This window comes from Bidens hawaiensis, unplaced genomic scaffold (assembly GCF_021521415.1).
Source record: "Bidens hawaiensis isolate Kalapana, Puna unplaced genomic scaffold, B.hawaiensis_p1.1 tig00002977_1, whole genome shotgun sequence".
Classification (NCBI taxonomy): Eukaryota; Viridiplantae; Streptophyta; class Magnoliopsida; order Asterales; family Asteraceae; genus Bidens; species Bidens hawaiensis.
The window spans coordinates 1,170,021-1,314,199 of NW_027491160.1; the positions used below are offsets into that span (position 1 = coordinate 1,170,021).

General features: G+C 35.5%; 10 protein-coding genes and 1 pseudogene across 10 annotated transcripts in view; 6 read left to right on the forward strand and 5 right to left on the reverse strand.

Annotated features, from left to right (window-relative positions):
* The first annotated feature begins 6,661 nt into the window (after positions 1-6,661).
* On the forward strand, positions 6,662-9,285 carry LOC143621815 (uncharacterized). The gene is made up of 4 exons (XM_077093126.1): positions 6,662-6,939; positions 8,718-8,820; positions 8,890-9,051; positions 9,133-9,285. The coding sequence occupies exons 1-4, from the start codon at positions 6,671-6,673 to the stop codon at positions 9,256-9,258; spliced, it is 660 nt and encodes a 219-aa protein (XP_076949241.1). The 5' UTR covers positions 6,662-6,670; the 3' UTR covers positions 9,259-9,285.
* A 1,891-nt stretch (positions 9,286-11,176) lies between these two features.
* On the forward strand, positions 11,177-12,181 carry LOC143621885 (TMV resistance protein N pseudogene; annotated as a pseudogene).
* Positions 12,182-26,410: 14,229 nt separating this feature from the next.
* LOC143621886 (uncharacterized) lies at positions 26,411-30,108 on the forward strand. Its single transcript, XM_077093174.1, has 11 exons — positions 26,411-26,573; positions 27,355-27,435; positions 27,512-27,600; positions 27,693-27,767; positions 28,213-28,274; positions 28,359-28,433; positions 28,515-28,608; positions 28,697-28,703; positions 28,844-28,985; positions 29,156-29,272; positions 29,887-30,108. The coding sequence occupies exons 1-11, from the start codon at positions 26,451-26,453 to the stop codon at positions 29,961-29,963; spliced, it is 942 nt and encodes a 313-aa protein (XP_076949289.1). The 5' UTR covers positions 26,411-26,450; the 3' UTR covers positions 29,964-30,108.
* A 16,853-nt stretch (positions 30,109-46,961) lies between these two features.
* LOC143621816 (uncharacterized) lies at positions 46,962-47,374 on the forward strand. Its single transcript, XM_077093127.1, has one exon. The coding sequence runs from the start codon at positions 46,962-46,964 to the stop codon at positions 47,352-47,354; it is 393 nt and encodes a 130-aa protein (XP_076949242.1). The 3' UTR covers positions 47,355-47,374.
* A 12,696-nt stretch (positions 47,375-60,070) lies between these two features.
* On the reverse strand, positions 60,071-61,441 carry LOC143621887 (uncharacterized). Its single transcript, XM_077093175.1, has one exon. The coding sequence runs from the start codon at positions 61,439-61,441 to the stop codon at positions 60,071-60,073; it is 1,371 nt and encodes a 456-aa protein (XP_076949290.1).
* Positions 61,442-61,646: 205 nt separating this feature from the next.
* LOC143621888 (uncharacterized) lies at positions 61,647-66,130 on the reverse strand. The gene is made up of 6 exons (XM_077093176.1): positions 65,938-66,130; positions 64,687-64,758; positions 64,562-64,573; positions 64,040-64,478; positions 63,490-63,914; positions 61,647-62,851 (listed from the first exon to the last, which is right to left on the reverse strand). Exons 1-6 carry the CDS (start codon positions 66,128-66,130, stop codon positions 61,647-61,649), a joined length of 2,346 nt encoding a protein of 781 aa, XP_076949291.1.
* Positions 66,131-103,553: 37,423 nt separating this feature from the next.
* On the forward strand, positions 103,554-104,165 carry LOC143621889 (F-box/kelch-repeat protein At3g06240-like). Its single transcript, XM_077093177.1, has one exon. It carries the CDS (start codon positions 103,554-103,556, stop codon positions 104,163-104,165), a length of 612 nt encoding a protein of 203 aa, XP_076949292.1.
* A 2,809-nt stretch (positions 104,166-106,974) lies between these two features.
* Positions 106,975-108,060, forward strand: LOC143621890 (F-box/kelch-repeat protein At3g06240-like). The gene has a single exon (XM_077093178.1). It carries the CDS (start codon positions 106,975-106,977, stop codon positions 108,058-108,060), a length of 1,086 nt encoding a protein of 361 aa, XP_076949293.1.
* An 11,548-nt stretch (positions 108,061-119,608) lies between these two features.
* LOC143621817 (GDSL esterase/lipase At5g42170-like) lies at positions 119,609-124,891 on the reverse strand. Its single transcript, XM_077093128.1, has 5 exons — positions 124,595-124,891; positions 123,421-123,551; positions 123,109-123,342; positions 120,008-120,263; positions 119,609-119,805 (listed from the first exon to the last, which is right to left on the reverse strand). The coding sequence occupies exons 1-5, from the start codon at positions 124,872-124,874 to the stop codon at positions 119,609-119,611; spliced, it is 1,098 nt and encodes a 365-aa protein (XP_076949243.1). The 5' UTR covers positions 124,875-124,891.
* A 3,325-nt stretch (positions 124,892-128,216) lies between these two features.
* On the reverse strand, positions 128,217-130,840 carry LOC143621818 (GDSL esterase/lipase At5g42170-like). Its single transcript, XM_077093129.1, has 5 exons — positions 130,572-130,840; positions 129,539-129,669; positions 129,227-129,460; positions 128,674-128,929; positions 128,217-128,410 (listed from the first exon to the last, which is right to left on the reverse strand). Exons 1-5 carry the CDS (start codon positions 130,816-130,818, stop codon positions 128,220-128,222), a joined length of 1,059 nt encoding a protein of 352 aa, XP_076949244.1. The 5' UTR covers positions 130,819-130,840; the 3' UTR covers positions 128,217-128,219.
* Positions 130,841-142,363: 11,523 nt separating this feature from the next.
* LOC143621891 (GDSL esterase/lipase EXL3-like) overlaps positions 142,364-144,179 on the reverse strand; it is a 22,856-nt gene continuing 21,040 nt past the window's right edge. The window contains exons 5-8 of the mRNA XM_077093179.1: positions 143,851-143,981; positions 143,161-143,394; positions 142,808-143,063; positions 142,364-142,706 (exon numbers count right to left, since the gene is read on the reverse strand). Of these exons, the coding sequence (XP_076949294.1) occupies positions 142,516-142,706; positions 142,808-143,063; positions 143,161-143,394; positions 143,851-143,981 (812 nt within the window). The 3' untranslated portion in view covers positions 142,364-142,515. The remainder of the gene's footprint in view (positions 142,707-142,807; positions 143,064-143,160; positions 143,395-143,850; positions 143,982-144,179) is intronic.

Consider the following 144,179-nt stretch of genomic DNA (forward strand, 5'->3'; position numbering starts at 1 on the left):
ACAATTCCATTATTTGCGTTTATATGATATTTCTCAATTGGTTATACGTGCGAATGTGATTATGTGTTTACTTTTAAGTTATGGTGGTTGGTATCACATCCTCATCCTCATTAGTATGATCATACGCCGTCGGAGTAGCTCGTTATCTATGTGATTCGGGTGAAAAGATAATTTTTATATTTATTGTTATGCTAGTTGTAGTAGTTCATATTTATCGCAAGGAATTGTCATTTTCAATATTATATGTATTCAAAAACCGTGATTACTTGCTCAACTTTATGTTGACAAACTATATATTTTCACGCATGGCGCAGGTAGCTATATTGGATGAAGCAAGAGATTAAAGAGTAGATTGGACTTTAGGTTGCATGAGTAATAAAGACGGATTTTATTCTTGTTTATTTAAGTTGTAATGTTTATTTAATTCGAGACAATGTTTGTGTTTTTGCGTACTTGAATCATATGAAATAAATAATTTAGATATTGATACGTGTATTTACTTTAGTGTCTTTTGAGCTATATGATACAATTATGTCGTGCCCCGGCATATTCCGCCTTAGGTTGGGGTGTGACAGATTGGTATTAGAGCCAAAGGCTATAAGATAGGTGGTTAGACGTAGCGGCCTAGTAGCATGATTAGGGCCCTATACGTGTTCCTATACATGCATCCTACTTGTTTATATTTTTGTATATAGCTTAATTTATTTAAATTGTTTATCATATACAATTGTATACGAAAGCACACACTTATTCCGAGGCTATGCCTCAAAATCATTTTTTCAAAACTTTAGGATGATTTTTAAATTGGGAATTTCCTTAAGAAATCCCACCTTTTTACTTCCCCTCTTCTTGAGGATGATTCATGTTCGTTCTCCTGGAGGGTGAGGTGTGAGTGTGAAACTGATGGTTGGGTAAAAGTTAGTTATTATGATATATTAATTAGTTAATTTTAGTTAAATAAATAAACGAACATTGGTACTTCAAGCATTGTTATGTGTTTTCAGGAACTTGGAAGTTATGGAGGTTATCGAGGATATTTACGGGCTTGGAATGAAGGCTTAGAAGTGAGAGATTGGAAGTGCACGCATCACGAGGCATTAAAGTGAATTAAATGATTTTTCTGGTGAAAATTGCATCTTCGCTATACGCGAAGATGCAAGAGGGACAACTTCGCGATACGCGAAGTTGCGGGATTCAGGAACCGACTATTTTGTCCTTCGCGATACGCGAAGAAGCAAGGCCTAACATCTTTGCGATACGCGAAGATGCTCAAAGTCGGCAAAAATTAGGTTTTGCCTTATATAAACCCATTAACCTCCCCATTCGGAAAAAAATCGACTTTTAGAGGCAGAAAAGGTGTTCTAGGGCGACTTTCATCCATCCCGAAGCTTTCGGTTCCATCATTGATCATATGTTCATCAAGATAAGTGTTTTAACGATTATGTCGATGCTCGGCTAAGTTCCCGTGTTGGTTCTAGGCTAAGGTTTTGTGTGAAATACTGTTGAGAACAGATTCTTGTGCTTAATGAATATAGCTTGATTGATTTTATATGAATTTGTCTTGCTTAATTAGTTATTTGGTTGATTAAGGTTTGTGTTTGCGATTATTGATTTGTGTAATGTTTGTTTGGTTGTTCATCAACATTTAGGGTTTAAGCTCTTGTGTCATTGAACTATAATCATCAAACCTTATCAGTGATTTTGTTGTCCTAGACATAGAATTGGCAATTGTGGAGTCCGGGTTCGTTTGTGTCAACAATTCGGTTTAAGTTATCGTTTGTCATCATAAATCAAACCATAGGATTAGCAATTATTATAGAACCAAAGACAAGAGAATCTGTGATTAACGTATGGAACACATAACCTGAACCTAGAATGAATACTTTTATTAATATTGTCTACAACGTTTTTCAAAGTAACTGTTTAGTTTAATTAATCTTTTCTATAAATTGCTTGACATCGTTTGTACGCTTTAGTTAATAATTATTTAGTTAAAAATTAAATTAGCGCTTTTCTTGAGTCACTGTGGAGACGACCTTACTTACCCGTACTTATTATAGGTATTTAAGTCTGAAAATTAATTGTTTGAATAGACCGCGACAGCCTACGTCAAAAGGGTGCCGTTTCCAGGGACTCAATGCGGTTAGTGCTAGTTTAGCCTAGTTTAGCTTAAATTAGCATAATTAAGTTTAATATAGTTTAATTTTAGTTTATTTTCTTTTCTTCGTTGATTTTATGCGGGGTGTGCTTGTTTGGTGTGTGCAGTTAATCTTTTAGGTTGATGCATATGAGATTTTCTCGAGACAAGGAGGTGTTGCAGTTTGATCCTGAGATTGAGAAAGCCGCGAGAAGAAACCGAGCAAAACAAAGAAGGTGTGAAACTTCAAGGCCGAAAGTAGAAGACATGAATCATCAGGACCATAATCCATACCCAATGCCACCGGTGTTTCAACCCAACAATCTTAACCCACCACCTCATCAAGAACAACCCATCCCATAACACATTCCACAAAACCCTCCACTCCATGACTTACCACCATTAAACCCACCAAACCCGCCACTCAATCAACATGTTAACCAGAATCAAAACCGTAGAGCTCAGAGACAGTACCAAATGAGAGATGATCGTTCCGTGAGATCTGAGCCGCCAAACAATCGGGTCGAGTTTGAATATGAAAAGGTGGCTAATCGGCGCAGGTTGTTCGATGATTTTGATGAGTTCGAGGATGAAGAGGAGATAACTGGTGCTTGCTGTTGCACCAGGAGCCGTTGCACCAAGTGCTAAAGCGTGGGTGTTTTGTATCCATTGAGCAAAGACGGGTTGTAATTGGATAGCGGTATCTGAAAACACATATTGAGGGCGCCCTAAAGTGCTCATGGTATCATTATGAATATACAAACCAAAACTGTGAAAGCCTAGAAATATACACGCCCAGTTGAGATGTGATATGATTGCATCGCGATGCCTAAGAACACGATCTAATAGATCGTTGTATCGAGTAGTTGGCTCATAGTCTCTTACCATAAAAATGGTTGCATGCGCAGCAGCACCAACTATAAGAAATCCACCAATCCACATATGATGTGTGAACAATGACAGTTGTGTACCATAGTCAGTAGCTAGATATGGATCAGGGGGCATGACATACATATGGTGAGCTACAAAAATGGTAAAAGAGCCTAACATAGCCAGGTTAAGAGATAATTGAGCATGCCATGACGTTGTTAGGATCTCATATAGGCCTTTATGGCCCTGGCCCATAAATGGACCTTTATGAGCTTCTAAAATATCTTTTAAACCATGACCAATGCCCTAGTTGATCCTATACATGTGACCCGCTATCAGAAAAAGAATTGCAATAACTAAATGATGGTGTGCAGTATCGGTTAGCCATAGACCTCCAGTTACGGGGTCTAATCCTCCACAAAAAGTAAGAAAGTCCCCATATTTTGAGCAATTCAAGGTGAAAAATGGGGTTGCTCCCTCGGCAAAACTGGGATAAAGTTGAGCCAACAGATCCTGATTCAAGATAAATTCATGAGGAGGTTGTATTTCTTTAGGATCTACTCCAGCGTTTAGAAATTGGTAATAGGTAAATATATATGTACTTGATGCCCTGCCTAAGAGAGAGACCCAAGTCCTAGTAGCCCCACTAAATGGTGATTCAACATAGATTCTATATCGTGAAACCAAGCCAGTTTTGTAGCAGCTTTATTGTAGGTCTCGAAACCGGATCCGACAAACGAACGGCTTTGTTCTTGATAATTTTGCTCGAGACGGGTGCGGTGAAACAAACGACCGAACATAAATAATATAACGATAAAATAAAGGAACGATCTCATAATCGGTACAAAATATTCATAATATTAAACGGACCGATCCCACCCAATGTGAGCTCCCCTTAGGTGGTTGTCTACACCATCAAAACACACTAAAATGTAGACAATAAAGAAATATTTATAGCAAAACAAATTCTATCTAGAAACTTTCTTCCCGTTGAAGCTAAACGCGTGCCCGAAGCTCTCGTCTCGTGTCCGGACCTCTAGCCGACATTAATTATTATCTTGACCGTGAATAAATAATGTGTTTCGTAATTTGATATCGCAAGTCACAAATATTGGCCTTACAATCACCCCCTTGACTTGTGATCTCAAAACTTTGTCTCACCATGTCTCGCATCTTCATAAATCACCCGATAAATCGATGCCTCTTCATTTTAATTCACCCCCTCAAGGTATGATCCACCTATATTTAATCTTGAAGCAGTTCTCGCTTCTTCGGATCTTAAGTTGTATATAGGCATGAGATGAGCTTGAATATCCACAAATCGATCTCGAATTACCGGATTAAATAATCAAATGAATAAAACTTATTAATTCGTTCGAAGTTCACCTTTTGGATCCAACTTCTCGAACGCCTTAGAAATAACAAGCTTTGAACACGGTTAAACAAGACGAAACCCGAACAAATTTTGACTTTCTTCAATTTGGTCAACTCGAAAAATAAACCATTTACTCGGCCCAAGATTATATCACATAATCGGCCCAAACTGTGCTTAAATAACCAGCCCAAACTATGCTTAAATAACCAAGCCCAAACCATGGCAGGTCCACATTATCAGCCCAAAAAAATAAGTAAACTTTCTATCCAGCCCAACAGTGAAGCCCAATATGAATCTGAACAAAAGAACAAACCCTGGCATACCTCTCAACAGTTGAAACATATTCAGCCGCCACCATCATCAGCCGGCCCTAGGAACCCTCACCGGAATTTCGTTTTCGGTGACCTTCGCCGACGACTACCGATTTCGGTAACCCACGCCACCACCACCAAACCATTACCGTCGCCGAGTAAGTGAATGTCGTTGCCATTACCGCCTCCACGTAACCACCATCTCACCGGATTAAGGAGTCCACACCTTCATGCCCTCCGCCGGAAAACCATTTATCGGTTACCGGCTGCTGGAAATCAGGTTCCGGCCACCTGGTTTGATCGAGCAAACAATGATTGCCGGTTTTCACTGCTGGTAACCGAGCACCAAGCCAACTCTTAACCCCCGCCGGAAAATTGAAGCATTAATGGAGTGGTTTTTTTAGTTGCCGGAAAAAGTAGATCTGGTCTACTCAGAACCGACAACACCAGTTTTAATCAATAAAACGTCACCGCCGCTGCCCCTGTTCATTTAGTGTTCCGATGCGTTTTCGGCTTCGTTTTTCCGAAGAACCATCTCCGACCAACTACAATCACCATCATAACCTCCTCATTCTTCATCATTCTGCTGCCACACTTATCACATCTTCAATTTCATATCTTCAATTTCGGACCAGAAACGAACATAGATTTGATGCATAAGAACAAATTCGGCAAATTGCAGCTTCAACACACATGAATACCTTCATAGATCTTCACAAAACACTATAAATGTGGCGGTATCTATGAACCCGAGACGAACTTCAAGCACTTTATTTCCCCAAATCTTCAAACTTTTATTTCCAAACTTCCAACTTTATTTCAAAACTTCAACGGAATTAACGTCTCGGTTCGAGTAATAGCGGAAATAGAACCTGAATATCAAGAACAAAGTTGAATCATAAGATTCGACCCGCTCTGATACCAATTGTAGGTCCCGAAACCGGATCCGACAAACGAACGGCTTTGTTCTTGATAATTTTGCTCGAGACGGGTGCGGTGAAACAAACGACCGAACATAAATAATATAACGATAAAATAAAGGAACGATCTCGTAACCGGTACAAAATATTCATAATATTAAACGGACCGATCCCACCCAAGGTGAGCTCCCCTTGGGTGGTTGTCTACACCATCAAAACACACACTAAAATGTAGACAATAAGGACATATTTATAGCAAAACAAATTCTATCTAGAAACTTTCTTCCCGTTGAAGCTAAACGCGTGCCCGAAGCTCTCGTCTCGTGTCCGGACCTCTCGCCGACATTAATTATTATCTTGACCATGAATAAATAATGTGTTTCGTAATTTGATATCGCAAGTCACAAATATTGACCTTACATTTATGATAATGAAACCAACCAGCAAAAAGCATTAATGCTGCAAAGATCAATGCACCAATTGTGGTACAATAGAGTTGTAATTCTCTAGTTATTCCAGATGCTCGCCAAATCTGAAAAAAAAAACCAGAGGTTATTTGCATTCCTCGGAAGCCCCTGCCCACATCACCATTCAAGATTTCTTGTCCCACTATCGGCCAAACCACCTGGGCACTAAGCCCAATGTGAGTCGGATCGCTTAGCCATGCTTCATAATTGAAAAAAACGAGTACCGTGAAAATACATGCCGCTCAGCCAAAGAAAGATGATGGAGAGTTGACCGAAATGCGCACTAAAGACTTTAAGAAACGGACATTGAATTATTAATAGTTAAAACATATTTATCACGCAACTCTTAACTATAATCCTAATTTACCACCAAACTAATTATAGAACCATCTCAAATCCATATACTTTCGTAATTTCATATACCTTTATCAAAGGCATATCTTTAAAGCAAACTTTAAAGCCCACAAAATCCATAAATTCGGTAAACCGAGTGCATCGCACGTGGACGTCAAAACCCACTCCCATTATTCCATATACTCCAACACATCAACCCAATCTCACATCCTCCATCCACCACCTCCGCCGCCGTCATGTCAAAACCCACAATTCCGGTGACCTTTTTACTGATTCTAACATGCATGTTGGTTTCGGTTTTAGTTTCATCACAGTCTTTGATTCCGTCCAAGTATGATGGGTTTGTGTACAAGAAACGGGCGGCGTCTACGGCTACTGTGTTTATTGAGGCTTACTTTGATCCTGTGTGTCCCGATAGCAGGGATTCGTGGCCTCCGCTTAAACAAGCGGTGGATTATTATGGGTCTCGACTTGTTTCTCTCATCGTCCATCCGTTCCCGTTACCGTTAGTATTCCGTCTCTCTCTATTTTATTATTATTCGGTGTGTTTTATACATGTCCTACCGGTTTATTGTTTGGACTGTTAGACCGGTTATTATTATATAAATCTTACAAAATAATTTATTTTGTTTTTTATTCATGTGTCATGAGTTGGTGGCCAGGTAATAAAGACAAAACTGTGTTTAAGTTTGCCTTAAAAAAAGAAAAATTATACGTTCAGTGGTTATTAAGTTATGCCATGTAATATATTGAATGTATGACGCAGTTTCTCGAAAACACGTATTTTCTAAACGAAAACTAAGATTACAAGTGGAAGAGTAGGTTAGATGAGACTGCGCGTGCTTGACAAAGGTTTTATTTTTAACAATAACTCACACCCTCTTTAGTCGTTTGTACCGGTAATACCGGGTTTCACCCAACAAACCAATATTTTGAGTCCGGTATTTTGAGCCGTTTTGCTAGAACATTGAACCGGCGGTTTTTCCTATAATACCGGTTTGAACCAGCTTAAGTCTAAGAGATTTTTGAAATTTTGCTGCCCATATTTTTTAAAAATTACTTTTAGCATAGCGATTAAAACTAAAGCCAGTAAACTAAGAATGTCGATTGTGATTATGAACTCGATGCATAAGTAAACAAAGAATGTCGATCATGAACTCGATGCATAAACACTTCGATGTCTTAAACCTAGTGCACGCTTTTATTATGATCATTATTATTAAAAAAAAACTTTGTTTGAAAATCGAGTGCTTTTATATTAATTTTTATTATGGATTAAATTTTGGATTAATTTTTATTATGGAATCATGTATTTTTTGGGTTATTTTTTGAATTGAAATTTCATTTATATGAAATTACAAAGTAAACTATTCAACCCGTTGTACCATTTTTTTAGCTCAATCTGGTATGCGTTAAAAACCGGTTTTTAAAACATTGGGTCTACTTATAAAATTTAGGAAGTCACCATTTAAAAAAAAAAGTTTTATCAAACGTTTGTACCCTGTTCATGCAGCTAGCTAGTTAATACATAAGATTAACACGTCTTTTTGAGTGAAACGATATAAGAGCCCCCCCCCCCCCCTCCACGGGTTTACAAATTACAGCTCTCTCTTATAGTGAGAGGGAACATTTTCTATGTCGAATTCGGTTATAGTACTATATTTTTATTGGCTTTGTTAAATTAAACACTCATGCTTTGGCGTTCATATCCTCCTAAATTTGATTGGAAAATAAAACATACAATACATAGAGTACACGTTTAATCAAGAAGTAGCGCCTACGACACAGGCAGTGGCGGATCCAGGAATTTTTTTTAGGTGGTTCCCTCTTAATTTATAAGGTGGTTCCTACGCGTCTTCTATATATCCGTACACTATTATTTCGAAACTCGGGTGGTTCCGGGGAACCACCCGTTTGTATGCTGGATCCGCCAATGGACACAGGTTGACCTCACCTTGCACTTCTAGTGGACCAAACGCCAAGGTATCAACTTTCTTCTAAAGATACTTTTGCAAAGCCTTCAACTTCAAGTAACACAAGAAAGTTAGTTGTGTTACTTTATAAAGCATGTATTAATGGTGATATTACAACATTTTACGCAACTTTATAAAGCAGATGGATTTGGTGGTTTATAAAGTCTATTTTTTCATTACTTTTCGAATATGTGGTACATTAAGGTTATGTTCCCCTCTATTTGAGCCATTTTTATTACACGTCATATTATATTGTTTAAAATATTTATACAATATAATCTTACACCAAATTTTTTTTTTCTTTTTTTAGATACCATGACAACGCTTTCATTACTTCTCGAGCTTTGCATATCGTTAATGAGTTAAATACTTCAGCGACGTACCCTTTGTTGGAAGCGTTTTTTAAGAATCAGGTTACAACCCATAACTTCATTTAATTTTTATCAATTGTAACACATCTTTGTTGACTGACAAATGAACAGGAGAGGTTTTACAATGCACAAACCTTAAACATGTCTCGAGTAGCGGCTCTTGATCAAGTTATCGGGTTCGCATCAAGCACTCTTGGGAACTCCATGCAATCAGCCATTAAGTCTGGATTCAGTAATTCGAAGACGAATATCAAAACTCGCGTTTCATTCAAGGTAAAGTCAAGAATCCCTGGTTTGTGAGTTGTACATTGTGCATAAAATGTAGTGTAACAATCCCTTGTTTTGCTTTTGCAGTATGGGTGTTCGAGAGGGGTGTATGGCACACCATTTTTCTTTGTTAACGGGTTTTTGTTACCCGTTAGTGATGACGCGATTGACTATGACGGATGGAGGAAAATCATTGACCCGCTTGTTAACTAGCAGCGTCACCTCTGATTAAGGAAGCATGTTTATTTCGTTGTCTTTTCTTTTAAAAAACTATGTTAGTGGTCGGTTTATATGAATAAAACATTCATGACATGAACACATCTAATGACCTATAAATCTCATCTTGATTGCGATAAATTTAAACATGATTCACACATTAGACTTTCATTGAGACATTTCATCAAGCATGTGTGGTGCATATTGAATCTTCCAAAATAATTAAACAAATATTATTGGTTTGTTTAGCTCCAAAATTGCATCCACTCAACAAGGCTACTTCATGCTATGTAGTTGAATTCTAAATCGAATGTCTAAAAGAAAGCACAATAACACATGCATTTATTTGTGGTATTGATCATGATCTGAATTTAGCCCCAAAGACTATGAATTGTCTTCAAGAATTCGACATGGTACCTCAATTGATCGGTCTTGGTCATTGAACATGGCGTAGACCGATTCTAGAAGGTTTGGGTGACATCGGTTTGGTTTATCTGATTTGCGATATCTTATTTTGGAATCCGTACGCTTTGAGCATGTTTGGGATTGAGTTTGAAAAATGCTTATTGACTTATTGGCTTTTTCGAAAAGTCATTTTGAAATGTCAGAATTTGGGGCTTTTGGAAAACTGCTTTTTAACAAAAAACTAAAATAAATTTTTGTGATTGCCACACACATTTTAACCTACTGGCTTTTTAAACACCAATAAGCCAATAAGCATTTTTCAAATTCAGTCCCAAACATGCTTTCATGTCCCGCATTATCAACAAAAGGTTGTCCTTATGACATTAAAACTTTAATTTTTTTAGTTGTAATACACGTTTCAACATTTTCATTAAAGAGTAGTGTTTATAATGAAATAGAAGGGAAACGGATAAAATGTTGCGCCAAAACTTCATTTTCTTTAGTTATAATACATGTATCGGCATTTTAATTCATTTATTAAAGAGTAGTGTTTACATCAAAATGAAAGGCTAGCGGGCAGCATGTTGTCGTGCTAGTTCTTTTTGAATAACAAAACCAAGTAGTTAGCTTGTTTAATCTAATATTTGTGAGAAAACGTATTTGTCAAAGTGTTTTGACCTTTTCTTTTGTTTGTTGTTATCAAACAACATCATGCATATTTGACCTTAGCAAAAACATAGATCGATCACCTTCAAAATACCTTCATCTACACAAAAACGATTTTCTTTATTCATCATCTTCTCCTTCAGTTTCTTCAAGTTTGCACAGGTAATTATTTTGGGTTTTTTAAATTATTTCTTAAATAGGGGCTTCATTGCTTTTCAATTTCTTGTTGTTTGTCTTCTCTTATTTGTAGGTTTTTAATAACATGGGATACGGGATATATCTGAATTTTATAAGCATATGAAGTGTAATTTGCACAATTGTAGTTCTTTTCATTTTAATTTTAACATAAACCAAAACTGGAATCAAAGAATGGAAATGTAATTTCATTAATTCTGAAAAATATAGATGGCTAAGGTGGAAAATAACAAGTTGGTTAGTTATCCTATTAATTAGCAAATTACTTAGTCCACAAGTCGATCGCAATTACTTGGAATCCAAGTAAGTTGGCTAAAGTTGGCTAGGAGTCCTGGCTTCTATTAATCTGAGTTATAGTTTAACGAGTCTAGGTTAGCCTACATAAACCGTGTTTTAGTTTGCGTTGCAATCAAGTTTTGGAGTTGGTTTTCTTGATTAATAAACGTTTGGGAGAATTATCCAAATTAATATGTTCTTATATTATCAATTTGGGACTCGATACATTTTTCGTTCCATTCCATTTCCCTTGCAAGATGAATTTCCTATACAATTTGATTCCTTTCGTAATTATTTTTTTTAACTAATAGAGCCTAATGAATTTTACTCTCTTCGGTTTAAGTTTCTAATATCGACTTTTGCTCTCGCAGCCATGGATGGTGCTCTTGTTGCATCATCATCCTCATCGTCTACTGCACCAACTACTAGAAGATGGGCATATGACGTGTTTTTGAGTTTTCGAGGGGAAGACACTCGAAAAAACTTTGCGGATCATCTTTACGTAGCTCTTGATCAAGCAGGAATATACATGTTCAAGGACGACAAGAAGCTACAGAGAGGGAAATCCATTTATGTTGAACTTGTGAAAGCAATTGAAGAGTCAATGGTTTCGGTGACTGTCTTCTCAAAAAACTATGCAAACTCTTCTTGGTGTTTGGAAGAACTTGTTAAGATCATGAAATGTTCAGATATCATGGGACAAAAGGTATTACCGGTGTTCTACGACGTGGACCCATCTGAAGTTTGTGCACAAAAAGGAAGTTTCCAAACAGCATTCCAACAATATGAAGTGAAATTGATGAATGATTTTGCAAAAGTGAAGAGGTGGAGGGAAGCTTTAAAGACCGCTGCAAATTTATCTGGATGGGATGTATCTAAAACTGCCAGTGGGTTAGTTCTCTTGCTTTATCAGTTTAATTACTTTTAAGACTGTCATCACTTAACCAAATCCTTAACTGATTACAGTTGGTGACATTCTTTATTTATTGAACTGTTGTTTTGTTGATTAACATACAAGCGTGAAGCAGAATGTATTAAGCAAAGTGTAAGAACCATCTTGAGCTATACTGAATCTCGCCCAGAAGAAAATCTGATTGGAATGGAATCCCGGATCCACCATGTGAAGACATTGCTACTTAAAGGAGATGATGATGTTCGCTTTATTGGAATTTGGGGAATGGGAGGACTAGGCAAGACACCAATTGCCAGAACTGTGTATCGTCATGTCTCGTATGCGTTTGAGGGTAGTAGCTTTCTTGATGATGTTAGAGACAATGGTTCTAATAAGAGAGGTCTAAAATTCTTACAAGAGAAGCTTCTGTCAGAAATCTTATTGCAAGAACATTTTCATGTAAAGGATTATGACGATGGAATGTAAATCTTGGTGCAATACCAACTTGAAGGACCCGAATGGTTAATACGAAAAGTATAAGGGTGGTACGGAAGATCTCAAGGGGCGGTCTGGTGGAGATCAAAAGTTCATGGACCAAGTTGAGTAACTTGTTGTCATAGTTATCTTTTTAATTGGTATTAAATAAAATAGAAGTCTAATATAATTATGTTTTCTAGTTTGAGTAGGATTATAATTGTGGGTGTTATATAAACCCATCAATAGGTTTATTTTTAGAGTGGTAGAAAGTATTTTGTTCTTGTTCCTTATTAATGAAAAGAGTCGCATAAACGTTTTATGCAAATCGTATTTGGTGTTCTTGATTCGTTTGTCTAAGGTTTAACAAGTGGTATAAGAGACTAACGAGCCGGGCTCGTGTTATCGATCGACGGCAAGTCTTGATTGCAGTAATAGTTCCAATCAAAGACATAAGAGGCCAAGAATCCCATCGCAGTTATCTGAGGTTAGTGTTACAAACGGAAGAACACAATCACAAGAAGAGAATTGGCGTGATTAAATTTAATCGCCGGTAGTCGTAGCAGTTGACTAGAGCCGTAGCCGTTTGTGTTCAATCGAAATAAAGGGAAGTAAAGTCCATGTCCTTTTTGTCTTATGTGAATTTATTTTACAATTGTGTGAATTATTGCTTTTGTAAGTAAGACACGTCAGAGCCCTCCAAATTACAATTGAAATTGTGATTAATTGCAAAAGTAAAATACAAGTCATAACCATACTTCACATCAACCAGAAGGAACACAAAAGCCACTTGTTCTTTTGTAACAACAAAGAAAGAATCCGACAGAAGGTAACAAACAGAATCCGGTCGAAGTATTTTGGAGATTGAAGTATCCAATAGAAGTAAAGAAATCGATACAATGGCAGATTTACAGGTCGTTGGAGGAATCAAGAAACTAAACCAAAGTAACTACAAACAATGGTCGACGTGCATCAAGTCGTATCTTCAAGGTCAAGATCTTTGGCAAGTAACGAACGGTACCGAGACGAGACAACCTGCGAACGATATTAATGGTAGTATCGGGAAGTGGCAGGTGAAAGCGGGCCGAGCAATGTTTATCATCAAGACAACGGTGGATGATGATGTTCTTGATCACATTCAAGAACTCGAATACCCAAAACAAGCGTGGGATACGCTGGAGACCTTATTCACGAAGAAGAACGATGCTCGATTGCAACTAGTCGAAGGTGAGTTGATGACGATTTCCCAAAGTGATCTTCCGATCGCACAATATTTTCGTAAGGTGAAGAATCTATGTCGCGAGATAGGAGAACTCGATCCACAGTCTCGGGTTAGCGATGCTCATATGAAGCGGATACTCATTCATGGTTTAAGGCCGGAGTATCGTAGCTTCGTTACCGCTATTCAAGGGTGGGCGACCCAACCGAGTATAACCGAGTTCGAAAATATTCTTGCTGGTTAAGAAGCCTTAGCAAAACAGTTAGCTAGTGTGTCGGTTAAAAGCGAGAGCGAAGCCTTGTATGTCGGAAGGAAGGAGAAGCATCAGTTCAACAAAAATAAGAACCGGTATGGCGAGAAAGGCAAGAGTAAGTACTGGGAGAATGAGAAACGTGAACGACCAAAGAAGAAAGAATGGAACAGAAAGAGTCGAGTTGAAAACTCTGAAGAAGATTCATCGGATGAAGAGAACCGAGATAAGGAATCAAGGTACCAACCAAAGCAGTTTCCTTTTAGATGCCATAACTGTGGACAAAAAGAGCACATGGCAAAATACTGTCGAGAACCTAAGGAGGAAGGTAATGCAGCTGTTGTTAAAGAAGAAAAACGATGGGAAGTGGAGGCCAATATGGCCGAGATTCAAGAAAAATGCACAGTTGACACCGAAGTCAAACCGAATTTGGTAGATGAATGGTTTGAAGAAGGCTCCTGTTGGTGGATGTAGGGCCAATATTCTATATTGTTTTTAGGATTGTATATGTCGTTTTAGTTTGCTTTTAGTCGGTGTAGTACGTACTCGGTACGTTTAGTTTGTACGTTTATTTTGTAAGTTTTAGATAAATGGGGACCCTACAAAAGGGCCACTTAACCCATTTATCCAACCAACTCTCCAACCCTTTCTCATTCAAGATAACTTTAGGAAATAAAAGTCTCTCTCCACCTTCACCTTTTTCTCTCTTTCAAGCAGATAAACCAAACAAACTAAGATCCGAGATCCGAGTGTCGTTGGTGATTTCCGCTAACCAACAACACGGATTGATCAAAGTCAAGTCTTGAGATCCATTTAGAGGACCTACAAATGGTATCAGAGCTTTCGGCTCGACTTTTTGTGGTTTTCGGGTCAAACTTTTCGGGTTTTGATCTTAGTTTTTGTTGGATTTGAGGTTGATTTCGTGTTACTCATATCTTTTGGAGTCCCTTACACCTTAGAAATACACGAGAATCACTAAATCCAAGTTTTTAGTATTTTAAGTTTTTGTGTCTAAGCTCAGATTCGGCTTAAAACTCAGATCTAGGCCGATTTATTGATTTTTATACTAAAGTCTTTTTGACTTTTTGGAAGTTTGGGTGCTATATTCTTTAAAATAATAATAATAATAATAATAATTTCGCATCGGGTACTGTAGCAGTCGCTTCCAAGGTACTATAGCAATCGGGGGGGGGGGGGTACTGTAGCAAATCGTTTCGCTTCGCACGGGGGGGGGGTACTGTAGCAACCGTTTCACTTCGCACGGGGGTACTGTAGCAATCGCTTCGCATCGGTACTGTAGCAACTCATGAGAAACACTGTAGCGACTCGGTACTGTAGCAAAAAAAAAAACTTAAATTTTTTTTCTCTTTCCAAAAAAAAAAATCTAATCGAGTTAAAAAAAATGTCTTACGAACCTAAACTTGGAGGAAATCTGGATATGGGAGAAAGCCCAAAGGAAATATTGAAAAGAGAATCGACATGTTTACACATATTAAAGGAGAATCAATTTCCTCTCTCATCAACAGATTTGAGTTACTCGTCACCAAAATGAGAAGTGTTGGTGTCATCAATGGTTTGTTTCAGATCAACATGAAGCTGTTGAGTTCACTGCCTTATACATGAAGCATCAATGTGGTTACCATCAAAAGAACCACAAATCTGTATACCATGACACTCTCAGAGTTGGCTTCTACCATCAAGTCTTTTGAAATAATGGAAGATAAGCTCCAAATGAACAATCAGTTCAAAGAAAATAAAGTTGGGACAAGTGCTGCCGGTAAAAGTAGTCATGCATGTCCTATCATTCCCGACACATCACCAGCTGATGAGGTAAATCACAATCTTTATTCTCAAGCATGCATCAACAAAGTCACATACTATAGATATCATCAAGAAGAAGTTTTGAAAGAAAATGCAAAACTTCGTCAGTTAAATGCTGAATATGTAAAAGCTGACAAGATCTACGTTGAAAAGATTAAAACTCATCACGATGATGTAGCTAATCTTAGACTTGAAATTTTTCAAGAAAAACATAATGTCATTTATTATAAAGACATAATTAATGATTTAAAAGAAGAAATTAAGAAATTAAAACTCGAAGTTTCTGATAAGAAAGAAAAGGAAAAACAAGTCGAAAGATTTGAGGCATCATCTGAGAAGTTAGATGATCTTACTAGAGCCCAGAGAAGTACTAATGTTAAAGCGGGGTTGGGGTATGATTACACTGCCGTACCACCACCATTCAATGATAACTACACCAGTTTGCCCCACTTTAGCTATAATACTTTTCCAGAGGAAGAAATGGAATACAGGGTTGGTAGAATACCAACGCCTGTGAAATTTGTTCCTGCTGCCTCTCAAACTGCTGCTCCAGTCCCATCATCTGATAAATCTGACATCAATGTATCTTGTGTAGCAGCTGGTGATGTAAATGGTGGTGAATGTGGGACGGTTAACCTGGGTTGTAAGCTAAAAAGAAAGTTAGAACCACGTTTTGAATCATGTGTGGATCTAACCAAAACTATTAACAATCCAGTTTGTAATAAAGTTTGTGAATCCATGTTGGGATGTTTGATGTCGGAATCAAAAACTGTATTTTGCGAAACCACTAGTGAAGACAGTTGTAATGATGTACGTAATGAAAGTGAATGTTCTTCTTCTGACACAGATTATGAAACCGTTTGTGATGAAACTTTTGTTGAAAAATGTGTCAACGAAAGTAGGCCTGTTGAGGTGAACATATCAAGTTGTTCATCATCAAGTTGTGAGACTGAGGATAATTCATGTAAAAGCAAAGTTTTTGAAAATGAAAAGACAAGTACGTCGTGTAAATATGTTCCACCAAATAAACGATCATTTTCTCAAACAACCAATCAATCAAGAAACCCTCAGTCATACAACTTCTGTGATAACAACTACTATGGTCATTATCAACAAAATTTTGTTGATCCATATTATACAAATGTGTTTTATAATCATGTTCCTTTCCATGGATCACCTTTCCCACCACACCAACCACATTACACTTCAGATGAGTTCTTTGGCACTCCCAGGAGAAAATGTTGTTTTGTGTGTGGTCACTCTTCTCACCTTGCAAGACATTACAAGCACTGGTTCAAGCAACAGCTTGATATTCAAAGGCGGCTTAGTCAGTCCCCAAAAAGAGCTTTTAGTAGCCCTGATTCAAGGACTGATCAAGCTGATAGTGAACCTAGTGAAATGGATGTGAGATCCAAAGTAAATAAATTAAAACACAAAAAGAAACCTTTTTGGAAAACCAAGAAGGATAAAATCAAAAAGGATCCAAATATTGTAAAGTCTGAGGATTTACCAAAAACAGTTTCAAAAGCAAGAAAAGAGAAGTCCAAAATTGCCAAAACCAAGGAACAAGTTTTTGCTTGGATTCCTAAGGACCGCTCTTCATCAAGTGAGGCTCCAACAAAAAATAAATGGTTTTCAGGAAATAAAATCAAGTTTGGTCGATTTACGGTTGGCCTTCCCGGGACAAAAGTACCTGGGAACCCATGTCTATTTGAAAGCTTAGTGCATGCAGGGTCAATCAAGGAGGACTATCAATAGTATTAGGTACTTAGATAGTGATTGCACCCGGCATATGATGGGAGACGAACTCTTGCTATTTGATGTTAAACCATTTGATGGCGGATTCGAGTCTTTCATAAGTGACATGGGAGGACAAACTTCATAGACGGGAAGCCTTGTTTAAATGGTTCAACAACAACTTTTTGAGCGTTTCTCAAACCAACCTCGTCCAACTGCTTCTCTCAAGTGATGGATCCAGCATCAGTGTTGGATCTCGGTTTGAATCTCTTCAACTTTGTCATACAATGTGATAATGCATGCTTAAGATAGTCCATCTGACAACAACTTTGCTGACCTTTTCACTAAAACCATCGATCATGCTCGATTTGAATTTCGGGTCGAATAGATCGGCATGATCAATTTTGATTAAAACAAACTATCTATCTTTTTGTATATAAAATTGTAAATATTTTTCAAATATGTCACAATTTTAGAGGGAGAAAATGAGTTAAGTTTAACTCACCAAAAAGATTTTCAATTCATCTTAAGAAAAGCAAAAACAAATCATTCGATTTACCAAAAAGATTTTATCTTACTTTTAAGAAAATCTAAAAGGAATTGTCCCGTTTAGAGGGAGCTCCTGCTTAGAGGGAGTCGGATATTTACCAAAAAGATTTTATCTTACTTTTAAGAAAATCTAAAAGGAATTGTCCCGTTTAGAGGGAGCTCCTGCTTAGAGGGAGTCGGATATTTAAAATTTTTAAAATTTTGAGAAATTGATCCGACCATTGGAATATGATAAGAAATTATCTCTAACGATTCTAGCACATGAAAAGAGTAGATAAAAAGCCAACAAGATCATTGCGTGATGTGTAGATAGGCTTGACAAATGAGTAAGTGTCATATTGATATAAACTTAAATATCTGCCTATGCTAGTGGTTACACGTTATGAAGCGGTTGCCGACTCCAACTAAAGTCATATTAATGAAGGCTGAAATGCAATTAAACATGTCATACCCAAGCCTCTCTTTACCTTATCACAGTTGTCTTATGAAAAATCAGTGTAATTTTTAATTTTTATAGAGTCTAATTTTTATTGAGTCAAGAAAAGAGTAAAGTAAAGCGTCAAGAAAAGCAAGAAAAAGAAAAACAAAAGAGTCAAAAAAGAAAAAGAAAAATCAAGAAAAAAAGTCAGAAAAAGAGTCAGTTCTAGGAATTTTAACTTCTGCTTTATTTCTTCATTTATTTTGATTCAAGCCTTGGACTTTCTCCTGCGCGATATATGGTATTATCCGACCTGATTGTTAAGGCCCTGAATCTTCTGCTTTGTTTTATTTTCTTTCTTTTGTTCAAGCCTTGGACTTTCTCTGCGCGATATTATGGTATTATCCGACCTGATTGTTATGGCCTGAACTTCTGCTTTATTTTAATCTTTCTAGATCGAGTTAAGTGTACAAAGTTTCAAGTGCACAAAGTCAAAGTTTCAAGTGTGTTAATAAGATTATTGTGATCAACTAAGAAAGGTTTAAGTCAAGTTGAGGTGACATGTGAAAGCAAATTAAGCCCGAGGTATGATGGAGTCTGTAATTTGTCGGATTAAATGGGGACCACACAAGCATTGTGCCTAATTGTACCTTAATGTATCATGTTGACATCAAAATACTTGTTAAGTTTAAAGTGGACAAATTATATCTACAATCGACTTTGGGTTCTTGGCATAATAATGTCCAAATAGAAGTGTGATCTAGAACGTTAACAGATAATGTGATTCCATGTTATGATATTTCTCAGAAAAATAATTTAGTAAACGTTTTCTGTAAATATTATTGATATATAATATTAATTTCATATTTACTCCTAATCTTTTATTGTTTATTTGGATTTTGTTTTATTTTAGTTTTAACTTCAAAATGTTATGTATATATTTTCGTTATATTTAAAATATCTGAAAATGCCAAAAAGATTTTAAGTTTTTATTATGTTCGTACATATTTTGTTAAACTTTGTTTCATTCAAAATCATGTGTTTTGTTGTCAAGGTCGTTCATGCAAAATTCGTTAGAAAGCTGGGACTTAAACAAATCATTTACAAGTTGAGGGATTGAAATTGGGAGGGCCTATGAACGATTTCTTCTTGACCATCGAGAGGGTCTGTGAGCGAATCTTATCGTTAAAGTTTTGTGCAGCTATACATGGACAGGTAGATCAAGATCAAGTCTGCTTGGAGTTGCAGATGTTGAAGCACTTAAAAGAAAACGAGAACGTGAAAGTTGGTGGTTGAACCTAAAAAGGAACTGATTGTATCTGAAGACAAGGAAAGAAACCAGTCGGCTCAAGAAAGTCAACAAGAGAAAATTAGATGTCGAGCCTCCCGCATCTGATGTTTCTAAAATTTGCTGTTGCCGATCCTTCCCAGAAAATAAGATTGAAGTTCAAGTCTATAAGACTGGAAAATAAAGAACTGTTCAAGATCCAATCTGGTTCAAGATCCTGGATCAAGACAAGTACTAAGTTTCAAGAAATAAAAACGAAGCAAAGAACTTGACGAAGGTTCCTCGACATACTCAATCCTAGAGGGAGATTGTAGGGCCAATATTCTATATTGTTTTTAGGATTGTATATGTTGTTTCAGTTTGCTTTTAGTCGGTATAGTACGTACTCGGTACATTTAGTTTGTACGTTTATTTTGTAAGTTTTGGATAAATGGGGACCCTATAAAAGGGCCACTTAACCCATTTATCCAACCAACTCTCCAACCCTTTCTCATTCAAGATAACTTTAGGAAATAAAAGTCTCTCTCCACCTTCACCTTTTTCTCTCTTTCAAGCAAATAAACCAAACAAACTAAGATCCGAGTGTCGTTGGTGATTTCTGCTAACCAACAACACGGATTGATCCGAGTCAAGTCTTGAGATCCATTTAGAGGACCTACAGTGGACAGATCAGGTAGTAGTGCCAAAGTCGAATCAGTTGAAGGCAACCTTGGAATCATCTATTGTTATTTTGAATTTAGATGATGAGGAAATTATGATTGAAGAAGAAAGTACGGTTGATCAAGACGAAACTGTGATAGTAACCGAACAAGATGAGAAAGAAACCGTGTTGGATGAAGTGCACGAGGAGGTAGTTCCGTCTCATGTTACGGATTGTCATGATAGAATAGAAAACGTTGAAGATCAACAAACCAACAAAGTTGAAATTGGAGTTTGCATGAGGTTCATGCATAGTTCGGGCGATCCGAATGAACAATCGAATGAAGGAGTTAAGTTTGAGAGGGAGTATGCATCAAGTGAAGATGGAAGAATTACTTTGAGTACCATGATAGTTGGTCATGAAGTTGAGAAAGCAAAAGTTGTTTCCTGTTTGAAACCGGGTGATGCAGTTCTAAACAGTGGTAATCTCGAAACTAGCTCAGTTGTCAACAGGAAAAAGAAACCTGATGGTAGAGTGAAAAACTCGAATCCAAGAATCAAGCTCAACGAGGTACGAGCGTTACAAGGTGTGAAGGATCTTGGAGGAACAATGGTAGTTGGTATTGAGAGGGAGTGTAAAACTTGGTGCAATACCAACTTGAAGGACCCGAATGGTTAATACGAAAAGTATAAGGGTGGTACGGAAGATCTCAAGGGGCGGTCTGGTGGAGATCAAAAGTTCATGGACCAAGTTGAGTAACTTGGTGTCATAGTTATATTTTTAATTGGTATTAAATAAAATAGAAGTCTAGTATAATTATGTTTCCTAGTTTGAGTAGGATTATAATTGTGGGTGTTATATAAACCCATCAATAGGTTTATTTTTAGAGTGATAGAAAGTGTTTTGTTCTTATTCCTTATTAATGAAAAGAGTCGCATAAACGTTTTATGCAAATCGTATTTGGTGTTCTTGATTCGCTTGTCTAAGGTTTAACATGGAATGTGTCAGATTCGGAGAAGGCTAAGTCGTAAAAAGGTTCTTGTCGTTCTTGATGAAGTTGATAATATTAAGCAACTCCAGTTCTTAGCCGGTGCTCGTGACTGGTTTGGGCCTGGTAGTAGAATTGTTATTACAGCTAGAGACGAGCATTTGCTATGTTACGCACAAGAGAAATACGCACCTAAGCATTTATGGAGAACGCTCCTCCAAAAGAGTTTTGAGGAACTATCACGTATTGTAGTAAATCATACAGGTCACCTTCCTTTGGCCCTCAAAGTTTTAGGCTCTCATTTTGTAGTAGAAATTTGGATTTCTGGCAAAGTGCATGTATTGGCCAAAATACCACATAATGAGATCAATGGAGTTCTAAAGCTAAGTTATGATGGATTGAATATCCTTGAAAAGAAAATATTCCTATACATAGCATGTTTCTTCAAAGGTAGAGGAAGACACCATGTCATGAGAATTCATGATTCCTTGGGTTTTGAAGCGTCCAGTGGAATAATTGTGCTGATTGAAAAATCTCTTTTTGAGTATTTCATATGGAGCTCTTCAGATGCATGATCTAATTCAAGAGATGGGTCAGTTTATTGTTCGTGAAAGTTATCCAGACAACATGGTATGGGTTCAAGAGGGAATCAAAGAAGTAATGACAACAATTAATGTAAGCCCCATCTTTAATGCTCAATAGCAACTTAGTTTGCTTTGGGCCTTTCTAATCTTTTGTTTTGGAATTTTTTTTGAAAAGGGAGCCAAATTACAAGAGTTAATCACTTGGGGGTGGAAATTTTATTTTTTTAAAAAGGGGTTACCTCCCTTTGTAATGACAACGAGTTTTGAAAATATAGGGGTGTCAGGCAGTTTTCAAAGATTGTAAGCACTTTTGCAGGTACAAGGTATCTCTCCTCCATTTGTAATGACGGGGACTGCAAAAGGTAACTACTCACCGTTTGTAATGGCGAGGAGTATGAAAAAGTTATCACCGTTTGTAACACGCATTATAAAATCACATTTATTATTTCCTTTTTATCTCATAACCATTTGCAAATTCAAACAAAACAAAAAAAATGTATTATGATCCCAACCGCCATTAACCATAAACATACTTCGGCTATGTCTATAACCGGCCTTTTTGGTGGGTATAACTGCATAGAAACTAGAGTGGTTTAAAAAAAGACTATTATTGAAATCATGATTAGAAGAATTTACTTGATGAACAATTTAACAACATTCAGACTCCCCATCATTATAAATGGAGGGGAGATAACTTTTTCATACTCTCCCCATTACAAATATGGAGGGGTGTTACTTTTTACAGTCCCCACCATTACAAACGGAGGGGAGATACCTCATACCTGCAAAAGTTATTGCAATATCTGAACACTAACTGACACCCCTATAATTTCAAAGCTCCTCGCCATTACAAAGGTAATGGGAGGTAACCCCCATTTTGAAAAATTAAAATTTTCGGCCCCCCAAATGATTAGCTATTGTAACTTGGCCTCCTTTTTAAGATAAAAATTCACCTTAATGCAGCAAACATCATCTATTCATCTATATTTGTCTGCCAGGTCATCATCCCCAACCTCAAGTTCATTAATCTGTATCGCTCAGAGTTGATAAGAGTGTTTCCCAGTGTCTCATGGTTACCAAACCTTGAGTGGCTAAACTTGTCATTTTGCAATAGCTAGTTTGGTGGAGGTTCACGAGTCTATTTTTCTTCATGAAAAGATTATTTACTTGAATTTAAGTCATTGTTACAGTCTTGAGATTCTCTCATCCCGTATCAAGATGAAATCTCTACAGAGATTGCTCCTTAATGGCTGCCATCATCTCAAAAGTTTCCCAGAAATCTCCATGAATATGGAGAGGCTGTCAATTTTACATATTCATTGTTGTTACAGCATTATGGAAGTACCATCATCAATCAGACTTTTAACCAGCCTTACCACTTTGACCATGGGAAGATCTTTTGGCATCGTCGCATTTGAGCAGATTGAACGGGTTTATCGGAAAAGTATATTATTGAAACTACTTATTCAGGGTTCCTTGCATTTAAGTTCTTTAAGAGTACTGGATCTTGGAGAGAACCTTTTAGTTGACAGCTTCGATCCCCAATAATCTACATAGTGCATGGCCTTCCTTAGAAGAGTTTATTCTATATCAGAACATGTTCACCCGGTTACTTGCAACCATCTCTCAACTCTCTCATCTAAAATACCTCGACTTGAGGAACTGTGACCGACTCAAAGAATTGCCTGAGCTTCATCACTTAAAGGCAGGTGGTTGCACTTCTTTGGAAAAGATTGGAGATATATCAAATACATATAAGTGGTTGTTTAAGATCTCATTTAGTGGCTGCCACAAACTCCTAAACGATGAAGAGAGTCAAAGCCACATTGCTAATATGTTGATGAAATCTTTGGTCCAGGTATCTTCTTCATCTTAATTAATAGTCACTCCCGATAAATACAAAAGAACACTAGTTGTTTAGACTTTTTGTTATGCATGGCAACTCACACTCACTCTAATTCTACTCCTAAAATTACACATGTATGTTCATCACGTGACTTGAACCCTCACTACTTGGAAAGAAAAGGCCTTATCCAACTCCTTGGTAGAAGTAGTTTAGTACAGTTAAAAGTGAATGATTATGTTTGCGGATACAGAAATGTGCTGTTGTTAATCATCGATTAAGTATCCTGGTTCCTGGAAGCAAAATTCCCAACTGGTTCAGCAACCAACGGTTAGGTAACAAGATCGAACTTCATTTGCCTCACAATCAGGTCTCCAAAATGATAGGGTTGGCCATATGTTGTCGTCTACCATCAAAGAGAATGTCAAGTACTCTTGGAATCAGGTTCGAACCGTCATTTGAGAGGAATTTGATCGCTAATCCAACACATCTTGGCATAGGAGTAGACTCTATGTGGGTTGGATACATGCTGATTGAAATCCTTGGAAATCTTTGTCATGGTTTTGAATATGAAAATCTTATCATAAGGTTTGAAGAGTTTAATGTTGTGGAATGCGGGGTGTGTGTTGTATACAAAGATGATATTAAACCAATGAAAGGAATTGAATCGTTGGTCGCGGATTACGATGAATTGGGTAGGATTGACCATTATGATGCAACTAGTGAGGAATTGCAACATGGAAGATGGTCATTCCCTACTTTTTCCTTAAATTATTGGAAAACCAATGATAATAACTTAGTTATAGTTGGTATATAATTTAATTTTATTAGGTAGTCAATTGTCTCAGTCTTGAACCAACATAATAATGTGATAGCTTTTGAGATACCGTTGCAATTGTCTCTGTTTTATTATGTATAATTACATGGGTAATAGTGTTCTTTGTGTCTAAAGTTCGAGCTTGTCTATGATTTATTAAATAGTTAGGCTTGAGCTTATTAAACGGGCTCCAATTTAAGATTAAGCTCGAGTGCGCTTAAACTTGTGTCAATTCGAGCTTGTATCACGGTGTTGGTTTTCTTAGTTGCAAACAGAAAGAAATTTGAAATTTGGATTTATTAAATATTCAGCCTTAAGCTTGTACAGTATAAATTAAGTGCTGAAAAAGTTGTGAGCACCTTGTAACCATTATCGAACTAAATAGCAATCGGGAAAATTAATAACTCCATAATGCTTAATAAATTTTGGCTTGTGACACATACGTGATTTAAGTTCAGTACCCTCAAAAAAGGGGTCTAATTTTAAGTTTTTAACTACGATTTAAGGCTAAAGTTTCGACTATCTTTATAAAGTGCAAGTCGAATTAGAAAATATTTGTAACTGTGACGGTTTGTGCACCCCACAACATTTTTCTTTTAAACTTGCTTCATCCTCTTCACAATATTTTCGCATGTAAGTGAAACCTCTATTATCTTCTTAAAATTTCAAGACACTGTTAAATCTAAAACATGTATACATCGTATACAAAGTTTTCATTAGCTTAATTCAACTCAATTTAGTCCAACAAACGTTTTATTGTAATTCAGATTGACCCACAAGTTTACAATTCAGTCAGTCAGCACGTTCAAACAACGCCCAATCAATAAAAGTCAAAAGGCGGAAACAAACATCAATAGTTTTCCTATTTAGTTTTAGTTTTCACGTTCACTCAAAACCGGCCTAGAGGTGCATCAAAACCCCAGTTTCGTACCCGAACTAGAACCGACCCTACTCGAATCGCCGACACAGACTTTTGTAGTTCCTTAGAGAAAATGGAACCGAACGGGAACCATCAGAACCAGTTCCACCTCTACCCGGTAAAAAAAATCTGAACCTAGTCAATTCTTGACTTTGTTGACCAAAATCGGAATAATCTCCTAACCAAATACCTCAATTCCCAAATCCCAAATAACCAATCAATCCGGGCCTATACATTCATCAGTTAAGTAGCCCGTTATCGCAAAAGCCCGGCCCATAATCACAAAAGCAATCAACCAACTAACTGGTGCAACCACGTAACTGTTTAGGGCAAACAATCTATAAATACTCCCAACAATATCGCCTGACGGTTTAGGGCTTAAACCAACGAAACTTGTATCCAATTCAATCAAATTATAAAGGTATATATCATATGTATAGCCTCTGTATTGATCTCGTATTCTTGTTTCTATAAGTTATTAATTACACTCCAATTCATATAATTTGAGGCGTTTTGCATTTGATTTTGTTGTATTAGTGCTGTAATTTTGAATAATTAAGTTTATTTATACATTATTTTATAGACGATTCTGTGTAATCCTACGTGGATATTAATTTTCAAAGCATACTAATTATTATCTGTGGAGTATGGTGAATCATGCTATTGTTTCTGTGCTATGAATTTGTTTGTTTTTTTTCTCATTATTTTACGGTTTTATTATAATCTTCTATAATATTATTTGATTCAGATTGATGCTAAGTGAGTTATTAGACTGCAATTTTAATGTACTTTTGAGTTGTTTTTTTTGGTCATTTTCCTACGATTTTGTTGTTTATTAATTGGAGTGCATGAGTTATAATGAAATTTCTACTATCTTATGATTTTTGAAGACGAATCGTGTAATCTTATTTGCAATCAATTATAAGAAATAATTTGCCAATTTTTTAATGTTTTTTAGTTCAGTTGTTTGTCTACCTTTTCTGTGACATTTTCACAACAATTGAATAAAATTTATGTGCTTTTTTTATATTACTTTTTTATTATTAAGTTGTTCTGTTTGTGCAAATTCGGTATTTAGAATGTTGTGTAGCTTTTTATTATTCTTTGAAAATTACTGTCAAGTTGCATGCTTTCATCATACAGTTATGGAAATATAAAATTTTAGTGATTTCAATAAAGGTTTTGATTTGTGTGTTTGATGTCTGAAGATGGATCGGTACCAGAAGGTGGAAAAGCCAAGAGCAGAGCAACCAATTAATGAGAATGAGATTCGAATTACCAGCCAGGGAAGGATGCGGAACTATATCACCTATGCCATGACTTTGCTTCAGGTAATTTCTTGCAAAACTGAACGAACAGTTTGTGTTTGTTCATTAAAATTTAATCAATCAAACGGCGAACACGGACGCTTAAACGGGCGTGGTTCATGTTTGTGTTTGTTTATGTTCGTTCATTAGCAGTACAAATGACCTGTTCACAAACGAACATAACTGAAGTACTGAACATAGATGAGCGAGCACAACTGAGCTAAACCAGTTAAAACTAATGTGTAGAATAATGTGTTGGCCTACAAAGTTATTAAAACAATACTAAGTTGAAATGGGCTAAGAAATTTTAAATGAGTATGTAAACAGAGGTAAAAGAATGAGCTTAAACTAACAAACATAAATGAACATGAAAGAATTTAAGTGAACAAACACAAACAAACGTTCATGAACATAAATGAACGAAATTTTAAATGATTATATAAGCGGAGGCAAAAAGAATGAGCTTAAACCAACAAACATAATTGAACATGAAAGAATTTAAGCGAACAAACACAAACGAACGTTCATGAACACAATTTTTTATTTTCATGTTCGTTTATTTACTAAATAGATGATCATAACGAACTCAAGTCGAATGGTTCACAGCATTCTTTGAACGTTTGGTTTCTTTACATGCCTAGTTACATAATTTTACCAAATCGATATGAATCTTAAATATATATGGATCAACATGTTAAGCTGGTAAGAATTGGCACTCTCTGTTTTGTAATTTTTCTTCTATACATAAGCCTTTTAAGTTATATACCTATTTTATTACTCTTCACTTTATTCTACTATTTAATAGGAAAAAGGCTCTTCAGAAGTTGTGTTTAAAGCAATGGGCAGAGCAATCAACAAGACCGTAACAATTGTGGAGCTGATAAAGGTATGTAATGCTTCACATTTTAAATCTTTCACCATATACTGGTATATCCATTTATGAAGTCTTGAGATTTTATCAGAGGAGAATTGTTGGTCTTCACCAAATTACATCCATTGGATCCACAGACATAACTGATACATGGGAACCACTTGAAGAAGGCTTACTTCCGTAAGTTTATCTTTTGTGGTCCTATCTAAAAAAACAATTGATTTTTGATGCTCTTTTATTTTTAATTTTCTTTCTGTTTTGTGCTTCTGCAGTCTAGAAACCACAAGGCATGTTTCAATGATCACTGTAACTCTGTCCAAAAAGGAGTTGGATACATCATCCATTGGGTGAGTTGGTCTTTTATGTTTTCTATGCTTTCTTTTTTCCATAGTTAATGGTAATCGTGGTGTCGTTATTTCATGTAAGAATGCATGGTCGTTTATGTTTTCAATACTTCCATAGTTAATGGTAATCATGTCGTTATTTCATATAAGAATGCATGGTTTTGGATAGCATTGAGTGCAATATGTATATTTTTCAAGGCATCTTAGTTATATGTTTCATACATGTATCCCTGAACTATTAACCATAGGTTCTCTCTGAAGGTATTGCGGCTCACTTCAGAACTGATTGTATCGGGGTTGTGTTCGACCCATTTTGCTTCTTTTAATTTATTTCATTGAAAATGCGACTGTTCCTTAAATTAACGGAGAATTATGAACATGTTTTTGCACATGAAAGCATTTTTTGTTCTACTTTATGTGCATCATATGTGTGATGAATTGATTGCAGTTATCAGCCCCCACTGCCAGCTGACCAAGTGAAGGCTGCAACTGAATTTGAGTATGAAGGAGGTATGCTTTTTTAGTAACACTATATTAGTATATTTGTAGATCTTTGTAGGATATTTGAGTAGTTTGGCATTCTTTCTTATGCAGAGGGTTCACCAACTGCAAGGGGCCGAGGACGTGGTAGAAGAGGAAGAGGAAGAGGACGGTCCAGACCCGTTCCTGGTATAATCTAATTTTACAAAAAAAGGACAAGACAAAATCAATTCTGAATTTACTTAGTGTGATTGCTCGATGATTATGCAGCAGGGGAGTCTGAGGATATAGAGTGGGATGCACCTCGTGACTTTACAAGGGGTAGGGGCCGAGGGCGAGGTCGTAATTTCAGAGGTCGTGGAAGGTGAAGTTACAATAATAATAATAATGATGATGGTTATGTGGATGATCGATATGATGAAGGAAATTATCAAGAAGCACCCTTGCAGCAGGGGAGAGGTACTATTGCTTTCTCATCTTGTTGTAACATGTTCCCAACCTTCAGTATAATAATATTATTTCATATTGAATCTGTTTGGCTTATGCTTATCTATAATCAATCAAATATATGAAATCCTCATGAAATGATTGTGCAACAGGAGACTATGAGGATGCCGGGTGGGATGCACCGCGTGACTTCCCAAGGGGTAGGGGCCGAGGGTGAGGTCGCAATTTCAGAGGTCGTGGTAGGGGCGATTACGGTAATAATGGTGGTTATGTGGATGATCAATATGATGGAGGGTATAATCAAGAATCACCCATGCAACAGGGTAGAGGTAGTGTGTTTTGATGTTCAGTTTGTGCTTTCTTGATTATTATGAGTATATTCACATGAAATGATTATGCAACAGGAGAATATGAGGATGTGGAGTGGGACGCTCCTCGTGAATACACAAGGGGTAGGGGTTGAGGGCGAGGTCGTAATTCCAGGGGTCGTGGTAGGGGCGGTTATGATAATAATGGTGGTTATGTGGATGATCAGTATGATGGAGGATATAATCAAGAGGCACCTGCGCAGCAGGGGAGAGGTACTACTACTTTCACAGTTTGTAATATTATGAAAACTACCAATGTAACATTTCATATTAATACATAAAGTTACACAACATTATGAAAACTGCTAGTTGGTCAAATATATAAAGTTTAAAATCGGTATGAATGAGACGGGTCAATAGAATTAAACATGTCAGGTGCTTTTCTGGCGAGATAAAGAGTTTAATTTAGTATTTCGGTATGTCCCAAGGCCCAACTGTTCAAAACCTTTTACTTTAAAGGAACCAACAGGGGATTTTGATAAAGTTTCAATTTTGAGTCACTTCGGCTCTAATGGGCCAACATTTTGGCTCTAACGGGTCAAATTGATATATAATTAAAATATTAAACTATGAAGGAACCAGGTCAAGTAGCTTAAACCATATCTTTAATTCAAACAGCCAAGTATTTTTGTAATTATGTATTAACATTATTTAACAGATTGTTTGCATATTTTGAAGTTTTATGTTTGTGTTTCTTGTGGAAGTTTATTTAGGTTGTGTGTGTAAATGTTCAAGCATGGGTTAAATAGTCATTTCCAAAGATTTAACATTCTCTAAACCGGGACTTAAAACACACATAGTTTTAAAAGGGATTTTTTTTTTGGCAGGGCGTGGACGTGGAAGGGGAGGCCGTGGCAGGGGTCGTGGATTCAGATCAAACGGGCCGATTCAGGCAGCAGCTTGATGTGGTATTTAAGGAAAGGCTTGTTTCACCATGGTGCATGTGGTCTATGTTTTTGTGTATTTAGGACATGTGTTTGTAAGAGTTTTACACTCATTTTTAATAGCTTTTATTGCCATATGTTATGCCAACCATTTTATAGTGAGCTTGAGCCTCTTTCTTTATTTTATATATTTTTTATTGAGTTTTAACACCTTTTGATTGTTTTGAGTTTTTGGAATTCTTATTTGTTAGGTTTATAAGAACTTGTTCAATAAAACTCATCTCTTAAGCAAGTTGTATCTTTTTCTTCTTTATAGTTATGATTTAATTTAGCGTCTTATTAGTTAATATAGCTCGTCAAAACGCCATTCAAGGGCTGCTCAAACCTAAATTTAATGGTTTTTTTTATCAAACAGCAAAAGATAGGATAAAATGTTTTATACGTGTATTTATCTAGGCTTGAACGGTTTAATGGTTTATACGTGTATTTATCTAGGTTTGAACGGTTTAAACGGTTTTTGAACAACCATAGCTTACTAGCTGCAAATGCATTTAAAAATAAATATCTAAACTTTTGTATGCGTAATCTGGTTTTTGTATAAAATTTAAAGAAAAAATAAACAAGTTTAGTATACATAGTCAACTTAGTCAAACTAACAAGTTCATTAGCTTTGCTAGTTTAGTTTGTAAAATAAACTCCTCGACACTTTACACACCAACCTTAAAATATTATGTATATTGTTTCAGCACATTTTTACCCTTTTCAATAATTCAAAAAATTACCTAAAAATGCAACATCTAGTAATCCTTGCCAAATAATCTTCCCATAAGTAACACAACCTCTAATAAACAGAATCCCCTTTTTAGAAGATTTTTTAAACATCACAACAGTATTAAAGTGCAATACATAATTCAAAGCAGAACATTCTTTTAAGACTAAAATAACAACCCCCAAATTAGAATCAATTGTGTCTACTCCTAAAAATATTTGAACTTTTCAATATCTGTTTTAAAACTTTTACTAACGATATCATTAAGATGCCAAAGTAAAGCAAACATAAACATCCTTATTACTGAACAAATAATGGATAATCATTTATAATTATATCTTGTTCAAATCCATTTTCAAGCAAGGTGGGTGTCAGTTTTTTATTTGTAGGTGTTTGTTTTAACTCGGACAAAAGTTTAATAAATTTACTAACTTTTCCAGTAGACTTGTCTAAACTTTTTCATACAGGTATTCAGGAGTACAATGTGACATGAATATGCATTATTAACATCTAACGTAACATCCATCTTGGTCATCACCGAAGAGAATACGTTGGGTGTCTGCGATGCTGTGTCTATATTGATCGTGGGTGAAACTTTTTCATATGAGCACCCTAATTAGTTTGAAAAAAATAAACTTCTTAACTTTCTGTAATAAAAATACAATAAATCTTAAAAATAATTTTCTGTGATAAAAAAATTCTGCAACAAAAAACAAACAAATCTGCAAATTACATTTGTTTCCTCGTATACATATCAATCAATCAATCAATCATACACAGTATTTCCCACAAATAACCTAAGCTATCATAAGTAGGGTATGGGGAGGGTGGGATGTAGGCAAACGTTACCTTTATCCCTAAGGATAGAAATGCTGCTTCCGACGAGACCCCCAACTTGAAAGTAAATAGATATACAGATAAAAATGTATATAAATAATAAACTACAACACTATGATAATCAGTTTTATTCAACATTTCATTATAAATAAACTAAAAACAAAGCTCGGGTAAAATTTAGCAAATAATAGTTAATATAAAATAATAATTCTAATAGTAATAGTAATAAAGATAATAATACTAACAACAACAACAGCAATAATAATAATAATAATAATAATAATAATATAAGGTTATACAAGAAATAACCCTACTTCTAAAGGTCTTGAACCTTAATTCCACATCTTCGGGAACTCCTACCATCAACCATGTCCTTAGAAAGGTGCAAGCCTAGCAAATCACGCCTAATCCTCTTATCCCAAGTCAATTTGGGTCTACCTCTACCCCTCCTTCCCTCTATAATAAGACTTTCCACCAATCTAACGAGAGTCGTTGTCTATCTCCTTTTATATGTCCAAATCATCTTAATCTGCCTTCCCTTATCTTATCTGATACACTAGTCACCCCTAGTCTTTCCCGAAAAACCTCATTTCTTATTCGGTCTAACCTTCTGTGCCCACACATCCACCTTAGCATCCTCATCTCTGCTACCTCGTGTATGATTACAAATTATGAATATGAATACAAAATCTGAAATTTTAATATAGACTGAAAACTAATAAAAATGTTGAATTTAAATTAAACTATGAAATGAAATTACTTACTCTAGTGGAGGAGTTGTATTGAGCTTAAGTTTTAGAACATCTCTAGTGATGAAGTTGTACTAGGCTTGGTTTTAGCGCACCTCTAGTGATGATAGAATCTCGAGAATGATATCTTCAGGAATTCTAGTGTTTTTCATAGCATCGTATTTAGAGGCTCCGCCTATAAAGGAAGCTCAATATTGAGGACCTTGGGTTTTGGTCTCTAGTCTTTTTATACCCGTCATGGTGATTCCTCACAGTTAATGCAATAGATGTCAAGTCTTTGTTATAACAAAGATTATAACTTAATTAAGTAGCAATCTTACCATGCATAAGCATTTTTAATGGTTGTTTTATTAACCGGCCAAATTTTTTTTTTATTTCTTTACAATAGTTCATTCTATTTTGTTTTTCACTACTATGTTACGTGACTTTTAATGTAAAACATTACACATCATGTACCTTTTTTTGTTTACATATATAGTCATATAGTCATGTGTATGCTAATTATCACATTGTGTGTTTATCTGAACTATGTGTTGAATTTGTTATTTGATGTTTGGGGCATTTAACATTCAATGTATAATTACCATTTTCTTTAATTGTGTATGATGTATGATTCCACGTACAAACCCGAACATTATCTATGGTTAGACTTAAGAGGCATGAGGAATAGAATATCATGTCATTGGTGGTTATGCTTCTTGTATGATACCTAGAAAAAGTAATAACCTCTTTTGATGTTTTGATATATGTAATAATAAATATTATATTTCCTAAAACAAAAATATATATTCTTTTTTGCAAATGGGCCTTAAACATAACATTATTATATAGTAAATGCAATTAACAAGTATTTAACACATAACTTACCCTCACTATAATAATAGATTATCCAAGTGAAACATGATCTCCCCCACCACACCACACCACACCACACCACACCACACCACACCACCCTCATATTCACTGCATCTTCACAAACACATATCAAATTTTCTAAGCAATGAAACCTATGGATGATGTATGGGAAGACATAAGCAGCCTCCCATCACTTCACCACCCTACAACCACTCATCACTTCCAAGATTTCTTTGCTCCGGTTCCCCGGCCCACCATCCACCACCCTTCTCCACCACCACCGCCACCGTCACTACCACCACTCTCCACCATGTTAAGCCTGAGTAGTACTAGTGGCAACTCTGGGCATGATCAAGAACCACCACATACCAATTCAACAGTAGTCACTCCACCTAATGTCATAATAGTGAAACAAACATCCCCACCTGAATACACTGAAAAGTTTAAGCGTTTGATGAAGAATCGTGAGTCGGCTGCTCGATCCAGAGCAAGCACAGGTATCTCTCTCTCTCTCTCTCTCTATATATATATATATATATATATATATATATATATATATATATATTGTGCAGGCAATGCATGGAATGAAAACTCATTTGAGTCGAGAAAACCCTATATAACATTGTTTTTTTACATCTGTAATATGTGTTTGTTGCATTTAATACAAAAAACATTAAAAAAAATGTTTTGCTAGTTTTTTACTAACTTTTACATATATTTTCAGAAGAGAGGAAAAGTTAGTTTTACCTTTATATTTTTTATTAACTTTAATTGTGGATCATAAGATTTAAAATTTAATTAAAAAATGAGATCCGAGAGTTTTCTCAACTCAAAAGAGTTTTTATTTTACCTTCTGTTTGTGTATATCTAGTGATCTATATATATAAATAATTTATATTTATATTATATATGTATAATATCTAAGCTAACTGTAATGCTTAAAATTATTATGCTCACGTTAACTTGAATGAGATCATTTGGACTTAATTATGCATGGTTACTTTGAGTACTTTACAACCAAGAAACCAAATAAATGTTGAAATAATTGGATACGAAGAAGACCAAACAAATGTAAATTAATAGAAAAGGTTTTAACTTTTTTTTTATGAACTGATGTTTTCAAACAACAAAGCAATGAGCTAGAGCAAAAGAAACAAATACACAAAGATTTCAAACAATAATATTACAAAGGAAAATTATCAAAGTTGAAACAAATAATATTGTAAGTATGTGCTCGCCTTTATATATGTCACTCATTAATTTTTCGTTGGTGGTTGGCTTATCATTGAAGATCTTTTCATTCTTCATCGGTCACCAAATAAGCTAACACATAAATGTGATTGTTATTGCTTGAATTGCTTGACACCGGCCTTTCTTAAATTAACTTTCAGTCGTCAGCGTCTCAATCCATGGCTAATTTTGGTCGGATTTAGTTTTTAGCCAAAAATATGCTAATGGTCAAAGATTGTTTTGAATAAAAGGCAACTTAAATAAAGTGGTTTAGATAAATAAATTTGACATTAAAATTAATATAGTTAAAGTGTGCCCAAAACTATGATGAGAATACTAAAGAAGATGCCTTTTCCATCTTAAGTTGAACAATTATCGTCACCCACTTATCAAGAGGAAAAAAAAATGTTCTTTCCATAAAAATACAATACTTTCAATTATAACCTAATTAAGGGTTAATAAACATTTCACAAATCTAAGAACGTATTTTAACATTGTATATAGTTAGATTAGCCCTCGCGACATCAGATTCCCCTGAGAGTTTTTCAAGAGTTTAACCAAGTGTTCCCCTGAGAGTTTTAGTTTTAACTTTCAAGAGTTTAGTCAAGAAAAGACTATCTAATTGTGCATTGTATATATTTCTGAAATTAGAACCAAACATATTTGTTTTGTGCATTTTGTTTATTATATTCAAAATGTTTTTCCCCACTGTTAATCTTTTTTTTTTTCTAATTCTCTTGACAGAAACTAACATTCTGTATAGGATAATCACATATGGTCTAGTGGTAGGAGGCTTGGGGTCTTCAGTGGAGACTCAAGTTTGAATCCCACTTGTGTCACTTTTAGGTAGATATTGGCTGTGAATGATTTGAGCTCGGCCTTATGCAAAGGTTGTCAGCTCGAACCCTGAGCCCATCCGGGTTTTCGTCCCACCGTGTGTTACACCAGAGAGTTCTGCTATTGCGCTGGCACAACAACTGTCAAGTGGCAGTCGATGGTATGGTTTCCCAGGGACGCCCAAGCCAAACTCTGAAGCCAGCGTGGGCCCCGTTAAGATAACAAAGTCTGGCCAAAGTGAGGCATCGAGGCTCTCTAAATTTAAAAAGTGCGGTAGCCTAATTAAATACAAGAAAACCACCGTTTAAAAAAAATAAACTTCGTTGGATCAACTTCACAACTTGTCCAATTGTATACTAATGGAAAAGATAAAAGTATTTAACTAATTTGTTTTTATTATCTTCAAGTGGACGAATGGATGGATGATTTGGATTTATGCTATAACTAAGATGGGGTGTTAATATTTAATCATATCTTCTAATTTCAATCTATTTAAGCATGGTACACACGAAATAATATATCAATTACAATTTATTATAAATCAGTTCTTATAATATATATTTTCATGTTTATATAACAAATAAACTAAGACCACTATGTATAAACAATGATTATGCATGGTTGTCTCTCACCCACATCACCTAATCAACTTTATTTCATCTTTAGCTTTAGGCCTTGGTTGTCGATCAACTGTTACGATTTTCCTTTTACATTTTAGCAAATTCAGTTTTAATAGAATGAATATAATCCATTGACCGGTAATATTAATCTATACAAAGAATATTATGCATTCCTTTTACTTTTTAGCAAATTCAATTTTAATAGAATAGTATAATTCATTGACCGGTAATATTAATCTGTACAAAGAATATGTTACAATTACACCGTTAACTCATCGTTACGAGCACTACACTCAGTGATAGATATGTAGGGTATGTTTGACAAAACTAATTGGTAGCTATAGCTTGAAGCTGGTAGCTGTAGCTGTAGCTTTTTAGATATATTTAGATGTTTGGCGGAGTAGTTGAAGCTTTTAATAAAATGTATAAAATGACCAAAATAGGCATAACTAAAAAATATAATAGTAAATTTATCTATTATGGAAGGTTATTTAAGTAATTTAAAATGCTAAATGTTACTAGTAGAAGCTTAAAGCTTTAAGCTTTTTCTCATTACCTAAAAGCTTCAAGCTCCTTCCAACCAAACAAGCCTTTTAATTGAGTAGAAGCTTTTTTTTTAAAAGCTTGAACCTAGAAGCTCCTAAAAACTCCTAGAAGCTCTCTGTCAAACATGCTTGTAAACTTTTTTTTTTTCTAACGAGCTGTTTAATTTTTTCTGATAATTTGGATATCCCTTAATACGACATTCAACTTTTCAAATGCAACGTATGTATGCTCCTTTTCTTTTAAATTTATAAACTCGGGGTGTCTCCAAGTACTCCACATTTGAAAATCTCAACGGGCGGTTGGAAAAACATGATATACGTTATTTAAAAAAATGTGGGGATAGTTAACCCTGCACCCTGGGAGTTGACCCCACATCCTATATAACGGGTTAGCCCATGTTCACACTCTATTAGTAAAGCAACCCTGTTTGCTCCTAACTTTTATTTATGTCGTTTCAAAACAAATTTATAACATATTGATTTCAATAAAATTTAATTGATAGTTCACTTAGGGCGAATGAGTTACTTTTTCTATTGGAATGTGATTATTGTCAACAATGAAATAAAGATTATTTCAATTAGCAACATTGTTAGTATAGATTTTTATTGACCAATAAATCATAGTTAATTTGGATTATTAAAAGTTAACTAATGTTTACTTTTAATGTATAAATTAAGTAAATAATAATAACAATCATGTGCTATTAAATGTGCAATAGTTAATTCAAGTTTGTAAGGGATTTAAGCAAACTATTAAACATAGCGGAACTAAATTTGTCAAATGAGCAAATTAGTAGGGGGGGGGGGGGGGGGGGAGTGAGGGGGGTTCAAACCCAGGTCTCAAGCTTCATACGTTTTAATTACATCACACAACTAATTTGTCGAATTGTTTTCTTTGTTTTCATATGTATATATATGTAAAAAAAATGGTGGTTGTGATGACACAAACTCCATAGTTACAAGATTAATAGGTGATATAATAACTGATTAAATGTTCGAAATATTTGTAGGCTCGTGCAGACGAATTGGAACATGAAGTCTTAAGACTGATGAAAGAAAACGCTAAACTCAAAAGGCTTCATAAAGAGGTATTCAATAATATTTGTGATAGCATTTTAATATTTTTCACATTTCTAATCATCAACATAATTGCCATCAAGCCTCTCGCCTTGGGGTTTTCTCTTGGGGAGCTTTCAAGTTCGATATCTTGGAGCATCAAAAAAAAATTGAGATGGTTAAAATCCTATTATGAGATTCGAACTTGAATAATGGTAATCAATGAGCCAAAGGTTTAGTACGGTACCAAACGTCGTTAAATAAGCATTAACGTAATTAAATAATCTGTTTTAAGATACCATTCTTATACATGAAAGTAGTTTAAGAGCATGTTTGGGATTGAGTTTGAAAAATGCTTATTGGTGTTTTTCAAAAGCCAATAAGTTAAAATGTGTTTGGCAATCACAAAAATCTCTTTTACTTTAGCTTTTTGAAAGGATTAAAAAGCAATTTTTTAAAAGCCTCAAATCCTAACTTTTCAAAATGGATTTTTGAAAAAGCTAATTAGCCAATAAACATTTTTCAAACTTAATCCCAAACATGCTCTAAGTTAACACCATAAAACCATATACTTTTAGTGTAAGTGCTATGCTTTTATTAGAAAATAATTACCAAAAATCTATCAAAATGCATAATCTATACTATATATACCTATATTATTAAAGCAACACAATTTTTCACATGCCATTACAAGTTTCTATTTTTACAATTTCCCCTTCATAAATGAAAAAACAAAAAATATGTTGTTGAAAGGAATTGAACTCACTACCTTAATTTTAAAATATTCATGGCTTGCCAACTCAGCTAAGATGAATTAATAACTTTCCTCTTTTCTTAATAATGGAAACTTGCACACTTAAAGCCTATGTGAAAAGTTTAATTAAATAACATGTGAAAAAATTGTGTTGCTTTAATAATATAGGTAGATTAATCAAGACTTAATAATTACTAGTATAATCAACAGTTAATAATAGTGTATTTTACATACCTAAATTGTTTGAAAGGTAATATCATAATTCCTTTCGGATTAAAATATTGGTTAAAGCTATCACAACTTGGTTTTGAGGTTTTTCCATTAATTTGATTTATTATTTATTGATTAATGCAAGGTGTGTTGACAGAATTAATTTATGTGTAAATTTGTTGTTTTAATATATATTTTAAATTAGTTAAAATAATATATATATATATATATATATAGAAAATAATTTTTTTGACGGCAAATTTTATTAAAAAAAGCTGTCGGAAAACTAACAAAAACTCCAAGATAAACAACCAACGAAACAAAAACAAGACAGGCTAAACACCAAAATAAACCCCTAAGAAACTAAAAAGGGAATACCCGAAAAACCATCAAAGCGGAGTGACCTTAACCAAACCTCAACCTAGAGATTAAACCCTTCTAGTTCTATTTACGACAAGATCTTCCATGCCTTCGAAATTTATTCCCAATTCACGAGCCAACCTAATCGTAGTCTCAACCTTCTTTATGTCACTTGCTATACGACAACAAATAGAAAATAGTTATTGCAAATATATTTTGAAAGCATATTTTAATAATACTTTACTATAAAAGTTTAATACTGTTTTAAGGGTCTACCAGGGTGTTTGTAACCTTCTAAAAAGGAAGAATTGGCCTCTTTATAGCCCTATCAAATGTTACTTTTAATGTACACCGTCTTTTATATATTTAACATTTTGTGAACTAACAAATTTTATTTTATTTTTTTCTAGCGACGATTTTCTTTTTAATCTTTGTCGTCACCCAAAGCTTCTCTCTTTCAAATCCAGATATCTTGAAGTTGCAAGAACAAAACCCACCACCATATTTATAAATAGGCAAACACCATATCAATAGATTATTAGTTTAATCAGTTTTAGTGCTAATAAAATTATTATTATATTTTGTGTTTTGCAGTTATGTTCAGCCTCTACTGCTCAGGTTCCCAAAAAGCCGAGGCTTCATAGATCCAAAAGTGCCCCTCTTTAAGGGCACCAATGTCTATATTAACCTTCATTGTTTCCTTAACACCATTTCTTCTATTATTATATATATTTTTTAAAATGGTAATATTGTAACTTGAAGATGGTTGTAAGTGCTATACAAATATATATACACACACATATATATATACAAGTTTTTTTTACCCGGCGCGTTGCGCCGGGACAGCTGGCAAAACCCCAGCGTTTAAACACAGACGGGGGTAAAATTCGAGCGTTACGACGATGAATCAACACGAATTCGGTAAAATTTGAGCGTTCAAACCCAAAATATTATTTCGTCAAATTAACATATAAAAACATTAACATATAAGAAAACTAAATATTTAAGACGATATTTATTTGGTTGGCAAACCCGGGTGGTGGTAAAACCTAATCGTTGTGGTCCCGAGCATTGATGCAGTAACTTGACACGAATTCGGTCGGTTTTAATTACATACGTTACGACACCGGAACTAAAAAGTGAAAAAAATATAAAAATTAAGGTGGACCAATGACCATTTGGGGGGGGGGGGGGGTCGATCGGTAAACCTGCGCATTGGTAAAACCCGAGCGTTGTCGGTCATGGGCTTTAAATAAGGTCGCGAGTCTGCGGGAACTCGGTCGGTTTCTTTCAAGTTTGTTATGGTACTGGAACTAAAACAAAACAAAAAAATAAAGTAAAGTTTGGTCAGCTTCTATTACATTTATTATGATAACTGAACTAAAAAAGCAAAATTAATCGAACAATACGGTGCCGCCAAATAGGCCACTTGCGACCCCAAAATTCTTATTTGTATTATAGTAATAATTATGAAAAAGAAATTAATTAGTAATGCGTCCTTTCACCCGCTAATATGTTACGATTCATAAATTATATACATATATACAAATGTGTATATAAACCGAAATAAAAATGATCTTACAAGAATCATTAGCCTGAAGGTGATCATCGAAGGGTTTTAGCCTTGCATCATCATTATGGAATCGTCAATGATTGATGGGAATTATGTTTGCATGAAGAAATAAGCTCGGAGGATGATTGACACCTTCAAAAATGGCCTTGAAATTAGGGGTGTTAATCGGGTCAACCGATCGGGTTTCGGGTTAATCGGGTCGGGTTAATCGGGTTTTGAAAAAAAATAATCTAACCCGCAACCCAACCCTATTAAGGTTCGGGTTTGTCGGGTTCGGGTTAATCGGGTTTCGGGTTATTCGGGTCGGGTTAGTCGGGTTGCTATATATTTTAAGTTGATTTTTGTGTTGGTAACCAGTGCACTACAATATTTATCTTATTATTGCATATAGGACTGTAGATGAACCAAACGATTAGGGATGTTTATGGTTCGATACTTCGGTTTGAAACCGTTCAAGCCGATCATTTGTTTAGTTTCATAGTCGGACTTTCTTATTAACTTTTGGTCGGTTAGTTTCAAAAATTTCAAACCGCAAAGAACGGTTTGGTTTACGGTTTTAAAATTTTCAAACCGTATAACCAGATCGAATCGTAAGATGAATATACTTTATTTTTTTTAAATATATATATATATATATATATATTATACTACATGTAGTTAATTATTTATATTTTGTGCTAGGCTTAAAAAAAGTAAAACTTGGCTATGACTATTAACTTGCTTAAACTGTACTACTATAATAAGGTGTGTTTATGGTATTAAAATTTCCAATTCTATTTGTTATTTCATTTTAGATTAAGATTGAAGCTGATTTGTTGCATATATATTATCAGTAGATCTAGTCGATTATTGTTAATTTTTAAGAACCTTACACATGTCCACTTTAGACAGCACCTCAAAACTTGAGCAGATCCTTTGTAGCATGATGGTATGCAATACAGGAATTTTTGTAACTAATATAATTTGTTTCGTACTTTTTCTTATATATATACCCAAATCGTGAAACCAAACTGTTAGTAACGGTTCAGTTTGGTTCGGTTTCCTATCTTAACGGTTCAGTTTCTTTTTTATTAACTGTTTGGCTCACGGTTTGTCCTAAAAACCGTTAAAACCGGACCATGAACACCCTTACAAACGATCACGTACAAGACTTGTTTGTCTTCGTTTATTTAACTTTAAACGAACACGAACACTTAATCGAACAAATATTTGTGTTCATGTTCGTTCGTTTAAAAAATGAACATGTTCATATTCGTTTATATTCATTCATTTAAAATATAAATGAACAGTTCACGAACATAAACGAACGTAAATAAACATATATGTACATGAGTAAATGAACACAAACAAACATAAACGAACACAAATGAACATACTTAAATGAACACAAACAAAAACCACTAATCGGGTTATTCGGGTTAACCCGAAACCTGATTTTTTTTCTAAAAACGAACCCGAAACCCGACCCTATTAACAATTCGGGTTATTCGGGTCAACCCGAATAACCCGATTAATACTTTTTGACCATGTTTAACCCGACCCTAAAAAGCTTATTAGGGTTAGGGTCGGGTCGGGTTAATCGGGTTCGGGTATTTTGAACACCCCTACCTAGAATGACCAAAAACGGTTGGAGAAGAAAGAAAATTCATAACCCCCCTTCCCTTTTTCATTCATCCTAACGGCTTAAAAACTCAAAAAAAAAAAAATGTTTTTTGTGAATTTAGGGTCGGTTGCGGACTGCAACCACATCTTCACGTAGTCCGCAACACTTTTTTTTTCTTTGTTTTGGTCACGTTCTTCAAACTTTATTCTTTGTGTTCCTCGACGAAGACTTTTGGCAAAATTAGTTCTTCGTTTCTGGTCTTCCCGCATTCACGAACTCTTCTTTCCAACTCCGCTTTCACATGACATGTTTCTTCACTCATTCCACTTCTCGATTATTGCTTAATTTTCACTATAAGTGCTCTGAGATACTTGTTTAAGCTTTTGTTACTTGCACGTACATAACTAAACATAATAATTGCATTTAACATGATAAATCAATCAAAACAAACAATATCAAACATTACAAGCACACACTTTCACCTGCTCATCGATGGTCAAGTGGATGAAGAGGAGGATTACGTACCACGTTTTGATGATCCCAATATAGATGGTTGTATTATAATAAATATGATCATTCATACGAAGACGATGCAGATTTGGATAAGTCAAATGGCGATTACCATTTAAAGTAATCAACCATTTAGTATCGCTTTTATTTTATATGTTGATTTATGTAACCTTTTACATTTTATTTATGTGATGTTTTGTTTACGTAACATCTTATTTTTATTTATGTAACAATTTTTTTAGTTCAATTTTAAAATTCTTTTAATATATACAAACTATAAAAAAATTAATTATTATAAAAGTAATTTGATTTATATAAATTATTTATGGAAGTAGTTGAAAATATGGTGTCTGAAAAAGTATACAATGCTGTAGGAAAAATGAGTGTTTTGAAGAAAGAATTGAAATCTGACTTTAACAGTTGAGGCAATGACTTGTGAGGATTAGAACTTACATAGAATTGTTGATGCTCTAAATCTATTGCGTATATATTGCATACCATTTAAAAAAAATGAAGAGAGACGATGTGACATAAATATTTGTTAAGTTCGTTGGTCATGTATAAAATTGCTTTTATAAAGCAAACTGCTTTTAGAATCACACGTTATGATAGGATCGTTAAACTAGAAAAAAAATATATACATAAAACGTTCAACCACGCAAGCGCGTTGTGGCGTGTTAACTCGTCAAATCATAGTGAAACATAAAACATTATCGTGAACAATAATAATAGCAGTTATATATACTTTTAAAATATATGGTTTATTAAAATTTATAATACATAAGGGTTATATTGTATTTTTATAAATACTATGAGGCAATAAAGTGAAACTTGATAAGACCTGGAGCTTGGAAGAAAATTAAGAGAGTGTTTTGAGAATTGAGATTGCTTATTTTAGCTCCTTATGACATAGGGGGTTTGGAAAAGTTAAAGATTGTGAGTATATAAGTCATAAGTTCTAACTTTGTAACTTATAACTTATGATTCAAATACGTCATAATGAGGTAAAATAAGGAATCCTAAAGACTCCCTAAAGTTATCAATAGAGGAAAAAAATAAAATGATAAAATGTGGTAAAAGGCTAAAAACAAACAATTCAAATGAAAAAAAAAGAAAAGAAAAAAAAAACAATTCTATTGTAACTTTGTAAGGCCTTTTTTCTAACCACATAGTCTATTTTATTTGTCAATTTCACATTTCATTTGAAAGTGGTGTTTTATGATTTGGCATTTTGGTGCAATGTTATAAGGGTGATGATTAAAATTTGGAATTTTAAGGTCTTAAGCTCGAAACTTGACTCAAAGGGGTTATTTCAGAGTGGTTGGTAAACCAACTTGATGGTGTTCTTGAATAAATCAGTCCTAGAGCATCAAAATTAGTATGGACGATTGACATTCTGTTTCAAAAAAGCTTATCTGAATATTAAGTTAAGTTCAAACATTATTAAAAAAAATGGAAATGATCCAACGATATAACTTGTTGATCACAACATGAGAAATCCAGACACATAAAGTAGTGTTTGAAAGGCTATAATTAAAAACAACATGCCACTTTATTCTTCTTGTCTCTTTATTCTTCTACATATAGACCCAATGAAGACTTAACCCAATTGGTCATATCATAGTGCCTTTCAATTATCTATATGCATGTTAATGCATATTAAAATGTTTCAACAAGCGACCTAAAAAGGAAGATGATTCAGTTGCTACTTGGTTATGTTAATTCCTTGTTGGGTGATTTGAAAAGCAAGAATGATAATATTTTTTTCAACAAGAATATAAGGATTTTGAAAATGATAGAAGAGATCAAGTTAACTGGTTATCTTATTCATTAAAGAGTGGTGTTCACATTGAAATAGAAGATAACCGAGCAACAAATTATGCAACTAGCTCTTTTTCAATAGTAAAACTAAGTCGTTTAAAAGTTACATTCATAGATCTTGGGATCATAACATTATTATTCATAACCTGTTTGAAACGACTAAGTAGCTCCACAACTTCAAGCCAAAAGAAACCAAAAATATCACACGCAAAATGTATACACATGGGTTGGTTGTCAACACACATTTTCTCGTGTGTGGTCACTTTGCATGAAGTATCTTTTAATGCAATCTAACTCACCATGAAAGCACTACCTCTAAGCTCACAAAAGGGGAAATCCCTGTTAGATCTGCACACACGTGTTTCTCTCCCATCTATCTGACGACCAAACTATTAGTTGGTCTGCATGTTGACCTTCCTTTTTTTTTTTTTTGGGGGGGGGGGGGGGGAGGTGGTATCTTTGTAAGTAATATCGCTGAAGTCGAGGCTTAAATAGTATCATAAATGCAAGCCAAAGCACAAACATAATCAAAATCCATGCATGCTACCACTTTCTTGTAAGATGTGGTCATGAAGCAACCAATTTGAGAACTCGAGGCCACAAAGGCATAGGAAGCCTCTACTGCCAAAGACAACCCCACAAAGACATAGAAGACCAACTCATCCTTACCTCATGAAGTAAGGTTTCTTTATCCACATATTAAACACATTAGAAAAATCCACTGTAAGCATGGCAAGAGACCCATAAATGTGACGTTCACTCAAAACATTGCTGACGCTGTGTAATATCGCCTCTACACCACTCGACACACCAACTCCAAACTAAAGATCATTAAGGTGGTCATTTCCTTACTAACACCCATCATAGCAACCTTGGAAACAAAATGTCTCCATAAAGTACCCACTACAATTGGTTAATCCTATTATCGGGTTTGAGAGCGGTGTAAGACGAGTAGGCGCAACGAACTCTACCAAACTCGATAGATATCTCCCCATCCAGAAATTAATCACTGCATTTATAGCACATACGCACATCTCTACAAAGAGCATCCAAAATGTGCGGTCCCCTTCTACTTATATTTTCTTATTGTTTTACTTTGCTATTAGGTTAGTTTCATAACACATTTTTGGATGTAATGTTCTCTTTTAAACTAAACATTTTCTAGGGTTTTGTCGATTAATTTGGTATTATTATTACTTGGCAAAATAGGTAGGTCAAGTTGGGTGGCATACCAAGTCAACACTTGTCCGTGTCAGCATTCGTGTGAGTCAGAACGGGTTCGAGTCAAAATGTGCCCGGGTTAAAATATGCCGCCAAACTACTTGAAATAAAATAAGGGAGGCAATATATCCTTTGTTGTAAACATGAAGGGTAGAAAACGTAACTTACCGATTATAGGGTTTTTCTTTTCATTTGCATCAGTCTTCGGATCCATTCATCGTACTTGTATTCCGGTCGACGGCGCATGAATCCAGTTTAATCTATTGTCCACTTCAGATCCATCTGCTGTAAGTCTCTTATCTAACAAAGTTTTATCCATTGCATTGAGTAATCAATGCTCAAAACTAGCATTTTGATATGTGGAATCTGAATTCGTTTATTATGGTTTCAATTTCGAATTTGGTTAGCTTTGTAAAAAATGCCTAATTTTAAGAAATTGAAAGGGCTGTACTTGTTTCGCATACAAGCAACTACTATCTGCTGATTGGATTGCTTAAATGAATAATATGGTTTCAATTAATCATTTGGTTTGTGAACAAATATTAGTTTCTTCATTTGATTTGTATAATGTTTCTGTCAGATGTTAACTTATATTATGTGAATTGTAACTTATTCTGTTTCAATAAAGTTTCTCATACTGTTTTCTAACTATAATAATATAACTAATATTGTTCCATTGTTGTGAATTTTGTTTTTGTAATTGTTTGATCTGCATGACCTAAATGAACAATTATGAAACTTGATTATTACTTAGTGATTTTTTTTCTTCACAATTATCCGTTAAACTTGAAAAGAATACTTGATGAGTAATAACCAAGTTTCAAATCTGTTCTATCTAGGTCACTTAATTTTAACTTGTACAAAAAGTTCCCACAATAGTTGAACATTATTGAAACTTGAATGGTTTTTGTAATTATAAAAAAATTGCGTGACTTTAGTCGTTTAGTAAAACAAAGAAGACACTTGGTTATTAATATTAAGTGTGTAAATGATCTGAACTTGTCTACGCTTGAGCTCGGCTTGTTTAACTTTTGAGAGCTTGTACTCGGCTCGTTTCGAGCTCTATTTCTAACGCTTGAGCTCAGCTCGTGAATAGCTTTTCAAGCTTGAGCCTGGCTCGTGAGTAGTTTTTCAGGCTCGAGTCTGACTTGAACTTGTCTTCTTTATTATTCGTTAATTAGCTCTTTTATGTATTTAATATAGTAAATAAAATTGATATAAGGGATATGCTTGTTTAGGCTCTTGGGCCAGCTCGAGCTCGATAAGTGAAGCTCATGCTCGGGCTCGTTCATTAAACAAGCATTTTTTCAGGCTTGAGTTCATTTAAGCTCGGCTCTATTTGAGCTTTTAGCAAACCGATCTCTAGTGCTTGGCTCGTTTACACCCCTAGTTATTATTAAGTGAAAAAATTCCATTTTTTAAACAAACTAACCAAACGTGTTCTCGACTTAGAATCTCATTCACCAGAATGGCGGGAAACTCAATCAAATCCATTGCAAAAGCTGTTGGTGAATACCAATATCCATGGAGAGAGAAGTTAACAAAATACAAAGACGAGCTCTCAAAGGGCGTTTGGGGATATTGGCATCTTGGGGCATGGAAGCCTCTCGGGATAAGTGCAAGACGTAGGGCCCGTCTTCGTAAGGAGGTTATGTTAGCAGGAGAAGATTGGCCATATGACCCCGAAAGGAAAGAAATGAGAAAAAAACGCAAAGGGCATAAATGTGATAGAGTATCGGCTGAAAAACGAGCTAACACGGCTGAGTTGATGAAGAAAATGCCTCAGATGCTTGCGGATTATAGAAAGAAGAAGTGGGAGAAGAAAATGAATGAAGAAGATGCTGCAGCTAAGAAAACATAGGTATTGTTATTATTATTATTATTATTATTATTATTATTATCTTGTTTTTCTGGCTATTAGAACATGAATAAGCAGTTTACTTTTCGGCCTTTCAAGGAAAAGAATTTGAAATCTAGAAATGTTCCTTTGATGTTGCAATTTGTTACATGTTGTTTTTCTGTTGTTACTACGGGTTAAAGTTGCTATACTCTGATGGATATTTATTGGTTCGGGTTGTTAAACTCACAAAAGACCGCATACGAAGACTTTCGTGTAATTTTGCAAAAATGTTTTATAAACCGAATGCCAAATTATTTTGTCGAGACTACTTTCTAGTGTTATAGAGCTAAGATGATGCAATTAAAGTGCTTGAGGATGAGTTTGTTATTATGTTACGTAAAGGTGGCAAATTGGTAGGTCGGATGAATTTGGTTTGGATCACACATTCACACCGTTTGTACTGGCCGAAGCAGATCTGGTTGGTTGACCCAGAAGTTTTTTTTTGTTTAAAGTTTTCAAATAAGTTTTTACTTTTTAGTGTGTCAGGATTACAACCAGACCAATGGTGAGTAATCATAGCCCAATTTATTGATTCATGGAATCAAAGTATACAGTTTCAAAACATTAGGAAATTAGTCCATTTAAGTTGTGTTGGTTGATAACTGGTTCAATGTGTTCCAAGTATAACAGATTGACTTGAAATAAGTCAAGTGGGTCAAATCATGTATTCATAAAATCAAAGTATACAATTTCAAAGACTTATTGCTAATTTTAAAAATTATGACATAATATTTCCTTGGCTTGTGCAATGCCTTTAATCGGTTTACATGATATAATCCACCCTCGTATTGAGGACACCAATAGATGCCAATAGTTTGGGTTATGATGTAAGGATGACGGATGATGGTGTTCCAAAATCATTTACAAAGTTTTTCACTTTTACATCAAAAGAATATCAGAGCATGGGGATTTCGGAAGAGTGGTGAACCTATAAGTGGTGCAGGCCCAAGTGTGGATGAACGGGCCCTTACGTTTCTAGAGGCCCACGATCGTGCATCCAAATGGGCTACACGAAAATGACCATAACGTATGTGATTTTGTGTTTTTCATATTTTATGCACTTTTCTTTTTGGGGTTTGTGTTTGGCCTGTGGCCTTTTTTTCGGCCCGTTTTGAATTCTAGAGTTTATTTATATCTCTATCATGTAATGTGGATGGTCATTAATAAATTTTGAGAAAAGTTTTAGCCACTTCAAATTCTCTACCTTTTGGGTGACGAATTTTGGAGGTTTGGGATAGATTGTCACGGGTATTCTTAGAATCAACGTGACTAATTTGTTGTCTATATCTCGCGCTGCATCAGGTGGTATCAGAGCCGAATTCCTGAAAAAAAAATGCCTCCGAGAAGAAACCAGAGACCGCTAGATGAGGTGTATGAACGGGAGTTGGAAGAGCGATTTATGGCACGAGTGGATCAGCGATTGGATCAAGTGATTGATCAATTGACCGATCGGATGGCTGTCTTGATGAATCAAAGGAGGCAGGAACCTGAAGGGCATGATTTTGATAACCCATTTTATAGTGATGGTTCGACTTCTGAGGATCCACAAGGTCGACCTAGGAGAGAACGTGGAGATGGTAATAGGCGTTGGGATGCTGGGATAAGGGTTGATATCCTAGAATTTGATGGGACTGGCCTAAATCCTGAAGGGTTTGTTGATTGGCTGGCTACCGTCGAGGAGGTATTTGAATTCAAGGAGGTACCTGAAAATAAGCGGGTGGCCTTAATCGCTACTAGGTTGCGTGGTAGGGCATCTGCATGGTGGCAACAAATTGAAATTAACACGAACTAGGCTCGGGAAGGCGAGAATTGTGACATGGGCCAAGATGAAAAAATGTTTGCGGTCTAACTTTTTGCCTCACAACTTTCAAAGGTTGATGTACCAACGTCTGCAGAACCTAAAACAGGGGACCAAATCGGTTGATGATTATACAACCGAGTTTTACCAACTGATTGCTCAAAATGATATTCAAGAACCGGATGAACAACTTGTTGCTCGATATATTGGAGGTTTAAGGGCTCAGATCATGGACTTTGTAAACCTATTTAACACATTAACCATTCTAGAGGCGCACCAAAGGGCACTGGCTTGTGAGAAACAAAACCATCGGGTGGGTGGCCTTTACTCTCCTGCCTCTGCTGGAGGAAATTCTGGGTCAACTGGTGGGGCACCTCGTGTCGCACCTAATCAACAAAGATTTGGGGTTAACAATACGGGTCCATCTTTTAAGGGGGCTAGCAGCAGTAATGGGGTCAAGTGTTTTAGTTGTGGGGAAACGGGTCATCGACAGTTTGAGTGTAAAACTGCTGGTAAGAGGCAACTGTTTGTTGAGTCAGATGATGACCAACATGAAGACGACGAAGGTACCCCAGTGTATGATGAAGAACCCAAGTACGAAGAAGAGGTCGTGACCGGTGATGTAGGGGTAAACTTGGTGGTCAGGCGCTCTTACTATACGCCAAAGGTAGATGGTGATGATTGGCTTAAGCACAATATCTTTCATTCGACGTGTACTATTTTGGGAAAAGTTTGTACATTTGTTATTGATTCGGGAAGTTGTGATAATTTGATATCTGAAGAGGCGGTTCAAAAGTTGGCCTTGAAGACAAAGAATCATCCCAAACCTTATAAACTTCAGTGGCTTAAGAAGGGAGGTGAAGTAACCGTATCCAAAAGAGCTCTTGCCCCCTTTTCTATTGGGGTCACGTATAAGGATGATGTTGTGTGTGATGTGGTTCCTATGGATGCATGTCATTTATTGTTGGGGAGACCTTGGGAGTATGATCGTAACATTGAACATCACGGGCGGAGAAATACTTATAGTTTTCTGTTTGGTGGCGTGAAGATAACTCTAACTCCTAGTAAGCCAAAAACCTTAGTCACAAAACCTTCGGGTAATCTTTTGACCATTAGTCAGTTTCAGAATGAATTGAAGGAGACAGAAAATGTTTTTTTGTTGATAGTGAAAGAAGTGTCTGAGGAGGTCGAAATTCCTGAAACTATGGTTCCACTATTTGAGGAATTTGCTGATGTTTTCCCTAATGATTTACCTGCTGGATTGCCACCCTTGCGTGACATCCAACACCACATTGATTTGGAACCTGGTGCCCAGCTACCTAACAAGCCCCACTACCGAATGAGTCCAAAAGAGCATGAAGAATTGCGTCGACAGGTCGAGGACTTGATTTCTAAAGGGTATGTCCGAGAGAGCATGAGTCCTTGTGCTGTTCCTGCCTTGTTGACTCCAAAGAAAGATGGAACGTGGCGTATGTGTGTCGATAGTCGTGCAATTAACAAGATTACTGTGAGGTACAGATTTCCAATCCCCCGACTTGATGATTTACTTGACCAACTCAGTGGTGCTACTATTTTCACAAAGCTTGATTTAAAGAGTGGGTATCATCAAATTCGTCTTAGGCCTGGTGATGAGTGGAAAACTGCCTTCAAGACTCGTGAGGGGTTGTATGAATGGTTGGTGATGCCTTTTGGTTTATCTAATGCTCCTAGTACTTTTATGCGTGTCATGAACTAGTTGTTTAGGCCCTTTATTGGTAAATTTGTGGTCGTATATTTCAATGATGTTCTTATTTACAGCTCTAGTTTTGATGAACATGTGGGGCATGTACGACAGGTTTTGTCCTTACTCCGCAGGGATAGTTTGTATGCATCCAAGAAGAAGTGTGTGTTCATGGCCCCTAAAGTCCTGTTTTTGGGTTATGTTGTTTCTGGTGATGGAATACAGGTGGATGAGTCTAAAGTAGCAGCTGTAAAACATTGGCCAACCCCAACTACAATAACTGAAGTACGCAGTTTCCATGGTCTTGCTTCATTCTATAGGCGTTTTATTCGAAATTTCAGCTCTCTCATGGCACCAGTGACTGATTGTATGAAGGGAAAGACTTTTATATGGACTGAGGAGGTCGAGTTAGCTTTTCAGTTAATCAAAGAGAAGCTTACAACCACACCAATTCTAGTATATCCAGATTTTTCTCTGGTTTTTGAGTTGCACATTGATGCATCACAGGGCGGAATTGGGGCAGTCCTAAGTCAAGGGGGGCGTCCTATTTCTTATTTTAGTGAGAAGTTGTCAGGGCCAAAGTTGCATTATAGCACTTATGATGTTGAATTCTATGCACTGGTCCAAGCTGTGAAACATTGGCGACATTATTTGTTTCATAAAGAGTTTGTTTTATTTACAGATCATGATTCATTGAGGCACATTCGTAGTCAAGATAAGGTGTCACATAAGCATGCACGGTGGATAGCTTTCCTGGAAAAATTTACTTTTGTGTTGAAACATAAGTCTAGGATTTCCAATCGAGTGGCCGATGCCTTGATCAGGAGGAGTAATCTGCTTGTTTCTATGAGGGTTGTTGTACTCGGGCTAGACACTCTCATGGAGCAGCTCAAAATGGATCCCTATTTTTCTGTTATTTTACAGGATGTGCAATCTAGAAAGAGGTCAGATTTTCTTGTGCATGATGGTTTCCTTTTCAAAGAAAATCAGTTATGTATTCCTACTTCCAACCTCCGCCTTCAAATTATCAAGGAACTACATGGTGAAGGGCATGTTGGGAGGGATCGTACTTTACAATTGGTGCAATCGTCTTATTTTTGGCCTACTATGCGTAAGGAGGTAGACCGGTTTGTTAAACGTTGTAGGATATGCCAAGTTTCAAAGGGCACAGCTACCAATGCTGGACTCTATATGCCTTTACCTATACCTTTACAACCTTGGGTAGATATTAGCATGGATTTTGTGTTGGGGTTACCACGTACTCAGCGTGGTAATGATTCGATCTTTGTGATTGTTGATCGATTTTCTAAAATGGTGCATTTTATGACATGCAAGAAGACGACAGATGCAGTTAATGTGGCTCAGTTGTTCTTTCGGGATATCTATCGTTTACATGGTTTACCATCCTCAATTGTTTCTGATCGGGACACTCGTTTCTTAAGCCATTTTGGCGGAGTCTGTGGAAGATGGTGAACACTCAACTTAATTTCAGTAGTGCCTATCACCCTCAAACTGATGGTCAGACTGAAGTTGTTAACCGGTCACTTGGAAATCTTTTGAGGTGTCTTGTGGGTGATCATGTTAAGAGCTGGGATCAAAAACTGTGCCAGGTTGAGTTTGCTCATAATCATGCTGTCAATCGAAGCACAGGGTTTAGTCAGTTTGAGATAGTCTATTCTGCTAAGCCGCGAGGACCCCTTGATTTGATGTCACTACCTGTCCCTGGTTCTGTACCAAAAAGGGTTCAAGATTTTGTGGTGGGGTTACATGAGGTTCATAAAGTTGTGCATGATAATTTAGCCAAGGCCAACTTGAAATACAAGCAAGTTGCCGACCAAAAGCGTAGGCAAGCTAATTTTGAAGAAGGTGATTTTGTGTGGGCCATTTTGACTAAAGATCGTTTTTCAGCAGGAGAGTACAACAAACTATCAGCCAAGAAAATTGGGCTAGTGGAAATTGTGCAGAAAATAAATTCTAATGCTTATCGTCTAAAGTTGCCAAGCCACATTCATTGTTCAGATGTTTTCAATGTCAAACACTTGCTGCCTTTTCATGGGGATTCGTCTGACGATGAGGACACTACAGATTCGAGGTCGAATTTTGTCTACCCTGGGGGGAGTGGTGCAGGCCCAAGTGTGGATGAATGGGCCCTTGCGTTTCTGGAGGCCCATGATCGTGCATCCAAATGGGCTACACGAAAATGACCATAACGTATGCGATTTTGTGTTTTTCATATTTTATGCACTTTTCTTTTTGGGGTTTGTGTTTAGCCTGTGGCCTTTTTTTTCGGCCTGTTTTGACTTCTAGACTTTATTTATATCTCTATCATGTAATGTGGATGGTCATTAATAAATTTTGAGAAAAGTTTTAGCCACTTCAAATTCTCTACCTTTTGGGTGACGAATTTTGGAGGTTTGGGATAGATTGTCATGGGTATTCTCAGAATCAATGTGACTAATTTGTTGTCTATATCTCGCGCTGCATCAATAAGACTATGCACTATGGGCGCGGAAGGAGGGGGGGAGAAGGGCGTGGTGGGCTCCAAACACCATAGAGGGGCGCGGAGGGGGGAAGGATGGAGGGGACGATGGGCTCGGTGGGGGGGGGGGGGGAGGTGAGGTGGGGGGCCCACCACCAACGGTCTACTAGCCGTTTAAAAAAAAATTAAAATTAACATTTTTATATAAATTCAAACCTTTTTCTCAATTTTACTCAAACAACTTTCATATTCACACCAAATTTAACCATCTTCACAACATTCATCTTCACACCAAATCATGAATCCTAACTCGAACCCGAACTCGAACACGAGCTCAAGCTCAACACCGAACCCAAACCGGAACCCGAATCAAAACCCGTGGGATCTGAGTTGTATGTGGTGGGCTAGTTTTCTCGCAAATAACGTCGACCTTAGCAACCCGTTCTATGCAAACCAACAACAACCGAGATTTCTCACCCATGCCACCGTTTACCCCCGATATGTTCTTTCGGGCGCCAATGCCGTATATGTCCTCGCAAGTACCACAAACCCAAATACCCGAAACACAAGTACTCGAAACGCAAGTACCCGAAACGCAAATCTGGCGTCCAAAAAGAAGTCATAAAAAAAAGAACCCGGGTGACGTTCGAACAAACGAAAAGGGCGAACGACAAATGTGGGAAGCGGACGAGGTAATGGCGTTAGCCTTAGCGTGGATCGACTCTTCCGAAGACTCGATTCAAGGTATATTATAAAAATATTTATATGTTTTCCATGTTATATTTTTTTGTTTACATATTATAAAAATATTTTTTTTTGTTTATTTGTAGGGTTTTTATTTTTATTTGTATTGGTTTTTTTATTTGTATGTTTTTTATTTGTATTGGTTTTTTTGTTTTATATAAAAAATAAAATAAAAAAGGTTGGGCTTCGAAGCCCCCTCACCATAGAGGGGCATTATGCCCTGGGGCTTCGATGCCCCCGCTGCCCACGTGGCGCTGACGTGACACTATGGAGAGGCTTCGAAGCCCCCCACCATAACACACAGCCTAACTGATGTTCCAGAACATAACTCAAAATATAAATAAAAAACGAAAAAAATTAAAAAAATTAAAATATTCCCCCATCGTTCCCGTTCAAAGAAACAAAAAAGACCTGACGAAAAGACACAATGCTGAGATCAAAGACACAATGACGAAAATAAACAAAAGACACAATTATAATATATACAAAAAAAAAGACATAATAGACGGCAAAATATAACACAATCTGAACAAAATAGTAATATAACACAATATCAAGAAAGAAGTACCCAATCAATGACGAAAAGAAACACAAAACACAATGATAAACAAAAAGACACAATGATGTATTTCACTCAACATTGTATTTTTTTAGAACGAGAAAGACGATGGAAACATTTTTGTGTTTTTACTTTTTTCGTTTTTTAATTAAATTTTGAGTTATGGTTTTTTCATTATTTTTTTTATTTTTCTAAGGGTTTTTTTCTGTGACTACAAATCCTTCTTATCCTTCTCATTTTTGTCCTCCTTTATATAATAACTTGACCCTTATTATTATTAGTAAATATTATTATTGTTAATAATAATATTATTATTTACTAATAATAATAAACTGATAATATTAGTAGTTGAAAATAATAATAATAATAATTAATAATAATATGAATATTCATAATAACAAGTTTTTTAAACCCACGGGTTACGACTAGATTATTTAATCGAAAAAAAATAATCGTAAAAGCGTTGAATCACGTATTCGCGTTGTGAAATGTTAACTCACTAAATTTAAATATAATAGTAATTCGAATATAATAATAATTGTATTATAATATACAAATCAATAATGGTATTAATAATAATAATAATAATACACTATAATAATATTGACAATATAACAATAATTACAACATAATAATAATAATAACAACAACAACAACAATTAGGGTTTGGATCAAATATAAATGAAATTAACGTGCTAAACGTGAGAATCAAGTAGAGTAATTATATATACAAGTAGAGTAATTATGTAATTACACCATAGAGTAATTACTCTATGGTGTAATTACATAATTACTCTACTTGTATATATAATTATTCTACTTGATTTTTATGTTTAGCACATTAATTTCATTTGTACGTTAACCCTCCCCTTAACAATTATTTATTATTATTATTATTATTATTATTGGGTCATTTCCATTCCTTGAAGGAATAAAAAAAAAACACACCCTTTCTTAATGGAATGGAAATCCTATAATTGGAAGGAGTTTCATTTCTTAAGGAATAACTCATTCCATGACTACATGACAATCAAAACATGTTTTAATTTATTCCATTCCACCCTTCATTTTTTCATACTAAACACTACCTTAGGATGTTCAAGTTCGTTGGTTGGAGAATAAAAACTACAGCCAAAATTAATGCTACAAAGACAAATGGTAAGGAAGCCCTTTTGTGTGTTATGAAAGTGCTATATAGAAGTCTATATAGATTACAGACTCTATATAGAAGTCCTGAAAATGAAACTCTTTTAAGTTATGAAAGTGCAGTCCATCCTTGGAAAAAAAGGTTATACCATAGAAGATTATGGCCCGAGTGGTAAAGTTACATGATCATCAAAGAAAGAAGAATCATACACAGGAATTGTTTTTAGAAATAGAGGGTATGTTTGGTTGGAAGTAATGGAATGAAGGGAGAATGGAATGGGAGAATGAATAGAATGAACAAGGGAATGAAATGGATCATTACCATTCCTTTGTCTTGTTTGGTTAACCTATAGGAATGAAATCAATTATTAATTTTTATTGTTTGGTATCCAAAAAAATTGTTGAAATGAAATAGAAATAATAAAAACACTCTTACCTCAAAATACATTTTAACCCCCCCCCCCCCCCCCCGAATCCAAAAAAAAACCCCTACAATGGCGACGGTGGTAGCTCCGGCGACAAAAATGGTGGTGGTGCGGTGGTGGCGACGGTGGTGTCGGAGGAGTTGGTGCTGGTGCCAATGGTAGTGGTGGTGGTTGTTAGGTGGTGGTGGTGAGAAAGTAAGGTGAAGGAGGAATTGAATGAAAAAAGGGGGGGATGAGAAGGAATGGTTTTGATGAAATGAGATTCCATGTGTAATGGATAATTTCATTCCATTGAACAATCAAACACCACTTTTTTCATTCCCACGTAATGAATCATTCCATTCCTATTGTCATTCCTGCATACCGAACGCTACTAGAGTGTTTGAAAATTGAATGTTAACAACTGAATATTTTACAGGAGTTTTTGAAAACCAGTTGGTCGTTTTTTTTAGATAAAACCTTTGGTTTCTTTTAACTCCAAATTTAGTGGTGGAACTTACGTGTAAATATTACACATAAAATAAAACCAAAAAAATAAAAAATAAAATATCTCTAATTAAAGACCATAAATCCAAAAATACCATAAATCCAAAATGATTATGTTCTTTCATAGCTAATAACTTGGTTTGGGCCATGAAAGAATAGATGGTTAATTTGGGGTTTTCACTTCCCCAAGTTACCAACTAAATGTCTAAACACATATAATATTACTTCAATTAAATAGGCTATAATAAGTATGTGATAGAACCTGAACATTTTAACTACAGTGTTACAATAGTATTCTTGATGCATCCTTATGTAAACATTGAGGCCATATGATTAAGTATTATTTCTTTACTTTCTCTCGCTTATTAGACAACTAATCATTAATCTTTTACGTAAAACAAAATCACTAATAATTAATTTTTTTCAAAAAAAGATTTTTAAGCCTCTTTGAGCGTTGATTTCATTGGTATCTTAAAGATAGGATAAAAATCATCTATTCTTTCAAGGTTTTTCTTTTAAATAAGGAATATTGGCCTCACATAATCCCAACTATGACGCATATTTATAAGGACCAACTATCGAAATGGCAAAATATAATTCCAACTACGCATGTGGGTGGAAAATTAATGGGAAGTTAACCATCCGTTAGTTTTTGTGACGTGACGGCTTAGCTGTCTCGTAATCGGCTGACGAGGCTGCTGACGGAGCTATTAATTATTAAAAAAATTACCATCTTTATAATACTCTTTCTCTCTCAACTCATCTCATCCTTCTTTCTCTTTTTCTCTGCGCCACCGGACCACCAATACCCACCACCGGACTACCATTACACACCACTGCCAACCATCTCCGATTCAATCATCCTCTCCGGCTCCATCAGCCGCTCTACCAAAACCCAAATAATATTGAACCATCCCACCCACCTTGCATTTTCATTCAATATTCAACAAATTTTGAATCCACCACCACTCTCCTCACGCCGGCCACCATTACCCTACTCACGAACGGATTATAAATGAGATCGGAAAAACGATGACGGAAATCGAAGCCCTAATCGAACTACGAATCGAAGCCCACCAACACCGACCATTCTCATTTTCAGATCTGCTTGCCGGAAAATACAAGTTGCAGGTTTCCGGCGAGTTTAGCTCTCTCTCACTCTTGCCTTTACGATTATTTTCAGTTATAGGAAGTGACCAAGCACGGGAGGGATTGTTGATGACATGTGGTGGTTGCGATGGTGGCCGAGTGGAAGCTAATCGGCGGTGGTGACCAGCCGGTGATGTGGGTGGTTTTGTGGGGCGTCTTGATGGAGATGGAGAAGATAATATGTATATAAATATTTTATTCTATTTTTAATAATATATAATAAGTCTTTTAATAGTATATGTAAATATCTATTTTTAAGAATTTTTTTTAATCAATAGCCCCATCAGCCGATTATGAGACAGCTGAGCCGCCACGTCACAAAAACTAATGGAAGGTTAACTTTCCGTTAATTTTCCACCCATATGCGTAGTTGGGATTATATTTTGTCATTTCGATAGTCCAATTTGCCCGATTATATGAGGCCAATATTCCTTTAGATAAATATTTTCAAAGAAGTAAACATGTTTTGTTAATTACAAAATAGAGCAAGTTAATAAATTTATGACCAGCGAAGTTAATAAATTGATATGGAAATTAAAATAATCAGAGAGAATTAGAAGAAAAAAAATTAGTTATATCAAATCATTTAGTATTTAGTAATAAATAGAAGTAAAAGTTAGGAAAAAAGGTTGGAATAGTTGGGTCCCTGGTAAGATTGGAGTACTAGTGTGGCGTGCGGAGTTGGATGGAATCCCGGTGTTAACTTTGTTAGCAAAGCGAAATACTGGGCTAGAATCTTTGTATTGTCAGGCTTGTGGTGAGATGAAGGAGATGACCAAACATATTATTGTCTCATTCAGCTTGGCCCAAGTGGTTTGGCAAGTCATATCTATTTGGTGTAAAGATCTCACATATTTTCACTTTTAGTATCCAGGACATCATCGTTCAACATAAATTTACTAAGTTCCCGAAAAGACGGCGAAAGCTTTTCATGCGGTTTGCCTTGTTTCAATGTTGTGCATATTGAAGGCGAAAAATGATATAGTGTTTAATGGCTTGGCAACATTGGTGGGGAGTTTAGTGAGAGTCTAATCGATCGAAGATATTAAAGAGCTTAGCTATTTTTGGATCAAGTATAGGTCAGACGAAGCCGTGCCATCTTGGGAAGATTATAGTATGTTTAAAATCTAGTCACGGTGTATTGTACTTTTGCTTGCAGGTTGGGGTATAGCAACTTATTATGCCCAGAGGTTGTTTGTTTTGAGCTTTGTCTCGTTATAAAATTGTGTTTTGTTGTTCGTTCACAAAAAAAAAACAAAAAAAGAAAAAAAAAGTTAGTTAAAAAAGGTTGCGTATGAAGTAATATTTTTGTTGGTGGTAGCGTAATGAGGTGCTCGATTGTTTATGAAACATATAGGCAGGGCTGTTTACGAGTCGAGTCGAACTGAGCAAAGGCTTGTTCGTTGCTTGGCTCGTTTACAACTTAACCGAACTGAACGGCTGAAATTCGAACCGAGCGAAAAATGAAACGAGCCAAAATCGAACCCAGCATTTTTCGATCGAACATCGAGCAATTTTGAGTATTTTTTATTTCTTTTTACTTAAAAATTTTCAATAAGAAACAAGTTTAAAGGCTGTAAATAATATATTTTGTACACAAATTAGTAGTTTTTAGACAAACGTATAATAGGTCCTACATTTTTAGGAGAAAGAAGTTTGAAGTGAGATATAATGAACATATAAACCAGTTTTTAATATTCTGAAAACTTGAATCGAATTAATAAAAATATAAAATTGATGGAATAGGAAAAAATTAAAGGGGTTTTAAAAATTGTATACTTATATTTTATGTGTGTTGTCTATATATTTATATATTTCTTCATATATAGTTATACTAGTTTGTGTCCCGTGTATTACACGGGGAATTGATGAAAATTATAAACTTTAAACATTAACCAAAATACAATTAACAATATAATTATCGTATATTGTTAATACAACTACAAGTTATACTAAATTCACAGAAATTACAAAACAAACATTACACAAAAAATTTACAAATAAGCAAAAATTTTCCTGTACACTACATTTGTGGTTGTATTACCCAACATACCTTGTTTATCAAGAATCAAAATCTTTAGTCCATGTCTGCTTGTAACTCTTGATAAAGCCACATATAGCTTTCCGTGTGAGAACACGGGTTCTTTCAAGTACAACCCAACCCTAGACAATTATTGACCTTGGCTTTTGTTTATGGTCATCGCGAAACATACTGCAAGGCGAAACTGTCGTCTTTGAAATTTTAATGCTATTTTGTTGTCTGTTGGAGTCAGTGGTGTTCTATGGATCAAAACTGTATGTCCAATATTAGTTCCAGAAATAATTTTTGCTTCAACTACACGAGTACCTAAAGATATAATTTGTAGTCTAGTACCATTACATAACCCTTCTTTCTGGTTAAGATTTCTAAGGAGCATAACAGGAACCCCAACTTTTAGTATAAGCTTGTGGTTTGGTATTCCGGATATTCTTAGACCATTAAGCAATTCCGGGGAGTATAAAGCCGCATCAACATTGTCACTGATATAGTCTGACTTACAAATGGAATCTGAACTTAAGTACTCGACTTCATCACCTGGAAAAAATTTGAGCAAACTATCATTAATCTCATCGACGATTTCGTTTGTTGGTGCAAGTATGGCTCTGTCTTGAAAGTAATGTTGGTTCTCGTAACTCTGTAGAATATCAAGATATACAAAATCAAAAAGTTTTGATATAGGATCAATTGAATCTTTTATTAGTAAATCGTCAGGTAAATTTATCGTTGCAACACCATCATTAGAACTGCCAACATTACCTTCACCTATATCTAAAAGCCATTTCGCAAATAATTTGGTTTCTTCAACATCAGATGATGGCCTACCCCTAGTTAACCTTAGGTTTTTTGTTAATCTCAAGACATTGCATTCACTCCAAATGTACGAAGAACATAAAGTGGCATTTACTATGTCTTGTCTAGTGTCCTTTTGAACTACAGGTAGGATTTGTCGAAAGTCTCCTCCAAATACAACAACTTTGCCTCCAAATAGCAAATTAGAAGATAAAGCATCTTTTAAAGACCTATCAAGAGCTTGAAAGCCATGTTTGTGAGCCATTGGAGCTTCGTCCCAAATTATTAATTTGGTTTTTTCTAATAATTGTGCCTCGTATGTCCCTGGATCCATGTAGCAAGTAGAATCCTCATTTAGATTTATCACAATATGAAACCTGGAATGTGCTGTTCGACCTCCGGTTAACAATAAGGAAGCAATTCCACTTGAAGCAACAGTTAAGACGACTTCGCCTTTTGATCTTATGGCAGTTGATAAGGTCTTCCACAAGTACGTTTTATCTGTTCCACCATAACCATATACGAAGAACACACCACCTTTATTCTGTTGAACAGCCATCATTATACGATCAAAAACATTTTTCTGCTCATCAGTAATTGAATTAAATAGAGTTTGGAACTCCGTTTTTAGTAGGTGTTGATCATATGACAACTCTTCATGAATTAAACGATTAGATGCAATGGATAAATACTCGGCATCCGTAAATGGCATGGTTTGATATTTTCTTAATGTTGAGTTGTTGCGTAGTAAGATTTTTTCAATCTCAAATAAGGTGAGGTTCTTGATTTGATATTCAGTTACCAATAAGTCTATAAAAATTGAATTACAAAATTGGTAATATTAATGACTATAAATGTAAATTTAAATATTGTAAAACCCATTAAAAATTATAGATACCTGGTGAGTTTAAAAGACGTCATTGGTTGTAAAGAATGTCATCAGAAAGCCATTTCCAAGTATTCATCCATACATGTTCCGGTCTAGAAGGACTATCAGTTGACAACATTCTAGCGAACAACGTGCGTATTTCGTGACCCAAGGCTGAATGGCTTGCCTCTTCAATTGCCTCATTGTATTCTTGATCGTCATCTAATAATCCAAGAGAGTAGCACGCGTCTCTAAACGAAGGTTGAAGACGACCATTAACAGTGCGGATTTCTTCAAATGATCTTGGGCCTTTAACTTTGTTTAAAAGAATTCGTAAGAAATACGCTTCTCCAGCAGCCGGAGATACAGCATGAATTGTACCCACAGAAAATCTCGTTTTCCTTGGTTGCCAACAATGGGGCTTAGCATGCCAAACAAATTTTGTAGGAAATTCAACATAAGATAGATTTCGTGCGTCAGAAAACTTTTCGTTGCACTTCATCCAAGAAGTGAACATGGAAGAGGCGACACTTTCAGATTTGTCCAAAACATTATCAAGATCATCGTTTGCACCATAAACTATATGTTGTTGTCCTGGAAGATGGAAAGGTAGTCTGGTAACTGAAGGCATTCTATAATGGACATCATATCCAAAAATACGCCAGGTTGCCTCACAAGCAGATATACACCGGCAATCATAAAATTGTTTTATCTCATCAATTTGCGGTTGCTCCACGTCCGTCTGTGTGTTGTTTTTGGAAAAATAAACAGTAGCACGATCAGGTCCTTTGTTGATGTATTTAAACAAATACTTTATAGATGACGCTTGATTGCACCATTCAACATTAATGTGTGCCTGGTATCGTTTTAATAGTTTGTTGTTATAAGGGACCACACTTCTGTTATCTAACTGAACATCTCCTTTTTGAACAAATTGACCAGAATTGCGTCTTCTATACAAGGGATACCCTTCTGAATTGACGGATGTTTCGTCACGAAAGTTCTTTTGAAAGTTTTTTGAACATTTGTTGTCAACCATACATGAACAGCTTGGATTATGAGCACCACATGGACCATGAATCATCAATTCACTTACAAGGTGATATAATTCAGGATCTTCATTCTTATTAGGAATCTCTGCAGAAATAAAAGGATCAATGTGTTCTACATTGGGAAGCTTGTTATCGGCATGCATGAATAAGCATAGATGCGCATGAGGCAAACCACGCTTTTGAAATTCAATTGTATAAATAACTGCATGAAAAGTTTGTTTATAAATTAAAACATTTATGGGGTTTAAGTTATATGTGTTATCAACACCTTAATAATTTTATGTAGTAAAACACAATGAAAGAAACATATGTAATGCATTCATACCTGCTTGTACTTTTCCGAGAAGTTCGTTATCCTTCAAGTCTTTTACCAGTGAGTCAAGCTTGATTTTAAACAATCTGCACAAGATATCGGGCCTATCTTCTGAGTTAAGGTGGTGTCTTTAAGAAACCTTCGCACTTCGGGCCATTTTGGATTGCACGTTATTGTTATGAAATAGTCAGGATATCCAAACCATTTACAAAGCGTCGTAGCATCCAAGTAGTTTTGAGTCATATACCTAGCACCTCCTGTAAAGGAAGAAGGTAATATCACGATACGCCCCACTTTTGTAACACTGGATGTTCCTTGTTCTCTTAGATTAATGAGGCTCTCATATGTTGCTGATCTTAGTTTTGTTTATTGATTGCGTATATAAAAAAACCTTTCGCTTTCTATCATTGTATACGCGTCAACTAAAAACTGTTGTAACAACCTCCTTGAGTTTAAAAGAATTGAGAATTCATTGAGCCTATCTTGAATCCTAAAGGCGAACCATTCCCTCATTGTAGTAAAAGGACGTTTGCTGTTATCGTCCTCATTAACACCTCTATGATATATGTCAACCCGGTAACCATCTTCACCGTTAGGAAATATGATTGGATATTGAAGAGGGACGTATGAAGGATGCAGCTCGCTTATCGGTATTATCTTCCCGCCTCTGGTAGTTACAACAACATCACGAGGCTGAAGAGAATCACAAATGTCTCCAACAATTAAAGCTACAACTTCAGAAGTTGTTGGTAGGTTGTAGGTTCTTCCATCTTTTTGTCGGTTAGCAATAAGACGTATTTTCAAATCAACATGTGGGTTTTCTTGAAAAGAATCTCTTGCCATCCTATACATCTTAACTAAAATGTTTTGTGAATCTAGCATTTCTTTCAAACCTTGAATAATTTGAAGATCCATTGTTTTTGCAGTAACAGTTGACATATTCTTTGAGTCACTGAAAAAATAACATGAAATAAGTAACTATGATTATAAAAAATAGATGTATTATTGTATGAGTAAGAAATATGTGGCACTGAAAGAAAGATAATTTTTTGTATACTTTTAAATATGATTACATACCTAAAAAGTTGTTGTCGGTTTGAAAGTTCGTTGTCGATGTCATATATGTACAACTGTGAGAAATTTGGTTTGCATCCAGGTTCTGGTTGAAGGCTTCCAATCTTATGATAATTCTGACCACTCAACCTGAATACGTACGGACCTTTTCCTTGACTGATGGCTGTATCAATTTTACCTCCCATTGAAGTAAAAGAAAACATTGAGTTGTAACGTCTGATGTTATTCAAAAAAAATTTGCTTGTTGCATCAGTGCCTCGAAATAGATGTTCATATCCCTGGTTGGGTGGGATATATTGCGGTAATTCAACACTCCCATAACGACAACACAGTGAGTAACTTCCTTTTGCTTTTTTGTTTTGTCCCCTCTTGGCTTCATCTTTCCAAAGGTTTGAATGACATTTTACACATACAACACTTTGATCACCATGATCCAAGTAATCTGATTATAAGTTAATTAAATTAACAAATAATGTAATCAAATAACTATATATGGAATAATTTAAGTAATATTTGTCTAACTACCTTTAGACACGCCTGAAAAATGTCAAAGCCAATCACTTCACATTGTTGATTTGATTGTTGTGTCGTTAGAGAAGATTGACATGTACTTGAAGACTGGATATTTGATGCATTTGATATGTTTTTACCCCTTTTCTTATCTATTAATATTTTCCTCGATCTACGATTATCTTGTGAGACAGAAGCATCAATTTGAATACCTAGAATTTGAACAAATAGAAAAAGATAAACAACTATTTAGTGATTGTTAGATTATAAGTTATGAATGAATTTCATGGGAATATTGTCATACTATTGTTTATTTGTGTGACAAAGGCAGAAAATTGGCGTAGACTTGTTGATTGAATGGTTAATGACAGTGACATACGTTTACGTTTCTTGTTGTCTAAAATGAGCTTCTGAATCTTTCGCCTATGTTTAGCGTTGGAAACACCCAATATATTACCTATACATATTTGTATTTGCATGAAGAAAATAGATGTTTAGTATGTTTATAATCAATAGTGAGTATGATAAACTATAACGTAAAAATATGTTACAAACCATTGGTAATGTCAGCAAAAGGTCTTCATGAATTTTTGACAGCTAAAAAAAATAAAAATTCAAATATATATTAATTCACCAAAAATTTAATTAGTCAATTATGTGCATTTTCTTTTAAGTATTACATAATTTTTGAAAGAAAGCTCAAATTTTATTTAATTATAGGTTAGTATGATAATATGAAAATTGGATTACAAAAGTAAATTTGATAAAAGTAGCCATAATTAATACCATCGGTAATGTCGTCATAAGGTCTTCTTGAATTTCCGACTGCAAAACTAAAAAAAATAGGAAAATAACATATTAGCCGTAAGTTAAAGCATCTTGTAATCATTAAACTTATTTTACAAAATAAAATAAGTATATTTGTATTTATACAATTTTCATAGTTATTAGAAAATCATAAACCATAAACCATAAACCATAAACCATTTGACATATACCAAAAGCAATTGTTAAGGTTTATTCATAATTTTAAAAAACCATAACCTATAATCACCTAACTATAAAATTAGTGAAAAATAGTATCCTGGTTACAAAAGAATTAAAACTGTGTGCATAGTAACAACCATAAAAAAAGTAGTTGCACGCTTCAACATTTTGTAAAGAAATAATAAAATCATAAGCCATATGAATTCCAAAATGCAATAACAATACCATAAATCATATGAGTTTCAAATTCCAAATAGCACATAAACCACAAAAGCCCAAACATAGATAAGTGTTCAAAATCCAAATTAGACGGTACGAAGCAAATTAAAAATGTTCTAAAAAAGCTTTTAAATGAGACAGTTTTTATGATTTTTCCATTTTGGGAATGAAGAGCTTGGACTTGCCAGTTTCCTCATCAACAACAGTTGTCACCGAGTGAGATTTTGTTGTAGACTGAGTCAGAGGATGATCCACATCATACACATCAATAAGATTTCTTTTTAAAATGGGACTTGAGCAGGTTAGGGAAGTCTTCTCATTGTTGGCTGCCATGCTCTTCCCTGTGCTTTCTTCAATTGCATTGAGATTGTCATCCATCATCGAAATAACATCTTATTAAATTTAGTACAAAATGGAATCAGTAGCTACCAAATAACAAAAAGGAAGCAGTAACTATCAAAATTTGTATTGATATATTTTTATTTTGTATAATAAAGAAAAGTAACTTAAAATGGAAAATAGCATACCTTCACACTAAATGTCTCAGCAGCAGACGCACCAACAGTAACAGAATCGGATTCTTGACGCTATTAAAAGCATTAAACAAAGGAATTTTAGAAAGAACATATTTTAAAATATCAACTAGACAATGTTTTCATAATCGGATCGGGTATTGAACCGGAAGCGTCAGTGGTTCATCGGTCGGTTCGGATTTAAGAACCGGATAACGCTAAAAATTATTTAGAAATTACACAATATATAGCATATAACAAAAAATCAAAATATTTAGGAAATATAATTTTAAAATAAGACTATAATGAAATTATAAGCATATTAACATCCAGATTTACTTTCCTATCAAAACTAATTTGTGAACCGGTTCTTCTCTACAATTCGGACGGGATAGACTACCGAATCACGGTTGAATTGGTCGGGCCGGCTGGCCAGTCTAAAAAACAATGCAACTGAATTGAAATATGATGAACAACATATTGTGACTGGTTGTTCTCTATAATTCGGACTGGCTAGACTATAGAATCACTGTTGAACATGTCGGGCCGGCTGACCGGTTTGGTCTAAAAAAACAATGCAACTGAATTGAAATATAGCGAACAACATACTATGACCGGTTGTTCTCTACAATTCGGACCTGCTAGACTACCGAATCCTGGTTGAACCAGCTGTCCGGTCTCGAAAACAATGCAATTGAATTATAATATGACGAACAACATATTGTTCAAATATCTACACCTCTGTAAAACTCAAATACATGAATTACTCTAAACCACCTAATAAATGTAGTTTTAGAAAAACTATTAGTATTGAAACCATTCAAATATTTTATATTTCAATATCTAATAAATATTTACCAAACAAACACAAGGCAGATTTTCGTGAACCAAGCCAACGCTTAGTACCTGGTCAGAGTTGATTTTCTTTTGAAGTTCCGATAGTATAAAAGCATCATCAGTTAGCTTGGCTACGTTGTACGCTGCGCCTTCATTATCCAAATTATACTGGTTAACTGCAATCTTGAAAGCAAACAATTTATTCTCAAGTTTCTTTAGCTCCTCTGGAATTAGGCTCGAATCAGGAGGCCCCTATGAATAAAATTAAGTAATAAACTATCAATAACAAATTATATACATAATGGATAACAAAAAATAAGTATTCAATTTCTTTAAAATACATACGTTTATAAGTTTAACCAACATATCATAAGCGCTAATCTTAAGAAGCCTGTTAGCATACCCCTCACACAAACTCAATTCGACAACCCCGGTGGTATCTTGGACTGAAAGATTAATACGATACCTACATATTCGTTAAAATATTTGTTTAAGTAAAAATAATTAATAATGTTGCATAAGATAAGTATGTAAGTAATTTAACAGCAATATTAATATATAAAATGAAAAACCTGGGTACAGCCTCAACGATAGCATTGTTACACTTTCCCTTACAAAAATACTTTGCTTGAAACAGACTCATTACTCCCTCAATCCCACCATCATTGTTAACACGATCTTGACTGCCTTGGTGCACACCTTGCAACTCACATAATACCATTGTGTATATTTGGACATGGGAAGAATTTTTCCACAAATAATAACTTGCTTAGGCTATAAAAACATAAATATATATAAATCATATATACACACACACACTTATATATATATACACATATTAGTAGTAAAGTATAATCTTAAAAGAAAACAACTTAAATTACCCTATGAAATTCTTCAAGTTCAATGATATGATTGAACTCGGTAGACTTGAGAAACTCCTCGCGTAATGGAACACGAATAGCTGGCGCAGAAAGACGGCTACTTGATGACGATCCAGAAGGCATGGAATCAAGATAGCTAATACAGAACAAAAAGCAGATTTTGTAAATGTGAAATAAATTTAAAAAATAGGTAATACAAAACAATTGGAAAGCGATAGAAATTTAAACAGAACCTCCTCTTGAATTCGTTGATTTCACGCATGTCTTCGTTGATGTACATCTTACTAACATTAATTGAATTGGAAAGACAAGGACGACCTTGAAATTAACATAAATTAAAAAAGTCATTAAATATATAATAATTTTTTAAGCTATATAAATTTAAAATAATCAATAAGAAGAAATAAATGTATCAAACCTTCATAAACCTTGTATAAGCCAAATTATAATACAACCACTACATGGGCTTGATCAGGATTTGCAAGAATATAAGTTGACATGTCAACCGCGTATGATCCCCACAGAGTTAAAAGTAATTCCTTGTTGCTTTTGAAAACATGTAAGCAAGTAAACATCATTTACAAAGTTAACTTATAACATAAAATAAAATAAAAGTTAAGTTACCTCGAACCCTTTAACCTTAGATACATCTTCTTGGTTTCAACACCATTAGATTTTGTAATGTCCTCAATTGGTGAATAATTAGATACAACACCAATTACATCTATATTGCAAAAAAAAATACATTAAAAATAAGTGATGGTAATTAAAAATATAATTTTTATATAATACTTATTAAAACATAGATTCTGGTCATTTTCTTTACACAAAGTGATATTCTTTATTTTATTGTATTAATAGATATTTAATATAAAAATTATTATGTAACATAATACTTTCAAACAATGGTGCATGAACAGAAAGTGACAATTTTTTTAATGTAGTAACATTAGCTATTATGCTAATGAATATGGAAACAAAAAACATATTATAAATGGCATTGGTCAACTAATAAAATGAATATAATTGGGATTACAATGATTTGTGTTGGTGGCAAGATATAACAAAAAAATAACTTGAACTACGACATGAAACTGTAATTTATAAGACAAAGCATTATAATGTAACATAATACTTACCAACAATGGTGCCGGTTTTAGTAACCTTTTCAATAAGTGAATCAATGTTATGAAACTTGAATCCGTGTAAATCACCACCAAAATCCTCACAGGGTGTAACAGTTGACTTCAAAAAGAGATTGACTTTTTTTTCATTATCAACATACTTGAAGTTAGAACTATAGTTACCAATGGAAACATTCTTTATAATATAACACATACCTTCGGATATATATCTCTCAAATTTGTATATAATTTTTTTTAATATGTTTTCATGAACCGTGTTTCCCTGACAATTGAAAAGGATAAAAACTTCAACATGTTAAAAAAAAGCAATATAAATGGAAATATCTATGAAAGTAATAAATATAGACACATAACATATCATACCTCTTCATCAATTAATATCATGTCTTTAGAGATGATTTGGTCAGGCTTATCCCAAACATGATTATCCCAAAATCGGAGTACTCGAACTTTGATGATAGAGTCATCCTTAGAATCCTTAGAACTTGGAAGTTGATTGAGCATAATAAGTTTGTTGGCATCAAACGATCTGCGAATGATAAGTTTTTAAATGACTAAATATTTTACAATTAAATATTGTATAATCAAGCAACATATAATAAAACCAAGAAAATCCACAACTGCCTCTACCGAATTATGTTAAGTTGGTATGGGTTTTCTCATCATTTGTTCAATTTCTTACTTTCTGTTTTATAATTATGAATCAAAATCGCTATCTATCTATTAATGTTGAATTTCATCTTTATTTTAATTTGAACATATTGGTTTGATATTTTGGGATAATCGTTTGCTATCTACTGATTATGTTTCACCAGTGCTACACATAAAACCTTAGCTGCTTTAATTTCTTTTGTTTATGTTAATCAACAAAGGAAGATGAAGGACGGCTAAAACCTAATTGGAGTCGATAAGATCCTTACGATTCAATTTGGATGTCAAAATAGATGAAAATGATTTTGATTTGTGTATGCCCTTTTTTGGGCTGCTATTTAATTTGGTTGTTCTTTCAGTTTGGGATGTGAAGAATGTTTGCTTCTTTTATTTGTTTTGTCAGTTTGCATTACGGGTTGTTTAGCGGAGGCCTCGTGGTTCCAGCATCTTCTCAGTTTAGGATTCTGATATTTAATGTTAAGGTGATTTTTTTTTTTATTCTTAAAAAAAGTTTCTTGGCAGATTAACATTCTTTTTGTAACATATAATGTCTAGGTTTGTATTTCCTTTAGTTTGTATAGCCATATAGACCAAATCGCTATGAGTTAAATAAGGTTTCAGGACGGGTCTGCAAATTAAATTCAATAAATAGCAGTTGTTAAACAATATGTTTCTGAAAGTGCTTCGGATATAGACTATTATAAACATTTTGGATTTGTGTGTGTTTATTAACTTTAGAATGTTGATTTTGAAGGAGCTTTGTGTCACACCCTCAAAATCCACTAACGGAGTTTTACCGTCAGAGGGTGTGAACTAACAGGATCGGAATCATTAGTTATAATCAAACCATAAAACAAAGTTTCAAAACATGAAAACGTTTACGAGTAATTAAATGCGGAAGCGTAAAACTATAGCAAACAATGTTACGTCACGCAGGACGACTTGAAACCCAATGATAATAGTTTAAAATAAATTTTTCATAATTAGAATGTTTCAAGCAATGCATGTTCCTAAACCGCGCGCCCGCCTCGGCTACCTGAGAATAACATACTAAAAGTGTCAACACAAGGTTGGTGAGTTCAAAAGTTATATAAAAATAAATGTCTAGCGTTTGCGTTCAGCGTTTTGCGTTACCAGATAGTGTTATGTCAATTATATATCTATAGGTAGCTAGCCTATAAAACAAGTATCACTAAGTGTTCGACACCGAAGCTGACTGTTTATCATTTGCCTTGCCACCAGGTCATCCAGACCATGGTATGTGTTTAGCCAAGATTACACCCACTCGACCTCCAGTCGAGTTTAGCGTTGGGTGGGGTTTGTCAAACCCAGTAGTACTACTCAACAGTGACTCGCTATTATCCAAATATTAACCGGTTCGATGTTATGAAGGACTTTAGTTATTGCGTTTGCCACTTAGTCTTTACAAGTGATATATAATCTATATTAACAAAATCTTAAATGCGTTTCGGAGTATGTTATCTCCCTCAAGTGAAAAGCGTTTAAAAACAGTTTAAAAAGGGGAAAGTGAAACTCGCTGTTTGCGAAGAAATTCCCAAATTAAATCACCAAGATGCGCGTCACAGAAAAACTCTCTCTAGCGTTCTAAAACAACAAAGAGATTTTTCTAAGTGTCGGAATATTATCGAGTCTCTAGACCCGGCACATAATACCTATGCACGTAACATGTTTCGTGTTTCGTTTGTGAATCGTGTGTGACTTTAACAAATGTATTTGTGATACGTTACATGTGTAAGCAATTATTTACGTGTCATGTATTCATAAAGTACATCACTAGCAATTACTCCCTGTAAGGGCAATTTGGTCAAATCATTACAATTAATTTGCTATTATTCCCCGCAAGGGAAATTTGGTCAAAACACGACAATTAACTTGCAATCATTCCCCTCAAGGGCAATTTGGTCAAAACACGATAATAAATTAGCAAGTATCATGTTTCATGCATTTTCACAAAACTCAGCAGCTAGTTTCACCGAGACAGAAATTCTACTTGAAAGATTGTACTATTCCACCGATCATAGCATCTCAATTAATTTACCAAAAATCATCACAGAAGCATATATGTCTTAGGTTTCCAGAACATATTTTATTATATTTTTCTTCCACATAGTTTTCTCACAATCATCAAATCATTACAGCAAACTCATAACAATCAAATTCATGCGCAACAGAATGTTATTTGCAATTCCCGTTAAACGAAAAATCCAATAAATGCAAGACCACTTGGGTTAGGTTCCTAACTCAATAACTCAATCATTACAGCAAACTCATAACAATCAAACGTTTTTCGTTTATTCGTCAATCGTTTGCGTTTCGGTGCAATTCCCGAAAGACTACACATGTAGTAAGTGTTAAGCGTCATTTAAACCCTAGTTTAAATGTAATGAAGTGTGCGTTATAGATTCAGTGATCTTAAGTTTGAATTGACGGAGTTGAGTTAACGGAGTTAACCTGAAATTGACGATTGTCACATCATTCCCATGTTAAAGAATTTTCGTCCCGAAAATTTGAGTCAAGTCGTGATGAGTGTCTGAAAGAGTAAGAAAAAAATTTGTCCCGAAAATTTGAGTCAAGTCGTGATGAGTGTCTGAAAGAGTAAGAAAAAAAAAATTTCAGTTTGTCATATCATCCCCTAGTAGAAAGAAATTTCGTCCCGAAATTTAATTCATACCTCCGGTGATTTCTGACGGTTTGCCGGGTTTCGTGGTTTTCTGCGTTTGGTCAGCCCTTCAAAAAGGTGAGGATACTTCTTCATCATTTGATCCTCGTGTTCCCACGTGAACTCTGGTCCACGTCTCGAGTTCCAACGAACTTTAACGATTGGAATTTTGCTGTGCTTGAGCGTCTTGGTTTCCCAATCCAAAACCTCGACTGGTTCCTCAATGAAACGTAACTGTTCATCAACTTGTAGTTCATCCAAAGGGACTACTTGGGTTTCATCGGATAAGCATTTCTTCAAATTGGATACGTGGAATACATTGTGTACGCCACTGAGTTCTGTTGGTAGGTCCAGTCGGTACGCCACCGGACCAATGCGCTCAGTTATCCGGTAAGGACCAACATATCGTGGGTTGAGTTTGTTTCGCTTACCAAAGCGAACCACACCTTTCCAATGTGAGACTTTGAGTAACACTTGGTCATTTACTTGAAATTCGAGAGGCTTTCGGCGCTTGTCGGCGTAACTCTTTTGGCGATCTCGTGCTGCTGCCATGCGGTTTCGGATTTTAACAATCTTTTCCGAAGTTTCGAGTACCAGTTCTGGACCAGTGATTTGGCTGTCACCCACCTCTACCCAGCAGAGTGGTGATCGACACTTCCGTCCGTACAGCGCTTCAAACGGCGCTGCTTTAATACTTGCGTGGTAGCTGTTATTATACGAAAACTCTACCAAAGGTAAGTGAGGTTCCCAACTTTTTCCGAAATCCAACACGCATGCACGCAACATATCCTCCAGGGTCTGAATAGTTTGTTCACTTTGCCCATCCGTCTGAGGATGGTATGCTGTGCTCATATCAAGACGGGTGCCTAGTGCGCTTTGCAGCGACTTCCAAAAGTGCGAAGTGAAACGAGAATCTCGATCAGAAATGATTGAGACAGGCACTCCGTGTCTAGACACTACTTCCTTCATGTAGACGCGAGTCAGTCTTTCCATTTTGTCCGATTCCTTAATCGCTAAGAAGTGTGCAGACTTAGTCAACCGGTCAACGATCACCCAGATGGTATCGCATCCCGTCGGTGTCTTAGGTAAACCCGTGATAAAATCCATTGAGATGTGTTCCCATTTCCACATTGGGAGTTCCAGTTGTTGCAGTAGGCCAGATGGTTTCTGGTATTCTATCTTGACTCTGGCACAAGTCAAGCATTTGCTCATGTAGGTGGCAATGTCGGCTTTCATGTTCGGCCACCAGTAAAGTGCCTTTAAATCATGATACATTTTATCTGAGCCAGGGTGGATAGAATATCGGGACTTGTGAGCTTCGTCCATCACCAGAGTTCTCAACTCTCCGTACCGTGGAACCCAAATCCGGTTCTCAAAATATCGGACCCCGTCCGATCTGGTTTCAAGTTGCTTGTTCATGCCCCGCATGAGTTCCGATGGAAGATTATCATCTTTCAAAGCTTCGTGTTGCGCCTCGCGAATCTGGTCAGGTAAGTTTGCATGAATCGTGAGTTGCAACGCTCGCACTCGTCTGGGTTTATCTGTTTCTTTTCTGCTGAGGGCGTCGGCCACTACATTGGCTTTGCCAGGGTGGTACTTGATGGCACAATCATAATCCTTGAGCAGCTCGACCCAACGACGCTGTCGCATGTTCAGCTCCTTCTGATCGTAGATATGTTGGAGACTCTTGTGGTCGGTGTAAATGGTAAACTTGGTACCGTACAAGTAATGCCTCCATATCTTAAGGACAAACACCACAACTCCGAGTTCCAAATCATGGGTCGTGTAGTTCTTCTCGTGAACCCGTAGTTGTCGAGAGGCATAAGCTATCACCTTCTCGAGTTGCATCAGCACACAACCGAGACCTTGTATCGATGTCACAGTGTACCTCAAAATTCTCCGTTCCCTCGGGGAGGGCTAGAATAGGGGTGCTACAGAGTTTGGTTTTCAACAGTTGAAAAGCGGATTCTTGCGCGTCACCCCAATTGTACTTAGTGCCTTTGTGAGTCAAAGCGGTGAGGGGTTGAGCAATCTTTGAAAATCCCTCGATGAAACGTCAGTAGTAGCCGGCCAGTCCTAGGAATTGCCGCACCTCAGTCGGAGTCTTAGGTGCTTCCCAGTTTTTGATGGCCTCTACCTTACCGGGATCGACATGGATACCGTTCTCGTTGATCACATGTCCTAAAAAGTGAACCTCGCGAAGCCAAAACTCACATTTCGAGAGTTTAGCATACAGTTGTTCATTCTTCAACAATTCCAGAATTAACCTCAAGTGCTCTTCGTGGTCAGCCTCGTTCTTGGAGTAGACGAGAATATCATCAATGAAAACAATCACAAACTTGTCGAGGTACGCCTTGCATACTCGATTCATGAGATCCATAAATACGGCTGGTGCGTTGGTTAGGCCAAAAGGCATAACCGAAAACTCGTAGTGACCATACCGTGTTCTGAAAGTCATCTTTGAGATATCTTCTTCGCGCACTCTCAGTTGGTGATAACCAGATCGCAGATCGATCTTCGAGTAGTAACTCGATCCTTGAAGCTGGTCAAACAGATCATCAATTCGGGGTAAAGGATAACGGTTCTTGACCGTCACCTTGTTCAACTCCCGGTAGTCGATGCACATGCGGAAAGTCCCGTCCTTCTTTCGGACAAACAAGACAGGGGCTCCCCATGGCGATGAGCTAGGTCGGATAAAACCCTTATCCAACAAATCTTGCAACTGAGTGGACAGTTCCTGAAGCTCCGCCGATACGGGGCTCGTGCTATGGGTGCTGTACCGGGTGTCAACTCGATTTGGAATTCGACTTGTCGTATAGGAGGGAGTCCAGGCAAATCCTCCGGGAAAACTTCCGGAAAATCTCGCACAATCGGTATATCTTCAATTCGCTTCTCCTCCGCGGGTTTCTCAACAATTTGCGCCAAAACTGCCGGATGACCCTTTTGCAGATACTTCTGCGCCTTCATGAGGGTAATGACGCTGGTGGTCATGCCGCTTCTCTCACCTCGGACCGAAATGATTTCGCCGGAAGGGGTAGTAATGTGAACTATCTTGTCATGACATATAATCTTCGCTCGGTTCTCGGATAACCAGTCCATGCCGACAACGACATCGAAACTACTAAGCGAAAAAGGAATAAGGTCGATATCAAAGACATGACCTGACAGTTTTAACTTACATCCCGCAAGTACATGAGTCGTTACTATAGTCTTACCGTCAGCTAATTCAACAGGAAACTTAGCATCTAACGGAGTTGGAGTTAAGTCTAAGAGTTGGCTAAAGGCTTTCGACACAAAACTCCTATCAGCCCCAGTGTCAAACAATACAGAAGCAAAACAATCGTTCACAGGGAACTTACCAGTCACCACGTGCGGATCATTGCGGGCTTGACCCGACCCAATCACAAAAGCTCTTCCTTTACCATTGCTTCCACCATTACTGCCACTTCCATTACCTCCATTGTTGTCGTTCTGTTTCAGCTTGGGACAATCTTTCCTGAAATGACCTTCCTGCCCACACTCGAAACATCCCTTCGTCGTCATAGGTGGCTTAGGAGCACCCTTTGCCGCAAGGTCTCCTCTGCACTCCTTCGCCTGGTGACCCATCTTTCCGCATCTCTGACACTTGACACGGTCACATGGGCCAACATGATGATAGTTGCACCTATTGCACTTCGGATATTTCTTAGCATATCCGCTCGAACCCTGCCCGCTACCGTTGTTATTGTTGTTGTGATTCTGATTGTTGAAGCTCCGAGTGAATTCGGGCTTACGGTAGTGTTGTTGCGGTGGGAGGTTCGAGGACGAGGATCTGGTGTTGTCAAACTTCCTCTTTCCGCTGCTCGGGTTGCTGTTGCCGTGGTTGTCATTACTCGGGTTGTCACGGGCTTTAGTGGTTGAACCCCTAGGTGGTAACGCACCTTGGGTCACAGCCTGATCCGTCAGTTTGTGAGCTAAACGGATCGCTTGTGGTATCGTGGCTGGTCTGGAAGATGTCACCATGCCCCGAATCTGCGGTGCTAACCCATCGATATACATCTCAATCCTCTTACTCGGCGGATCCACCATCCGCGGACACATCACCGCTAACTCGTGAGAACGGGTAGTGCAGGCTTCAATTTCTGAGCCCACCATCTTTAGTGACCAAAATTCTGACTCTAACTTCGAAATCTCCTCTCTCGGACAGTACTCCTCTCGCATCATGTTTTTGAACTCCTCCCAGTTCATCGCGTTAGCCAGTTCCAATCCAAGGATCTGTACGTTCGAATTCCACCAAGTGAGGGCAGAATCCTTAAGTGTTCCAGCAGCGAATTTGACCCTACTGGCAGGGGGACAATTACACATCTCAAATGCCGACTCGGCCTTCTCAGCCCAACGCAGGAAGCCTATAGCTCCCTCAGTGCTCTTAAACGTACTGGGCTTGCAGTCAAGGTAATTCTTGAAGGTACACGTTCCACTTGGACCTCCAGCTTGGTTCTGAACATGTGCGGCTAAAGCGGCCGCCGCATGGTCGTTCAGCAGAGTTTGGAGTTCAGCTGCAGTCAAGTTGATGTTACCACGTTCGTGTCCAGCGTTTCTTCCAGCCATTTCCTAGAATCACTTTATAAAATGTTAAACATGAATTTTTCTTTCATATACAACACACCATACATGTAATAAAAAGATAGGTAAGAAAGAATTAAGAAATGACATCACATCACAACCATATATTAATCTAATTAATAATTCATGATTAAAACCATTGTATTCGCTACAAAGTATTTCCAATCAATCCTTAAAATCATAGAAAATAATAGTTCGGATGGAGACAACCCCTCCATCTAAGTGTCATCATCACTAGATGTCATCATCTGAGGACACCTCTGAGTGTGCCTCCTCCTTAGCCGGTTCTTCCTCCGGTTCTTCTTCAGGTTCCTCCTCGGGATCCTTCTCGGGCTCCTCTTCGGGATCTTCTTCAGGTTCCTCTTCAGGCTCTGCCTCAGGCTCGGCCTCAGGCTCGGCCTCAGGCTCTGCCTCAGGTTCGGCTGCGTTCTGAGCAAGTTGCATTTGTAAGACGTCGCAACGCTCTAGAGCTATCTCGGTTCGGGTCCTCGCTACCTGGAGTTGCTCTTGCAAGTCTATCATATCGACTTGCATCTTCCTCATAATCTTCATCTGTTGATCACTAGCCTCTTGCATTTCCTTCATTGCCGCTGCCATGCGGGCAATCTCCTCCTTAGTCTCGGTTCCGTCTTTTAACAGTTCGGAAACGTTCGCTCTCGTATAGCGCATGTAACCCACGTCACGCTCCAAGCATGAGACAACAGCTGCGAGAACTCGCTCTACAGGTTCGGTTATGGGTGGTAGGGTGTTGGGGTAAGCAAGGTGGTTCGGGTGAGGTAACGGGGGAACTTGCTCGCGATAGACCATACGTCTGATCATGTTAGGGTACCAATCCCAGCTAACGTCGTTTTCGTATATGCCTCCGGATAAGCGGTACCTCTTCGGTGCGGGAGCTTCGAGTTCTGGGACTACTCGGGGTGGCGATGCGGTAGGTAACTGCGGTTCCTTCCTGTGAGCATGAGTCATCGGATAAGATGATGATGAGGGTAGCGGCGTCGACATTCCTACAGGTAAGCCGTGTATGCGCGCGCGTATGAGTGAAAGAGGTAAAGAGATAAGGTTACAAGACTACACAAACCTATGCAGTGCGTATCATTATAACTAATGGGTCGTCGCGGTTATAGTCTAGTATGCATGCAGCTTCTAGTTCGCTATAACCAATGGCTCTGATACCAATCTGTCACACCCTCAAAATCCACTAACGGAGTTTTACCGTCAGAGGGTGTGAACTAACAGGATCGGAATCATTAGTTATAATCAAACCATAAAACAAAGTTTCAAAACATGAAAACGTTTACGAGTAATTAAACGCGGAAGCGTAAAACTATAGCAAACAATGTTACGTCACGCAGGACGACTTAAAACCCAATGATAATAGTTTAAAATAAATTTTTCATAATTAGAATGTTTCAAGCAATGCATGTTCCTAAACCGCGCGCCCGCCTCGGCTACCTGAGAATAACATAGTAAAAGTGTCAACACAAGGTTGGTGAGTTCAAAAGTTATATAAAAATAAATGTCTAGCGTTTGCGTTCAGCGTTTTGCGTTACCAGATAGTGTTATGTCAATTATATATCTATAGGTAGCTAGCCTATAAAACAAGTATCACTAAGTGTTCGACACCGAAGCTGACTGTTTATCATTTGTCTTGCCACCAGGTCATCCAGACCATGGTATGTGTTTAGCCAAGATTACACCCACTCGACCTCCAGTCGAGTTTAGCGTTGGGTGGGGTTTGTCAAACCCAGTAGTACTACTCAACAGTGACTCGCTATTATCCAAATATTAACCGGTTCGATGTTATGAAGGACTTTAGTTATTGCGTTTGCCACTTAGTCTTTACAAGTGATATATAATCTATATTAACAAAATCTTAAATGCGTTTCGGAGTATGTTATCTCCCTCAAGTGAAAAGCGTTTAAAAACAGTTTAAAAAGGGGAAAGTGAAACTCGCTGTTTGCGAAGAAATTCCCAAATTAAATCACCAAGATGCGCGTCACAGAAAAACTCTCTCTAGCGTTCTAAAACAACAAAGAGATTTTTCTAAGTGTCGGAATATTATCGAGTCTCTAGACCCGGCACATAATACCTATGCACGTAACGTGTTTTGTGTTTCGTTTGTGAATCGTGTGTGACTTTAACAAATGTATTTGTGATACGTTACATGTGTAAGCAATTATTTACATGTCATGTATTCATAAAGTACATCACTAGCAATTACTCCCTGTAAGGGCAATTTGGTCAAATCATTACAATCAATTTGCTATTATTCCCCGCAAGGGAAATTTGGTCAAAACACGACAATTAACTTGCAATCATTCCCCTCAAGGGCAATTTGGTCAAAACACGATAATAAATTAGCAAGTATCATGTTTCATGCATTTTCACAAAACTCAGCAGCTAGTGTCACCGAGACAGAAATTCTACTTGAAAGATTGTACTATTCCACCGATCATAGCATCTCAATTAATTTACCAAAAATCATCACAGAAGCATATATGTCTTAGGTTTCCAGAACATATTTTATTATATTTTTCTTCCACATAGTTTTCTCACAATCATCAAATCATTACAGCAAACTCATAACAATCAAATTCATGCGCAACAGAATGTTATTTGCAATTCCCGTTAAACGAAAAATCCAATAAATGCAAGACCACTTGGGTTAGGTTCCTAACTCAATGAGTCAACTTCCAGAAGTGGAACCAACCCAATTGGTCTCGTAGTTCATGAGATATAACATTTACAAAACAACCTAACAGCAGGTCTAACAACTCAGCTTTGCACAACGTTTTTGTAAAATCATAAAAGTTAACCTTTACTTGTCCAAAAATTACAAGTTTATATTCTTTAGAAACTAGACTCAACCTAGTTTACTGTAGTATCAATAATCTCAACCAATTTTCACATTTACACCTTGTTACAGTCAATTAAACATCAATAACACAATCTGTCCAGAAACTGTTTGCATCCAAACTCAACATATCAACTATCTATGGACCATCATGCATTCATATAACACTCTAGACTCCATAATCACTATCCATGCACATCAATTACACCTTACATACATGATTAGGGTTTTTGTTTGACTCAAATCAAAGACACAAGCAATTAACATGTAACAATATTCAATCTAGTTATCAAATCATCATCAATACATCATCCAATCAAACAAAATCATATGAACACAAAACCATATAAAAATCGGCAGCTAGGGTTTATAATTAACCCAATAAAAGTCAAGATTAAGTATAAAGGATGCATAGGATAATCGATTATACCTTCCTAGCACCTAATTCTTCAATCAAACACTTGAATTCTTGGTTGTATGTGTGTGTATAGGTGACGGCAGCCAAGGGAGGGGGAGGAGAGTTTCCGATCGGGACTTGTGGGGAAAAGAAAATAAGTTAGGGTTTAGTTATTATTATTATTTATAGAATACTATGTTACACTTTGGCCCCTCCACTTCTAAGTATTACTTATCTAGCTTAACTAACTTGTTTACATCTTGAGTTAGCGTTTTATACTATGTTATCACATAACACATAAGTCTACACATAATTATCACATAATTATTGTTTTGACGTTTTTCGTTTATTCGTCAATCGTTTGCGTTTCGGTGCAATTCCCGAAAGACTACACATGTAGTAAGTGTTAAGCGTCATTTAAACCCTAGTTTAAATGTAATGAAGTGTGCGTTATAGATTCAGTGATCTTAAGTTTGAATTGACGGAGTTGAGTTAACGGAGTTAACCTGAAATTGACGATTGTCACACTTTGGTGATCTAATGTTCTTGCTTTTGGTTTTTGTAATACGTGTTTATATAAACTAAATAGTCTTCCAAGAACTTATGGTGTTCCTTTTCCATTTTGATTTTCTGGTCTTTATATGAAAACAAAATCACATACATACAAGATGTTATATTATTATGGCAAGCTTTAAGTTCAAAAATAAAAATGATCCTGCTGATTTTATTAAATGATGCTTCCTATGCTAAGTTGTATGAGAACATGTTTCGTGAGTTGGACCTATTATTCAAGCGAAAATAGAAATTGTTATTTATAATGTTCTTACAATGTTCGTTATGCATATGCTCACTATAGCAAATCTTCTCAATAACTAATGGATGCAAATTTGCTTACATTTGTATGCAAAGAGATTATTGTCAGTAATTATTATTATTATTATTATTATTATTATTATTATTATTATTATTATTATTATCTTCTGCTCAATTTTGTAGAACAAGTACTTTTTGTTTTTACATATTTGCAAATTGTAAATATAAAATTTCTTGCAGTAGTATAGATGGAATACATAAATTATGTACATTATGCTAAAATTAATCTTTATTTTTTACTATTTGGATTAACCCGTGTATTACATGGGTTTTAACTTCTAAAGCTAGTGAATAATATTTAAAACAACAATGGTAAAAGAGTTAGATGTGTGTTTTATGAAAGAATGAGATATGCAAGTTATGTCTTTATGGTTGACTCAATTTAAAACCAATTTTAGTAAGGCAGAAAAGGTAAAAAATGGTTTGATGTATTGGGTATAGGATTTGATACCTATTTGGTGTGAAGTATAGAAATACACAATTTTTTAAATTTTAAGCTTGATTATACATAAAATTATTGGTTTCATCTCTTTAATAATGTGATGAATATTTTAAACTAAAAACTAGAAATATGGGTTTCCATATCTTCAGTTAATTATATAAATCAAAATTTAATGCTTGATATTAAGGTTTAAAACTAATAAGTATAGTTTTCTAGATTTTTAGCTAAAACTTATAACAGTTTCTAAATTTAATGTTTAGAATTGGAATTGTAGGTTTCCAGAGTTTTAGGTAAAACTAATAATGGTATAATGCTTAAAATATTAAAATTTCAGCTATATTTATAAATAATAAAGATAGAAATATTAGAGATATATACACATTATAAATAAGGTGTCAATCTTGATAAAGGTTATAACTGTTTTTTTTTAATAAAATTTTTGAGTTTTGTGAATGAATTCAAGATGGAGGTTTTGTCTTTATATTTGACCCATAAATAAATAAGTATTTTATTATTGAAATAGTTTGAAATCAGTTCAAGTATTGCTGAAAAGGTAAATATGGTTTCAGGCATTGGGTATAGAATTTGATACTTGTTTGGTGCAAAGTATTAAAATACACAAATTTTTAACTTTAAAGGTTGGTTATACATAAAAATATAGGTTTCCATATCTTCACTGTGACATTCGTCAATTTCGGGTCTTGTTTGTATTCGTTTTTGTATTTGTTTATTATGTAAACCGACCCGATTTGTAAACCGAAGCTTATGTTATTATCAAAATGATGGATTTATGTTACAATATTGTTTCACACTTGTTGGGTCTTGAAAACAACCTACCTTTATTTTTATTTTTATTTATTTATTTATTATTATTTTTTGTTTTGTGTTTTTGTCTTGATCCATTTTGCATGAAAACTCTTGTGTCTTACACCCATATTTGACCACCAACATTACCCTATATATACATCACCTTTCCTCTTCATTTTCCCTTGCTACAACTCCAAAAAAAAAAAAAAAACTCTCTCAAACATCAAAGATTCAAGGTTATCTTCTTAAGTGTTCTTGAAGGTTTTTTGTCTTTAATCTTAATTAGCTTATGTAGCCTTATTAATACTTGTTTATGGTTGTGCAACATATATATATAATATACACCCCTTGTTTACCTTTGGTAGTTACTTCTCCGATTCCGGTCGGTGAGGTTTCGAACCTCATAAGGCAAGGCTTCATGGAGGACTTCGTGTCCTTGATATATATACATCTATATAACTTGTTCATACATATTAATCTTGCTTATTTTAGTTTGTTGGTCATGTTTACAAGTTCCATGGTTATGGGTTTTTAAGAGTCTATGCTTCGGTTTAATCGTAAATAGCTCTAAACCATAAACCGAACTTTGTTACTAGTTTTGTTAAATAATTGTTTAAACATACTTATTGTTAGATCTAAGTTTCTAAAATCATTTTTACAAATTCTATGGTTATGGGTTTGTAGAATCTTACCTCGGTCTTAACCCGAAACACGATCCGAACCGAAAACCGAACTTTTGTTTAAAGACTTTATTGCTAACTTTTGGTTGTAAAACTTAAAGTATTTTTTTTATTTGTACATTATTATACAAGTTCTTTAGTGTTTGGACATGTGGAAACCAAACCGATTCCTACTCGCTTAAGACACACAAGTATGTTTTTTTAGCCATCAAGACTTGTATATTTCTTTTAAAAATAGTTACAAATTGATTTTTAAATATTTTCTTAAGTACTTGGAAATGTTGGATCCAACTTGATCTCATAACAAAGTTTGGACCGACAAAACCGAACACTCGCTTAACGTGCGTTGTTAGTTCTAAAACAATGGAACTACATACTTGGTTAAGTCTTATTAAATTTTATTGAGTTATCCATAACATTCAATATTTTGGAAAGTTGACTTTGGGTTTGACCAATTATCAAGACTCGAACCGACAACCCGAACACTCGATAAAAAAAACCGTTTTAGTATCTTTATTCCAAAGGGATTTGCATTCTTGCATTTTACCCGCCTTATTACTTAACATAGGTTGAGTAAATATTAAGGTAAGATACTTTAACCCGGTTTCGAGCAAACTTACATTTTTAAAGGGTTATTATTATAAATTCTTAAATAGTTACATTTTAAACCTTGAACTTTAATTATTTACATTTCTCAACATTTATTTTGTTTAAAGACCTTCAAGACAACTTTTCTAAATTCAAGACTTCTTTTCTTTTTAGGCATTGTGCGTTAAACTCGTCGTTCCGACAAATCTCCAAATTATCATCTTTCAAGTTTACTACTTGAAGGTGAGTACTTCATACCCATTTTCCATCTTTTATTTTGGGGGTGCATTTCATACTTATTCAACAAAATGCTTTATATTTGAATCTTAAACCACAAACGTAGTTGTATACTTTACCTAAATAATTGCTCGATTTGGTGTTCTATGCTTATATGCCTATGTGTTTATCGCTTTTGGTTGGTGGAACTATAAAATCCTAGACTATTTGGCATCCCCTTATAGCAAGGTGTCGTTAACGTAATGCAATTAACGATAACTTTAAAATCCTTGACTATTTGGCATCCCCTTATAGCTAGGTGTCGCTAATGTGTTTAGCGATATCTATTTATCCAAATTACCACTTTTATTTATCGTTTCGTATGCAAGTTTTGTGGCTATCTTTATTATATACTAATATGATTAAACTTATGAATTGCTCACCAACATTTGTGTTGACAAACTTTATTTTATGAAATATTGCAGGTTTGCATCTTGGTTGATTTATGATTGTGAAGAAAACGACATCAAAGACCTTATGATATTAGTAAAAATGAACAATATCAAATTTGCCATATTTTGTGATATCTTGTTTGTGGTTATTTTATGGATAATTGTTATGTGACATTTTCGATGTTGTGAAATGAAATGAGTTTATTAAATACTGTCACTTTAATTAGTGTCATGTGCTTATGGACAATCGTTACACCTCGGTATGTTCCACCGCCTTTGGTCGGGGTGTGACAGATTCGTATCAGAGCCCTGACAATAGGATAGGTGGTTAGACGTAACGACCTAGTATTGTTATGCTTAGGGTCCTATTCGTGTGCTCATACGTGTTTACTCTATTTTGATTGTTCATATCGCATATTATTTATAAACTCGTTTAAAATTCACCAATATCCCAAATGTTCACATACACACACTTTCATAGTATTTCCAAGGTATCCTTACCTTAAAACGCAAAAAGTAGATTTTCATTGTGTTTTATGGATTACAAGATTAACTTGGATCCCGTTGTTTATAATCCCTTAAAGGTTGCATTTATATCGGGTTCGTAGCCCTCATAGGAAGTGAGACATTATAAAATGACCATTTGACAAAAAGATTCCACGAATCGAAGGTGATTTACTTACCTGGAATGGTGGGATTATAGTGCTTGTTTTCTAGGCCACAACCCATGTTATACATGTCAATACTTTAAGTAGTCGAATGCGAGCGTTCCGATCGCCATCCTAATTTTTTGGTGTCAAAACAATAGAACTACGGTGATTCGCGGACTAGTGCTTTGACATGACGTTGTATCCCGATTTATGGTGTTATTATCGTTATTTGAGTCCAAAACATGAAAAAGTTGCGGTGATTCGTGCACATGTTTAGACTCCAACGCTGTGTTTTATAAAAAAAAATTTTTGAGTTGGAATATCAAATCATGGTGGTTCATGTACGATTTTTTTCGACTCTATAAACCTCAAAATCTCAAATTTTTAAGCTTTAACCCCTCAAAATCTCAAAATCATTTACGATTGTTTCCGGTTTGTTGTTTATATACAAAGATTTATATTTTATCTAACACTAACATCTACTCCTCACTAACTCTAGGATTCACAATCAAAAAGAAAATTTAACTTCACCTTATTCTTATTTTATACACTCTCATATCCATTTCTTTTTACCTAAAACTTATTCTATTTCTTTATAATCTTTTAGCATGCCTCCACTAAGACCACGCAAGAGCACCAACCGACGTATGGCTGCTTTTATCGTCAAGCAAATGGCCGCTGTGTTTTCCGAACTTGTAACTCAAATCCAAGCTACCCAACCTCCTCCACCCGTTGTTGCACGGTTGAACCCAAACCCGTATCCTACCCATATAAGCAATTTACTAGTGCCAACCCAACCGAATTCTGGGGTACGAACTGTGCGACTACCTTGTTGCAATGGTTCGAGTCTATGGAGAATGTGTTTAGATATAGCGAGTGCCCCGAAGCGAAAAAGACAAATTTCGCTTCAAGCATGTTTAGAAAAACTGCTCTAACATGGTGGGGTAGTGTCATGCATCTCCAAGGGTCGGAAACGGCTATGGCTCTTCCGTGGTCCGACCTCAAGGCACTCATGATGAAGAAGTTTTGTCCCAAACACGAACTTCAAAAGCTTGAGGAGGAATTTTGGAACCTCAAGCAAGATAGTGGTGATAACGCCGCTTACTCACTCCGTTTCCACGAGTTGAGCATTCTCGTCCCTCATTTGGTTACCTCGGCTGAGCGTGAGCTTGACAAATACATTGGGGGTTTACCTATGCAAATCCGGGACTCGGTCATGAGTAGCAAACCCGTGAATCTTGAGTATGTCATTACTCTAGCCGGTGCGCTATCGGAGAATCATGTGAAAGCGGGTACCCTAACCCTCAAGAAACCAAACGAAAAAGCCAAACCCGAGCCCGCACCACAAGCCAAGGTTGAACCCGCACCACAAGCCATTAACTACTCCAACTCTTCCCGTCACAACAATAACAACAACAAGAAGAAACCCAAAACCAACTACCGAAACTATGCCGTTACCCAACCCCAACCTCAACAACAAACCCAAATTCCACCCCAAACCTGAAAACCCTATACCGGTACCGCCCCACTATGCAACATTTGTCAACTCCATCACCCACCAAACATGCCTTGTCGCCATTGTACCATTTGTAACCGACTTGGTCATCTCAACACCACATGCCGATCCGCACAACGAACCCAACCAAACCAACCAAGAACTTTTCCCCAAAATACTCAACACCGATATGCACCCTACCCACCAAACCAACCTCAACAACCCCGAGCTTGCTACAATTGCGGTGACCCTAACCATTTCCGCAACAATTGTCCTCGCCTCATCCTTACTAACCAAACCATGACCGCACCTTACTACCAAACTCAAGCTTACCAAGTTCAAACCTACCAACCTCAACTTTCCCAACTCAATGCACCACTCATCCAACCCATCCAAGCCGTGCAAGCACCTCCTCCTCCACCACCGCAAGCACCTCAAGTCAACCAAGGCAATCAAGGACGAGCTTTCATGATGAATGTTAATCAAGATCAAGCGGCAAACGATGTTGTGAACGGTATGTTTTTAGTGAACCAACATTTGGATTCCATTTTATTTGATACGGGTGCCGATAGAAGTTTCATTTCTTTAAAATTTGAGTCGAAAATTGACGTGTCTCGAACCAAGCTTTCCCGGTCGTTTTCTGTTGAAGTCGTTGATGTGTTGTAAAACACACGTATTTTCCGCACCTTTTATCGACGTAATATATTATATTTTATATGTTTTAACTTGTGTTATATAAGTTTTACGTAAGTTTATTCATATTGTAGATTATGGGTTAAAAGGAAGAAGAAACCGAGCTTTTCGAGCATGTTAAGGGCCTTTTACGCATAGGATTTCAAGAAACAACTCAAGGCCCGGCCCGTATGCATCATGGAGGCCCAAATATTAAATTATATTATAACATAAAAAAATTTAAAAAAAACCCTAACCACAGCAGTAGTTGCGATCGGACCAGGCAGTAAGGAGGAAAAAGAAGAAAAAGTTTTTTCGGCTTAGGGTTTGGACTTGTGGCGGCTAGGGAAGGAAGAACAAGCAAGAACAAGCCTCGGTGGTCGTTTAACATCAGTTTCACAGCAGCAAGAGCAGCCGAAAACCAACACATATCCTTTCCTTAAACTATTGTTCATCAATCTTTCTTATTCTTGTTGAATTGTTAACTAGTTTTGCAATTGCTTTAAGGATTGACTTGTTATTGATTGGTATTGATTGTTGGATGATTATTATGATGAATGGTATGAGTTATATAATATTTTTATTGAGTATATGCTGCTGTCCAAATATGATCATAGGCTAATCTTGTTAGTTCTACCTAGGAATGATGTTAATTGTTAGGTTTTGATAGGTTTTATGGATTGTTTGATTGATAGACCTTGATTGCTATTGTAAAGTTTGATTTAGACATGAAATAGGTTGTGTTTAGTGGCTGGAAATTTTGGTGAATTATTGCATAAACCCCGTGTGTCGGTTGATTAGTTTTGTATTGATTGATCGGTGCATTGTTTGATTCTAGACTTTGTGTTTAGGGTTTGTTTGCGGTAGGTACCACCGTAGGGTTTTGTTGCGTGATTATTCAGATTAAGTACAACGGTTAAACACCTTCTTTGAGACCGAGAGGTGATAAGAAGTAGGGTCGTCTCATTACCTTTGCATGCCAGAATAAGGATTGCGTGAGAGCAAGTTCGTTTCTTGTCAGGTTTAGGTGTTTTGAGCGATTAGTTGATCTATTTTAATTTAAGTTGAATTTTTCCTCTATCCTTGGTTGTGTAGTATTCATTGCCATTAGGGTCGAGTTTTGGTGAGACCGAGAGGTGATCCATCATTAGAACACGTTAGCAATTGTTTCCCGGTTTGGTCGTTTTAGCCGATTTTGAGTAGTTTAGGTTTGTTGAGTGAGACCGAGAGGTAATCCAGTGAGCCCGAGCGATCCTTAGTCGTGTCATCTTTAGCGACCGGTGTCTTGAAGTCATTCAATCCATTAGCTTGTTAGGCCTACAATTTGATTCAGACCTAGGTAGATGTTTTTCTCCACCCTAAGTTAACACAGTTAGTTCTCCGTTAAGTTTTCTATTTTAGGTAAGTTTTGTCAGTCAGTCTAGTTAGTCCAGCTAAGTAAGTAAAAATCAAAAAATCAATTAAATATTATTCTAAGGTAGGTCTTGTCTAGGGTTAGTAATCGTTAGCGTCTTACGTGTCCACGTGTTAGATACTCGGACTTCCTAGATCTATACTACTTACAATCGGTACACTTGCCGGTTGTGTGTGGTTTTAGGATTTTCGTTTTAATATTAAAGCTTAGTTGTGGGGGTCATTATTATAGGGTTATTAGACACACATCAATCGCCAATGGGAACTCCATCACCATAAATTCCATCGTCCGCGATTATACTCTCGTTCTTGCTAACCATAAATTCTCCATCGATCTTATCCCGATGCAAATGGGAAGTTTCGATGTCATAGTAGGCATGGATTGGTTATCTCTGCACCGTGCCGAAGTTGTTTGCTTCGATAAATTCATTCGCATTCCGCTTGTCAACGGTAAAATCCTTAAGTCTTCGGAAAAGCTACTTCGAGAAGGCTTAATCTCATGTCGTGCTCTCAATCGCAAAAATACTTACGCCAAAAGTATGCTCCGCTCCTAGCTCTCTTGGCGACAAAAGACAAAAAGGAAAGGAAAATCAAAGATATTTCTATTGTTCGTGATTTCCTCGATGTCTTTCCCGACGATGTCACCGGTCTTCCACCCGTTCGTCCGATTGAATTTCGAATCGATCTTGTGCCCGGCGCGATGCCCGTGGCCAACGCTCCTTACCGTTTAGACCCGTCAGAAATGCAAGAATTATCGAACCAACTCGAAGAACTTTCAAATAAAGGTTTCATTCGTCCTAGCTCTTCTCCTTGGGGGCGCTCCTGTTCTCTTCATGAAAAAGAAGGATGGTTCGTTTCGTATGTGCATCGAGTATAGAGAACTTAACAAACTCACCATTAAAAATCGTTATCCCTTGCCACGAATCGACGACCTATTCGACCAACTTCAAGGCGCAACTTGCTTCTCCAAAATCGATCTTCGATCAGGTTATCATCAATTGCGTGTTCGCGAAAAAGACATTCCAAAAACTGCTTTCCGTACTCGATATGGACATTTAGAATTTTTGGTTATGCCCTTCGGGTTAACAAATGCACCCGCGGTGCTTATGGACCTCATGAAGCGCGTTTGCCAACCATTCCTTGATAAATTCGTTATTGTCTTTATTGATGACATTCTCATCTTTTACAAATCCAAAGCCGAACATGAGCATCATTTGCGTTCCATTCTTGAACTTCTTAGAAACGAACGACTTTATGCCAAGTTCTCCAAATGCGAATTTTGGCTCGAGCAAGTTCAATTTTTGGGACATATAATAAACAACAAAGGTATTCATGTTAATCCCGCTAAAATTGAGGCCGTTAAGGATTGGAAAACTCCAACGACTCCCACGAAAATTCGATCCTTCCTCGGTTTAGCCGGATATTATCGACGTTTCATTCGAAACTTTTCCAAGATCTCTTTGCCTCTTACCTCCCTCACTCATAAAGGAAAACCATTTGATTGGGTTCGAAGCAAGAAAAATCCTTTTGTACTCTCAAGGACATGCTTTGCAATGCTCCCATTTTAACCCTTCCCGATGGAAACGACGATTTCGTGGTATTTTGCGATGCCTCTCATTAAGGTCTTGGTTGTGTCCTCATGCAACGAGGTCAAGTCATCGCTTACACATCAAGGCAACTTAAGGTCAACGAGAAGAACTACACGACTCATGATCTCGAACTTGGTGCCGTTGTTTTCGCTCTCAAAATCTGGAGACATTACCTTTATGGTACGAAATGTGTGGTTTTTATCGATCATAAAAGCCTTCAACACATTTTTGACCAAAAAGATCTCAATATGAGACAATGAAGATGGGCCGAATTACTTAGTGATTACGATTGCGAAATTCGTTACCATCCCGGTAAAGCGAATGTTGTCGCCGACGCCCTAAGTCGAAAGGTTAATGTTAAATCCGTTATGCTTCTAAGCGTTGTCGTTCAAACCGATCTTCAAATTCGAATCTTCCAAGCTCAACGTACCTCCGTTGAAGAAGGTAACATGTACGACGAAATGTCATGTGGAGCCGAACTTCAACTCGAAACCAAACCCGATGGTCTTTTGTACTTTCTCAATCGTTTGTGGGTTCCAAATCGCGATGACCTTCGTACTTGTATACTCGACGAAGCTCACAATTCGCGGTATTCCGTTCATCCCGGTGTGGATAAGATGTATTTCGATCTTCGTGCTACCTTTTGGTGGCCGGGTATGAAAAAGGACGTAGCGTTATTCGTATCTAAATGTCTTACTTGCTCAAAAGTTAAAGCCGAACATCAAAGACCTTTTGGTCTACTCGAGAAACCACCGATTCCCATTTGGAAATGGGAAGACATTGCTATGGACTTTATCATTAAATTACCCAACACCCAAAAGGGCAACGATAGCATTTGGGTGATCATCGATCGTTTCACCAAATCTGCTCATTTCATTCCGATCCGCGAGAAGTATTCTGTCGAGCAGCTTGCTCAAATCTATGTTCGAGAAATCGTGTGCCGACACGGTTTACCATTGACTATTATCTCTAACCGTGATGCTCGTTATACCTCTCATTTTTGGCGTTGACTTCAAGAAGTTTTGGGAACACGTCTCGATCTTAGCACCGCTTATCATTCTCAAACGGACGGTCAATCCAAACGTACAATACAAACTCTCGAGGATATGCTACGAGCATGTTTTCTTGATTTCAGTGGGAATTGGGATTCTCACATTCTGTTCATTGAGTTTTCTTATAACAATAGCTACCATTCGAGCATTGAGATGGCTCCTTTCGAAGCTCTTTACGGTCGTAAATGTCGTTCTCCGATTAGTTGGAACGAAGTCGGTGAAGCTCAAATCACGGGACCCGAAATGGTTCAAGAAGCCACCGACGTTATTGATCGAATCCGTAAGAACCTCCTAGCCGCTAGAAGTCGTCAAAAGAGTTACGCCGACAAACGACGAAAACCAATCGAATTTAGTGTTGGCGATCTTGTCCTTCTAAAAGTATCTCCTTGGAAGGGGGTAGCCCGTTTCGGAAAGAAGGGTAAACTAGCTCCTCGTTTCGTTGGTCCTTTTAAAATCCTTGAGCGTGTTGGAAAAGTAGCTTATCGACTCGAACTACCGGAAGAACTTACCAGTGTTCATCCGACATTTCATGTTTCAAATCATAAAAAGTGCTTAGCCGAGGGTAATCTCCATATACCTCTGGACGAAGTACATGTCGATGAGTCGATGGTCTTGGTTGAACGACCGGTTGAGATCATGGATCGCAACGAGAAGAGAACCAAGCGTAGCCATATTCGGTTAGTCAAAGTTCGATGGGAATCACGGCGTAGCGCGGAATTCACTTGGGAGCGAGAAGACAAAATGAAAGAGAAGTATCCACATTTGTTCGCAGCATCGTCTTCGTCTTAATTTCGGGACGAAATTTCCTAAGGTAGGGGATACTGTGACATTCGTCAATTTCGGGTCTTGTTTGTATTCGTTTTTGTATTTGTTTATTATGTAAACCGACCCGATTTGTAAACCAAAGCTTATGTTATAATCAAAATGATGGATTTATGTTACAATATTGTTTCATACTTGTTGGGTCTTGAAAACATCCTACCTTTATTTTTATTTATTTTTTTATTTTTATTTTTTATTTTTTGTTGTTTTGTATTTTTGTCTTGATTCATTTTGCATGAAAACTCTTGTGTCTCACACCCATATTTGACCACTAACATTACCCTATATATACACCACCTTTCCTCTTCATTTTCCCTTGCTACAACTCCAAAAAAAAAGTCTCTCAAACATCAAAGATTCAAGGTTATTTTCTTAAGTGTTCTTGAAGGTTTTAGTCATTCATCTTAATTGGTTTATGTAGACTTATTAATACTTGTTTATGATTGTGCAACATATATATAATGTACACCCCTTGTTTACCTTTGGTAGTTACTTCTCCGATTCCGGTCGGTGAGGTTTCGAACCTCATAAGGCAAGGCTTCATGGAGGACTTCGTGTCCTTGATATATATACATCTATATAACTTGTTCATACATATTAATCTTGCTTATTTTAGTTTGTTGGTCATGTTTACAAGTTCCATGGTTATGGGTTTTTAAGAGTCTATGCTTCGATTTAACCGTAAATAGCTCTAAACAGTAAACCGAACTTTGTTACTTGTTTTGTTAAATAATTGTTTAAACATACTTATTGTTAGATCTAAGTTTCTAAAATCATTTTTACAAATTCTATGGTTATGGGTTTGTAGAATCTTACCTCGGTCTTAACCCGAAACACGATCCGAACCGAAAACCGAACTTTTGTTTAAAGACTTTATTGTTAACTTTTGGTTGTAAAACTTAAAGTATTTTTTTTTATTTGTACATTATTATACATACAAGTTCTTTAGTGTTTGGACACGTGGAAACCAAACCAATTCTTGCTCGCTTAAGACACACAAGTGTGTTTTTTTTTAGCCATCAAGACTTGTATATTTCTTTTAAAAATAGTTACAAATTGATTTTTAAATACTTTCTTAAGTACTTGGAAATGTTGGATCCAACTTGATCTCTTAACAAAGTTTGGACCGACAAAACCGAACACTCGCTTAACGTGCGTTGTTAGTTCTAAAACAATGGAACTACATACTTGGTTAAGTCTTATTAAATTTTATTGAGTTATCTCATAACATTCAATATTTTAGAAAGTTGACTTTGGGTTTGACCAATTATCAAGACCCGAACCGACAACCCGAACACTCGATAAAAAAAACCGTTTTAGTATCTTTATTCCAAAGGGATTTGCATTCTTGCATTTTACCCACCTTATTACTTAAATAGGTTGAGTAAATATTAAGGTTAGATACTTTAACTCGGTTTCGAGCAAACTTACATTTTTAAAGGGTTATTATTATAAATTCTTAAATAGTTACATTTTAAACCTTGAACTTTAATTATTTACATTTCTCAACATTTATTTTGTTTAAAGACCTTCAAGACAACTTTTCTAAATTCAAGACTTCTTTTCTTTTTAGGCATTGTGCGTTAAACTCGTCGTTCCGACAAATCTCCAAATTATCATCTTTCAAGTTTACTACTTGAAGGTGAGTACTTCATACCCCATTTTCCATCTTTTATTTTGGGGGTGCATTTCATACTTATTCAACAAAATGCTTTATATTTGAATCTTAAACCACAAACGTAGTTGTATACTTTACCTAAATAATTGCTCGATTTGGTGTTCTATGCTTATATGCCTATGTGTTTATCGCTTTTGGTTGGTGGAACTATAAAATCCTAGACTATTTGGCATCCCCTTATAGCAAGGTGTCGTTAACGTAATGCAATTAACGATAACTATAAAATCCTAGACTATTTGGCATCCCCTTATAGCTAGGTGTTGCTAATGTGTTTAGCGATATCTATTTATCCAAATTACCACTTTTATTTATCGTTTCGTATGCAAGTTTTGTGGCTACCTTTATTATATACTAATATGATTAAACTTATGAATTGCTCACCAACCTTTGTGTTGACAAACTTTATTTTATAAAATGTTGCAGGTTTGCATCTTGGTTGATTTATGATTGTGAAGAAAACGACATCAAAGACCTTAGGATATTAGTAAAAATGAACAATATCAAATTTGCCATATTTTGTGATATCTTGTTTATGGTTATTTTATGGATAATTGTTATGTGACATTTTCGATGTTGTGAAATGAAATAAGTTTATTAAATACTGTCACTTTAATTAGTGTCATGTGCTTATGGACAATCGTTACACCTCGGCATGTTCCGCCGCCTTTGGTTGGGGTGTGACATTCACTTATGTGATCACTAGTTTAAAAAACTAAAAACTGGAATGATAGGTTTCCATATCTTCTATCAATTAAAAAAATCAAAATTTTATACTTGATATGAATAGTTTAAAACTAATAATGATGTCATTCCAGATTTTTAGCTAACTTATAATGGTTTCCAAATTTATCGTTTTTAGGTAAAACTAATAATTGTTTTAATGTTTAAATTATTTAACATTAAGAAAACTTATGCTATATTTATAAATGTTATAAATATAGAAATATGAATTAATCAATAGATAATTTGTCACAAATATGTACCTGATGGAGAATAAATTCCAATAATTTATTACGAACTTCCCATTTTTGGACTTGAACCAAGTGTGCACGCATTGCTCTATGGACATCACATCGGTTAAGGTAGTCAACGATTTCATCTTCCACGCAAACATCAACCCTAAAAGACACATAATTTAAGATCTTTATAATATTCTATATGGATGTTAAATGCTAAAAATGTGTGTTAAAAATACATACTTTCAGTTATATTACTTTTCAAGAAACAAACTAATAAATCAATTCACCAAAATTACTAATAATGAAATTAAATCCAGCATTCTGGGATCAACCAATCATTTAACTAACTATTACTAAAAGAACATACATGTGTAGCTTTTGTATCTTTCTTTCATAAAACAAAGTTACAAAGAGCAAAAAAAAGTTCTAATCTATTCATTAATAAGCATGCGTAAGGTAACGTAAAACGTACTGATCAAGTATTATTATAAGCTATTAAAACAGTTTCAATGGCTCAATTTTGCCTCTTTAGAGTGTACGGCTATATGTTAAATTAGATTAGATTTGGTTCAATTTCAAAGTTAAAATGCAATTTTTTAATGTTTACCATATGAACTCAAATTAGATAATTATTTAGATTTTAAACAGCCATGATTTAATTGAAATCCTTAATAGCAAATTGGAATCAGTTTTGCTTTATACGTTATGTTAATGTTAATAAAAGGGTATTCAACTTTACTAAATTAAAATCTTTAATTCCATGTTTGCCATGGAGTCAAAGAAACTACATTAGACTAAAAATAAAAACAAACGAACATGTTTGTAATGAACAAATAGCCTAGTTATTCAATAAAAGGGTATTCAAGTTTACTAAATTAAAAGACCTAAATTAAACAGGTTTTTGTAATGAACAAAGCAACCAAATCAAATTAACTACTAACCATGATGTGCTGCAATTGGAGAACAAAGATTGACCTAAATCAAATTTCTAAGTACATTGTATTTAGAAATCCCTTTCTAAATAACTCAAGTGTTAATATTCATTTGTTATGATCATATCATCCATAAACGAATATTATAGGTGTTTGTCTAGCTTGTTATTGGGTATGACCCGACTTGGATCATGACGTACTAGCCACATCAATAAAAATATGTGTCTTGGGCATAACGAGTCCAACAATCTCCCACTTACACAAGATACATAGAAGATTGATGCAAGTAGCAAATACCGCCTAACTACGGTTTACTACCCCTAATACGCATGACGTAGTGCCATTCAATAACATCATCCTCTTCAAGTCCCTTACTTGAAATGATTTAGGTACATCTATCATTTATCCTTTTGCCACAGATGTCATGTCAAATCTAGAGACACAGAGTGATCAATCTCTGTTGATTTAACTTAGCAGGCCTTAGACATCTCACTCTAAACGAATAAGAGGGACAAATCCCCTCTTGACTACATACGTCTCTCACAATCACCTTGTACCAGACCTGATCTTAGCCTTATGTACTGTCATGTTTCAGAGCAGCGAAGAACTAAGTCAAAGTATAATACTTGGTGAATATCAAGACTCAATATGCATCTCATGTCGGAGGATACTATGATATTCGCCTTTACTCAAATTTACTTATGATCAATCACAAGGATTCCATGTAGTAACATTTGGAAGCGGGTCAGTCCAATATTTATAACCATAAATATCTATGAACCTTGGCAGCAACCCTTGCTCTATATTCATATCCCATGAATATCCACCAATCCAAGTTCATAATAGCCTTACCTTCATATTTGTTCCCACAAATATGAGCGACTATGGACATTTAGAATAAGTAACTTATTCACGGATTTAAACATGCTAAAATGGAACATAACTCATAATGTCATAATCATAAACCATAATCATATGAATGAGTCAAAATAACAGTAGTTCCGATATCCAAATACAAAATTTCGATCATATCCAATCACTAGAATACCAAAGTCCTAAGGCACAAGTATGATCCTCATGCTTTGGCCTTTCAAGAAGCTTCGTGAGTGGATCCGCAATGTTTTGATCGGTGTGAACTTTGAGAATACATATCTTTCCCTTTTCAACTTCATCCCTTATGTAGTTGAACCTCCGCTCAATGTGCCTTGTCTTTTGATGTGCATGAGGTTCCTTGATTTGTGCAATTGCACCCTCGTTGTCACAAAAGATCTCTAGAGGGTCCTGAATGGTACGGACTACCCCTAGGTCGGCAATGAATTTCCTTATCCACGCAGCTTCTTGAGCTGCCAATGAAGCGGCGATGTATTCCGATTCCGTGGTGGATAAGGCTACCACGTCTTGTTTTGAGCTCTTCCAAGAGATTGCCCCACCATTCATAACGAAAACATATCCCGATTGTGATCTAGAATCATCTTGATCAGTTTGGAAAATCGCATCCGTGTAACGAGTTCCTCCTCACCCGAACAGTATATTAGAAACATATCCTTAGTCCTTCTAAGGTATTTCAATATACTCTTAACCGCCATCCAATGGTTACTTCCCGAATTATGTTGGAATCTACTTGTCATGCTTAAAGCGCATGACACATCCGGTCTAGTGCATACCATTGCATACATGATGGATCCAATAGCTGATGCGTATGGGATTCCATTCATTCTATCTTGCTCATCCTTTGAGCTTGGACATTGAGACCTACTCAATATCGTTCCTCTTTGAATAGGTACCAAACCTTTCTTAGAGTTCTCCATCTTGAACCTCTTCAAGATTTTGTCAATGTATACACTTTGGTTTAAACCTATCAACCGCCTTATTCTATCCCTATAGATCTTTATTCCCAAAATATAGGCGGCTTCACCAAGATCCTTGATAGAAAAACAACTTCCAAGCCATGCTTTTACCCCTTCCACGGTTGGAATGTCATTCCCAAATAGTAGTATGTCATCAACATACAATACTAAGAAGGTAATGATGCTCCCACTAGCTTTCTTATACACACAAGCTTTATCACCATTCTTGATGAATCCAAATTTCTTAACTTCTTCATCAAATCGGTGATTCCAACTTCTATATGCTTGTTTCAATCCATAGATTGATTTCTTTAACTTGCATACTTTGTTAGGATGTTGTGGATCGACAAAATCTTCGGGTTAAACCGTATAGACATCTTCCTCAAGATGCCCATTTAGGAAAGCGGTTTTGACATCCATTTGCCATATCTCATAGTCATAATATGCGGCTATGGAAAACAATATCCTAATAGACTTTAGCATTGCTACGGGAGAAAAAGTTTCATCATAGTCAACCCCTTGAGTTTGAGTGAAACCTTTTGCTACAATTCTAGCTTTATAAGTATCCAAGTTTCCATGCATATCGGTTTTCTTCTTGAAAACCCACTTACTTCTAACCGGTTTGGAATTAAGAGGTGGTACAACCAAATCCCATACTTGGTTGTCATGCATGGATTGCATCTCAACGTTCATGGCTTCGAGCCATTTGTCACAATCGGATTGTGACATTGCATCACGGTATGTGGTGGGTTCATCCGAATCTACCACATAGCATCCATCCATGAAAAATCCATATCTTTCGGGTGGATGACTAATCCTACCTGATTTGCGAACGTTTTGTGTGTCTTGATCAATCATTTGATCATTCTCAACAACCTCTTGTTGAGTGCTAGTATCAACCAAACGTGTATCGGCTTGTGGTTCTCGATCCTCCTCGAGTTCCACCGTTCTACTAGTACCTTCCATAAGGAACTTAGTTTCCATGAACTCGGCCTTTCGAGCAACGAACACCTTTTGCTCGGTTGTGTTGTAGAAATAATATCCCATAGAGTCCTTGGGATATCTTACAAAGATACACTTAGTGGATCGACTTTCAAGTTTGTTTTAGGTGTTGTTCTTGACATAAGCCTCACAACCCCATACCTTTAAATATGACAATGATGGAACCCTTCCATTCCATATTTCATAAGGTGTTTTGTCCACTTTCTTGGTTGGGGCCATATTTAGAATACGTGCCGCGGAGAGCAAAGCAAAACCCCAAAATGATAGAGGCAATGTGCTTCTAGCCATCATAGATCGAACCATATCCAATAGAGTTTGATTCCTCCTTTCGGACACACCATTATGTTGTGGTGTTCCGGGTGGAGTAAGTTGTGAGATGATTCCACAACTTCTAAGATGATCTCGGAAAGCATCACTTAGGTATTCACCTCCTCTATCCGAACGAAGTACTTTGATGGTTTTATCGAGTTGATTTTATACTTCATTTTGGAAGACTTTGAACATTTCAAAGGCTTCATCTTTGTGTCTTAACAAGTACACAAACCCATAACGACTATAATCATCGATAAAGGTAATGAAGTATCTTTCACCATTCCTTGTAATTGTCTTAAAAGGACCACATACATCCGAATGTATGATACCCAATAAGTCTTTTGCCCCTTCATTTGTTCCACTAAAGGGGTCCTCGGTCATCTTCCCAAGTAAACAAGATTCACACTCATCAAATGAATTATCTTCACTTGATTCCAAAAGACCATTCTTTTGAAGTGTATGTATGCGATCTTTATTTATGTGACCAAGGCGACAATGCCAAAGATAAGTCTTACTCAAATCCATTTTGAGTTTCTTGGTGCTTGATTGGTATAACATGCTATCATAGGATGTGTTATCATGAACTAATTCATAAATGCCATTAGACGGCATTGCTTTAAAATAAAAGACATTATTCATGAAAACACAAATACCATTGTCCACACATTTAAAATCATACCCATATTGTCTTAACAAAGAAACGGAGATAGTGTTCCTAGTCAAATTAGGAGCATACAAAATATCTTTCAATATAACTTCCAAACCATTTGGAAGCTTCAATGTATAGTCTCCTCGGGCTTCGACAACAACCTTTGCTCCGTTGCCCATGAAGAGACTAATATCTCCTTTCTTGAATCCTTTATTTCCCTTGAACCCCTGCAATGAATTGCAAATATGAGTTCCACATCCGGTATCCAATACCCATGTGTTAGAGGAAATAAGATTAAAATCAATATGAATCATGAAAGTTGTACCCGAGGTTTGCCCCGCATCCCTCTTAGCTTTCAACTCTTTGAGATAGGTTGGACAATTCCTCATCCAATGCCCTATCTCCCCACATCCAAAGCACGGATCCTCTGAGCTAACCTTTAGCTTCTTCGGTTTGGGTGGTTCCACTTTAGCCTTTTCCTTGAACTTGCCCTTGACTTGTCCCTTACCTTTGGCAACCTTTGCCTTGGGTTCCGGGTGATGCATTTTTTTATTGCCTCCCTCATTGATCGTGAGAACGGGTAAAACTTTTTTACCCATTCCCGTCTCGGTCGTTTTAAGCATTACGTGAAGCTCACCAATGCTCTTGTCCCATCCATTCATGTTATAATTCATAACAAATGTCTCAAACCTTTTAGTTAGGCCATTTAGGATCAAATCCGTGGCTAACTCATTTGAGATGCGACAATTAAGGCGCTCGAGACGATCAATGTGGCTTTTCATCTTAAGTACATAAGATGAGACCGATTGGGTTTCCTCCATACGACATGCATGAAGCGCTCGAACCGTTTCGAAGCGTTCCATCCTAGCTTGTGTAAGGAACATTTCCTTAAGTTGGGTGATCATGTCGTATACCCCATGAAGTTCAAAATCCTTTTGAATCTCGGGAATCATAGTTCCCAACATGAGGCAAGAAACTTGCACCGAATCCTCATTGTGCTTAACCCAATTGTTATGGTCTTCGGCATCGTCAATGCTAGGTTCATCGGGAATTGGATCTTCTAATACATAGTATTTCTTTTCTTGCTTGAGAACGATTCTCAAGTTTCGATACCAATCCATAAAGTTGGTATAGTTTAGACGATCCTTGTCGAGAATGGATCTTAGTGATAGGTTGTTAACGGGTGGAATAATAACGTTAGGTGGATTATTGATTGCGGCCATCTACAAACATAACAAAGCTCAATTTTAGTATTTTCGATATCAATTATTTTAATCGTTAATACCCTTTTATGTCTCCAAGACAATTAAAGATAAAAATCTAGAACCCAACGTTACATTCAAATAGTAGTTAGGTGACCTTTATCCTACTATTTAATTAACAAGGTAGTCAACGTTTGACGATTGCAACCCTTTGCAACTTCTAGTTTTATGGGATCGGTTAAGCATCTCATGCTTAGTCGGCATGTTTAATCCCATAAACACCATTGTACGCCATGCTTCGGTGATCCTATTCACATGGTTTCCAATTTAAGTCGTCCTACTTACACACACGTGTGAATTCACACATACAAGTGGTTAGGTGACCTTTATCGCACAAATATGGCAAACCCACCTCAACTCACAAGTTTCCTCTAATGCGATTAGGTGACCTTTATCCCACACCGAGTTCCCAAGTGATTCGAGTGTCGTATAAAAGGATGGTGTTCAACTTATTTTATAAAAGAGATTTTAGTTTTCTAAATTCTAGATTGGAAAACTTTTATGTACCTTTCATTTGCATGCATTCAAATGTATGGTACGTAGTTGAAAAACCCATTTTCAAAGTTCCTATTAATAAAACCCATTTTATTATGAAATCATTAGCCTTTAATAAAACCAATTTTTATTACCTAACGATTTCTAAGGAACCAATTTTATGCTAGTTGATTTTAAGTTGTTTTAGCAAACCACATTGCAATAACATAAACAAACGCAAATCAACCATGCAAGCATAAAATATACACAACCACAAGTTCATAACCGTAGCCTCCTAATGTTGACCACACTTGTTGACCGAAGACAAGTGTATCAAAAAGTCTCTCCTAAGGGACTCAAAGGGACACAAGCTTGTGTCGGTGAACTCCCACTTGATCCCGCATCCTTATGCTCTAAGTGTTTACCCCCGTGTTGTGGTCTCCATCACTTTATTTGGGCTCTCTTCCTTTGCATCTTCTTTTACAAAAATATATCCTAATACATTTTTCTCTAGTAAAAGAAATGCATCTAATCTACTTGTTATTACAAACCAATTGAAAGAATAAATAGATTACACAACCCAAATAAATTACAACCATATCGAATGAACAAACAACCATTTGAATGAACAAACAATCAACACAAACATTCAACCAAACACAAGGCCATGGCTAGGTTATGAACATATATTACATATCCAAATATGCAATAACACAATGACCCAAAATTGGTTCCCCTTGACCCTTGAAACTTTCGGCCAAAACAAACAAAAACCGAAAGTTCCGGGTTTTTTCCAAACAACACAATCAATCATCCATATCACTTAGTTTTTCAAGATTACCACATGCATGTAAAGTATAACTTTGAAAAACCATGGGGTAACCAAAACCCCCAAAATTTTCAACCATATGGTAAAACCCTACCATAAACCCGAAAATTTTTTGGGTTTAATGAAGCATGCATCCGTATAAGCGGCTCTGATACCATTTTTGGGTTTTAACAAGATTATCAAAGTGATAAAATCCCTATTTTACCAAAAACACAGCGGAAATTAGTTTTAAATTTTGTTAATTTGATATGTATAAAACCAATTTTACACATGCAAAACCCAAACCCGGATCCAAATACGAAATACATACTATCTAACACATGCATGTCACTATAAGTACATGCATGTTAAAGCTACATTTCAAATCCAAGGAAGAGGAAGGAGATGATGATGAAGAAGGCAAGAACTTGAATATGAAGCTCCTCAAGTTAGCATACCCCAAGCTTTTCAACAAACACCACTTGTAGCTAGGATTTACACTTGATTTCACCTCCTTCTTGCCCTTGCTCTTGGCCGAATCCAAAGAGAGGAAGAGAGGAAGCTCGAGCAGAGGATTTATCCTCTATTGTTCCCTTTTGTGTTCTTGCTCTTGGCCCTCCAAGAGAGAAAAGGAAGAGAGAAAAATCCTATGTTACTTGTGTTGTTGTGTGTTAGAGAGAAAAAAAATGAAAGAAACAAAACAAGTAGTCTTTAAAAATAAGGCACCACCCACTAGCACCAATAAAAACCTTTGCATGCCTCCACTACCTTGGAGATAATAATATAATAATGGAAGTGAAAGAGAATGGGGGGCCCTTCCTTTCTCATTCTTATTATTATTAGTGTTTATACAACTTTCCATATATGTTATAAAACATATAGGTGACATACTTGGTAATTTGGTTTACATATTGTTATTTAACCAACTTAAATAATACTATGTAAAGTTCTTTCAAATATAAATCATCCATATGATTTATTTACTACACAAGTACATTGTATTTAGAAACCCCTTTCTAAATAACTCAAGTGTTAATATTCATCTGTTATGATCATATCATCCATAAACGAATATTATAGGTGTTTGTCTAGCTTGTTATTGGGTATGACCCGACTTGGATCATGACGTACTAGCCACATCAATAAAAATATGTGTCTTGGGCATAACGAGTCCAACAGTACGATGATCCACTTGTAAGGCATAGTAATGATGATGATGAAGTTGACTATGAGGAAAGATATGTTTCAGTTGTTGATGATCATGCTTTTCCCCATCATAAACCTTCTATAAAAACTCTTCCTCCATTGGTTAAAATGCTTGAATGCTCTACGATACTTGGCAGTTCTCACGACCTGTTGGGTTTCTACAGCCGTTATCGCAATGGCTTTAGAAGGGCCGTGGTTGTGATTTGGAATCCTTCTATTAGAAAAGTTGTTGTTGTTGTTGTGCCCGCGCCTGATATAAGGGAAGGCATGCTCATATTGTTGTAGGTTTTGGGGTTTGTCGGCAGACCAATGATCCTAAGATTGTCAAGATTACCTACGTTAATCGCCGTTGGATCAAGGGTATGGAAAGTGTCACTTGCAAACCTCCTCAGGTTGAGGTTTTCACATTGAGCTCAGGGGCTTGGAGAAGGTCTTATGGCAATCTTCCTCGTGAATCAATTCATTTCCTCCCTGGTGCTAAGGTATTTGTAGATGGAGTTTTTTACTGGCTTGCTTCGGATGGGTTTGCTATGGATCGTCACTTCAAGCTTGTGATTATTTCATTTGATATGACAAGTGAAGAATTAACAGAAGTAACTCTTCCTGATAGTTTAGAATTTGTGTCTCTGTCTAAACTAGGGGAGTCTCTTGTCGTGGTTGGTCAAGATGAACATTCAGGTTACGATTTATGGATGATGAGGGGTGGTGTTCCAAAATCGTTTACAAAGCTATTCAGTTTTAAACCAAACGACGATGCTATAGTAATGGGATTTCAGAAGAGTGGTGAACTTATAATTGATGTTCCTGAAGAAGGAGAAGGTGATCGTGGACAACTTGCTATTTACGAGCCCAACTCAAAACGCATTAATAATCTTGGGATTGTGGGATTTCATGGTTCGTTTGTTGTGTTTAACTACATGGAGACGCTACTTCTACTTGATCAACCTGATCTTATGGTGTATGATGGCATTTGAAAGTGCAGAACAAAAAGATATTCTAGGTTTAATTTCAAACTAATAAACATGTCTTTTGCACATGATCTTTGTTAGAGTCCTTTATTTTTTTTATTTGAGTCGGTAGGAGTCTTGATGCGTCTAGATTTATATGATTTTTTTTTATTTCAATCAAACTAATATGTGTTAGTTTATATACATTCAGATCTATACAAACACATAAAAGCTTCTCAATTGTTTATAATAAAAATAGCTAGATAATATGCTGTATGCTATAAATAAAATCTATAATTAGAATACATACAAATCAATTAATAAGTAGGAAACAAGTTGAGCTCGAGATTACCCTTGCTTCACCTCTTTGAAAGTTTGATTACCTCATTATGTTGTCTTCTATATTGTGAACACAATCTACATTGACTTTTACAATGGATTTGTAGCATCCCATTTTCCTTTGTTAATATTATACATTAAACATTTCCTAAGTAAATAAGTTTATTCATGATCGGTTTCCCTGCAGCCTGATGTTACAGCAACAGGGGTGGCCATTCTTGCTTCATGGCCAAGTAATGATTTGGCAGCAAAACTCGCCGGTAAGAATCCTCCACTTTTCTTTACACATTCAGGAATTTTTATGTCCCGCACACACGTTTATGGCCTAGCCATCATGATAAATCTTAAAATCCCAACTGGAGCCCTTCTGCTATCATATCAGCAATAATGACAAAAGGTTTCAAACTTCACAAACAACTCACAAACTAAAGTACCTTCATTAGGTATGTGTGTAGGTTGGTTTTTAGGCTCAAATTCTAACCGCATCCTGAAACTGTTTGTTTTTTTAAGTATTTGGTTTTATTTTTATGTTTTAACAATGGGTTCGGTTCAAGTGGTTCAGTTTCGGTTTTGTCATTTGTGCCCAAAATAACAAATTACGGCATGAAACTTCGAGGCCAAGTTTTATATATTTATTTTTTGTTAATTAATAATGAACTGATTATTGTACAGTTGGGTTACGCAATTTATTAATTTCTTATAAATCATTTAACTACAAAAAAATAATTATAAAAATATAATTCATAAACTAACAATAAAAGTTTTTTTTTTGGTTCGCTTTATAGGTACATACAAAACAGAAACAAAACCGGAAATTTGGTTTTTGAAAAAAAAAAAAAAGGAAGAAAACCAAATCGTCGGTCCTGTTTGAGCATGGTTATTTCAATCAATCAATCATGTCCAGTAAAATCCCACCGACAGCAATGCATGGTTATTTCAAAGCTTGGTTATTTCAATTACCGGTTAATTATTTTGGTTTATGAACCTCTAAGTTTGAAACATTTTGCAATTCCAGCAAGTCAAACAAACAACTTGAAGAAACCAATAACCACAGGCTCTGGATCAGTCGTGACACCATATGATTTTGGTGCAGGGGAAGTATCATCAAACCCGTTACAACCAGGCCTCGTATATGAAACCGAAACCATTGATTATCTATTATTCCTATGTAACATAGGCTACAACATTGCCAAAACTAAATAAATCTCGTCTACAATTCCCCCCAACTTCACCTGCCCCACAAACCATAACAATAATAATCCAATTTCGAAAATGAACTCCGCCAATAGCAATTTCAACATTTGATGGGAAAGAGAGAAGAGTTAAACGAACGGTCGAATGATAAGAATGGTTAAGTTATCAAGTCTGATGGCGGATTGGATGGAGATAATTTCGGGGCGATTACGTGGTCGAATGATAAGAATAGATGAGCAACAAAGTGTAACACTTATATGTCTACCCAAATTATTTATTTACTTTACAAGCATTTGAAAACTCTAATGAACATCTTAAATTGCAAGTTTTTGCATCATGATATTCGAAATGTGAATTCATTTCTTATTGTGCGGAATGTATGCTAAAAGTGAGTTGTTCTGTCAATGTGTTTCAACACCTTGTGTCCTTTGACATGGAGTTAAATAGTTTAACCCAAGACGAGTAAAGACATTAAAAATTCTATTATGAATTTGAGAACTAAATACCCTATTAACTTGTGATAGTGTTTGACCGGTCCATGTAAGTAGTTGATTTCACGTCACTTAACTTGATTCGTTAGTTTATTTGAGACTTGATTTGTTGTTTATTCTTTTTGCCTTTTCTAACGTTAAATTGATATCGAAAGTACCATTGAAAATAAGAAACACTACTTAATGTTGCAATGAAATCCTAGAAAAGGTCCCCGGAACTCAATTTCGCTTTACGCCTCCAAAACGGTTAAGCCAACCCTAATCCAACCTAAAATGTTTTCTTATTCTAGCAAATATAGGAAACATAATACAACTTACTGAATAAGAGGACTATTAAGAAAAGAATCATCAAGCTTAATACTAGAAAAACGGGATGCTCGGTTCGGGTAAGGTAACTGCTAAGAATGAGTTTGGGTTAGGATGGATTCAATCAGACGGACAAATGTAAGAAAGATTCATTTTGCTTTAGGTCAAACGATTCTTACCAAAATAGGTCATGGGTCAAAATGGGCATTTTGAAAAAAGAAATGTATATCTTATTAGAGTTATCGGTTTATATAACTATAGATAAACAAAAAATGTACTGCTATCCGATTAGTTTAGTTCTCATTAGACATGTTAAAACATTTAAATAGTGTACTATTTAATATTTATATTGGGCCATAAGACACTTATTAAAATAGAAGCCCAAACATTTAAATAGTTTACGGTGATAGACCTAACCATTTTCAATATCTTCTGTTCTTCCATTTCGTCTCTCGTAAACCCTAAAACCATTTCAAAATGTCAGATTTGAAATCCAATTGGAAATCATGAATCGTCTTCCTCTCGAATCGTTGATTCAATGCCGGTCGGTCTCCAAAACTTGGAAGTCTCTCATTGACAGCTCTAATTTTATCAAAATGCATTTCAGTTCCCACCGCACACAGGTACAACATATACTTGTAATCTATGAGGATCTGTTTGAAATAGACTATAGGGGAGACGAATGTGAGGAAAAATATGTTTTAGTTGCTGATGATCATACTTTTCCTGAACACAAAGTATCCCCCACTCTTCCTCGAATGGTTGAGATGCTTAAACGCCCTAGGATAATCGGCAGTTCTCACGGTTTGTTGGGTTTGTATGGCGGTATTTATCGCTATGGCCGTAGGACGGACGTGGCTGTTCTTTGGAATATTTCTATTAGAAAAGCGATAGCTGTTGCCCTGCCTAATGTGGGAGAAGGGATATATGGAACTGCTATAGGTTTTGGGGTTTGTCGTGAGACCAATGACCCTAAGATTGTCAAGATTACATTTCTTGATCATCACAAGACGAAGGGTATGGAAAACGTCACTTGCAACCCTCCTGAGGTTGAGGTTTTTACATTAGGCACATGGGCTTGGAGAAGGTCATATGGAAATCTCCCTCGTAAATCAATTCAATTTGATGACTATGATAAGGTAAATATAGATGGGATTTTTTATTGGCTTGCTAAGGATGTGATTACTGTTGATGGTGGTTTTAGGCATATGATTATTTCGTTTGATATGACAAGTGAAGAGTTTAAAGAAGTAACCCTTCCAGATAGTTTTGCTAATATGGGCTGCAAATTGTACTCGTATAAACGAGGGGAATCTCTTATAGTTGTTGTTGAAGATGAACATCCCGTTAATGGGGATTTTGATGTATGGATGATGGTGGATGGCGTTCCAAAATCGTTTACAAAGCTATGCACTGTTACACCAAATGGACATGCTTTACTAGCCGAATTTCGGAAGACTGGTGAACCTATATATGACACTCTCGTGATTAATGATCTTGTAATTGATAGATCAGTGGGTCTATATTATGCGTATGAGTACATGGAAACACTACTTTTGGCTAATCAGCCAAACTTTATGGTTTATGAATGACATTTGAAAGTGTAGCTAAGAACAAAAGGATTTTGAAGCATACAGGCAAGGCATAGAGATTAAGGTGCAATACAAGTTTCAAGGTGCTTTGTTTCGTAACTTGTTAATGGGTTTGCCCTTCAGTATTTAAGGAATTAGTTAGTCTGGGTTAAGTTTTAAATCATTTTACCTCATGTCTTTTTCCTTATAACTAGAATGTCTATCTTTCCCAATTATTGTTTCCATGAATTTGGGTAGTGTATTATTGGAATGGTAGTGAAAAGAACACATGCTTGTTAGAATGTTTTATTTGATTTCCTCAGCTACTGCTTTTTCAATAGTCATACTAACATTCACGGACATGAACAACACATGATTCTTGATTTGGATTAGTAAAAAGAGACTCCATGAATGGTGATTTTTTAAATTATTATTATTATTATTATTATTATTATTATTCCTAACATACTTACTTTGATTAATGTTGTATTAGATTAAAGAAGGCCAATGTAAACATTATATAGCTACTGTGAAGCTGCAGGGTATGCAAGCTGCAAACAGAGGTTGCAAAAGCCTGTTTGGGTCAGGTAAAATGAATATAAAGGAAAATCGTTATTCAGTCAAAAAAACTGGGAAAATAACATAACTGCAGATTCTCTCATTTTACTTGCCTTGTTTTATAAGAGATTTCACGTTTTACCAATGATAACACCAGCATTTCTTTTAGACGATCTCGAATTTGCTCTTCTTTTCAGTTATTTTTCTCTGCTTCCAGATTTAATAGTTAATACATACAACAAATTTTGAATCTCTTCAAACACTTGAATGTCCACTGGTGATGTAACAATTTCTTCATATTCTCATCATAGGTTGGTCTTTTGCAAGACTTCATGTTTATAGTGTCGAGCATCGCTTCCAAACAAAGAGACCTGGTCTTGTGCAGAACCAGTTATTAGACCGACCCATGAAACACTAAAATCTGTTACTACTCGGGCTCCCCCTAATGTAATGATACTGTTCTCATTTTCCCATCTTTAGGTTATGGTCCGGGTTAGACGTGCACAAAAAAACCGGTTCCGGAACCTAACTGGTGGAACCGAACCGGAACCGGTTCCAGTTCCAACCCGGTTGGTACAATATCCGGTTTGGGTATTTTTGTACCCGAAAATCGTACCCGGTTCTCATATTTGTATGGTAGTATCAGTTCCAACCCGGTTCCTACCCGGTTCTTAATTGTAACCGGTTCGGCTCGTACCCGGAAAAACCGGTTCCGGCGGGTTTTTTTTGAAGAGTCAAACAAAAGTCAAAGTAGCCGTTGGAACCGGTTCCAACGGTAATATAGCCGTTGGAACCGGTTTTTGATGCCCAAAACTATATATAACTTGTTTTCCACCACTAATTTCACCACCAAATTCAAAAACAAACTAAAATACTACTCCTTTAGCAAACCCGTTCCGTTACCCGACCATCCAACTAAATATTATTATGGCACCCATCAAAAAAACTAACAAGAAGGCTAAGAAGAGTGTTTTTGTTGCCCCCGTTCCTGTTACGGAGGACCCAAGGGTTGTTACGGTAGTCAACCATAACCGCAACCAAGACATATGGAAGAATTGGGATTTGATTGTGGATGACGAAGGTTATCAAAAGGCTCGTTGCAAACTATGTGGTTCAATATTAAAGCACGATTCCAACTCTACTTTGAGAAAGCACATCGAGAAGCCATATTGCAAGGCGTTGAAAGGGATTGGCGCGACCGATCAAATTGACTTGGGTAAAGATGGTACACTATTTCGTTACAACACGACTCAAGTTCAAGATAGAATGGCAAAGTTCGTTATTCAACGAGGTTTGCCGTTTAACCACTTTGATGACCCGGAGTTGACGTCGTTGATTCGCGAAACTCAACAACCGAGATACACACATGTAAGTCGTACTACCTTAAGACGTCATTGTATCAGGTTGTGGGAGTGTGCTAAAAAAGAGTTAATCGAGTCTTTTCATTCTTTAGAAGCCATGGTTAGTTTAACTACCGATGTTTGGTCGGCACCACACGGGTTGCCCGAATCACACATATGTGTCACCGCTCATTGGGCTGATCCGGTGACATGGCAATTGATGAAACGCACCATCGCTTTAGAAAACTTCCCGTTCCCACATACCGCCGAAAAATTGTTTGAATTACTTGATGAAGTTATAACGACTTACAACTTGAGAAATAAAATATTTTCGATTTCGTTTGACAACGCTTCAAACAATACTAAGGCGGCTGAAAAATTTATAATTAAATATTCACCACCTTGTTTCGGGGATTTTTTTCATGTCCGATGTGTTGCACATATCATCAACTTGGTTGTTCAAATAGGTCTTGACAATGAAAACATTTGTGATGATTTAAAATACTTTAGACTTATGTTACAAGATGTCTTCAAAAGTGGTAAAAGAAGACATCTTGAATATAAGAACTATTGCAAGTCGGTTGAAAGAAAGTATTTGGGGCCGAATTGGGACGTTCCAACCCGTTGGAACTCAACTTGTCATATGTTAAAGTGTGCTTTTGCCCAACGCCAAACTTTACAAGCTTTTCATAACAATCTTGTTGAAGAACGCGAGGCCGATATGTTTCCGGAAAGTGTTTGGGTCCAAGTCGGTTATTTGTTGGAGTATCTTGACGTGTTCAAAAGGTCAACAACAAAATTATCGGGAGTCTATTACCCTACTAGTTGTTGGGTTTTGCAAGAATTGTACTATATATCTTGTGTTTTTAAAAGCTTTGCGGAGAAGAACAAACTCTTCGAAAATATTGTTGCGGTGATGAAAGAAAAGTTCATAAAATATTTTGAAAACATACCGCCGGTCTTTACTTGTGTCGCCGCATTAAACCCCTATTGGAATGTTAATGGGGTTGAAACAACGATTGAGGAAATATTCGACAACTTAGGTATGCACGAGATTGACCCGAAGTTGTCGACGGAAGCGAAGGACAAGTTCAACAAAAACCTTCAAGACCTTTATGACCATTATTTTCAAATGTATGGTCCAAGCACGAGATCGTCTTTTGTGAAAAAAACAACTAGTAGGCCGTGCAATGACCCACTTATAAACTTGATGAATGGGATTCGTGAATCGGCATCTAAGAGGCAAAGAGGAAACACACCAAGTAGCGAACTTGGTCGATATAGTGGAGCAAACTATGTTGAGGGCGCAACGGTCGACGAAATTCGCAATATTGATTTGTTGGCTTGGTGGAAAGGTAAACAAAACGAATTTCCCATTCTATCCGCCATGGCTCGTGATTTGCTTGCCGTACAAGCCTCAACGGTTGCTTCCGAATCGGTTTTTTCTCTTAGTGGGAGGGTGTTATCTATGCGAAGAACAAAACTAACTCCCGAGTCTCTAGAGGTTTGCATTTGCCTAAAGGACCATTTGGATGCGGTGAATCGTGTACAACACAAGGCGAACTTTGAAGACGAAATACCAATAGAGCGTCATATTCATGATGAGGAGGCGGAGGACGGGGTTTCTTCCGATAACGAAGACGAGGGTGAAGACGAGAATGAAGATGAAGAAGAGTTGTAATTATTTGTTTGGGTAAAATTATTTGTAACTTGTTCAACTAATATTTAGTTTTGATTTGTTTTATTATAATTACTTTTGTTACTCATGATTAATTTTTGTTACTTTTTTAATAACGACGAACATTTTATTTATTTAAAAAATAACTATTACAAACATTATTAAAACATAAACGATACTAAACATAACAACTAAAACATAAAAAACAAAGTCCGTCGTTTTAATCCGGGAATACTTATTTTTGGGTTGTAGAGCCGGACGACTCTCCCACTTCCGTTTTTTTAGCTTCCAAACTTCTTTTCTCTCGATAATACTTATTCGTATGTTTTCGTAATGTCGAGTTGGACCCTGCTTTAAGAAACTTCGAGCAATATTTGCAACGTGCCATAACAACGTCATCATTAGTTGCCATTTGTTGTCGGTTTAAGGTTAATTGTGGTTTGGAGTGTGTTTTATAGTTTTGGAAGTGGTTTAACAAGTACACAAACAAACCTTGCTATTTAGAGTAAAAAAATAACCTATTTATAGTTAAAAAACCGGTTCCAACGGTCAAAAACGGCTATATAGCCGTTGGAACCGGTTCCTAATGGCTATGATATTTAAATTTCAAAAAAAACCTGTGGAGCCGGTTTTTACGTAAAAACCGGTTCCGGTTCATACCCTACCCGGTTCTTAAAAGTTAGCATATCTGGGCATCGGTTCGGGTCGGGAACCGAACCGGTTCTTGATTGGAACCGGTGCCATTTTACAACCCGGTGTGAAAAAACCGGTTTCGAACCGGTTCGGGTTTTCCAGTTGAACCCGATTTGTGCACCTCTAGTCCGGGTACGACCATCGCAGCCGTATGGCCCTTTTATCTTAAAATTACAGCTTATTCAGTATTTCAGTATTGATGCTAAGAACAAACACAATATGTGATTTTAAGGGTGGTTTAGAGAGAGAGAGAGAGAGAGATGTGGATGAGAGAGAGAGAGAGAGAGAGAGCGAGGATTAGTTCTTGTACAAAAACATCAAAAACAAGTTTTTGAGTGTGACTAGGTGAGAGGTGGGAGAAATAGTGTTTTTAAAATGTTAGGGAAGAAAAGTAAGATACTGATTGGTTGGCAGGTGTCACTTTGCATAAAAAAACCTCTCATAAAAATGGTTTATTGTGGGTGCTCTAAATAAAAAGTGTATATCCTCTCTGGTACCCGAGACCATGTATGGTCTAGCAATATAAGTTGATAAGACAATTACTTGAATGATGATGCAAGAGCAGTGGCTTCCATCTATCGAGTCCTACGGCTCGTTTCCAATGGCTACGAGATGATGGGAAAAAATTTGTATCATATGCCAAAAATAAATGGTGAATTGTCAAATGGAACTATTGCAATGTATTTAAGGACGTGCATGAAACCAAGATGATCAAAGTAACTGAACCAAAATAAACAAACCAAATGAGAATCCAATTGTTTGATTATATGTTTTTAAGAAAACCAACTTTTTGGTTCGGTTTCAGTTTGCATTAATCAAGAACTGAAAAACCTAAACAGACCCAATTGAAACCAAAGCAAACCAAAAACCCGAATATAGAAATTAATAAACGGTCTTGCCACAAATTTGAAGGCTCAAATATGTAACAATAAATTAATATTAATTAACAAAATAATTTACACCTGAAATTTCACTCCCAAATTCATTGTTTTGAGCTATTTTTCTCCGTTTCAAAATTTTCAAACTTAAAAAACCAAACCGACCCAATTGGAACCAAACAAAGCTAAAAACCCGAATATATGATTAATAAATGGTGTTGCCAAAAATTGAAGTCTCAAATGTGTAACAATAAGTTGATTATTAATTAACAAAATAACTTAGGCCTGAAATTTCACTCTCAAATTCATTCTTTTGAGCTATTTTTTTTCCGATTCAAAATTATCAAGCCTAAATAGTAAAACCGAAAAAATCAAAACCAACTGAACCCTATTCATTGTATTGCTATATGTGTATTATTGATCCACCAGGGTTGTTCACCAAGTACGAACTAAAAGGAGTGGGAATGACAGGTTGATCAACATGAATCACTTTGGTCCCTGTTTACCATTGAGGGTTTTTAGGGGTGACAATTTCTTACATAACCCACAACATGTCATGAAAATAATCATGATTGGGGTTGTCATATCTAATGCATTTATTAAATTGGTCATTCACGGGTTGACCTGTTTAGCATGGTTTGTTAATCACCGACAACCTTTTAATTAAACAGGTTGACTACCCGCTTTACCAAATTTGTATAACCCATGAACTCGATCAACACATTTACAACTCAATTACTACACGTTTGACTTATTTAAATAAATAGGTTAAACAGGTGTGTTCTAGTAACATGATTCTAAGGGTGTGTGGTTATGGATGATGTTTTTGTGAATGAAAATCTGGGTTAAATACAAACCAAACTTGTCAACCCGACACGATTGACATCTATACTTTTTTGAATTATAAATACAAACCTAAAACAACTTTGTTTTTCATGTTTGAAAATATTAATAATAAAAGATCTGATTTGGTTCTAGTTTCAAACAAGGGAAAAATTAAAATGCAAAGGGAGACAAAAACAAAAGGTGTGAGAAGGATTTGTGACCACACAAAAAACCTATAAAAAAATTTAAAACAAAATTATAAAAAATCATAATTTAAAATATAAATAAAAAACGAAAAAAGTTTAAAAAACCAAAATGTTTCCCCCGTCTTTCTCGTTAAAAAAATGCCGAAAAGTCATGTAACATTTGTTACTTTTTAAACCCGAAAACCCGACCCATTTTAAAATTTTGATTTTGTATATATATATATATATATATGGAGGATATTTCAAATGAGAACCCGTTTGAGTTTTAAGAACTCGAAAAAACTCAGTATAACGATTTTTTTTTTGAATTTTTTTACACATGCGTAATATATGTAGGTTACATAAACGTAAAAAAAAATTATAGAATTTTTTATGCACCGAGTCAACTTTTTACACATGTGTAACGGACGTAAAAGTTAGTGTAACCACTTACATCTTTATTCTCTCTCTTACTTTGACTTTTTTGTCAGATTTAATCACAACCACATATTTCAATCCATTAAATTAGATGCATGGCCTAGAAATCTAGAATGGAGTTCTTAAGTTCTTAGAACTTAACATGGTTCTCAAAAGATCTCTCCCTTACACACACACACACACACACACACATAGATAAATAGCGGATGATTCAGGCAAGAAGTCATTTTGTTGCGAGAAGTGCGAGAATATTAATATGGACCACTAGTTTATTATAGATTTTAAATGTTTAAAAATAAATAAAAAGGTATTAATGACAATATTACAAACCTTCTCTCTTCAATTAATACAACTAATAAATATATTAATTTCTCTTTCCAATTAACATAACCAATCAAACTAAAATATTTAAAAGAATATAAAAAATCCATCTATTTTGTAATATATTTATCTTTTCTCTTGATTATTTATCCTACACAAATACAATTATTCATATATTATAATTTCTTTTAACTCAATATATCTATATCCACCAACATGTGATTTTATTCATGACCATCAATCCATATTTTTTCTCAATTAATATATCTACATAAACTAACACATACTTACAATATGATGAATAATATAAAATAAATATCCTACACACGCTTGTATAACAAAAAACATTCTACCTGCAATCCTATACAAAAAAATGTAACTACACTTATTCTAAGCATAAGAAAACATATAAGCTACAAAACAACACGCAACCTACTCTCTCTCTCTCACACACACACACAAAAATATACACCCTACATAAAAACATAAACCTACACTTGTATTTCAGTATTAACAATTATATATAACCTACACGAAACTGACAAAACCTACACATGTGTATTTAATATTAACAAAAACATTTGGATGTTGTATTTTAACATACACATGTGTAGATGATATATATTTTTGTATAGCTTATATATACTTGTTGATGCCGAAATTCATATGTATGTTAGATATTTATGTGTACATTATATGTTTTGTTATGCAAAAACACAAATGTAGGCTATATGTTTTTGCATAGGTTGTATATTTTTTATTAAATTTAATGTCTACATGTAGGATACATGTAATTTTATGTAGTTTATATAATTGTAGATGTTGATATTCATACGTAGATATGTTTTTGTGTATGTTATGCGTGTTTTGTGCCTAAAACTAGTGTACGCTTTATAACTTATGTAACTCATATATCTTATTTTTGATATTTAATGGACGCATGCGTATGATATATATTTTTTTGAATTATTCATCACAATGGTTTTTATAGTTTTGTCAACTGAGGAAAGAAATATGTACTGATGACTATTAAAAAAAGTTACTCATTATATTGAGTTGGAAAAATTGTTTATACATATAAAGAAATTGTAGTGTATGATTAAATTGTATCTCGGTAGGATAAAACATCAAAGAAAGAAGAGAATAAATTATAAAATAGATGATTTTTTTATATATTGATTTATTTATGTTAATTGGAGAGAAATTAATGTTTATTGGTTGTATTAAATGAAGAGAGAAGATTTTTAATGTTGCCATTAAAACTTTGTCATTTATTTTTAAACATTTAAAGCCTATAATAAACTAGTGGTCCATATTAAGATCATTTCTCGCATGAACTTAAGCATATATATATATATATATAATTATTAATTAATTTTCGTTGCACGTATTTTATGTGTCATTCGTCATCTTTATTTATGTGGATTCGTATTCGCATAACGCACAATTTCTTTGGTCAAGAACATGAAGAAAATCAACGATGAAGGGAATCCTTTCTTATACGCCAGCCAATTAAATTGTAAGAATTAAAGATTTTGTGAATATTATTTGTTAAAAAGGATTTTGATGGACGAAAGGAGAGAGGTGATCTTAAGCGAAAATTTTGGAAACATACGCTTCCTTTATTTAATCCTACACTTATAAGACGACTTTGCCCTTTTTATATTATAAATGTTATAACAGTATTGTGATATTTACAAAAATGCCGTTCTTCATTTCAAGCCATTGATTATAGAATATCAATGGTTGAAATCTACTTCTCGCATAATCCATCCCATATATATAGATAAAAGATCAAATATAATAATCTCTTATCGTACATTACGTACGCGACACTCTCACACCGTTGATTTCAAAAACACGCGATGGCAATATTGTAATTCTTTCAATTCGTTTTCATCCCAATTAACCATTACGATTATTCAACCATCGTCGCTGACTCCATTGCAGTTTTCACTTCAATTGAACTGAAAATTTGAAAATTGATTTCAACTGATAGAAGTCTAAATACGTTCCAGATTTGTTCATATGATGAAATCAATGATTAAATCGATGGTTGATTGATGATTTCTTGATGATTACGAGATTATATGAAGTGATTTCAATGTTCAATTTCATGTTACATATAGTTTAATTTCATATATGAGCTTCTGAACGTTTAAAGGTTTGTGTAGAACGTTTAATTTCATATATGAGCTCTGATTAGGGTTTTGAACTTCTAAACCGAACTTCTAAACCGAACTTCTAAAAATTTTTGATCGGAACTTCTAAACAGAACTTCTAAACTTTTTTGTTATGAATTTCTAAACTTGAACGCTTAAAGGTGTTCGTTATTGGTCAGAACGTTTAACTTGAACGTTTAAAGGTGTTCGTTTTTTGTCAGGACATTTAACTTGAACGTTTAAAGGTGTTCGTTTTTTGTTAGAACGTTTAAAGGTGTTCGTTTTTTGTCAGAACGTATTACCTGAATGTATTAGTTTAAGAGAATTAATTGAGGGGAATTAAACGCATTACTTGAACTTATTACCTGAACGTATTAGTTTAAGAGTATTAATTGAGGGTAATTGAACTTATTACTTGAAAGTATTAGTTGAATGCATTACTTGAAAGTATTACTTGAATGTATTAGTTGAATGTACTAGTTTTAGAGTATTCATTGAGGGTAATTGAACGTATTACTTGAACGTATTAGTTGAATGTATTATTTGAAAGTATTACTTGAATGTATTAGTTGAATGGCAACTTTTTAATTGAAGTTGGCTAATAAAGAACTGAACGTTCGATTGATTTGTTACACTCAGAATATTTTTGCCGATCGTAATTTTATTTGAACGTTTAAAGGTGTTCGTTTTGGTTAGAATGTTTAACTTGAACGTTTAAATGTGTTTTGGTCAGAACGTTTTAGTGTCTTCAGTTTTGTTCAGAACGTTTAAACGTGATATTTTGAACCGTAATCGGAGCTCAATTGAGTATAGTATTCTGCAATTTCATAACCGATTGATGAATCTAAATCCTTCTACACATCAATTTGATTGATTAAATCATCATTTTTTGATCAATTTTGAAGATTCTTGATGTTCAACGATGTTTCATTTTGATTTTGGTTTTTAACTTTAGAGATTTCATACTTTAGGCTTTGATTAGGGTTTATAAATTGGATGAAATAGACCGATGAGTTCAGAATTTGGATCAGATTGGATTTGTAATCGACGAATTTGATCATGAACTAGTTTGGGTAATTTACGAAACTGCCACCGCGTGTTTTTTAATCCAACGCTATGGAAGGTCGCGTACGTAATGCATGATAAGATATTATTGTACAATAACCCTCCCCTATATGTGTGTGTGTGTGTATATAATTTATTTGTTTTCAGGGTTATTTCACTTTACAAGCATTTTAAAGCTCTAGTGAATTAAATTGCAAGTTTTTGCGTCATGATACTCGATATGTGAACTCATTTCACTGTTTGGGATGTATTCGGTAGTAACAAAGCAGTGATGTTAAAAAACCATTAAGCTGATCATACCATTGTGATCGAGCTAAATCAATCAATTTGGCGAGTTAGGAGTAATATGGTTAGATTTCTAGTTTAGAGACGGACATATAATTAATCAAACTAGCTGAGACTTGTTAAAAGGAATACAAGTTTATATCAATATATAACTTTATGAGACAACTACTTAAATGATTCATGTGGTTAATTTGGTCCAAATCACATATTTGAGGTCTAAGTTACAAAACTCACAAGTTTAAGGTTTGTGTTTTGAGTTTCGTAACATGTTTAGGGTCTAAGATTAACTTTGATTATGTATTCTATTAATGCTTTATTAAAGAACCAAAGTGCCATTTTGATGGACAATTTGTGCAATTATCTCAAGAGACTCTCAATCATGAGACTCATCAATTACTTTTAATGGTTATTTGTGTAAAGTCACCCCCCTTCTTGTTACACAAACTGTCCCCGCCCCACCACACTACACTATCCAGATCTCTTATACACCTTCGTTGATTCCGGCCCACTTAGGTCTTGGTAGTACTTGGCTCTACACCTTTAGTTGAAACTTCGTTCGATAGTTCGCCTAGGGTGGAGAAACATGACGATACATTTAATTTGGTGTTTCCGTGTTGATTTGGAACCTTCAAGAGGTAGGACTGTCGACCGAAGATATAAACCTCTTCAAACATAGCTAATTATAGCTATTGATTCACTGATTTCTATAGGGCGTGGTTAGAGAGAATTAATTATTGGGCACGGACCTATCAGGGTCTTTGTCGATCAACGACGGTGTCGTTGTTTAATGTAGGCCTTTGTTAAAATTTTGCTGTTTGATTTAATGTAAGTAACTTATAGAAATAGTCCCTTGCCTTAGGTTTGTAAACTATTATTTTGGTCATAGTAGTCATGCAATTTCTGTTTTGGTAAAATACACTTTGTGTGCTTTGTCCTATATCGTTTTGGTTGTTCAAGCTCTTTGGTAGGAGAATAAAAATTACAGCCAAAAATAATTCTACAAAGACAAATAATAAGGAAAAATTACAGATTCTATATAGAAGTCCTGAATATGAAAAAGTTACGAATGTGCAGTTCTTTATCCTTGGGAAATCGTTATATCATAGAAGACTGTGGTCCAAGTGGTGAAGCTGCACAATCATCAAAGGCGGAGCACATCATCAGCATATCTCTCGAGAAGGTTATCAACAATGATCCTGTAACCTTTCTCTGTGGGATGAAAACTATCCCAGAAAAGATAGTTAGAGACATTTGAACATGTCGAGTCAAATGTATTGCAAAGCCAGCTCACTTCTACCTCTCCGGTGCCACAGCAACCTCTGTCCACAATCTCAAATCCTAAAACCAGTCATATTAACACGAGCATACAAACAGACTTCTTTAGTACCATGAAGTTAATTGAAGATAAACCTACTTCTAAGAAAATGAATCATGTTGCAAAGTTCAAGGAGCCAAAAGTCATTATCTATGATAAAAAAAATGGATATGGTATTATTTGTATTCAACTTGAAAACAACTTTACAAAGAAATGGTAAATTACCGTAGGAGTGTGGATTGTTGACTATGTCAAGTAAAGGGCTGTAAATATCGGCAAGGACGACCTTTACTGGAGGGTTTCTGGATCGAAGAGATTGAATCTCAGAAGATAGCTTCTTGTTGAAGTACTTTGCTGCTCTGTTGTGCATTGTTGAACATGATCTATTTTTGCTTCCACTAACAGATATTGTAGTTGGCATACACCCAACTGGAGGTAAACCAAGAACAACCACCCTTCTTGCTCCAAGGCTATGTAGGCCCTAAAAAACATTAAGCCACACACATAAATCAATATATAATAATATGGTCAAGTTTTGTTTCTGCCATATGGAATGTTTTATAAAATGCGTCAGCAATTGGTATTCAACAGCAATAATGCTGACGTATTCTTTTAAATATCAATTTTCAGGTAATCGTGCTAAAGGGTGGGAAGATTACAAGAAGCTCAAAAGTTGATAGATAGTCTCGTAGATGTTGAAACCTTGCAGCTGAATATATATTTAAAACCCGTGTACGATTGGAAAAAAAAAATGTTTTCGTTTCACTTGTTTTGTAAACAATGAATTGTTCCATATGTTAATTTTTTAATTATATTTCAAAGTTTATAATGTGTAAAACTTTTATTTATTCCGATGTGTTTGAAAAGTATCAGGTACCAAATGCCGGTCACCCGCCTGGGTCTCAAAATTGGGGTGTGACACATTCATAGATACATGAAGAATACTAAGATTCATTTTTGGTACATTGAGTTTTGGTATCTTATACGATAAGTCAAAGGAAGTGAGATATCAGTCTTTGAGTTTTGATATCTAGTAAATTGAGTTTTGAGGATGAAATTGATAGTATACAAGCGAATTTAGTTACTTGGTTAAAGAAGGTGCTTAGAAATTTGAGTTTCAAGCAACAAGGATTGACTGTAATTAAATGACAAAAGCAAGCTCGGTTATTTCCTTGTAGGAAGTCATGTTCTTTATAGGAGATCCAAGTACATAGAGTTATTATCATTTCTTTACAGAAATGATTTGTCCAGAGGAGACTAGGTTGGACGTTTTTTATATCAAGAGCAAAGTTTATCAAAATAGGAGCTATGCTTGAACTAGGAAGGTGTCCTTGAGAATAATTTAAAACACTAAGACCATCTCTAATAGATGGTGCTTTTATGGGTGTTTTTGGATGCCATATGACACTTGGGCCAATAAAATATCTTATCTTTTTTCTATCCTCTCTCTTCTCTCCTTCCACTTACCTCACAAACTCATTCTTGGTATATTCTTTACCAAGAATCTCACCCAACACCCTCTCCTTCACATCATCACCTCTCTCATCCACATCACCTATCTCTTCTCAAAAACACCTCAAGAATTCCTTATTGGAGATGCTCTTAGTCAGTTGTGAGCGGGTGAGTGAGAACATTTAATATTTGTAGAATTTTGAGAAATATTTGTTATCAAGTTTTCCTCATTTTATATTAAGAAGTTGGGATCATTTTCAATTTCGAGCCTTGTATTGTTTTTCTTTTGAGAAATATTTGTTAGTCAAGTTTTCTTATGAATAAAATGTCCGAATGATAAAAAAAAGAACAAATAAAACAAAAACAAACGTACCAAGAATAATTCCATTAATAGTACGTACTAGAGCTATTAGTGGGTATGTGATGAGAGCAAACCTTACATCCACATCAAAAGATTGAGAGGTTGCTTTCGTTGAGATCTCAAACTCAAAAAACCTTTCCTACACTATAGTAATAAAAAACTATCATACAAAAGTACTAACATTGATAGTTGTTAACCATCACTAACTTATAATAATGAGTAAACTTTAGCTACAAAAGGAGAGCACAAAGAGAAGAAAAAAAAGCACTAAATCAGATGAAAGTACCTCTACACTTAAGTTCTATACGCCAGACAACACTAAGACAACGCTAAGGCAACAATAGTATAGGAAAAGCAAAGCCCCGAGACAAAATTAAAACATAGTTGCACACTCTTTAGAAGTCCATAACCCTAGCTAATATGAAGCCTCTAAGAACTCCTATCCTTGATATGTCCCTGGGACGGTGCAAGTCTACCATACTCGCCCCACCCCCCGTGTTAGTTTGGGTTTGCCTCTATTTCCTTTCTAGTGCTAAGGTTTCCATTGTTCATACTAGAACCGGCAATGTCTCCTCTTCACATGCTTAAACTATCTCATTTCCTCTCCCTTATCTTATTTGAAATACATTAATTACCACAATTTATCTTAAAAAAAATTATTTATTATACGATTCATCCTTGTGTGCCCACACATCCACCTTAACGTTCTCATCTCTATTCCTCGAGATATCATACTTGTGTCTTCTTGATTGTTTAGGAATTGGTTGCACATAAACTTATCCAAAATATAGACTATTTGAATCCTAACAATTTCTGTGTGTGCATGCTTCGACAAACAATCGCTAAACTGTGGTTACACGCATTTACAAGCTCTTAATGGCAGTGGGAACTTTGGTTTACTTATTCTCCATGCATCCAGACTCAGTCTTCACGCTACACCCAAGCTTATTGGCAGTGGATGCGCTCTCCATGCCTCTCGTAAAGACGTTCACCGGTCAGGTGGATTTACAGTTAACTTAGGCTTAAATTTATTCAAGAACTCAGAAATCCAAGTACGTATAAAGCACTTACTGGCACTATTACTGAATTTAAATGGATTAAAGTTCATTTCGACGAGCTTAATGTTTCATCCAAATCGACTTGGGTGTAATAATCATGTAACAACCTACCTCCTTGCTATATTGATATCCCATGCAGGTCTGAACATGTAGAAGTCGATTTTCACTTTTGTCGTAAAACATGCAATTACCACAGGAAATATTTGGGTTCAATAAGTTTCGACACATGATCATTGTAATTGTCTTTACCAAATATCTGATATATTTATGAATTATTAGATAACTAGACGGGTACCGAATTAGAATTTATATAATGCTATTTATGACTATAACCTGCAATCCTCTTTTTTAAAGTGAAATACAATAATCTGTTTAAGGCTTGATGCTCAATCTATTAGCGGGAAACTATAGCAAGATTAAAAACACAGAGAGAAAACGACAGAGTACAACTTCACCTGTATAAAAGTGGAAGCTTCTGATACTAGAAAATTAGTGTAAGCAGGTAAATCATATTGAATCCTCCTCATCGGGTAGGTGAAGTAATCATCGACGAAATCATCACTTCCTGTTGCTACCAAATACAAGCTGTTATTCACAATATTATTCGCTTCAACTTTACCCACCAATACTTCAAGTTTCCTAATGTAGTTTGAGAACATTTGTAGCTGATCCACCATTGGTATGACCATCTGGTTTATATGATCAACCAAACATACATGTCAATCACTCGAAATGTTTAATTAAATACTTAACTATATCATGCATACGTTTATCGTTGCTGTGAGAGGATCAAGTCCTGTGGCTCCTGATGCAAAGCTTACACCAGTGATAAAGTCTTCATCTTCTATGAATGGGTCCAAGTATGGCGGCACATACTGCTTAACATTTATTTTCTCAGCTAAAATAAAATAGCAGATTAATTAGCTTAAATTTGACCTACTTGTATACAATAATACATAATAAAACACATATTAAATTGGATTTATAATAACCCGACTATAGCCATTTTCTGATGATAACCCTTGAAGTGTGACAAATGAGACTCCTAATTAGTTTTATTAGATATAATCTTGATTTCATATGTGAAAATTTGAAACTTGGGGGTTATGTTAGGTTGGTCGAAATTTGGATCTTAGGATTTGAGTAATTTGATTTGGTTAGTTTTTATTTAGTTTCTTAGTATAACTTTAATTACATTAACTTGGTCTGCAGGTTAATTTGATATAAATGGCATATGTTTTGGTGTCGTTTTCTAATATTTATAGAAAAAAGATTTGTGGAAGAGTTTTTCCACAAAACCATCGTGTTCTATACCAATTGTTTCCAGCAATGGGTACAAAAACTAATAAACAATCTAATGAGAACCGAAAAGAGAACTGGGAAGAAATTAGTAGAGTGATAATTGCAATGAATATGGTCATTCTGCATATGAATGCCCCAAACAAAAGATAGAAGATGCGACTTTAGTTTCTTAATATACGTCTAATTAGGCTTGCTTGGTTTACAAGTAAGTTTAGTATAAATAGTTTGTTAGCGTTTTGTGTTTTTGTGTGCTTTTTAATAGTTATAAAAGAAAGAGTCGTGAAAGAGTTATTCCACAAAAACCATGGTGTTTCTATTTGTGTGCTATACCGATTGTTTCCAACAACTTTACTTTAAGTGCAATCTCACTGTAAGAGAAACTATCTCTGTGTGCTCTTAATAAACAATTAATCTTTATCTTAGTCAGAATGATGTAAATTGTTTTAAAACGAGATAAATAGAGTTATGAGAAGACGTGAGATTGATTTTTAAAAAGAAAATGATGCTTAGAACTATCATTGATGGTCGGTATAAATTATTAGCCAATTCTTTATAGGTGTCTTTGCCGGGTAGGTCCGCCCCTGCTTATGTTACTATGGGATATAACTTTCTTAGTCAATTAATAACATAGAGAAATACCGATCAAGTCTACAGGTGTCTTTGCGTTTGAAAACCTTCCCGTCGCTTTTCCGCCCAAAAAGTTCGCCCCATATGGAGGGAAGTTTGCTCTTATGAACGTCGGAATGTAGTTATTATTTCCTTGATCCAATATCGAGTCTCCAAATGCGATCAAAGCTGGAATCCTCAAGTTTTCAGGCATCTTGAAGGTTGCTACACCAGAACTAACTAGTAGATTAACACAGATATAAAATAGAACAGCAGTTGCAGGGATTCTTGAAGAAATGAAACTGAAATCCATGATGATTCTGATTAGTGCGAGTACTATGTGTCAGAATGTTACTATTATTGTAACAACACTTAAAACTGGTTTGGTTGAGATATTAGCAAGTGTTTTTAATTAGTAAAACACTCATCTCATGAAAGTTTTATGATGTTTGGTTTTAAAACTGATTTGCTTATCTACAGGAACATTATAAAAATATTATTAGTGGCCTTTTAATCCGACTATAATTTTAATTGATTGACAGATTACTCGGTCTCCCGTTTTAGATATGGAGTCTTACATAATTCGATTTTAAAGGCGCACCTCTCTTTTGAGGTGTGTGAGCCTAGGAATAACCATTTTGGGATTTCTTTTAGTATCAAAACCATGTCTTCACACGGAACATACCTAAAAAAATGTCCCACCAAGTATAATAGATAAATACGAAAATTTTAGAACTTTAATTTATAAAAATAACGGTAAATTAATCATTAAGATAATTTGTTTTAATAAATACATCAAAATAGGTAGATTTGAAAAATTATTTGCATTAAGAAATGAAATAAGTATGCAATTGCCCGAAATAGAAAAGCGATCACGAGTTATACTTTCACTAATCTTGTCTCATAAACAAAAATACAATGAAAGTTAAACAAACAACTAACCTTAACTTGCAATGCAGCCTAAGTATGTCGTCGAAGTTATGTTAATCTTTTATTAGGTTAATTATATATAAAAGACTTTACCTCCTTACCATTGCAACCCCATTTGCCATTTCATTCTGTTTGACCTAATTCACCACCATTGACTATTATAAGACCCATATTGACTATGTGGTGCATGTTACTATGTGGTGACCATTAACCACTATGACTAGCAGTTTGGCATACATTAACTATGTTTTATCCTTCGGGTCACTTGATACCATAAGTGTGCTAATAGATCTTAATGAATCATAATGGATATTTACACCCACGTATTTGACTATGGATCACTATGCTTGATTATCCTTCACTATGGTTGATGATTATTTGACCTATATTGACTATGTTTGACCGTGAATCTTTATGATTAAGCACGAGTCACCAAAATTTTAATGTTTGACCAAGTTTAACTTTTACTAAAAGGTTTGAATTTTGTTTACAAGTGATGGTCGTAATGAGTTAATAATGGCTCATGCGTATCTTAATTCCTAGTGAGTGATTTCAAACCCTTGCATATACCAATTATATTCCTAGTTCCCATTTCTTAATTTCTTTGTTTGTCTTTTTAACGTTAAGTTACCCATTATGTTAATTTAGTAAAACTAACGGCTCAATCATCACGTTCATTGGAGAAGTTATAAATACATTGTGGTTGAGTCCTATTTCTCACAATTGGATAAGTTTAAATTACACATCATATATGATTAATTACATAATCTATCTAATATTATTAACGTTTCTTATTTAGAGTGTCCGTTTCAAAACAATCATGCGTCTTGTATTAGAACAAACTTTTCACCACATCTGGTATAATAAGATTTATAAAGATGTCGCATTCTGTCTCCGCCGGGTGAAGATTATCTTAGAAAAGAAATTTTTAGTCGTACTGACGTAGTTTGCTAAGTTTGTTACATGAAAAACTCAATTTTGTGATCCCAATCCGACTGAAAGAGTGAAAAGATGCCTATATTCCATTAACTTCATACAATACTTATACATAGAATTACAACTAAAATCAAGGAACAAATTATGGAGAGAATAACTCATTTACAAAAATAAATCTAACTTTGGTCAACGTAATTTGAATTTTAAATTTTCATTTTTGGTGGCTATTACCCCCCTTCAAGCGAACAGGTAAGGGTCTAACACGAAGCTTTGCACGGAAGCGCTCGAAAAGAGGTCTCGGTAAACTTTTGGTGAAAATACAAGCTACCTGGAGCGTGGTAGGAACAAACTTAGTGTGTAAACGACCCGCGGAAACCAATTCTCTGGTGAAATGATAGTCAATATCAATGTGTTTTGCTCGTTTATGTGATACGGGATTTTGACTTAGAAATAAAGCACTCTTGTTATCACATAGCAGAGTTGGTCTATCGGGCATTCGGGCGGTAAAGCAAGCAATTCTCGTAAAAGATGAGTTAGCCAAATGATTTCAGCTGGCGTGTTTGCCGTAGCCCGGTATTCAAATTCACAACTTGAACGAGCAACCGTAGGTTGTTTCTTCACACTCCAAGATACTAAGTTTCCTCCCAAGTAAATAGAGTAGTCATAGGTGGATCGTCTTGTTTCAATACATGAGAGCCAGACAATTGAATTTTAAATTTGGTCAATGTAATTTGAATTTTAAATTTTCATTTTTGGTGGCTATTACTGACAATAGCCTCTATCTGCTATAACTTTCAAGCCTAAGTAATTAAAAACATAAAAGAACAGTTTACTGAAATGTAACTTTGTAAAATGCATGCCAAGTTTAATTGTAGTTTAATTATTTGGAAATTGCCAATGAATTAGTGCCGAGAAACAAAAGTCAAAGTTTGCCTGAATATCTTCATGGGTCGTAACAATCTATAATAAGTCTTAAAGGGTCACACACACCAACATTCGACTATGATCACTATTTTGACCATAATTCACCACTATTGACTATTATGAGACCTACATTGACTATGTGGTTTCCATTAATCTATTCACTATGACTAGCAGGTTAGCATACATTTATTATGTTCCATCTATCTGGTCACTCAACGTCATCAGTGTCCTAATAGATCTTAATGAGTCATAATGGATATATACACCCTTGTTTGATATGGATCACTATACTTAAGTATCCTTCACTATGGTTGATGATTATTTGACCTATACTGACTATGTTTGCCCATGAATTTTATGATTAAGCATGAGTCACCAAAAGTTTAATTGTTTGACTTTTGTTTACAAATAATGGTGATCGTAATGAGTTATAATGGCTCAGGTGTATCTTAACGAGTCATTTTGGTAAGGATCGGAAAAGCTTTTAGTGGAAAATATGGAGATTATTAGGTCATATTTTATCTTAGTTTGTTACAATTTGTGAACTGATTGACCATAAGTGACTTCAAAGTTCAAACCCTTGCGTACTGATTATATTCCTTGTTCGCAGTTTCTATTTGTTTATCTTTTAAATGTTAAGTTACCCATTGTGGATTTAATTAGTAAACCTAACGCTTCAATCACCACGTTAATTGGAGTGATAAATACTTTCTGACCAACTATTTTACATCAATTATGGTTGAGTATTATTTTCATAATTTGACAAGTTTGAATTGCACATTATATATGATTATATACATAATCTATCTAATAATATTATTTAACTTTTCTTTCTTCAGAGCGTTTGTTTCAAAACAATCATCTTGTGTTAGAACAAACCTTTTACCAAATCCGGTATAATAAGATTTACAAAGATGTCGCATCCCTTCTCTGTTGGGTGGAGACTATCCCAGAAAAGAAACTTTGAGTCGTTTCGACACAGTTTGCTGAGTTTGTTACACGAAAAACTCGATTCTATGATCCCAGTACCACAACAGCCTCTATCTGTAACTTCCAAGCCTAAGTAATTAAACAACGATAAAGAACAGTTTATTGAATTGTAAATTTGAAAAAGGTATGCCAAATTTAATTGCAGAATATTTGGAAACTGTCGATTTAGTTGTAAAACAAGTGGCTTTTTAAAGCTGCAAAAGAAAGTAAGCGACCAAAAAAACCAGTGTGAAAGGCCTAGTTTTCTAGTAGTGGTAGTTTAACCATAAATTATTTGTGTGTGAGAATTTTCGGTTTCCATAACTAAATGAGATATTGAGTTCAGTTAATACCGTATTGTTGAGGGTTTTCAATGATGTTTATCAGAGGATTGTACAAATCAGCCATGACAACCCTTGTCTCAGGAAGACTGCTTGTAAGAAACTGGATCTCTTGTTTGAGCATGCTGTTGAACAATTGTGCTGCTTTATTGTACTTGTCCACACATTTTCTTCGTATTCCTCCAGCTATCGTTCTCTCAATCGGAAGACAGCCAAACGGGGGTGCACTAAAGACAACAATCCTTCTTGCTCCCAGTTGGTGCATTTCCTTCCGTGAGTGAATTTAAAAGGCGCGTGTAAGTGATCACGTTTAAGATCAAATTTTCGGTTACTATTTAGCAACCGAAAATTTAAAGGAGATATTCATACTATAGTAACTAGGTTTAATTTCCTAATTGTTTTATTAAATTCATACTTTAAAGTTACTTAACTTAATTACTTTTGGTGAATCTGTAACTTAATTACGTTTGCTTATTAGAATCTTTTTTCAATAGTAATTGCTGGTTAGAATGTTAGAACACAATTACTGATCATAGCATATAATAGCTATTGGTTATCTACTTACCTTTATATTTTCCGCAGCCAACTTTACCAGCATATTACTATACGACCGGACATCATATTTTATTCTTCTGAAGGGATAGACATAGTAATTTGTAAGAAAATCGTTGCTGCTTGACGAAACAAAAAATACGCTGTTGGTGATTATATTTTCTGTAGCTTCTTTCCCAACTTTCGTCTTCAACTTCGAAATGTAGTGTTTGAACATCTCCAATTGAACTGATAGTGGTATGACAGACTAATAATATGCCACAAAAAAATGAAATAAATAAGAACAAAATATATGCACACCCAGAATAAGCAGAAGGCTGCATACCGATAGTGTGGATGTTAGGGGATCATATCCTGAGCCACCAGAAGCAAAACATACACCTGTTGGAAGATCACTGTCTTTTATGGAAGGGTCTAGATATGCTGGAAGATACTCCTTTACTCCTAATGCCTTGGCTTAGAATTTGAAATCAAATATTGCATTCTGTTAGTTGAAATTACTGTAAAGAACCGCAATGCATGTGCTGTATGACTCAGATCCATCTGATACCACATGCCAATACTTATAATACTGCATTTCCAGTTTAATGAAAATCCATCTTATAATTTCTTAGCATCTATATGTTGATCATTGTTTTTTGGGTGGCAGTTTAAATAATTTATCACATTTTTAGGTTCTAAGACGATCTTCTAGATATTTAATTTGAATTAAAGATGTGTTTTTGAAAAACTTTCTTTATAGTATTTTAACATAAAGTTTTGGATGTACATACCTTTTTCTATTCACAAAAACTTAGAAAATGAACATTCAGATTTGTTGGTAATTAGATTGAAAAATATTTTTATGAAAAAATTAATTTTGAGGAAATAGTAAAACTTCCCCTATAATTTCTTATTTCACTCAACTCATTAAAAACTGGTTTTTTAAGATCTATATTTACGTTCTAAAGTACTTTGCCTCAACATTCAAACGTACGCTCTATGCGGTAGATATCGCTGATATATCACCGATATATCACTAATATATCAGTTATCGGTCCCTTGGCGATATATAAGTCAGAATATCGGTACCAATAATATCAACGATATTGACCGATATTTGACTAATATTTGACCGGTATATCACCGATATTCCTGATATCAGTGTTTTAGTCTTAATTATCAACTTTTAGTGTTCAATGTTATTGTTAAGTCTTAATTAATTCTTACTTGCTCCAGTAATCCATAAATAAAAATTCGCTCTCCTAGAAACCATTTACTCTAAATGTTTTTTTCTTTCTATTTAAAAAAAAAATCTACATGTTATATGAACATGTAATCAAATCAAGAAAAAAGATAGAAAGCAAATAATTAGGTACCCAAAAAATCGCCTAGTGTTTTCCCATTAGTGAATCTTCCCGTTGGTTTCCTGCCTACAAAATCCTTTCCATAAGGGGGGAAATTAGCTTTCGTCATAGTGTTGAGGAAGTTATTGTTGCCCGGATCCATCAACGAGTCTCCGAACGCTATGATCGCTGGTACAGACACATTATCTGGAAGATAGCTTGTTCCATTGTTGCCATGTAAGTAAAGAGAAGCGAGTAGGCAAATGAGAATGACTTTCATAACTGAAGGAAGAACTAATGAATATAAATACAAAGAACATTAAGAATCGGCCTCTTTGGCACCCCTTTTGTTTTGGATGGCGCGGTGTTGAAAGCGTTATGGGGCAGTGGGCGCGAGTCCACAAAGCATGGGCTTGCAATATGTTGCAATGTGTTCAAATGATTTCCGACGCCTTATTTTTATAAATAAAGGACTATATACTGAACATGTTTCTTTAACGTATACTTTTAATTAATTGATAGTCATTTTCTCAGTTACCTATACGTCTGAACAACTTTTGATGTTGCAGGTGTAGTTTCTAACTTTCTATGCTGTATTATGAAAATGAAAATAATGTAATTTTATGATCCGATTAATCAAATTAAATTTTATTATGTGATGCATAGTTTAGCTACAATGTAAAAGCTTAAATTAATTTATTTGAAGTATTGGAAGTAATGGATTTTTTTTTATTATTTTTTATTTTTATTTAAAAAATAAAGGCTACATATGTTATGCGTAATTCACCATATGCATTCTTTCATCACAGAGTCACGTTATCACCTCCTTCATCATTCACCTCTGTTGTTTAAGATACCCATTATTAACCATTTGCTATTTTTTATTCTTTCTTTAATACATTAAAATTAATATTAATACTAACATTGAAATTTAATATTGAAAATTCCCGTAGCTACATTTGTGACCTATTAAAGACGGAGAAAATTCGGTTGGTAACTTTGTGAGAGGTTTTGTTTTGATCACAAATAAATATTGTTACCATTTTATTTGGTCGCTTTTTTCACTTTTTGTAATAGTGATTGTTGGTAGTTCCCGAGTATATATCACGTACCAAATCCACGTATTAGACTCTTGTTGTGCTATCATCAAAATCTTCAAATTTTTCATTGGTGTCCTCTTCATAGTATTGACAAATCGTTTCATCGTCATCTTCAATAATTATGTTATGTATTATGAATATATACCACATGCATTATTTGCCTTATTTTTTATGACCATATATGCTCGTGCCAAGTGGCTCACGACGTGCCATTTTTTTAGGACGCTAAATTGTTTGTTCTAAATCTTTTCTTGCTGCCTTTTGAGCTGCCATAAATTCTTTTGTTTCTTATGTTGTGTGAAAGATTTGATAAACACCAGTAGTTGGGACATATTATGCCAGCAATGTAATACACGTGTTTGTATTTTAGTCCTGAAACTTCCAACGAAGACTCGGGTGTGACTCTCCATTTATGATGTCGTTGAAAATCAACGACGAACCACTAGCAATGATGTTATTATTGGAACCGGCAATACCAAAGAATGCATGTCAAATCCATAGATCTTATGGTGTCGATCACTACTACTGTTGTTACTACTGCTGCTACTACAACTGCTACTGCTGCTGCTACTGTTACTGCTGCTGCTACTACTGTCGAATGTGGGTGATCACCTCGCATATACTGGCTTCGACATGCATTAGGACAATCTGCCTACTCCGAATAGATACAATCAATGCTGCCAAGCATTCCTTGAAATCTATGTTTCATTTCATGCGCCCATAATACTATTGGATGTCACTCGACATTGGTTACACAAGAACTTCTTGTTGAATAGCTTAGTGACACCTTTGCATACATTATAAATACTTTCTCGTATAGTAATTGTTTTTAGACATCTTCAAATGCTCCTCCAAAGAATTATATGTTGTGTCCTATGCTAGGTGACGAATTGTTGAGCACTTCTGTATATGAGTAAAACCTTCTCTGCCTCTCACATTCCGTGCTAATCTAAATAACATATCGGTTCTCTCCAAACCGACAACTATTATTTTGAATAGTCGTCTTCTCATTCGGAACCTCAATTTAAAATATTGTTCATCGGTGAATATCGGTTTTTGGCAAAGTAGTTGGGTATCAATAGCTCGTGTGCACCTTCACTATCTCTATTTAGGCATGTTCTTCTTGCCTCATCTAATAGTATTTGTGGTTGTGTATAAGTATAGAACTAATTGAATTATTGAAAATTGATTGGTTGTGTTAAAATTGGTTGGATTATTTGTTATGTATAAAATAAATTATTTTTTATCATCGCCACCATATTATTCAACGGTCACAAAAGTAATGGCCATAAAATTTGAGAGTGATGCGCAGTGTAGCCACCACTCTCACCATGCAAACAGGGGGCGGCTTGGTGTTCACCGCTCACCGTGAGTGCCACGTCACGTCCTCCACCCCACGACGTAGGTATAACACTAAACTAATTAAAGAACGTAATAAACTAGATTGTTATTTCGAACAACCATCCCATGCTTTTTAGGTGCAAGGTTTACATTTTAAAAGAAGTAATTAAGTTGGCATGGGCCTCTATCAATGGTTTGCTGTTTTAGCAACTGATTTGAATTGGCTTATAAAGATTCCATGTCTCAACGCCATATATAGCCACCAAAACATAAGTAAGAGTATTCGTAGATGAAAAGAAACATGTGGCTTTAAGACACATAATTTATCAATAAATAAATGGTTATTGGATTTTAATAATCTCACATTTGATCTATTGGCATGCGTTAAACCCAACTTAATAAATATTTTTTCATAGTCCTAATTGTTAACTTATTTTCCTTCAACAATCTTAAGCTAACGGAAGGCTAACCTTGCTAGTTTGTTTACCATCCGGACGACTTATGAGTCATAAACATTCATAAACATTAATAATCCAAGATTTAGTCAAAGTTGGAGGGTGATTTATGCCATTATTTGAAACTCAGGTTTAAGAACTACCTACCCCCTCCATCTCTTTCTACCAGCCAACCACCACCACCACCACCACCACCACCACCACTTTTTTTCGACCACCACCATACCTTAATGCCACCAAGAACACTACAACCTCTCCACTCTATATCTAGATGTGACTGAGACTTCTTCAATCACAACCCTAATTCTAGCCCTCAATCCTAACCCTAATTCAATGAAGAATTAATCTTGATTTGTTAAGTGATTAAAGTTCGGAGTTTGTTTTGTTAAGTTTGATATTAGTTTTATGTTTAGTATGGTAAGAATATTATGGATTATTCTAGAATAAGTTTGCCTTGTTTCCTAAATTAGGTTTGTCTTTGAGAGCAAGTTTAATAGGTCTATAAATAGGGTCTAGATTATTAGTTTTATTTGAGAGAGTCAAGGAGTCTCTTCTCCATGTAAGTTTGTTATGTTCGTAAAGTTCGTTTGTTAAGTTCGTTTGATTATATGAAAAGAGTCGAGAGTTGTCACCCCAAATATCTTGTGTTCGTTTGTTCGCTTGTTTGTTTGTTCGTTTGATCTGATTGATTGATTCGTCTGGGCCAACAATTGGTATCAGAGCTTTGGCTCGTTTAATACTCGGTTGGTTTGAATTGCCGTGAACTATTGTTTTTTTTGGTCGATCTTGAAAGGTTTGATTTGGGAGTTGTGTTGACAAGGAGGAATTAGCTAGTTCATATTTCTCTAGTTAAATTGGAATGGGTTAGTGCGTCACCACAAATTGTATTATTTGTGTTTCTTTTCTTGGGATAAATATTACCACCATAGTTGGAAATTTGTTTACTCACTCATGCCACCAAATATTATTAGAAGTTAAATTGTTTTTTTTTTCATCTTATTCTCAAAGAGAAAGAGTATATATATTATATATTGTTTCCGATCCATACAAAAGGTCAATCATTAACGTTTATTCTACATTGAGTTATGGCGGATGAAAAAGAAAGGAATTCAGGGAGCTCGGGAACCATGAAAGAATTGATAGGTGGTTTTGTTTTGCAAGCACCGAAGTTAACTTCGACCAACTACGCATCATGGTCGGTTATGGTGAAAATTATCTTGGGTGCGAACGGTTTGCATGATGCAATTGATAAAGAAAAGGGTGTAGGAATTGAAGAAAGAAAGAAGTTTATGGCGTTAGGTATTATCTTCCAAACCCTACCTGAAGACGTGATGCTTGTATCACCCCGGCTTTAAGCGGAATACGCCCGGGTGTAACGTACAGATCATTCATAAGCTCGTAACGCTATTAAAGCGACATTAATTATAATTAATTCATTTCATATCATCAAAAGTACACACATTGTTTATAACTAAAAGAAAACAATAACACTTCATCGAAAAAGTAAACAAGTTCTTTATTTCAATATCTTAAGGCATACTAATGATCTTCGTCCTTAGCACACCATCGATTCAACCTGTAGCACGTTGAAAATAATATATTTTGTCAACAATTAAGTTGGTGAGTTTTCTTAAGTTTTTGCGTATACATATATATAGAAAACTCGCGATTCAACAATCGTCATGCAATAAGTATTCAAGCTTAAAGTAAATGAAATAAAATAGTGTCGTCCTCCCGTTCATTTAGCCGAAGCCGTTGAAGTCGGGGAAATGAGAACCACCTTACGTAAACAACCGAAGTTGTAACGTTAGACGGCGCGGGTACGTCTCGTCGGACCCTCTCACTATGTGTATGCTTTTGCGTTTGCGTAACTTCCATCAATAAAACAATAAACACGTTGCAAGCAAGTTCACGTATAATCATATACAATATGCACGAATAATATTAACATGTACGATATAAGTGAATCGGTTAGTAAACAAGCGCGTAACTAACGAAAGAAAAACTTGTGACGTGCTACACCCCAAAACATTATAAAGCGTTAAAAACGGGGTTATGAAGAACTCACCTCGAAATCGAAGATAAACTTGTAATAAAGGCCGAAAGCATAATAACAAAACCGAAGCAATCGAAAATGCGTTTAAAGAATCCGAATCGTTTGAACTTATTGAACTATAATTGAAACAAAAACAAAATCTAACTATCAGGATTGAAAAAGTTATATTTAATTGGTCAACGGATTATTGCATGATTTTAATATATTTATTAAAATTTGATGGCATTTTATAATATAATGTCAGTTTTAAGTTTTAACGAAACTTAACGATTTATATTAATCTAATATTATAACTTTAACATTAATATAAAAGTTACGATAATTTCGAGGTACTGATTTTAAATGGGGATTTTATCTCGAATAACTATTATTGGATCAAAGCTAACGAATTATAGTTAACGAAATTAAAGCTAACGAGTTAATGTTTACGAATTATAAGTTAACGGTTTAAGCTTACGAATTATACACTAACGGATGGAATCTAAGTGAGTTAATGTAAAGTATCGGCATTAACTTATTTTAACGGTATAACAAATTATTAAATTATTAAATTAACGGAAACATAAATTAGTTTTAATGATTTTAATAGGTTGAAAAGTTAAAGAATAAAGTAACGGAAATGAAATATTAATTTTTATGGTTTAACGAAATATGGAAGTTAGGTTTTAGTTGAACACGATAAATTATAATTTATAAATTTATTTAGTTTGAAAATAATTGTAAATTGATTTGAAATGGTTTTTAGTAATTTTTATATTTGGTTAAATATAATATAATAAAATAAAAATGATTTAAAAAAAAATAAGACAAGAAGAGGCCTGGCCGGGTTCAAACCTGAGTTCTATGGACTAGGATTAAATGAGTTAACCAGTGGACTATCTGTTTGTTTGAAAATATTATAGAAACAAATATATATATATATATACACACACTAAAGGTCTAGTTCATCCCCTTCAATGAAAACCCTAGAATTCTAAACTACAAATCCGTTCCTTGAGTGAAGAAATTAGTTTAGGGGTTATGTTTGTTGGTAAAAAAAAATGATCAATAAGCATATAAAACTTACTTGGTATCGTTCTAGATTGAGGGTAAACGGAGGTGGCCGGAAAATAAGCTTGCCGATTGATTACGAATTACAGAAGATATATTAGATGGGTTTGACATTTGGGACGAGTTTATACAATGGTTTAAGTGTTATTTATAGTGTCAATTTGAACATACGACCTTCAATGCTCGTAATTGTGATTAATGTCGACGGTTCAGGCGGAGTTTACGGGCTCAAATCTCTCGTTTTTGGATGTTATAACATGCTTTTGACGAAGATTATTGTTTGTTATTGAAAGTTACAGCCGTTACAACACTTAATTGAGTTAAAAGAGCGTTTAAAACTGGTTTTGTAGTCTCGCCGGAGCCGCCGGAATCTGGCCGGAGAATGCTTATCAGAAAAACGGGCATGGTAGGGGGCTGGGTGGGATGATTTTATATTTTATATTATATTTTAAATAATTTACCTTTTTGGTCCTCCTAGTTTCTTATCTTTTTAAATCATAATTTAATTTATGAATTACACAATGAACCTTGTTATTTGGAAAAAATGAAGACTAGAATATTAAAATGAAATTTACGAATTGGGTCCCGAGCTCTGAAACGTGATAAAAGTTGGAATAAATGTTTCAATACTCGGATAATTTTATTTTATGCTCGTGTATGGTAATTTGTTTAACTTCAATACACATTTTAAATCCCGGAGTTTCATGAATAGAATAAAACAAATAGAATATGAACGAACGATAAACTTAGATAATTGAGGACGAATAAGAATACATTGACGCGATGAAATTAGTCGGTTTAACGAATATAAATACAAGAAAACAAAACGAAACTTGAGATATATATATATATATATATATATATATATATATATATAGACAAAACAAAAATTTTAAATGGGTCGGGTTTTTGGTTTGAAAAGTAACGAATGTTACAATGCCTAAGATGGCCAACAATTGGTATCAGTGCTCAGAAAGAACTCAGATGGCCAAGTATTCATAACCGAAAGATGTTTGGGAAGCATTAAGAGTTTGTTATCTTGGTGCAGAAAGAACTCTGAAAGCTCGTGTTCAAATGCTAAGAGCCGAGCTAGATGGATTGAAGATGGGGGAGACAGAAAGTATTGATGATTATGCAGCGAAGTTGGGTGGAGTACAGTCAAAGTACAAGAGCTTGGGAGCTGTACTTGAAGAAGAGGTTTTGGTAAGAAAATTCTTGAACTCTATGCCGGATAAATATTTACCTGTTGTTTCTTCGATGGAGCTACTCGCAGACATCGAAACAATGGCGTTTGAAGATGTGGTTGGACGTTTAAAAGCATATGAAGAAAGAAACAAGTTCAAGAATGTGAATGGAAGTTCATCTCAAAGTCAGCTCATGTTCACCCATACCGAAAAGAAAGTAGAAAACCTACCAAAGACGTGGTAGAGGCCGTGGAAGATACAACGGACGAGGTAGAGGGAATCCAATAAGGAATGACAAACGTGAGAATTATGAACGGGATGAATACCGTAAAAGGAATCCTGGAGAATGGCAAGATAGAAGGAAGTACGTAACGTGCTACAACTGTGATAAGATTGGGCACTACTCGAATGAATGTAAAGAGCCAAGCAAAAGGAAAGAAGAAGTGAATTTGACAAAGAAAGAAGATGATGTTGATCCTTCTTTGTTCATGGCAGTTTGTTCAACAAAGAAAGTAAGTTTGAATGAAGAGAGGGTTATCCCAGTGTGTTTGAAAAAGATGAAATAATGAAGGAACGTGGTACTTAGACAATGGTGCAAGTCATCATATGTCAGGAAAGAAAGAGTTTTTTACTACCTTGGATGAACGATTTTCGGGTCAAGTGAAATTTGGTGATGAATCCGAGATCGAAATCAAAGGTAAAGGTAATGTAACTGTGGTAAGTAAGACTGGTGAAAAGAAAACGTTTTGTGATGTTTTTTATATGCCTAAGTTGAAGACTAATCTTCTTAGCTTGGGTCAATTGGATGAAGAAGGATGCAAGATTGAAATAGCCAATGGGTTATTGAGGCAATATGATCAGAAAGAGAGATTGTTGATGAAGATTCAGAGAAATCTGAATAGGACGTACAACATCAAGCTTCATGTATGTTGTAATCCTAACAACTTTGAAGTTGAAAAGAAAGAATGTATGATGTGAAACCGATTATGTAAGTGAAGGATATTCGGTTTGGAACGATTCCAAATGATTTGTTTGGAATTCATGAAAGTATTGGTCAATAGCGAGTTGATGAGAAGAATCGAGTTAAGAAAGAAAATAGCAATGCAACTTCAAAGTTAAGTATGGAAGGAACGAATGCTAAGTTTGAAGAACCGGTGAAGCAAATATGTTATGGTCAGCTGAAAAGAAGAAATAAAAGCGAGAAGAGGAACAATTCAAGATTAAGGGGGTGAATGAATAATTAATCTTAATTTGCTAAGTGATTAAAGTTCGGGGTTTGTTTTGTTAAGTTTGATATTAGTTTTATGTTTTGTATGGTAAGAATATTATGGATTATTCTAGAATAAGTTTGCCTTGTTTCCCAAGTTAGTTTTGTCTTGGAGAGCAAGTTTAATAGGTCTATAAATAGGGTCTAGATTATTAGTTTTATTTGAGAGAGTCAAGGAGTCTCTTCTCCATGTAAGTTTGTTATGTTCGTGAAGTTCGTTTGTTAAGTTCATTTGATTATATGAAAAGAGTCGAGGGTTGTCACCCCAAATATCTTGTGTCCGTTTGTTCGCTTGTTTGTTTGTTCATTTGATCTGATTGTTTGATCTGTTTGGGCCAACAATTCAATACCTCATTCCAATCCCTAAATCTAGATTTGATAAAGGGACTGATCATGGACGTGTGTCAACGAATAATGTACCATGATTTAGAAAAACGATCTCTGTAAGACCAAACGAAATGATGCATGACAATGACAATAGTTTCAGGTGATGGTTTGTGTGAGGGGCAATGATGATTTAAATCTAAAACGAAGATAAAGGGCATCGCACGTGACCAACGGTAGCGGTTCGTGGTCATGGTGGTTTGGACAATAACGATCCATGACTTTGGGTGGGTGTTTAATCTATTATTATTATTATTATTAAAAACTAAATGTTAGTTAACACACAATAATTACTATTCATTGAGCAAATCAATTACTTTTTACACGTAAGCAAAACTTTTCATTAAAGTCAATGGATAGTTACAATTAATATACAATCATTTTCAAAATTAATAATTTCGTTCGTTTGTAAGATTTTTAATACTATCTATGTTTCAATATAATTTTATTATAACCGAGCCACCGTAATGCGCGAACAAACTCTTAACTATATGTTTTGATAAATGTCACCTTTACGATGTAAGAGCTACCCTTTATCAACGCTCCCGTCGCAAAGCATGGGGATGTTTATTAGTTGTTGTTATTATTATTATTAATTGAATGAGATTTTAACTTTGTGTTGTTTAGTAACTTTGTGGGCTCCATCCTAATCTACCAATGGCATGCGAAACCACATATTTATTCTTTGGGCTTGGCAAAGCAAAAACCTAAAGGGAAAATTCCTAAAGTAATTATTTTTAAAGCGAGATTCCCCAAATAATCATACCAACCAAGGACTTCCCATTTTCCACACTTAAGTTCGTCGGGACGACAATTTTTGTATGTGGGCCCTATCATCTCAAATATTATTAGGGTCTGGTCCCTATCATCTTAGATATTATAATGGTCTGGTCTCTACTATCTCATATATTATTAGGGTTTAGTCCCTTCTTTCCATACAACCACACATACATTTCATATATATTCATACATATATAACCAAATATTTCAACATACATACACATTCACATATCATATACATACTATAATTAGTAAGTGTGATAAGCTACCACAAAATATGCACACAGCCCCAAAAAACATATCAGAGAAAAGGGGCAAGAAACTCTTCTGGATCCTGTTTCGTTCGGAGTTAACTGTAACACCTCTACTTAGTTGCGTACGGCTAATTGTGTAGTAATTTATAAGTATCAATTACAACTCCTAGCCAAATCATACTTCTAGGTTGGTGAAGCCCCTAACAAACCGGGGTTCGGGGGCAGCACCCCTGGTAGTAGGTCCTAGGGGCGGTAGTGCCTAGCAGGGTACAAGGGACAGAGCCCCTAGCTGGGGTTAAGCTGTCAGGTCTGCTTGGAAAAATTTTATTTTCGTTAAAAAGTCCTTATTAAAAATTCATCAGAAAATCGACTTTTTAAACGAATCGAATTCCAAACGAATAGAATCGAATGTCGAATCAAATCCCAAACGAATCGAATTGAATCGCATTCCGAATCGAATCGAATTCTGAAACGAATCGAATCGAATTCTAAAATGAATCGAATTCCAAAACGAATCGAATCCTAAACGAATCGAATCGAATTCCAAACAAATCGAACCGAATTTCAAACGAATTGAATTTCAAAACGAATTGAATCGAATTCCTATAAATTTGATTTAAATCTAGTTTTCATGCCTTTCAACTATAATCGCTTTCGCTCATTCCTCCTAGGCCGTTTTACCCTTTTTAACGAGTTACAGTCTTAACAACCTTATCTACTTGTTCCATACACAGCCCGAACGTCACTCATTCGTCCCGAATCATTTCCAACAGCTTGTTTAAAAGTGTATGTTTTTCCTACACTCTAAGGCCCGATTCACTATCCTACTAAGTTTCATAGCGATCCAACCTCAAATACTTAACCTTTTAACTAAAAACGTACCTTTCTTGGATCTGGTTTGGTTCAGATCTGAATCAACACGTGATCTAGAGATGTTTCTTGTTGTTTGATGATGCTTGAACATGAAATATGCCATCCTTTAGCTCGGATTTAGGTCTGGATTTGAAGGAGAGTGTTTGTGTGTTTTTTTGACTGTGTGTGGAAGCAATGATGATGGAAATGAGGGTTTTAGGGTTTTTGGTTTAAGGGTGTTTATACACTTCCAAGCCCATGGACCTTAAGGCCCATCACCATCCTTTAATCCATCTTTTATTTTCCAAGTCTACACTCAACTAATTATTATTCAGCATAATTAAATAATAACAAACAATTTAGTAAATAACAATCTTTTATTATTTATTCATAAAAGTAGGTTGTTACAATTGAGGTGTGATAGATCTCACCAAAATATCCATCTCAAAACTAGTCAACACACCTTGATAATAATCATTACCCGACTAAATTTTCAACCACTAGGTCATGTTACATGTTAGTATCTAGTCGAGTTGCCGGGATATTTTCAAAAACACAATCAATCCTCTTGGATTTTAAAATTATAATTAAAACAAAAATCAGTCGAATCGCCTGATTTTTCGAAAAACTAGTCGAACCTCCTAGATTTTTTTAAAACCAGTCGAATCACCTGGTTTTCAAAAACGGTCGTTTCTTGAGAATAAACAATCGATCTAACTGGTTTTCTAAATTTTTGGAAAAATCGTTTGATGCATGGTCTAAAACATGGCAGGCTGCCGAAAATATTGTCGGCAAAAATCCAGGCAATTCGACTGGTCTAGAGAAAAAACCCTTGCGACTCGACTAGACACTGATATGTGGTGTGACCTGGGTGATTGAAAAATTTAATTGGGTAATGATAAATATCTAGACGGTTCGACTGAATTTTTAATGGACATTAGAAGAGACTAGATTTCAATGGATAACATGGTAACTTTGACTAATCAAATGAACATTTTTATCATTTCTCAAACAAATTTCCCTCTTTGTGGGTAAAAAGGATGGTTGATTGCGCAATGAATCACTAATGCATCATCGTTTTTAAAAAGGTTTAAAATTTATTAATTTAATATCTTAGGTACATAAACGGGTTACATAGGATACATCATTAATATTGTGCTTTTCAAGCATTATCAACAAGAAAGGTTGTCCACAAACATTTAAAGGGCATACAAACATATATATATATATATATATATATATATCCACGTATAATCAATAGAAATCATTAATGTATTTTCCTAACACACTATTTATGAGGATGGTGTATCCTTTGTCTGTAGGGTGATAGCTGTCCCAGAAAAGGTACTTCGAATCGTCGGGACATGTTGGAAGCAATCGGTTACATAAAATCGAGACCTCTATATTCCCCGTGCCACAACAACCTCTATCCACAACTTCTAGTCCTGAAGTATTAGAATGAACTTGTTAAACCAACTTATAAAAGATGACTACAAACTTAAAATATGACTACGGCTCTCCATCAAAGTTAAAAGACATCAAGTACCATATTGGAATGGGTTTTTAATAACTTCAAGCAACGGGTTGTATATGTCTACATAGACGATCCTGGATTGTGCTAGAGTGCTATTGAGGTACTCAATTTCCGGTTGCAACTTGCTGTTATATATTTGTGCGGCTTGGTTGTACTCTTCGGCGCACAATCTAAGCCCACCACCACCAAGAGTTCTTTGTGATGGCAAACACCCTATTGGTGGTGTGCCAAACACCCCTATTCTTCTTGCTCCAAGTTTGTATATATTCTTCAATATGTAACGCGGAAAAAAGGACAGATGATTAAGTAATTCAAAACATGGGTGGGAAACCCATAAAATATATGTAGAAAGTAAACAATGTTACCTGTATGAAATTGGAAGCAGATGATACCATAAGATCAGCATAAGACGGAATGTCATATTGTAATCTTCGAATGCCAATAGTGAAATAAGTATTCGCAAGATCATCGCTGCCTGCGACCACCAAGAACAAGCTATTTGCTAATATGAATTGTGTTCTTTCTTCGCCAACTATACCCTTGAGTTTCACAATGTATTCTTTGAATTGTTCTAGCTGCTCCTCAAATGATAAAACAGACTGATACAGAAAATCCAGATTTGTTAAATTCAATGGAAAGCTTTGGATTAGTAGGTGGTTAAGGATTAACTAATAGTACTTCTATACATTTCCCAAAAGGGCAAAAGTTATTGTACTTCTAGGCAGTTTGCTACTCCTGCAAACAAAGTTGGCATGTTCGTTGGGGCGGTAAACAAACTCTATAAAGTTTGGTGAAAACCTTTATTGAGTTCGCGTGCCACACTCCCGAAAAACATCGTAAGAACTTGCATGAGTTTGCTTACCGGCTAACTAGCGAACTAACTAGATGTACAAGAACTTTAAAGAAAATCTCTAGAATTTGTAGCTGAATCATAAGCCATCTACTAATCTAAAATATTCAAATTCAATGTAACTATCACAAGATGGTACTGATAAAAAGTGAGTTTCATAGGGTATGTATGTAATTAGTTGACTAGCTTGATTCATGGTGTTTACCACTATCTTTGGAGTTTGAGGATCATATCCTGAGCCACCAGAAGCAAAGCTTACACCAGTTGGAAGCTCTTTATCATCAAGTGATGGATCAAGGTACGCTGGCAATACATCTTTTATTCCCAATTCACTAACTGAAAAACCAATGAAATTTTCCAATTAAATTTATTTTGGTATAGAAAAATTATAACTATGAATAAAAAATATAAAAAGTCGTAAATCATTATTGAAAACAAGTTAAACGTCGCGTTGTATACAATAAGAAGCGTTTTCCTAATACTGTGAGGCACTTTAGTTGTTGTGAGGTAGCAGATAAACGTCTAAGCATTAAG

Excerpts from the sequence above, each read along its gene's own strand:
- LOC143621815 (XM_077093126.1), top strand. The coding sequence starts at position 6,671 with ATGTCAAAACCCACAATTCCGGTGACCTTTTTACTGATTCTAACATGC. Across the intron at positions 8,821-8,889 it reads AAGCGTTTTTTAAGAATCAG|GAGAGGTTTTACAATGCACA; the intron begins GTTACAACCCAT and ends ACAAATGAACAG. Across the intron at positions 9,052-9,132 it reads AAACTCGCGTTTCATTCAAG|TATGGGTGTTCGAGAGGGGT; the intron begins GTAAAGTCAAGA and ends TTGCTTTTGCAG.
- LOC143621886 (XM_077093174.1), top strand. The coding sequence starts at position 26,451 with ATGGATCGGTACCAGAAGGTGGAAAAGCCAAGAGCAGAGCAACCAATT. Across the intron at positions 28,275-28,358 it reads TGAATTTGAGTATGAAGGAG|AGGGTTCACCAACTGCAAGG; the intron begins GTATGCTTTTTT and ends TTTCTTATGCAG. Across the intron at positions 28,986-29,155 it reads GATGATCAATATGATGGAGG|GGCGAGGTCGTAATTCCAGG; the intron begins GTATAATCAAGA and ends GTAGGGGTTGAG.
- LOC143621816 (XM_077093127.1), top strand. The coding sequence starts at position 46,962 with ATGGCGGGAAACTCAATCAAATCCATTGCAAAAGCTGTTGGTGAATAC.
- LOC143621887 (XM_077093175.1), bottom strand. The coding sequence starts at position 61,441 with ATGCCATTTACGGATGCCGAGTATTTATCCATTGCATCTAATCGTTTA.
- LOC143621888 (XM_077093176.1), bottom strand. The coding sequence starts at position 66,130 with ATGGATGACAATCTCAATGCAATTGAAGAAAGCACAGGGAAGAGCATG. Across the intron at positions 63,915-64,039 it reads AACCGACAACAACTTTTTAG|TGACTCAAAGAATATGTCAA; the intron begins GTATGTAATCAT and ends TTATTTTTTCAG. Across the intron at positions 62,852-63,489 it reads TGAGGACGATAACAGCAAAC|TTATTTATACAATTGAATTT; the intron begins GTCCTTTTACTA and ends CTTTTCATGCAG.
- LOC143621889 (XM_077093177.1), top strand. The coding sequence starts at position 103,554 with ATGGAAAGTGTCACTTGCAAACCTCCTCAGGTTGAGGTTTTCACATTG.
- LOC143621890 (XM_077093178.1), top strand. The coding sequence starts at position 106,975 with ATGAATCGTCTTCCTCTCGAATCGTTGATTCAATGCCGGTCGGTCTCC.
- LOC143621817 (XM_077093128.1), bottom strand. The coding sequence starts at position 124,874 with ATGGATTTCAGTTTCATTTCTTCAAGAATCCCTGCAACTGCTGTTCTA. Across the intron at positions 123,552-124,594 it reads GACACCTGTAGACTTGATCG|CTGAGAAAATAAATGTTAAG; the intron begins GTATTTCTCTAT and ends ATTTTATTTTAG. Across the intron at positions 123,343-123,420 it reads CTCTCACAGCAACGATAAAC|ATGGTCATACCAATGGTGGA; the intron begins GTATGCATGATA and ends CATATAAACCAG.
- LOC143621818 (XM_077093129.1), bottom strand. The coding sequence starts at position 130,818 with ATGAAAGTCATTCTCATTTGCCTACTCGCTTCTCTTTACTTACATGGC. Across the intron at positions 129,461-129,538 it reads CCCTAACATCCACACTATCG|TCTGTCATACCACTATCAGT; the intron begins GTATGCAGCCTT and ends GCATATTATTAG. Across the intron at positions 128,411-128,673 it reads TGAAAACCCTCAACAATACG|GCTTGGAAGTTACAGATAGA; the intron begins GTATTAACTGAA and ends TTAATTACTTAG.